This window comes from Ascaphus truei, chromosome 5 (assembly GCF_040206685.1).
Source record: "Ascaphus truei isolate aAscTru1 chromosome 5, aAscTru1.hap1, whole genome shotgun sequence".
Taxonomy (NCBI): Eukaryota; Metazoa; Chordata; class Amphibia; order Anura; family Ascaphidae; genus Ascaphus; species Ascaphus truei.
Window position 1 is genome coordinate 184,086,749 of NC_134487.1, and position 144,179 is coordinate 184,230,927.

The window sequence follows — 144,179 nt, forward strand, 5'->3', positions numbered from 1 at the left end:
TCCCTGCTTGCGCACAGCTTCGGTGCAGGTAGGGAGTTCAACTTTGCTGTTCAGGACGTGCTGACAGGCGCATGCGTGAGCTGCTGTTTGACTATTGGACGATATGTACTTACTCGCGAGTGTACTTAAAGTGAGTGTCCTTAAAGCGGGGTATGCCTGTATGCTTGTTGGTACTTATATATTTGCACCGGCTACATTGCTCAGTTGCAGGTTTGAATTAGTTAATTGTTTAATTGTTAGGGATGGAATGTAAATTGTTTAGGGATGTCATTAATGAATGGTAATTGATTTATGTTTACCGGATTGGTTACAATAGTATATTTGTTTGGAGTTATCTGTATTTTGCTTGCAATGTTATTGTTAACATTCATTTGCAGAATGTATATGGTGCATAGATTGTATGCATAATATATACAATGTAAATGAAATGTGTTGATTGTGATTTGAGGTTTTTTATTGGCATTTGATCTTTTTGATTGTAATATCAGTTAAGATTATGAAAGGAAATTAATTGTATTGTAGTGTGTATTTATGGAGAACTGTTATTTTGAGTACAGCATGTTTTTGATAACCCTTCTACATTTATTTGTATATTGGTTCCTCATATGTGTGTATATATCTCTCTCTCTCTCTCTCTCTGTGTATATATATATATATATATATATATATATATATATATATATATATTTGCATGATGAAACCAATGTACAAATTCATGGGTGAAGGGTGGTATCGGGCCAGTGTGGCTTAACCCCTTAATTACCTTTGCGGTTATTATCCGATATGGTATTTAAGGGGTTAATTGATATCTGAATGTAATTGCAATGTATTGGCTTTGTATTGGCTATGTTTTTGTGGGCAAGACAAGGATGTTGCTGGCGACTGAGACTTCTTATTGATAAGGTCAGTAGTACTTAATGTATTTGAATATGCTAGTTAATGTTTTTAATAATGGGCATATAATCTATTATCCCTATCTGGATAAGATTATTTAGCACATTATTGTACTGTAGGTGTTGGGGGGGGGGGTGTTCCTCATCGGTATGTGGGTAGGCCTCCCTTGTGGGTAGTGGGTGAGGGTGGTTAGGCCTCACGGGGTGGGGGGTTACTGTGGGAGGGTATGTAGGCAACCGCTATGGTGATTAAGGGGTTAGGGGACATTACTTTGGATGTTTTCATTGTTGTGTCTGTTTAGTAGCAGCGGAGGGGGCATGGGCAGGATGAAGATGAGGATGGCCTTCATCGTGTCAACCGGTAATGGGTAAGTGCTATATGTATTTAATGTATTTATTCTTGTTTATGTATTTTAAATACACAGTGGGTATATGTTGTTTATTGCAATGTTTATTGGGGGCAATTGTCCCCAATAAACATGCTATTCTGCCTTAACCCTTCATTGCCTTAGCGGCTATACGCTATGGTAATGAAGCAGCATTTCTGTATTTTAATAATATTGTGCGGGAGCAGGGGGCCCCCTGAGCTGAACCGCATTGATTTGTGGCTCAGGGGACCCCCTGCTCACTGTAAACTATTATTAAAAATACATTAATGTTGCTCCGTTATCGTAGCACATAGCCGGTCATAAAGGGGTCTGTATCTCGGGAAGCAGGGGGTCCCCGGACCTGAAACCAATGCGGTTCAGCTCCGGAGACCCCCTGCACATGTACACTATGAATAAAAATGTATTTTAAATAATTTTTAATGTGCTGATGTTTGCGCCGAGAGAGCAGCGGATCTCTCTCTGCTGCAAACACAACTCACCAAGGGACGGCTTCTCGGCAGTTTCTCGCCAGGCAGCCATCTCGCCACCGGTTACTCGCCATTATATCAAATGGTGGTGGTGCATTCATTCGCCAGGGATTCGGCCCTCTCTGCATACATCGAGGTTAACACGCCAAAAACCTGGCGAATTGAAACCCTGGCGAATGCAATTTTTCGTCCCTTTCTGCATAGGCCCCACACTCTCTCAATCTCTCAGACACACTCTCTCTCACTCTCAGACACACTTTCTCAGACTCTCTCACTCTCAGACACATTCTCTCAGACACACTCTCTCAGACACACCCTCTCAGGCACACTCTCTCAGACACACTCTCTCAGACACACTCTCTGACACACTCTCTCAGACACACTCTCTCAGATACACTCTCTCAGACACACACTCTCTCAGACACACACTCTCTCAGACCTCACTCTCTCAGACCTCACTTTCTCACCCTCTCAGACACACACTCTCTCTCACTCTCTCATAAACACACTCTCTCTCACTCTCTCAGAAACACACACTCTTTCTCTCAGACACACTCTCACTCGCTCAGACACACACTCTCCCTCTCTCAGACACACACTCACTCTCAGACACACACTCACTCTCAGACACACACTCACTCTCTCAGACACACACTCACTTTCTCAGACACACACTCTCACTCTCAGACACACACACTCTCTCAGACACACACTCTCACTCTCTCAGACACACTCTCTCACTCACTCTCTCAGACACACACTCTCACTCTCTCATACACACTGTCTCTCACTCTCTCAGACACACTCTCACTCTCTCAGACACACTTTCACTCACTCAGACAAACTCTCACTCAGTCTCTCAGACACATTCTCTCTATCACTCTCTCAGATACATTCTCTCTCACTCAGACACTCCCTCTCTCAGACACTCACTCTCACACACACTCACTCTCTCAGACACACTCTCACTCTCTCAGACACACTCTCACTCTCTCAGACACACTCTCTCACTCTTTCAGACACACTCTCTCACTCTTTCAGACACACTCTCTCAATCTCAGACACACACTCTTTCACTCTCACTCTCTCAGACTCAGACACACTCTCTCAGACACACTCTCTCAGACACTCTCTCAGACTTCACTCTCTCTCACACTCTCTCAGACACACACTCTCATTCTCTCAGACACACACTCTCACTCTCTCAGACACACACTCACTCTCAGACACACACTCACTCTCAGACACACACTCACTCTCAGACACACACTCACTCTCTCAGACACACACTCACTCTCTCAGAAGCCCTACTTGCAAACGCCTCTTTATTCATCTGCATCTTGTGAGTAAACTGGGATTATGAACCAAGAATACACAACGTGCCTTACTTCAGAGTTTCTAACATCTGCACGTATATTTTGTATTTTGTTTATCTTTTCTCTCTTACATGCTCCCCCTGTATTGCTTGAGAATGCAGTGCATACCTACACATACGTCTGCCTGGCATAGAGCTGGTGACGTTCATTCACCCTGTCACACCATTGATTGGCACAGTGGTACAACATGCCCATAATATGGCCAAAGCTAATGAGGGTTTTGTGCTCACGCACCAGCACCACCAAGAAACAGAGGATTTGTGGCAGGATCCTCACCCGAATCAATGCCCAGGGGAAAACAGTCTGCACCGTGAACATGGTTAAAAGGCGCTGGGTAAGCAGCAAGCGCAACCTTTAGTGTAAGCTGTTTGACCGTGCAGCCCACCACAAGGAAGACAAGAGGAGATCCATATGCTCCCTTTCATCTAACCACTATCGAGCAGCGTCTGGGCGAAGTTAATGTCACCTCCCAAGTAGACTTCCTGGATATGTAGTGTGAAAGCTGTAAAATATTTCAACACAGGTTCAAATAACAAATGAGTTTATTCATACTTACAAGTATACAAGGTTTCAGCTTTTCATAAAGCTCTCTGCCAAAACGCGAATAACAGTATATTTTATACAGACTGCTACAGAGTAATATGCCCCTTCAGAAGGGGTTGGCTTTGAAAATGGAAAATTACAGAAACTTAACCACAATTAGAAAAAACCTTATACATGCTAAATTCTAAATACTTATACAAGCTGACCTTTACTCTATATATTTGTGCTTACGCTTGGGGCTAGTGATTTATTGAAAAAAGCAATTATCACATTCCGAAGTTAGGTTTGCTAATTTAAAAAAAAGTAAAGGAAGAAACAGTTTCTTATCTCTAGCTACCAATCCCAACAACCTTGGAAAGCATTGACTTACACTTCTAAATTGGGGGTACTGCATAGAAGTAGGAGAAGTGCTTTTTTATCAGCTGGCACTAAACTTGAGGCTGTTGCATTCTTTATCCCTCTTTGCAGCTACAGACAGAGGCCGGTTCCAGGGAGTGAAAAACTCACATACTGTATACACATCTTTCATACAAAATAGCAAAATGACTGCTGACACAAAATGGATGACAAAAATAGACAAACAAGATGGCTGCTTAGATCCTAGTGCCCACTCATTGAGACCCCCCTATATCTCACCTTCACAGTAGACACTGATGATCTGGAGACACCTGGTAAGTGAAAATACATTATATATTAATCTTGTGCATACATGTCCCTTTATGCACAATCTTGAAGATCAGAACAAAGATGAGTTTTATTTGCAGTCACACATATACATAGGTGTTTAGTAGTTCGTTAAATAACGTATATGACATGCTTACTGTAGATGTGTGCCCACATAAGATTATGCAAACGAAACAACAAAAAACGCCACAGTTTAAGATTTGTCTGGAGTCGCTGGTGCTTACAGTACTACGTAATGAGGTAATGATACTAAAACAAGAAAAGAAACCTAGTTTCTAGCACTCTCCCTTACTGACTGGCAGATTTATGGATGATTTAAAATACATTTTAATGTCAAATAGAATGTTAAAATATAGGGTGTTAAAAAATACAAAAAAAAATGCAGCTATGATCCTATTAAGTATGCAGAAACAAGTTCTGAGTATCGGTGCTCAGTAGGTCAAGGAAACATGTAGTTTGATAAAGTCCTGAGTGATGAACATGGTGAAATGTTGGACAAACACTGATAAAAGTCCAGTGAGACTCCTAGACCAAGTGCATAGAATGCTCCTATTAGGGATTAATGAGATAACAGTTCATGTGGTGATGACGGACAGTAGCTGAATATATATTCCTGTCAGAATATGCCACTAGAACACTCACCCTGGAGTAGCAATTGTGTAATGGTCGCAGTATGCTTATCTTAATGAAGGAAAAAGAGAGTACTCACATAGTTGGCAGCTCATCCTGTGTGTGTGCGTCACGCCAGTCAGTAGCAGGGAAGGTAATCCAAAGGATCAAAGCGGAGCATATCTGTGAAGAATGGGGGCTAAAGAGTCTCTTTGACAAAGGGCGTGCTGCCCGAAACGCGTCGGAGTGCTTGACTTTGTGTTCCTCGTATACCATGGATTAAAGTTTAATATTTTTTAACCTCATTGCTGGTGTTTAGCCCCATCTTCTTCACAGTTGTGCTCCACTTTGATCCTTTGGATTACCTTCCTATGATTCTATTAAGAGTGCAGTGATAGAACTCTGGATCAAATGTAGGTGCGTGTGGTAGACTGAGAATATCAGTCACCACTAATCGTCCAATTAATATTGGTTAATAAAACCCTTGTGGGGGAAAGACAGAGGCTATACAGATAACCTATACTCTGTAGCAATAGAAAGCTGCGTGGCTAAAACTAATAACTGTCCAATATCAACCGTGTATAGTGGTGGCTTGGATTGTATTCAAGCTGATCACACCATAGGTGCCACTATAATCGCCAAATACCATCCATCGATAAGTGGCTACCAGGCTGTAGATAGGAGCCCCAGAACAGTCCTTAAATCGAGTTCATGGTGAACTCCCATAAGGGATCTGTACTGCGGTTCAGGAATAGCAGCCTGGTGGAGTCAGTAGGCAGATGGGACGAGTAAGCAACGGTACCGATCTTGAGATATGTATCAGTGCAGGTGTCAGGTAGTATATACAATAATCCCCCCTCCCCCCGTGTCCCCCGCAGTAGTTTGGACAAAAAATATTATAGGTAGAAGCAGCACAGCTGTTGACTGGCAGCCCTCAGTAGCCCGGATGTGTCTCCGATGTTGCTGGACTCAAATACCCCCTGTATACAGCTCGTGTACTGTAGGTAAGTAATAGAGACATGGTATGGTACAAAGAGAACCCCTACCAAGCGCTCAGCTGCCCGTCTGAATTGTTAGCTGGAGCACAATAGCATGATAAAGTTTAGAGCAGGATGCCGCAACAGATTATCCAGTGGAACAAATGAGAACTTCTGCGCGTGCATGTGACTTCCTGGCCGACACGCGCGTTTCACATATGAACGCTTTTTCAGGGCGTGTATAAGAGGGTAGTGTCCCATTGGAGGTATTGTGGTTCTTATAACCACATCAATTAGTCTACGTTGCAGAGGTTAACCCCTTCTGGCAAGTGAAATTACCAATTTACATGGAACTTGTTACAGGCGGCCAAATAAGGTATAGCATAATCCCAGGCAAAGTATTAAGAATGTAGCGTGTGGATAACCACCATAAACATACTATCCTGCAGATGTTATTGGAAATATAAAAGACTAATAGTGAGGGGCATAGTTGATCACCTTTGGCCCGTCATTAGATGGACCGTGGTGTTTTTAACATTCACTGTGTGTTATAGCCAATATAATCGACTAGGAAATTCACTAAAGGAATATTAGGGGTCACTTATTATCCCACTGTTGGTACCAGAAGCCCACTAAATAATCATGAAAATGTGATAGTAGATCAGAATTCCTATGTTGACCAATTACCAAAGTGTGGTTTACATAGGACTTTAATGCTCAGAGTGATGATGAACCAGAGATCCAGATTTTTTACATAGGGATAGTACTGGGAAGGTGGTGGGTGTACCTCTCACTCAGGATGATGATAAAGGGAGTGTGTACAAATCCCTCATTTAGACCATTAGGTGATAATGTCCCTATAAGATTAGAAAACTGTATAGCCCTCCCTATAGAGTAGTGTAATATACAGTAGGTAGTACAGGCATACCCCGCATTAACATACGCAATGGGACCGGAGCATGTATGTACTGCACCGACACACTTTATTCGAGCAAATACCCGGTATGTACCTGGCAGATACCTGGAATGCGCCACTCCTCACCTCTGACAAGCCCCGTTGCATTTGCCTTCCCAGCCTGGGTTCATGCCTGGCTGATGGGCGGCTGATCTGTTAAATGATAATGATTAGGATTTAATAGGCTGCAATGCTTCGCGTGTGTACCAGATGGCATAAATTCATGAATTGTAATGCAGTATATATATATATACTGTGCAGTATTGCAGCCAGCGGGAATAAAATGCTTCAATCCCTGCTTGGAAAATAACTCAATGCACTCGGGCAGAAAACAGTCACAAACCTCAATACACCCGGGTATACCCGAATTCGTGGGACTAGCCAAGCTAGAATAAAGTGTGTCGCCAGTGTAAAGCGAAAATGTACTTGAAGTGAAGCAGTACCTTTTTTTCACTTATTAATGCATGTACTGTACTGCAATCGTCATATACGTGCATAACTGATGTAAATAACGCATTTGTAACAGGCTCTATAGTCTCCCCGTTTGCGCACAGCTTCGGTACAGGTAGGGAGCCGGTATTGCTGTTCAGGACGTGCTGACAGGCGCATGCGTGAGCTGCCATTTGCCTATTGGGCGACATGTACTTACTCGCGAGTGTACTTAAAGTGAGTGTCCTTAAAGCGGGGTATGCCTGTAATCAGAATAACGTGATATTTTGCTTATTTGAGGACCATGTAACTACTCACAAATCACAATAACACTAATTTAATCAACAGTTATAGTCTCAGTATCGCAAAGAATCACTGAAAAACCTAATCTATCATCTTATTAAAAGGTATCTAAACACCCACTATACCCTTATCTCCTACAATCAGCAACCTGCTAATAGTCCTAAAGTTTACTGATGAATCTTGTTGCTCTTCCTTCTGCTAATGATCACCCAAATACTTTAGCTAATTACCTGCGTCCCTAAAATCATCTAAATGCATTCCAGACTTATGATGTTATCCCTTGCAAACGTTTTAAATACGTCACTTTCAAACTACGTCACATAAGTTAGTGCCCAGGACAAACTTGAAAATGAGAGAACTCTAAATGTAATTTCTCCAGAAAAGTGATAAACTGGAGCATTTCCCACTCTCATGTCCCTACTTATGATTTTAGATTTATGTGCTAATTTTTTGCCTCTGTTGCATTTCTCCATATATATATATGTTTACCTTGTGCTTGCATTAAACATTTTTTCATTTGGCATTTATCCCGTTTTGAGATAATATTTTGAGATACTATTCTGAGTATAGTATCTGTGACCAAATATATCGTAAGTAAACTCAGCCTCTCCTCGGGTAGGGAAGTGCTGTATATTCAGCCACGTCTTCCTCACTCTGTGCTGACGTCACAGAACAGTGACATGCACCAACGTACCTTTCAGGTACCAGTAAGTGAACGCTTCTTCAAGGGTGGCCCAACCTTTTACCCATACTGGTAGTCTATATAGCCGATCGTTATAATGAGTAGGTGTCTAAAGCTTTGATCCCAGTTAGTAGACAGTTTAATGGAGAGGGAGTGGTTCAGTGAGTAAAGACACTGATTGACCCTGAGATTGTTGCAGGGGAGCCTGTTTCAATTCCCGGTGTCAGCTCCTTGTGACCTTGGGCAAGTCACTTTATCTCCCTGTGCCTCAGGCACCAAAAACATAGATTGTAAGCTCCACGGGGCAGGGACCTGTGCCTGCAAAATGTCTCTGTAAAGCGCTACGTACAATTAGCAGCGCTATACAAGAACATGCTATTATTATTAATCAGATGTACAGTATCCATTTCTTGTATCTTTATTTGATCAGTGGCAAGGTGAATTGTGTACATTGGTTGTTGCTCAAGTGAGAACATCCACCTATTGAATGATAATTTAATTCCTGCTGGGGAATGTAATAAACTTACACATTTGGAAAACTTTAGCAGAATATGCTTGTGTAACAGATTTTCTGACCTGTCTGACCCACCCAATCTCACATTGGCCCCTGTCGTCTAACCATTCCCCATTACATGGTTGTGTCTGGTGGTGCACCTGTTGGCAACAGGACTCCTGAGTCTCCCGCATGATGTTGTGTGGGGAATGTCAACCCAGACAGGCAGCTATTGCATCAGACACTGGAACACTGTTGCAGACCTCCACATGACTCTCCTGAACAGAGTCAGAACACCAACTGAACGCTAACTTTAGGCAGTGCTGTGTCTTATATCACCTCCAGAAAACAGACATCCTCTGTGTCACTAAGGGTGGACACACAGCATGTTGTCACTTCCTTTGGGACATATGACACCTCACCAGGGTTTGAGGGCAAACCTCCATGATTGTTTTTGGCAATCCTGCATACTTACCAGGTTTACTGCCAGCATGAAAAAGAGATATGTACACCAATTTTACACATGGCTACATTCTCCCCCTGGTGGAACCCAACGCCCGGCTGGGATCTAAATTTGCGGAACCTTCCTTCAGGTAGCACTGCAAAACACAACAATACATTATTACAGTACATATCTTCATCATAACATAATAACAGCTACAGCCTAACTTAGATGTGTAACAACCAGGATTACTCCCTTCTGGTGTATCCATTACTGGTACTACCATACCCTCTTAAGGTGGCCTGCGCACAGCATGGTCCACTGGGTTTAGAGCAGCAATGCTATAACACTCTGGGTGACATACTGGACACCCACAATCAGCCCATAACTCTGGCATGGATGCTAGTGGACTGAGAGGATCATGCCCATACACTTCCTTAAGGCACTTCCTGGAAATGTAAGACACCTTTTCTGCTGTCTCATTATACCAATTCTCATCTGATATTTCACGATCCCAATTTTCTATAGAACTATCAGAATCCCAATTTTCCTCGTCTGGTCCTTCCTCATCATCAGAACTATATCCCCTATCCTCATCAGTGGAACCCATCTCAAACTCAATTTCTCCCTCCCATGGATGGTGAAAATAAAGTAACAACCTTTGGCGATCCCTGGAAACTCTTGCTGACACTGGAGGTACATAGGGGGTTCCCCGGGCAATAGGCACAATATGAGCGACATTACCTAAATCCCCAGACGAAACTCCTGATGTCGCTGTGGACCTAGAATTGGACCCAAGGCTCTTAGGCCTACACCTTACATTAATAGTACTACTATTATCACTGGTACATGATGACACTCTTCGCATAGACATTTCCCCTCCCGACCCATCATCAGATGTAAAGCACTCGCCCCAGTCCAAGTTTTCCCCAGTCCGTTCTTCAAAAGTGGCTCGGGGCTCCCCAGACAACCCTTGGCTAGACTAGGACCCAGATGAGAAAGTGACAGGGGCAGGGGTTTTAACTATGGCCCGGGGTTGGGCATAGGGAAACACTGCCGGCATACGCGGGGCTACGACCCGCAACTTCTCGCTACCTTGCCTGGTACCATCGGACTGGCACTCCGGTTCACTCGCCTTCTTACTCCCAGGCTTCCGCTTGGCCTGCCAGCTCTTCCCGGACCCAGGCGACCTGGTACAGCTGCTTTGCCGCGAGGATGCGGCCATCTTCCATCCGGCTCCGCTGTGCCCACTGGAAGTGATGTCACTGATCTCGCGGGACTCACCGCCGCCATCTTGGGTTTGGCTCCCCACCGGAACCTCTTCCTCCAGAACGACGTCCGCCGCCGGAAGTGAAGGTTCTGCTCTCCGCTACGCTCGGGCCTGGGCCAGGCCTCTCTCCGCCGTTGCCACCACCGGCGCCTGGGAAGGGCAAGGGTGTCGCTTACCGCTCCGTCGGCTCGGGGTGGTTCTTCCTCCGCCATTGACTCCGCCAGTCACCACGGCCGTGGGACTCCGCCTCTCGGGTTGTTACTGCACCGGCGACACGAGACTCCACTCCGCCACGACACAGGTAAGTGCCGGTTCTTTCCCAGCACCGCTGTAGTGGTCCGCCGGTAGGCGCGTCACCACCGTAGTCGGAGTCGCCTGTTCCTCGTCCGAGGAGTCGAACTCCGATTCAGGGAGTGGCACTCCCGTTGGGGACCAACGGTGAGGTTCCGGGTTCTCACCGCGTTTGTAGGCCCCTTTATCTTCAGGCTCCGTTCTGATCATTAGGAGCGATCCCCATTCTCCGGGATCAACTGGTTCTGCTTTGACCGAGAGCGAGGCTTCAGCTGTCAGTTTAGCTCTGTCCGCTCCCGCCTCTATGGTCTGCCCTGGTACGAAGGGCTGCATGGCCCATAGGTAGTGGATGCCACAAAGAGGACACCTTGCCATGGTGCTGGATTCTCCGCCCGGCAACCGGCACTGCATACACAGGCACCGCAATGTCTCTTTGTCCCCAGCCTGGACTACCAGGAAGCCTCCTGGCAATGAATAGGGATATACCCCAATGTCCATCTCTTTATCACTTGTACTGGCTAAGGGAGACACTTTGCACAGTGGTCTCTCCTGTTCACCAGCTCCTCGCAACTGAAGAGCAGGAAGTTCACATCCAGCTCCTCCCTCAGACAACTCGGGTCTCGATTGGCAGAGATAGAAACCCCTCCCCTGGTGAATATTTGGGGAGGGTCCCATAGATTCACGTTATGGCCCATAATTGGCTCTGAGCCTGTCACAGTCCTGGAGGGTGCGGCCGCAGTTTTCACGCCATACCTCCCATCAGGGTGGGGTTTTCCTTTTGGCGCCACTCCCGACCAACTCTCTGCAACCTTTTCATTGGCAGCATTTTCTGCAAACGGCCCACGCGGTCTCCCAGGGAAGCGGGAACCGTCATTTTGGTTTACATTGCCAATCACTCTAGCAACTGAGGTTGCTGGTTGTATAGTACTCGCCTGCTGGCGATCAGATTCGTCACGTTCTCCAAACACCACCACAATGTCCTCCACAGCAGACTCGCAAAAGTCATTTCCGTAGCTTGCTCTTCACCTGCACACACGCTCTCTCCATCAGCTTCCGTCCGCCATTTTGGACCTTCCGCTCCGCGCGGATCCTCCATTCTTGTGGTCGCCATTTGGTTACTATACTTGTTCTGATTGTACATGGAGCTCCTCTCTGCGGGGCAGCTGCCACACTGGTACAATAAAGAATGCCTTGATGCACCACCTTGTGTACCTAATGTAGATCTGACTCGTGTTGCACTACCTCAGGCTAGGCTCACTCTTTCTGTGTCTGCTGTGTCTCCTTCCTCCCAGTCTGTGCTCCCTTCGGTAAGTGGTCTGAAACGGGCTAGAGTACTCTGGCTCTTCCATGCAGTACTTGGGCATCTACCTCTCTTGGTCAGCCTAGCGCAGACCCTCTCCAGGATTCCTGACCACGTTAACAGGCTATCCCTTTAGGCATCCTACCAACTAGCAATACCTCAAGGTGACTAGGACAGCTATAGCCCGGCTCCAGACTCCCAACTCCTCTCAGGTTCCCAGGTTGTCCCTGCAGTCTGACAACTCCATCAGCTCCCCTGACTACCCCTGGGTTCCATCCCAACACAGCACAAAGTGGCAGCATACACTCTCCTGTTTCCCAGTGTGCCTAGCAAAAGCCTGTCCTGTTGACAGGTCTCTCAGCAGCGCCTCCAAATGTAACAGATTTTCTGGCCTGTCTGACCCACCCAATTTCACATTGGCCCCTGTGGTATAACTAGTCCCCATTACATGGTTGTGTCTGGTGGTGCACCTGTTGACAACAGGACTCCTGAGTCTCCCGCATAATGTTGTGTGGGGAATGTCAACCCAGACAGGCAGCTATTGCATCCGACACTTCAACACTGTTGCAGACCTCCACATGACTCTCCTGAACAGAGTCAGAACACCAACTGAACTGAACTCTAACTTTAGGCAGTGCTGTGTCTTATATCACCTCCAGAAAACAGACACCCTCTGTGTCACTAAGGGTGGACACAAAGCATGTTGTCACTTCCTTTGGGACATATGACACCTCACCAGGGTTTGAGGGCAAACCTCCATGATTGTTGCTGGCAATCCTGCATACTTACCAGGTTTACTGCCAGCATGAGAAAGAGATATGTACACCAATTTTACACATGGCTACACTTGTATCTCAAAATAGAGCAGATCTGTATAGCCATATGTTCATATGCAGATCATAACCTCTGGAAGAGTGAGAGAGAAGGGGAGAGAAGAGTGAGAGAAATGCAGAGAAGTGAGAGAGATGGGGAGAAGAGTGAGAGAGAAGGGGAGAGAACAGTGAGTTAAGCGGGGATAAGAGTGAGAGAGAAGGTGGGAGTGAAGAGTGAGAGAAGGGGGGAATAAAGTGAGAGAAGGGAGTGAGAGTGAAAGGGGGAGTGAAAAAGGTGGGGGGAGAGAGTGAGTTAGAGAAAGGGATCTAAGGGAGATGCAGGTGAGAATAAGAGTATGTGCATTAAGTGTGCGACCAAAGCTTACCCAAGCTCATGAAGTGCCCCCTCCCCCAGCCAAAATAATTGCCCACCCCGGCATACTGGAAAGTCTGCACGCACAGAACCACTGGCAAGCTTGACTGAGTGCACTAGAAAACATGAAATGTACTGTATATAAAAATAGAAGTAATCAGGCACTCACAGGAATTAATAAAAGGGGAAAAACGTTTATTCCATTATATTAGCATTTCGGTCTCATTGCCGAAAGTTCCTGCAATGGGATTAAAACATTGATGTTATACTGTAGAACAGGCCTGCACAACATACGACCCGTGTGCGGCCCGCGACGGCTCCCTCCAACCCCCCCGCCCCCGTACTTCACCCCCCCTTCCCTGGTAGGGAAGGAAGGCAGTGTGTGACAGCGCGCTCCCCCTAGGGTTGCCAGGTGTCCGGTTTTCACCCGGACAGGCCGGTAATTCCGATGCTTGGGGGGCTGCTGAAAAGGGTTGGGGGGGCTGCTGAAATGGGTTGGGGGGGCTGCTGAAATGGGCTAGGGGGCTGCTGAAATGGGCTGGGGGGGCTGCTGAAATGGGCTGGGGGGGCTGCTGAAATGGGCTAGGGGGGCTGCTGAAATGGGTTGGGGCTGCAGAATGGGCAGGGACTGCTGAAATAGGCTGGGGGGCTGCTGAAATGGGCTGGGGGGGGCTGCTGAAATGGGTTGGTGGGAGAGATGTTAGGTGCAGGGGGGGAGAGAGATGTGAGGTGCAGGGGGGAGAGAGATGTAAGGTCAGGGGGGAGAGAGATGTGAGTTGCAGGGGGGGAGATATGTGATGTGCAGGGGGGAGAGAGATGTGAGGTGCAGGGGGGGAGAGAGATGTGAGGTGCAGGGCGGGAGAGAGATGTGAGGTGCAGGGGGGAGAGTGATGTGAGGTGCAGGGGGAGAGTGATGTGAGGTGGAGGGGGGTGGGATGTGTGTGGTGTGCAGGGGGGTATTATGTGTATGGGTGAGAGGGAGAGATGGGGGTATGAGAGATCGATGGGGAGTATCACAAAGGTTGATGATGAGGGTTTTTGGGGGAGATATGAGGATCATGATGAAAGGTGCTGGGGTAGATATATGAGGATGATGATGATGATTTTACCCGTGCGGCCCCAAACTTTTTTCCTTGGAGCAGTTCGGCCCTTCTCACTGTACAAGTTGTGCAGGCCTTCTGTAGAAGAAACTTTTTTCTCTTTTTATTGGCTCCTGAGTGTGGCAGACCATTCGCACAAAGGAACCAAACCAATCCTACCTGCCTAAAGGCCTTATTTGTCCTTCAGTAGGAGTGGAATCATGCATGGAAGGAAAAAGATGTGACGACCTTCTAGATAATGGGTTGCATGTGTCCATCATATTTAAACCATGGTAAGATAAACATCGGAAACATCTGCCATTGCAACCGTCACATAGGCTTGTCATGTGGGGCCCCAGTGATGTTAGTTACCCATAGCCAGAAAACGTTGTAGTGGAACTGGAGTTCCCAACGAAGGTGAGGGGAGTGTTGGTGCCCTTTACGGTTGTGGTATTAATATACCCACAAGTCCCAAGTAAAGATAAGACTGGAGCCATAATCGGGACAAATGGAAATATCTTTGGCCAACTAACAAGTCTGAGAACGGTGGGATGATAGATGCTCAGGAAGGAAGATTCATGAAAAAAGCGGTTAAATCAGAGCAGAGTCAAAACAATCTGAGGTCATTTACAGGTAAGCAGGCAGTATGCTTGAGGGGTTAGGTAAAAGCAAAATCCAGAACAGATCCAAGGTCATAGCAGCTATTAATCAATTGAAAGTTTAAGCAAGGCAGAATCCAGTAAAATCCAAGGTCAAACAGAGAGGCAGTAATAATACTTAGCTTGAGAGGCTGCGGGAACAGGGGTGTGAACTGTCCAGTAAAAGAGTTGCAAAAAGAGTGTTGCCCTTCCTGATCTAAAATAGGTCCCAACTAGGAAGTGGGTGAGTCCAGCATTACAGGGCATATCGAAGTTGTAGTACTATCTGCATTTCCAGCCTGGTGGCCTTTTACAACATTGCATCCTCAATACGTTTCCATGAGGACAGGTTTTTCATATGTTGCAAATCCTGGCTAGAGATGACAAACTGATCTGACAGCAAGATGGTGTCAGACAATACATGGAGACAACTATGATCGGACTCGGACACTTCACCCAGTTTGTCTGAAAGCCTACCAACGTGTAGAATAGAGCCGGGGCCCTGACTGAAGAACCAATAGGATAGGTCAGATGATGGGGCCTCGTTCAGTGAGAGTACCCCCTAAGAGTATACAAATAATAGACGTAATATCAGAATCCAGAAGCCTGTATGCTTCTCTGATATTGGTGGCATGGAAGAAAAGTGGTGCCGTGCAAATGTGTATCGCCTACCGCACCCTGAACAAGTGTAGAACACCTGACCAGTACACCATGCCAGTGAGACAAACCAATTGTACCAACAAAAAAATCCCATTAGAAACAATGGTATTTTTTGCCTTCACAAATTTGGTGCTGCTTTTCTGCTCTGCCCCACTTTTTCAGCAAGACGTTGAAACATCAGCCCCAAAGTGTGGTTGGATCTGGCTAAGGAAGTCCAATCACACTTGTCCTGCTCACATAGGGATCTGATAATAATAATAATAATAATCACTGCGAGGTTCGAGAACCAGAAACCACAGGCAGTCCGATGATTCATCGGACTGCCTGTGGTTTCTGGTTCTCGAACCTCGCAGTGATTATTATTATTATTATTATTATCAGATCCCTATGTGAGCAGGACAAGGAAACTCAAAAGTGAGACAAACCAATTGTACCAACAAAAAATTCCCATTAGAAACAATGGTATTTTTTGCCTTCACAAATTTGGTGCTGCTTTTCTGCTCTGCCCCACTTTTTCAGCAAGACGTTGAAACATCAGCCCCAAAGTGTGGTTGGATCTGGCTAAGGAAGTCCAATCACACTTGTCCTGCTCACATAGGGATCTGATAATAATAATAATAATAATCACTGCGAGGTTCGAGAACCAGAAACCACAGGCAGTCCGATGATTCATCGGACTGCCTGTGGTTTCTGGTTCTCGAACCTCGCAGTGATTATTATTATTATTATTATCAGATCCCTATGTGAGCAGGACAAGGAAACTATGGCCTTCATATGAGCCCAATGGAGGCCGTCCAGATTGGAGGTTGGAGCAGAGAGGTAATTCATCCTGGTTCCATTGTATTCTTGCAGCCCCAGTAGTGCAGAGATTCCTACCTGTTATCAGGTTTTTCTACTATGCGATTTTAACATCTTGTTTGCGAGTGTGCTTGTTTAAGGTTTTCATCAACCTAATACAGCTCAACTCCCTTATCACGCTGTGCTTGGGGTCCAAAGAATCACATTGTGTTATAAGCGGATCGCGTTAGAAATAATGTGCAATTGTATGCATTGTACTGTACAATAAAGTATTTAAGACACCAATAATCGTGTTGTAAAGTATTCATAAATACAAAAATTGGGAGCCACGCTTGTATCGCGTTATATGCGGCTCTGCGTTGTAACGGATCGCGCTATAACGGGGTTGAGCTGTACATGTATTAAACCGTAATACACTATGGGGCATGCGCTTCTGCTTATTGATTTTTAGATCCCCTGGAACTTTGTTTAACCCACAGAAGCTGCTCAGACACCTGGAATTATTTAATTATTTGGGCCATCTACCCTACAGCCTTTTATAAACTGACCTGACTTAATATATATCTATATATTATAAATACACACAGATATAGCCTGCTTTACATTACCTACAATGCATAGACTATTGCATTATCATAAAGCTGAAGATCGCAATAACCCTTAGTATAGCAATAAAAATGAACACGTACTGTATATGAAAAAGCGTAGCTTAATTCTATACAGAATACTACCTTCACTTTGTCTGCTCCTGAATCATCCTCCTCCTCCCCACAGATCTTATGATAATATATGTTGTTTGTAAAAGTTTTATGCTTTCCGGTAAATCTAGGACAAACATTAGAATAGAGAAGGGGTTGTTTTAACGGTGACAGATTCCTGCAACGACGCATCGCTGGAACCGAGAAGAGAGAGAAAAAAAGGAGAACACTTCCCAAAGCTTAATGATCGCGCCAAGATTAAAAGCCTTCAGAGAAAAGCGGCAGGGGAATCATTTGGCCCGGAGGCAGGTGTAGGAGCCAAACTCCTAACCTCAGCCCTGCAAACAGTTCACAGGCAATGAAGATTAATCCCTTTCATTGCATTGATGAAATTACAATGCCTTCATAAAGCATAGAGGAACAAGATAAAAGTTGACAAAGTGTGCTTTTGAATAATTGCCCTAGCAGATCACATGCATTGACAAAACCCCCTTTGCAGCCCTTGTTGGAGATTTTAATGCTGTAAAGAAAGCAGGCGCTGGATAAACAAATTGCTGAGCCTCAGAGAAGACATCTAACAATTGTCTGCCGCCTCTTTTTTTTGTTTCTGTGATGGTTTATCTGTCCACCAAATTGGAAAGGGACATGCTGCATCAAAACAAATAAAGTGAATAGAATTTAGTTGCTGAATGTAGATGATTATAAAGACGACGGCTCCAAAGCAGCTAATAAGAGTTAAAAGGCAACGTACACCGCCAAGAGCTGCACAGTTGATCTTTCAATGCCTAGAATATTCTGCTAAAGATTCCCTAATGGTAATGACTGTTAACTATCAGCACTCTGTAACACTCACGGGGGGGGGGGGGGGGGGGGAGGCGGGGAGGTGCTTAAGGATTGTTTAGCGGAGAGGGAGAAATTGATGCTTCAGGATTGTTGAGCGGGGTTGGGTGTTGCAGGCTCTTGAAACCTGCAAGAACGGACCTGGCTGCAGTGAGGAGCATAGACACAATACATACGTGTCGGTTAACCCTCTTGCCAGTTTCTTGGGGAGATCTTTATCATTGTCCAGATGTCAGGGTGCCCACCCTGTGACAGTCAGGATTCATCACACAGTAGCCAAGGGGTTAAAGTCCCTGGGCTGCAAAAAACAGCAACCAGATTTGTCAAGGAAAGAGTCCTTTTGCTTTCAGTGGGGTGGTTTTTAAATCTGGTGCCAATCTTTTTGATTAAAAAAAAAATAGAAAACATATATTTATTATTATTCGAGTGTCTTCTGCCCCCAAATAAACTTTAAAAATTTTTTTTTTTTTAGAGGTTTACAGAATCAGTCCTCTCTACATTTTTTATATTAATAATGCCAAAAACAAACATTTAAAATAACTGGATTTGTTTTACCTAACCTGGAACTTCCCCTTTTCACATTTGTTTGCACACAGGAGCCTCAAAGTGTCAAACAAGTACAGTATATGTATTTTTGGCCCTAGTGCAGGGGCTCTGCACTGGTAGCCCCCAAACATTTGTGGCCGCACCCGATCGCCTCCAAATTCCTTTTAGCAGCTCTCATCTGTAGTCTTGTAAGGTCCTTCTATTAATGCAGATGCCTGCTGGTTACATGCTGCTGTTCAGACAAGTTAAGTATATAACTAAGGTTGAAGCATAACCATTCAAGAAAATAATCACTGTAGAAAGAGATATTCACAGCTACAGTTATTTAAAAGGTCAATACCTCATGGGACCAAAGACTACTAATGGCAGTGGCATGTTTAACCTTCACAATGCCCTAATGACCTACCTGGCACGCCAGAGGCCATTATGATGTAAGATGTATGTCATGGGTTCCTGTTCATTTTTTGGGTGGTGATCGGACTGACCGTTCTCACAGAACCTTCACTTTCTGGTATCCATATCCTGGTCGTATCATGTTATCATTCCTGGGGCGATCATACAGTATGTACTGGAAGTGCCCCGAAGACAGTGGTGCCACAGGACCACCAGCACTCTAAAGGTTAATAGATTAAATGTAATGTAATCAAAATCTTAATCAAACAAGTATTTTTTAACAATGTTAACACCGGTTAATGCCTCATAATGCTATAGGGTGTTTTTCCAACCTTTACCTGATCTCTTTCATAACAAGGCTAACTGCATATACAGGCAAATTGTTAACCCACGCTGTTTTTCTTTAGTTTTTTTTTTGTGTGTAAACTAATTATGCTGACACCATTCGCCCTGTAGATAAAGAGGGACAACAACAAAATAGCAGATAAGATTAAATTTACACAGACCCAATTAAAACAGAATCATTTATTTACGACCACAAAGAAATGCATAAAAAATGACTTAATGGAGCTGATGTCTAAATCTCACAATTGCAAAAGTGAGACAAACTAATTGTACCAACAAAAAATTCCCATTAGAAACAATGGTATTTTTTGCCTTCACAAATTTGGTGCTGCTTTTCTGCTCTGCCCCACTTTTTCAGCAAGACGTTGAAACATCAGCCCCAAAGTGTGGTTGGATCTGGCTAAGGAAGTCCAATCACACTTGTTTAACCCTGTGGGTGCCTCACTGTGACGTAGCCACCATGGCGTGAGGTCTGGCATTCCACAGAGGCCCACGTGACATTGTAGCTACATCTTGGGCTTTCCTGTGGCGATCTGATCTCTCAGGCGATATCAGATCGCAACAGAAGCTCTGAACAGGATCTGACCAGAAGAATAACACACATTCCCAGCCAGCTCAAACTCCCACACCCACCACATGATGAATATATATTTATGTTAACCAGAGGGCTACTGAGCGTGGCAATTGTATACAACAAGAGACGGGGTGCCCAATGCTACATCCCATTGACAAAACATATATGATGAAAAGTATAAAGTAAAATACTTCAATAATAATTGTATTATTGAAGTATTTTACTTTATACTTTTCATCATACATGTTTTGTCAATGGGATGTCGCATTCGGCACCCCCTGTCTCTGACCAGAAGAAGAATGGAATGGAAGTGATTTGCCTCATTAACTGTAGTGCTGCAGCCCCTCCAGCACAGGAAGGGTTAATCATTTTTTTGGGGGGGCATATTACTGCCCCTTTAACAAAATTAGTTTCAACCAATTAGTGCAGGGGAGCTCCGCATCGTGTTGTGAAGCAGCATAGTGTTTCCAGTTATGGCACGAATATTGCTGCTATAGAATCAGAGATTTGCTTTGCTAAACCCTGCATAATATTGATACTGTTTTTTTTTTCATAAGCTGCAATAAAAGCAATAATTATATCATATAGGACACATGGGTTTTCTATTTCCGTCTCTCATCATTCGCAGCGGTTTTTGTTTTTACAAAGCTCTATAAAACAAACCCTTCAGTTAATCTCCCACAGACTCTGCAATTAGCAATGCTTTATTAGGCTGCAGTTCTCCGCACCGCGCAGTATGAAAGCTTCCGCGATCCTTTTTAACAGGAAGAATTTAGAGATTAAGTGGTGGTAATAGGTTAAAAGGGTTAACTGAACCCTTCTGCTGCCAGAGTGGTGGTGAAGGCCCCTATGATAACAAAAGCGTTAAAGTAGACCTCTTTGTCCAGAAATTCCACTGATTCAGCCTTTGGAGGTGGACATCTCTGTTTTTTATATGATGTCACAGCGTGTTAAGCAATATCCACCCTTCTATTTTATTATCAAAGTGCCTGCATCTTCTGCCTCCTTTTATTAACTGAACAAGAAAATAAAAAGTGGAATATTTCCTATACGGAGGTTTATTAGTGTAGCCTAGACTCCGGCCGCTACTTCTTTTCCTGGGCCCTACCAGTGTAAGTCCTGATAGGTGCAGGCAGTGGATGAGATAATTCCTTCAAAAATGCCCTGTGTGCTTTTGCAGCCTTGGATACATTAGCTGTATCCAAGGGCGGGCCTAGCAACAGCCAGAGAGTGTCAGCCTGTGGTGTGGGTACTGATTGGGCCACATACTGGATGTGATGGCCTATCAGTATCCAGATCTGGATTGTTATGAGACAGAGTTACAATCACACCCAAATGGTATAAATACTGGCACTCACACAAAAGTAGGTGTGTCTCTTTCCTCCCCTGTGGAGTGAGTACCAGCTACCCTGGGTCTCACTACGGGCCTAGGACCCATTAATATGAATAGGCCAAAGAAGAAAGCAATGCCATGCGGTGAGATATCTACCTCCCAATAAATACAGTTGTACCATCAACAGTGTGATCACTGTCTAAAAATCAAGAACAAGGTGTCAGTATGGATTCTCCTTCCATCCAAAGGACCCATGCTGACTAGAGGCGCTGCACCCACGACTAAAGCCTGGGACATAGTGAATGGAAACTCGCTGAGGCGGGCTGAGCCACGCTGAGCAGATGCACAAACCCCCTGCATCTGTCATCAGCGCGGCTATAGTTTCCCCTTCCGCATGCGCGCTGATGCGTGCAGAGGCTCATAAAATTGGAATAGACAGGGAAGTTTCAAATTTGACGCTCGGGGAAGCGGAGGAGCGGTCACGTGACCGCTCCCATCCAATGGGAGCGGGGGACTAGCCCCGCCTTCCGCTCCGCCTCCTGGCACGCCTCCGCTCCGCCCCAAGAGCGCGCTCACTGCCTTGCCTGCAAGGACAGGAAAAAGCTTCATTTTCAGCAGGCGAGGCAGAGCAAGAGCGCGCCTCAGCGAGCTACAATTTACTATGTCCCAGGCCTTAAGCAACCTGTAAACCTGTCCTGTTCTCCCCACAACACCGCGGAGCACTCAGCCCTTCTGTTGCCACACAGGTAAAGCACAACACCTAAATGGAGTAGCCAGAGAAGCAGATGACCCCAATCTCAATTAGGGTGGGGGTCCAAGGACTACATTAGTTTTTAGGAAGTCAATGATATCCTTAAATCCTCCCTAAGTCTCCTGGTCAGAAAGCGTATCGCACAGCAGATGCTAATGCCAATTATTGACTATGGAGACATAGTATATGGCTCGGCACCTCAAACCAACCTTAGCAAACTTGACACCCTCTACAATTCAATTTGTCGTTTTGTTCTCCAATGCAACTACAACACACATCACTGTGAAATGCTCATAGAACTAGATTGGTCATCACTAGAGTCTAGGCGCAAAATTCACCTTTCCTGTCTTGCCTTTAAATTCTTCATGGGCAAGCTACCCAGCTATCTGACCAAGCTCCTCACCCCTACCACTTGCAGCACTTATCACCTGAGATCAGACTCCACAAGACTGTTCATGGTCCCAAGGCTCAACAAAGTATCCGGCCGTTCCTCCTTCTCTTACCGTGCACCCCAAAACTGGAACCACCTACCAGAGACTCTCACATCCAACACCAGTTTAAATGGTTTCAAATCTAAGGCTGTCTCACATTTTAATCTGGTCTGTAACTGTTTCATTCGCCCATAATATATATTTTCTTTAACTGTGCACGCAATGTCTTGTATATAATGTATACCCTGTTCATTTATGTAACTGTATTTGTAACCATGTATTATTTGTTTTACTCTGTGCCCAGGACATACTTGAAAATGAGAGGTAACTCTCAATGTATTACTTTCTGGTAAAATATTTTATAAATAAATGATTACCAAGCACTTTACAAAACCGTTTACTGCCAGAGGACCCAGCCACACATGAAAACACAATGCCTCTCTAGCCTCACTGGTAGAAAAGGGCATTAAAGAGTTCCACTTACAGTAGTAAGTTATTCTATAATGTCTGAATTGAGCAATGAAGATTTCAGACTGAAAAAGGCCGGAATAGACACATTGGACATAGAATGAAGCTCAATATGCTGTGAAGCTGTAATTCATGGAAGATTCACTGATATTTTCCAAGTCTCACTGATTTCGACTGACAGTGTCATTGATTTTTAGCATCAGTGTCTCACATACTTCAGTCATACTGAGAAAAGTCAGTAGTTTTCCATTAAAATGCTTTTTTTGTCCCCAACCTGCAAATTTGGGTCTTTGGAGGTTAATATCTCTGTTCAATCAATTGCTTTTTTTCTCACTGAAGATAAAATATTTTTGTTGTTTTATAGTGAAGTTCATCTGTTGATGTCTCTAGTGATTTGAAACAATTTAAATTCTGTACTTGCACTCTGAACATGTTTTATATTTCTTGGTATTCGTAACAAAGCTCTATCCTGTCTCTGTCCTGTCCCGTATCAAAGCTCTATCCAAAGCTCTTACCTCTCCCATCGTACTTTCAGTGTCTCTTCTGCTAACACCTCCTCCTCTATCGATCTCTCTGTGGGGGTACCGCAGGGATGTCCTGGGACCTCTTCTCTTTACAAACTTTCTCTAGGTGACCTAATCACATCTCTTGTGTTTAAATATCACCTCTATAATGACGACACACAAATTTACTTTTCAACCCCTGACCTTACACCTGCTGTACAGACCAAAGTTTCTGAATGTCTCTCTGCGCTATCATCCTGGATGGCCCTCTACCGACTTAAACGTAACATGGCAAAAACAGAGCGCCTCATACTTCCTCCCAAACCTGGCATTACTACCTCCTTCCACATTACTGTTGGAAGTACTATCGTTCACCCAGTAGCCCAAGCACGCTGGCTACGGGTCACACAACTCCTCTCTCACATTCTCCTCTCACATTCAAAACGTTTCTAAAACCTGTTGCTTTTTCCTCCGCAATATTACAAAGATACGCCATTTCCTCTGTTGCTCGACTGCTAAAACTCTGACTCAGGCCCGCATTCTCTCCCATTTCGATTACTGTAACCTCCTGCTGTCCGGCCTTCCTGCCTCTCACCTGTCTCCCCTACAATCTATTTTAAACGCTGCTCCCAGAATCACTCTAGTCTTTCCTAAATCTGTCTCAGCATCTCCCCTGGCAAAAATAATTTTTTCTTCACCCCTGTTATTGCCACAGACTTGCCCTTTAATGTGCTCAAATCACTTTCCTATCAAATCCTGCATCTCACATTCAATTCTCCTCCTCACTTTTAAAGCTTTACACTTTTCAGCCCAATTTCTCATTATGCACCATTCCGACTCTTGCGTTCTGCTCATGGATATCTTCTCTCTACCCCCTTTGTATCTAAAGCCCTCTCCCGCCTTAAACCTTTCTCACTGACTGCCCCACACCTCTGAAATGCCCTTCCCCTCAATTCCCGACTAGCATCCTCTCTATCCACCTTTAAGACCCATCTGCTTAAAGAAGCATATGAGTAGCACCGTGACTAATACTATACACATGATACATAAAGCTTGGCCCCCTGCAGACGCACTTACCAGAATGCCCTCCTACTGTCTATGTATGTTCTTTCTACCTACCAATTAGATTGTAAGCTCTTCGGAGCAGGGACTCCTCTTCCGAAATGTTACTTTTATGTCTGAAACACTTATTCCCATGGCCTGTTACTTGTATTATTTGTTATTTATTTGATTGTCACGTGTATTACTACTGTGAAGCGCTATGTACATTAATGGCCTATATAAATAAAGACATACAGTACAATACAAAGGAAATCACATTTTGAAGGGCATGCTACTACAGTATATGTAGAAATGTAGGTAAATGGCACATTGAAAAAAGACCAGTACAAGACCTTTCATCTTTTTTAAGCTCCTATGGCCAGATTTACTAAGCAGTGCTAGCCATGTAAAATAATGCATCCGAGGCCGCAGGCAGTAAATGGGGTTTTACTGGACTTTCTAGAAGGGGAGATACCTGACCTCTATCATGAGCATCATATTTTATTACTGCCTAAGGTTTTACAATTTACACTCGGACTATGCATTTTATTTGGTAAATACTCCATATTTAACGTGATTTTATTTGTCAATATAACACACACAAATTGGGTCTAAAGGGAGGTAGCAGTGGAGCAACCGTTCCTGCTAGACGAGAATAAATGTTTGTGTTTTCCAGAGGGTTATTTATCAATATTCGCATGCAGACTGATGATTTATGGATTAGTTAAAGCACGACGCATACAGTTAAGCTCCATGCTGGGTGGTTAAAGACACAGTCCCTCCTAGAAGCAAAATGAGCCAGTAGCAGTGACATGTCCAAAGGGTTCAAACCTACATTTTATTATTATTCGATATTCAAAGTTATTAGTTTGTAAATGTGCCAAACGGTTACTCGACGGGGGATTGTTTACCTTTATCACTTTTTAGACCATTAACTGATTTTCTGAGTCTCTCGGATTTTTTATCATAGTGTTACAGAAAAAGGCAATTTTTGTCCAGAAACTGCAAATTCCACTGATTCAGCTTTCGGAGGTTAACATCTCTGTTTTTTGATTGACGTCCCCGCGTGTTAAGCACTATCGTCCCTTCTACAGATGCAGCTTCCATCATTTTAACAAATACCCGGATACATCCCGTGTTGCATCGCGTGGTGGACCCGAGATGGTCAGTTGCAGACAAATGGCCCGGCGGAGTAACACAGCAGGGGTCTCTGCTGTGTGAGTCCTACCAGGACCTGCCTTTATGTAATAGACACGCAGTAAGAGACCGAATCAGTCACTCTAACTGTGCGCCTCTCAAAGGCGATCGCGGGGGTTTTATTAAAATTCTAACATTACAGTAATGTAGCAAGGGGTCTCCAGAGCTGAACCGCTCTGATTTCAGGTCCAGGGACCCCCTACTTCCCGAGACACAGGCCCTGTTATGGGTTGCCGGTATTCCCATGTTAAAATCCTGTGGGTCACGTGACCGTGGGATCTAAACAAAAAGAGGGGATACCGGCACCCCATACAGTCCCACCATTACAGTCTCTCTCTCTGTAGGGTGGTCTGGTCCCAGATAACCGAAGCGCCAGTCCGCAGTCACATCCTGGCTATGTCCCTCAACCTGGATTCTATAGGGGCCGTGTCCCTAACTGGTGGGCCGGTCCCTGTCGCAACCACAAGCTGAGGGGAGTTGGGCCAAGCTGGGGCCTAACAGGGGGTCTCTGGCCTAGTGCAGGGGCCACTGACACACTACTCCACTGCTGTCCCAGCTCTGACTCACATGGTCCCAGACATGCTTCAAGTATCTATTCTGGCCACGGGATTGTTGCAGCATGTAAGGAATCGGGGAACGTGTCCCACGCAGCGTGCTCCTCCATACCTGCAGCTTCAAACACCTCCGTGGACATCACTATGCATGCACGCGGAGAGGTACTTATGACATCACGTGGACTGGCCCTGCTTCCCGTTCATGACATGGTGCTGCGTGCACACGTGATGTGTGTGCACCGCTCCCCAGATGCGTGTTAACTTCACTGATCTAGTTCAACACTCCCACCTCTTCTGCACCGCTCCACCTATCCCTGCTTCCGCTGGGCCCGCATCTCCACTCCTCCTCCCCCCCCTGTCTCATTGGGTCTGTTCTCCTATATATGCTCAGCTTTGCTATTGGCACTTTGGCTGAGCATAATTCCTTGTAGCCTGTGTGTTCCCATTACCCCGTTCCTAGCTTTGTCTTGCCTTGCCTTGTTCTAACCTTGTTGCTGTTTAATTCCCTTTGTACTGACCTGGCTTGAACCTTGAACCTTGGACTCTGCTCTTCTGAATTACTGACTCCGGCTTACCTCTGACCTTCCGCATCTCTCTAACCCCTGACACGGCACCTGGACATTGACTATTCTCCTGTCTCCAACCCCTGACCACGGCACCCCAGATATTGACTATTCTACTGGCTCCAACCTCCGACCTCGGCAAGTATCAGGACTTTTCTCCCATCTCCAATATCTACCCAGCTAACCTGAATACCCACTCTCCAGGCGTGCCCTCATTGCTGTGGGTGGCGTTTACACTTTCCCACATCAATACTGGGGTCCCGCCTTGTTTGTTGTGAGCATCAGTATTACACAGCCTGATTGGCTGTTTCGCGCCATGTAATCTAGCAGCCCCAGTGGCTGCTGGGTGTTCTAGTCTGTGAGGATTCGCCATCCTGGCGGCCAAGGACCGTCTCCTCACCTCACTGGTCCTTTGGTGACAGAGACATAAGATGCGCATTCCTCTGGTCCTGTGACTCGTGCGTGGATCTTGCGCAGTCTATTTTGGCATCTGCGGGCCCTGGCCCCGCCCCTCGCCTTGTTGTACGTTGTGGGCACTCATCCAGCCTCCCCGCTGATGCGCGCGGTAAGCTCCTCCCCCGCTCTGTTGATCAACAGTCCCAGCGGGGCAGTGACACACGCTCCGCCCCCACTCTGAGGTCTCGCAGAGCCGGCGTGGGAGTATAACACGCTCTACAATCTGCACCCCTCCTGAATCCAGCAAGTACCTCACTAATCTCACATCTCCAATCCTGACCTGGCCTGAACGACTACTACATTCTAGGTGCGCCCGCATGGATGTGGGTCAGCATTACTCAATTCCCTGTCGCGCTTCGTTTGTGGTGAGCTACGCGTTACATAGTCCCCGCAGAGCACCTTTTGTAATGACCACCACTATCTGATGTTCTGTGCAGGGGGTACCAAGATCGCTGCTGCAATTATGGGGCCATTGCGCATGCGTGAACATACTGCGCATGCATGCACATTTCAAGATGGTGACCCCAGCTAGCCGGGTGTGCCGTGGAACTCCAGCGACCTGGTCGACCCTGCCTCAACCTCCCTGCACTGCCTGCAAGTTCCCCCGCAGTAGCGGAGGTAAGCGGGACCCAAAGGGGCCCTGCTATACTCTCCCCCTGCTGAAAAACTGGTGGGGAAGGCTTGGGCATAGCGGGTATAATGATCCGTAATGACTAGCACGTTGCCAATACCTCGGGTGTCTGGTTCAATGCACAGGAAATCCATGCACACCAGGTCCATGGAACCTGAGTTCTTCAGGTGAGCCATTGGTGCAGCACTGGTGGGGAGGCTTTTGCACTGGAAGCACTGTGATCACCGGCGGCAGTGTCATTCTACTGACTCTCTCATCCATGGCCAAAAGAACTGGTCTCATATCAACCCAAAGGTCTTCTCTATGCCGAGATGGCCATGGTCATCATGCAGTGATCTCAGGACCATACTGAATGTTGCAGGTTGTAGGTGACCCCATGCCCATCTTGGGCCGATACCTTGCAGCACTCTTCTAGTAGTACCGGGTGGATCTGTAGGGCAGACAGGGGTAGTTCATCGGCGTCTTGCAAGTAGGTACTGATCACTGCCCGTACATCGGTGTTGGTTCCCAATATGAGCTGAGAACTTGGGTGTTGCTAAGGCTCAGGGCATATTAGCGCCTCCACATCAATGATGTGGGACTTGCCAGTGTTTAGTTGGGGTATTTCCAGCCGAACCTGCACCATGCCATCGATGGGATACTCCTCGTTGCTGAGGCCCCACCGCTTCATCTTGTCTGACGAGTGCAAGGGCAGATGTTTAAGATGTTGATCATAGAATGGCCGTTACACAATGGTCACCTGGGACCCAGTGCAAAGCAAAGCCGATGCGTATATGCCGTCCACAAGGACACGGATGATGGCAGCCGGTCCTACATGACGGTAAGTGTCCGATGATTAGGTTTCATCAGGTTTTGCCGCTGGTGCGCTCTCTGAGGGTGGGGAGGTTGTTTCTGCAGCCTGAATCTTGCATATCATGGACTTGGGTTGGAACATTTTAGTTGGAGTTTTTTTGGTTCTGGATAGTCCCGCGAGAAGTGACCCTTCTGGACACAGCTGTAGCAGATGATGCCACTTGGGTCCACGCGGGCGTTGTAGGTAGGGGATACTCGCCTGGATATTTGGAGTTTGGCGGGAGACTGTTTGGGAGGATGGGTCCTCTTCCATGCTGTATGCCTCCTTGACCTTCGGGGCAGATGGCTCCTTGGTCTCGTCCTTGTGGGACTCCTTGGCATGAGTCATAGATTTGTCTCCTCTAGGTCAGTCACGAGTTGGCCTGGGGTTCTGAAACTGGAGGATGATCTCCTGATGTTGGATTCGGTCCATGAGGTCCTCGTTACTGGGAGGGTTTTCTGTGGTGAGGTTGCAGCAGATACGGGCCACTAGGGGATGGTTGAGTGAATCTCCCTGCAGGAATTGCTTGGTCCTGTAGTCGTCCAGGTCAGTCATCCGGATGACATTTTTGTGGAGCAATGTCCAAAGGGCTAGCTGCAAACGATGGAGGAACTCAGATAGTTCCTCTTTTCTTTCTGTTTGAGGGCATGGAATTGAACCAATAGAGCAATTGGTTCGTCCTTTTTGCCGAAAGTCCTGGTCAAGGCTCATGTCAGATCTTGAGCCTCTGCATCGGCATGGCATTTGCGATATAATCGAACGATGTTGGTGGCCAGGGGCCACAGGCAGTCGACTATCCGTTGCCTTTTTATTGCGTCAGAGCACGTCCACCCTGGCAGTACTTGTTCCGCGTGGTCACGCCATTCATCTAACCTTTCTTCTCCCAGTGGTGTGAGTCGCACCCCGGAGAAGATTTTTAGTCAGCGGTATGGGTGACTATGAGCGGACTGTGTTATGGCGTACACCAGTTGGAGTAATGTCACACCCAAGCCAGAGCCACCAGTGGACAGGCGACTGTGGTAGATGGAGTCTTGGCTTGGTTTTTTCACTGGGCTGCTCTGGTACTGGCTAGCGGTAGGTGTCTCTGAGGCCACACTTAGGGTGAAGATTACCCTGAATACGGGTAAGTGTGTCCGGACTGGTGCACTGGTGGCCATCCATCTCCCAGGGATTCAGCATTATAGGGGACTGCTGAGGAGGGCCCCAGAGTGGATGCGTCAGGGGAGGTGACAGCCGGAGTATAGTAGTGGGTAAGCTAAGGCAGGACCTAAGATTGGTTTAGGGCCTGAGGGGCATCTTCCAGGCATATCTCGTGGTCGGTAACCAGTAGTACGGTAATAGAATGGAAATCAGTGTCATGTTTGCATCCTAGGATCCTGGCACTGGCCAGACCCGGGGAGGTTCATGCGTGGTTGCAGATGGTACTTATAGACGTAAGGATGGGGAGTCCTTCCACTGCAACCATGTGGCGCAGGGGTACGGGATATTATAAGGCCCAATCATAGACCTGTTGCTGAGAGGGCATGACTATGGTGTTCTGGTCTTTACTAATTTAACTGCTGAGAAGGGCACTCCAGGTCTGAAAACTTAGCATCGCCTCCAAATGTAGCGCACTTTCCCCCACCCCCTGGGAGATATGGCAGCTACTGTGTGTGTGTGCATTACCTGTGGCTTACAGGAGGGCCGAGCCTCCACTGCTGGGAGCCTGGTGCGTGACAGTGCCTACATCTGTACGGGATCCTACTATGTGGCATAACCCTGTTTCATGAACCCATTGGAATAAAACACACGCTGCTAAGAGTAACAGTTTTACTATATGCAAAAGAACAATCACAGTGTACAATGTCATCAAATAGGACACGCATGGCTGTACCTTCCCACACCGTGTCCACACCTGGATAAATAGTCCCCCAAAGCCCAGAGGGGCCCTTGGGCACCCAACCACCCTGGTGTCCACAAGTACCAAGTCCACCCAATTGTGTGTGATCGCGCTGCCCTCTAACGTGTGTATAGTTGGTAAAGCAGACTGTAGACTAGTGTTGGACCTGGTCCTCATTTATAAAAAATAAAGGGTAATGGGTACCCGGCCAAAATCAATGGTTCTATCCGTTCGGATACCCAGTTACCCGGTTTGGTACTTACCTGCAGGGTGGTGGCGACATCTGGGACCAGCAGCAGCGGTCCTGTGGCAGTGGCAGCATCGGAGATGTCTTCAGCCGGCGGGGGAGCTGCAGGAATCCCTTCCACAGCCCCGGAGCAGGTAAACAGTGTGTGTGTGAGCAGCCTGGGAACCACATGAGCGGAGCAGGAGATGGAGCATTTCTATTGGACACACGGCTGTTCAATAGGAACGCTCCGTCTCCTGCTCCGGTAACGTGGTTCCCCGGCGGCTCACACACACACTGTTTACCTGCTCCGGTGCTGTGGAAAGGAATTCCTGCAGCTCCCCCGCTGGCTGAAGGCACCTCCGATGTTGTCACCACCACAGGATCGCTGCTGCTGGTCCTAGATGTCTTCGGAAAGGTAAGTGATAAGATTATTTCCAGCTGCCCTGACATTACCCGACGCCAGGTATTACCCGGCGCCGAGTCCACTTCTCAGTTGCTGGGTCCGGGTTATATCCGGGTAGCTGGAAATGTGCCGGGTAACGCCGGGAACTGGGTAATTCTGGGTTCTCGGTACACCACTACTGTGTCCCATCATTACAGTCTCTCTCTCTCTCTGGAGGGTGGTTTGTTCCCAGACCATGAAGCGCCAGTCCGCAGCTGCGTCCTGGCTGTGTCCCTCAACATGGTTCTCTAGGGCCGGGTTCCTAATTGGTGGGCCGGTCCCTGTCGCAACCACAAGCTAGGGAAGTCGCATCCCAGCTGGGGCCTAAAGGGGTGTCTCTGGCATAGTGCAGGTGCCACAGACACCCTGCACATGCACGCCCTACTCCTCTGCTGCCCCAGCTCTGACTCGTGTGGTCCCAGACGTGCCAAAAGTATATTTTCTGGCTGCAGGGTATTGCTGAAGCCTGATTGGCTGTTTTGCGACCTGTGATCTTGCAGCCCCAGTGGCTGCTGAGTGTTGTAGTCCCCACGGTGCACCTTTTGTAATGGCTACTATCTGATGTTCTGCGCAAGATGGCCGCCGTAACTATGGGGCCATTGCGCATGCATGAATGTACTGTGCATGCACGTGAATTTCAAGATGGTGGCCTCCATTAGCAGGGTGCGCCGCGGAGCTCCGGAGACCTTGTCGCCTCTGCCTCAAACTCCGTGCAATGCCTGCAAGTTCACCCGCGGTAGCAGGGGTAAGCGGGACCCAGAGGGGGGGGGGGTACCCTGCTACTGCTGCGGCACAGTTTATTCGAGCATTTGCCCGTTCTGTGCCGCAGCAGTAGCCTGGCGCGCGCCCGAGTGTGACGGGCGCGCGCCGAAGCAGCGGAAGAGCGCCCTCCGATCGGGGCGCTCTCCCTACCGCTGCCGGGTCCGCCGGGTCCCCCGGAACCCCCTGCCGCTGTCCCGCGATCGCGGGACACCAGGGCTCCCTCGGGGAGCCCCTGGACACGCGTGCAGGGGGCGCACGCTCCCGATGACGCGTGACCGCGCGTCTATGACGCGTGACCGCGCGTCTATGACGCGCGGCACGCCGAGGGGCGGCCACTAGCAAGCCGGGAGATTTCCCGGCTTGCGGTACCGACCACACTTCAATAAAGTGTGTCGGTAGTGTATATAAAAAATATTTTTTTTAAGTCCTTTAAAATTTTGTTTATCTAAATACAGCCTTACAACTTAGACCAGACAACTACAGTTATTTAGTAATTAACATTTTATTCTTAGCTATAGTAAACTGAGCAGTAGATTGTAACGTGGAGCTCACCATAAACGAAGCGCGACCGCGGTGCTGAGGAAGGGAATTGGTTAACGCCGACCGACAGCCACGCAGGCGTGCCTAGGATGTAGAGTAGTCGTGCAAGACAGGTCAGGATTATAGATTGGAGGATAGTTATAAGTACTTGCCAGGTCAGGAATGGAGAGTTGCGGATCGTCAGGGTGCATAGCCAAGTTCAGGATTAGAGAGGTACATAGCCAGGGTCAGGATAGGAGAGTATCAGATCGTTGGAGTACTTAGCCAAGGTCAGGATTGGAGACTGAAGAATGGTCGTTTGTAGCCGGATCAGGAGAGGAGAGGTGCGAAGTCCAAGGAGATAAGCAGGGTTAGGCAACAAGAGGTTAACAGGCACAACAAGGCAAGGCAAGGTCACGGAACTGAAATGCAGCAAGGCACGGCGTCACACTAGATTATGCTCAGCAATGAGAGTATGCAGGAGGAAGGTATATAAAGGAAGGACCTCCAATAGCCAGCCAGGGAGGAACCAGGAAGTAGACTCCAATAGGCTGCTGGTGCACAGAGGTGTGCCATAAGATGCAGCCTAATCAGGGATGGAGGCGGAACCGATCGCGTGCTGACCCACGCGCATCACGGAGGTCAGGGGGCGGAGCCTGGAACGAGCGTCACTCCCACGCCGGTTCTATCATTAGAGCGGGCGGAGCTTGGAACGCTCGTAGGCGGGGAGACTGGATGAGAGCACTAATTGTGCGTCACTGCGGGGGGCGGTGTTAGAATCCGCGGGTGGAGAGTCAGGCCGCGCAAGATCCGCGTACGAGCGTAACGGGGCCATGAGATAGTGCATCCTGGGTGTCAGTCACGGAAGGGTTATTGAGGTGAGGAGATGGTCTGCTACCACCAGGATGGCAAATCCTCACATAGATACAATACAGTCTATTATTGTAACTGAGTGCTCACCACAAACAAGGCGGACCGCGAGGCCGAGGTGGGGATATATATAAATACCAACCCACAGCCGCGTGGGCGCGTCTGGAGTGTAGAATGGTCGAGTTAGCCGGGTCGGGGTTGGAGAGGTATGGATAGTCAGAGGTACTTGCTGAGGTCAGGGGTTGGAGAGGTGCGGATCGTTGAAGGTACTTAGCCATTGTGTGGATTGGAGAGGTAAGGATTGTCGTGGTACTTTGCCGAGGTCAGGATTGGAGAGGTGCGGATCGTCATTGGTAGCCGGGGTCAGGTGCGTAGAAGTGCGGAGTCCAGAAGAATAGCCGGGTCAGGAACAGAGAAGCTAGGAACCGTACAAGACTGTGGAGGCAAAGGTAGCAGTGAACACTTCGCACATAGGAAGGTTTATGCTCAGCCAATTTGCCAGTGGGCCGACTGAGCATACTGTATATAGGAGAGAGGTACCAATGAGGAACAGGCTGGAGGAGGCATGTCAGTAAGACTGAGCGATGATGTCGCCATGTGGGCGGAGTCTGGAGGCGGGACAGGAGAAGGAAGAAGAGAATCACAGTTGACGGGTGGAGCGGGGGCCCCGATCATGGGTTGGGGTAAGCACTGGGTGTGCCGAGTGCATTGCGAACCACAGATCCTGACAATTATATTTGGTATTGTGTCTTCTAGCGTTAGGTTTTCTGGTCTAAACTTGAAAAGTTATTAAACCTGTCAGCAACTACAGAAAAATAACTGCAACACAATAAAAGGTAGTGTTATTCTGGCATTATCAAAAAAACATTTTTGTTTGCTATCTGTAATTTTTGATAAGCAGACCTGTCAAATCTCACGGATTGGGGCCAGTCTCTGACTTTTTATCCCCACCAGTTTTATAGACATTACTGAAGTATCATTGATAATATTAACTATTTTTCCATTAAAATTGCATTTTTAGTCTTAGATCGACAAATCTCATTGACCAGTTCTTGACCCTTTGAGTACCATAGTCAATCTGGCACATCTCGATCACTTGACCACTCCTCACATGATCGAAGCACCACTGATTATGGTAACAGATGCAGAGAAGTCCTCCCCTTTTCCATCTGCCTACATCCCCAAGTAAATAAGCAAAAAAAGTCCAAGTGGCTAATGTCATGGGCTACTCAAAGGGTTAAAGGTTGCTGTCTCTGAGTAAGTATGAGGGTCAGAGCAGTGGTGAAAATGAAGGCATTGTGCAAAGTGTAAAACTGTCAAGCACTGGGGTAAAGCTCTTTATACCTAATTTTAAATAGATTTTTACAAGATCTAAACAGCCCTTCTTTGGAGGCAGTCTCACTGATTTTTAGTACAATCTGTCTCATAGACTTTAATGGAGTCTCATTTATATAAAAAAAACTTCTGTATTAAAATGTCATTTTTTTTTCATCAAGAACCCTCTCATCTCACTGACTTTAATCCACGGAGGTTGAAATATTTGCTATGCTATTAAAACAAGAGCATCTTTCTATAACAAATCCCTGTTGAATTGTGGATCTGTGATACAGTAGTGGTACTCCATACTCCCTAGTCCCATCAAGCTTCAACTACTGTGTCAGTGCATCCAGGTTTACATGCCAATCTCTAGTGCTTTGTACAGTATATCAAAGTGGCTGAGAAAGAATGTGCAACATTTTCCTACAGCCCTCGGATTTCAGGTAATGGTGAACCTAGGTTACATCACTGCCTTTGTCAATCACATCTCAAACAGCTGCTCAAAAATTGCAACTCACCACTGTATAAAAGCCCTGTGATTTTGGTTAAAACACTTTAAAGAGCTGTCACACTGGAACCATAAAATACATGTAAGCCCTCCCCAGAGTTAATGGTAATTAAAGTTATATTTTTCTCTCAATTGCCAATCATGCAATTCTAAAGTGTCTCATGTTTCTTGTTAAACAAGGTTTTTTTTGTTTGGCAAGCATGCAGAAAATCAAAAGCAGAAAACCGACCATTGTCTCCAGGCAGAAAGCTGTGTGAGCACTGTGTGTGTCTCCACTGAATTATTTGTTTTGATTAAAATGAGCCTTCAAAGAAGAGGGAGGAAGCAAGGTCACAGCAGGTGAAGTACTTCTTGTTCCTAAAAATGCTCCCTGCCACTGGAGACTACATAAGCATTAAAGCCCCGATACCACTTTGCAGTATATATTAGATGTTTCAATAAAATGAAGGCATGTAACATCTTGACTAGAAATGTTCCTGTTTGTTTCAATGTTCAAGATATATTTAATAATCAATATATCAATGACTTAGAACGCTTAGGATATACATACTGCATAGGAAACTTGTAGGAAAATAATTATATAGAACAGGTCAAAGCTCTAGTAGAGTCTATGGATGGGATACATTAAGTTCCATAAAGGGTTATCTGAGCATGATCCAGTGTAATCCGCCATTGACTTTAATGTCCGTTAATATGGGTAAAGCTCTGGTACTCCTTATCAGAGTTTAGGGAATCTCTTCCTATGACATTTTCCTAAATAGGAAAATGGGCTATCTATGTAGCCCAAAGAGCCTTTAAGTGCTTTTATCTTCTACTACCCTTGAGCTGATTTCTTCTCCACCACTGGGAAGCAGTGTAACAGCATATTAAATAGGGCTCGATATTTCTATCAAATAGCTTTTATGGATGGCTGTTCATAAAAGACACAAGCTTGAGGAAAAATGTTTTTATTTTGAGCACCCATCAACAAGTTTATAGGTATTAAGAGTTCCAGTTTTGTTGATACAGTGAAGATGGGAGGCATCAACCTGCCTAGTTTTCTTTCTGCGGCGGTGTGAAGGAGTAGGAGCGCATGCTCTCTGAGCATGACTGCACTGCAACATCTATCTATAGTACATTTACTGCAACAACGGGGAGAGGCGCTGTCAGTGAAAATATGCAACCTCATCTTGTTTCCAACACGAGGATCACCATTGGAGTGCCGCCACCACTACTGCCTGACTTAGGGGTCCATGCAGTAAGCGGCGAAAAAGCACTTTCGGCAGGGGTTTGAACTTGCATGCTTTTGGTGAGTTGCTCTCACGGTATCCAGGAAGGTCTAAATACCTGCGAGAGCAACCTTTTCAAACATGGCGAGTAGCCGGTGGCGAGATGGTCTGCCTGCCGAGAAGGGCTCCCCTGGCGAGATCTGTCTGCAACAGAGAGAGATACGTCTCTCTCTCTCTCTCTCCGCAAATCTCACTGGAAAAAAAATATTTTGAAATACATTTTTATTCATAGTGTAGATGTGCAGGGGGTCTCCGGAGCTGAACCGCATTGGTTTTAGGTCCGGAGACGCCCTGCTTCCTGAGATACAGGTCCCGTTATAGGGTGACTTCCTCATACAATTATACATTATACAATTAGTAACGTGATATATTGGGTTCAGTATGAAGGAAAAAATCTTAAATCGTACAATTGGAAAAATGAGATTATATAAAATGAATTCAGTATAAAATGAATATCTTAAATCGTACAATGGAGAAATCTTAATTTAGACAAATATATTGGGTTCAAGATAATATATAATACCCTGGAAATAGTGCAAATACCCAATAAAGAAAGCATTCAGCTGTTGCATACATACAGTTGATATCTATTAGAACATCACACTTAACCTCTGGCATGGTATTAGCTCTCATAACCAATCCTGGAATGCTAGCACGTATAAACAGGTTATCTAAGAACAATAAGACACCTAACTATTTTGGAAAAACGATATAGTCAAACCATAGTTTCGAATAAATCCAATTAGATCTCAACTACATTAATCCTTAGAGCTCTTGGGGTAGTGATATGATAACATATCACACATATTACTAAAATGGTACTATGTGATTAGGACATAGAGAGTATCATTAGGGTATACTACAAAACAATAGATATTTATAAAATTCACAAATGGCACATTCATAGTAAAGACAATCTGGGAATTACATGATACAGAGACTAATAAACAGAAGAGTATAATGGCAGCAAACAATTCCTTAACATTGGTTAACTCTTACCTTCTTAAGTGGCACTGTCATGAAAGTGACAAGATTCGGAAAATCCAAGCACTTTATATCAATCCCATAAAAAAGACCCTAGATCAATATCAATGTTTAGGCTTTGAGGCATAAGTGTTTTTAGAACATATATCCAATACGTTTCTTGTCTAGAGATTTGGATACTTTTGTTCCCCCCTCTTCATTTCGATTTAATTTTCTCTATGAATCTCAATCCCTTAGGGTCTTGGGAGTGATGTTCTTTGAAGTGATCGGATAAACTGTGTTGAAGGAAACCTTTTTCGATATTTGTAATATGTTCAGCTACCCTGACATTTAATTTACGTGTGGTGCGGCCTACGTATTGTTTATTGCAGGGACACTGCAACACATAGATTATATAAATCTGAATTACAATCTATTAAATCTTTGATTTCAAAGATTTCCTTTGTCACTTCAGATTGCACATGTTTGAAAGATTTAGTTAAATTTGGGTGTAATTTACAGTACATCCTTTACAACCTAAACATTTGTGGAAACATTGAGTTATATTATTCATCCTTGTTATTTCTTTTCTCAGGCAACTAGGGGCCACTTTCTGTTTTAAATTAGGTGCCTTTGTAAATATCTTGTGACCTTGTTGGTAGGAATTGATGTAAAATTGGGTCCTTATGTAAGATTTCCCAATGTTTTTGTATAATTTTTCTTATTTGTGGTGCGCTGCTGTTGTACTGTGTTATGAAGGGTATAGATATGTTCCCCTCTTCTTCATTCTTTTTTGTCTCTCTATCTTTATTTTGAATCAGTTCTGTTCTTTCCATTACTGAAACTTTGTTATATGCTGCCTCCATAAATTCTTTATTATATCTCCTCTCTCGGAATGTCCCGATCATGTCTTGTGCTTGTTCTTCAAAATTCTGTTCTGTGTACAATTGTGTTTTTGTCTCTGTAGTTGTCCTAGTGGTATGTTGTCTATCCACGTATCTAAGTGGCCAATAGTCCCTTGTAGAAAGTTGTTGCAATCTACTTGCTTTATAAAGGTCTTAGTCTCTAGATTGCCATTTTCTACGTAGATCGATAAATCTAAGAACTTTACCTCCAAGGTACTGTATTTGTAGGTTAACCTAAAATTATTATTATCCATACCTGCCAGAAATTGTTCTAAAAGATGGGTACTACCTTGCCAGATAAACAGTATATCGTCTATATACCGATGCCACTGTCCAGGTTTGCGCCGAACTCGTGGCCAGACCACACATATTGGTCCTCCCGCATGCCCATAAAGATATTGGCATAGTTCGGTGCCAGCCTGGTACCCATGGCTGTACCCCTAATTTGCAAGAAGAAATGATCTCCATACCAGAAGTTATTGTGACTAAGAATGCGTTTGATACTTTCAAGAGAAAATCAGTGTGGAATCTAATGCTCCATTTTGGGTTAAATTGTTCTTAATAGTAGTACACCCATCAGTGTGGTTTATTACGGCATACAATGATGATTCATCACATGAAACTAAGACATAATCAACTTTCCATACCGTATCTTTCAAAATATTAAGCATTTGAATTGTAACCTTTAAAGAGGATTTCAATGTTGTCATCGAGTACATTTGGGAAGCAGATAGACTTCTATCGGATGCAAGATTCTATAGACCTCTAGATTGTGATCCTTTAGTGGACTATCAGAACATCTTTCTATCAATGCTGAATGAGGCAAAATCTGAGGGTATTATTTCTATTGCAGAATTTAAATGTTTAAATAACCCTCATCCTCGTGTACCTGTGTTCTACCATCTGCCGAAAGTGCATAAAGATCTTCACAATCCTCCAGGTAGGCCAATTATATCTGGGATCGAGTCCATGACATCTGGAGTGTCCAGTTATGGGGACCACTATCTACAACCCTATTTGGTCCAGTTACCATCATACCTTCGTGACACTGTATATGTTGTGGACTCGGTCTCGGGTATTAAGCGGAAATCCACTTATATATGGGCAACCCTTGATGTACAAGCTCTGTACACCAATATTGTACACAGCAAAGGTATAGCTGCTGTAAAATATTTCCTAGATTTGGGTGGGAGACTTCCTGTATCTCAACGGAGCTCTCTACTATCATGCATGATTTTCATTCTATCCCACAACTATTTTCTATTCAATTAAGTATTTTATCTTCAAGTCTGTGGAACAGCCATGGGTCCAAGTTCACCCCCAGCTACGCAAACCTATTTATGGGTTTTTGGGAGCTGAATTCGATCTGGAACAATGCTGAGCTGGGGGCGGACTTGGTATACTATGGCCGTTTCATCGACGATATTATTATCATCTGGGATGGAAGAAGAGAAGTTCTAGAGGATATCATTGCTAGGTTTGCACCCAATGTGTTGGGCCTTACATTCACTCAACACATCCATGAGGAGATAATTGTTTTCCTGGATTTGGTGCTGTTTGTGGATGATGATTTGAACATACAGACAACTGTTCATTTCAAAGATGTATCTGCAAACAGTTACCTGCATGCAAGGAGTTGCCACCACCAAAAGTAGTTGAGCAACATTCCGCTGAGTCAGTTTAGCAGAATTAAATGAAACTGCTCAGTGGAAACTGAATGTAGAACAATCTAAAATTTTGGTGGATCGGTTTCTGGAGAAAGGATTTCTTAATGATCAATTCTCCATACCCTATCAGAAGATCAGGGATAAAAATAGGTATAATAGAAAAAATGTGCGCAGTCTCAATAGATCCCCTTGATTCAGAATATGTGGTCTCCCTCTGCAGCTTTCACTCTCCCGTGATCAGCAGGTTGGATACGAAACATGCAAATAAAAAGAAAGCTCAAAAATGGGAAAAAACACAATCAATAAAGATAATGACCTTTATATCAAACTTAATAAAAATTCATAGTACAATTCACTTCATAAAATAAGGTTCCACATAAACCCACAATTCCACATTGACAAAGGACTAATGGGGGGTCCCTGAATCAAAGCCCATTGGTCTAATTGTGAAAAAACATCCTGGGATATGGCTGGATGTTACCACAGCTTACATTGAATTCAAACAGGGACCACACTCCATGCAAAGTAAGGGAAAACACCACTGTCGGCCGAGCACTCGTCGTCACGTCCGCTCCCCGCTGAGTGATGACGTCACCTCTACGCGTTTCGCGTCATATGACACTTCTTCAGGAGAATGTCTAACCACTCCCATAGCTGCTCTTATATAGCAAGACGGACAATTCCTCTGCCAATGGGAACGATCATTGGTGTATTTGAACCTTCCAATAAATGTCTACTAACAAGTATACAATACAAAATGCTCATAACACAAATAATTCTGTATACATGTCACCATGTACACTCACAGAAAACCACTATCTGTTAAAATCAATCATATATAAAAATAATAATAATAAAGTATTATATGAAATGACCATAAATATATATATATATATATATATATATATATGCAGTGGTTGACAAATCACCAAAAAATCTACTCGCCACAAAAAAAAATCTACTCGCCACCTAGTACCAAACGTGTGCTGCTTGGGCCAATATTTACTCGCCCGGGGGTTAAATCCACTCGCCCGGGGCGAGCAAATGTATAGGTTTGTCGAACACTGTATATATGTATATATATGTATATATATATATGTAACGGGTATTCCCCCCCCCCAATCGCAGATCTGATGTGGGTGTAAGGAACATACGGTGTTACCATAGGTGTGGTGCATTACCTGTTGGCTCACAGGAGGGCTGAGCTTCCGTCACGGGGAACCTGGGGCAATACAATACTAGGGGTAACCACTTACTCAATTCAGCGCCTCCACCTGCGATGGCTCCCACCAGAGGGGGAGTGGTTCCTCGCAGGACAAACAATAATACCATACACGGTGAGGTATAATAACTAAGGAATTTACTAACATGCAAACAACATATATCACTATAATACAACAATATAACCTGTGTCCCTCTCTAGAGGAGACACTAACCGTGACGTCTCGCAGGACGATTCCCCAACACCAAGTGATCCCACCCAGTGTCCAAAGAACCCCACCCAATGTCCCGTACTCCTACAGAGAGTCAATGGGTGACTGCACAGTCACTAATTACGCTAAGGGCCCGGTGGTGCACTTATGTATTAGATACCTGCCGAGCACTCCGGTGATTGGGTCAGCAATCTTCACAAAGGGTCAGACATGTGATGAATCCATCTGATCCTCCAACCGAACTCCGGCACGTGCGGATCGCCAGGGCGGTCCCACTCTGGAATCGTCTCTGTGGACCCCAACGTGGGTCCAACCGCTTCCACAGGAACAGCAGCAGCCGCTGTGTCCCTATCTATCTAAGTGGTACTAACGTGACAGGAACCCTAACCTAGGGCCTGTCCCTGTAGTACAGCAACCTGTCGTGGCTTGAAAAACTCCTATGGGCCTGCAGGGGTAATGACCTGTCCCACTCCCCTAACTACCCAAGTCCCTTCAGCCTCACTAAATGCTTGCAGCCAACGTGCTGCGCAACAAGGTGCCTGCCTGTCAGACCTCACCGCCCTAACTGCCATGACTCTGACAAAGCAGCACTCTACACTAAGGGCAGCGTCCCTATCAATTACCCACTAATAACTGACTGACTTGAGTGACAGGGTCCCTTACTCTAGGGCAGTCCCTGGCAACACTCCTATCATAGGGTAACTCAGAGCTATCTTGAGCCAAGGGGGTGCTGGCCTAGTACAGGGGATCCCTCTCTCCTGCATCCTACCTCCTTCCCTTGTCTGCTCCTTGCTCTGACTGACAAGCGTGCTCTCTGCCCGCGAAATGTATCCAATTCTGTCCAGGGCAGTCCTGCAGCCCTATTGGCTCCTATGAGGCACCTAGTGCCTCCCTTGCTAGGCACTATTGGAATTGTAGTCGCGGGGCACCTATAATAACATTGGGGCCGCGTGCGCACTTGCCTGCGCATGCGCAAGTCTTTGGGGGCCCCCTCAACCCTTCCTGCACTTTCCCTACACTCGCGCGACATCTCCCTAGCTCCAGGGACCCTTCCACGCCTGCGCGATCACTGCGCATGCGCGAGTGGCTATGTAATGGCGGCGGCCTCACAGACCTGCTCCGGGAGCGCCGGGAGCCCAGCGACGCGATCGCGGCCTTGGCAACCGGCTGCACGCATCCCCGGCAACCCCCGAGCAGGAGCCTGACCGCCCTCACCCCTGCGATCCGCCGACGGGGCCGCCATTGAACTCGGCGGCACCCGCGATCGGCAGCTAGGTGAGGGGGGTACTGACAGGCTGGGGAGACCTGGCTACATCCTCCCCCTGGTGAAAAATCCAACGCCCTCGCTTGGGGAACGACATACCTTGACATAAGTTTACACACTGAAAAATGGCATGGCATAATTGGTACACTTAGCAGGTCAACTGTAACATCCCTGAAACATGGCACATCACACCCAGTAATACCCGACGCTAGCTGAAACCATTTGTGGGGTGCCCCTAACTGATCAGGTGGGGGTACCTCACTTTTGCGTCCGTGAGCCCCCCCCGGGGTGAATTTCTCAGAGAGCACACTCTGGGATAACAGTCACTGGTTCAGTACTACTTCCTCCCCCTGGTGGAAGGAATAGCACAGTGTCTTTCAAACGGTCTTTACCCGGTCATCCACGGCCTGGAAGCAGCAGGTCAGGCGGCCAGGACCTTTCCCGCGGTCCACTACTTGGCGAATGGGCCGCTTCTTCTGGGGTGCAAAGGAGGCAACTTCTACTAGCTCCCTTGCCACACAGTCCCGGTCCCTACCTACTTGCGAGGCTTCCACTGGGAAGCGAGGAATCAACAACGTCTCTTTTCTCAAAGTCTCTGTCTCGTCTGGCAGGGGGTAAAGAGTAGATACTTTACCACTGCGGTGATTCGCGGTGGCCAACATGTCCTCGAGGACGCTGTCAGTTCCCACCTCGGCTGTATCGGGACCTGTGCACAACACTTCTGGGACAGTCCACTCACTGGCTTGAAACTCGGGAGCGTTGGATCCCAGTCCTGGGACCATTTGAGTCGGAGCGCATGGGCTCACACTCGGTTCACGTGTGCTGACACCTGGATGCCCAGCTACATTCTTCTGCTCTGCATGAACGGTAGTTGGAGCATTTTTCACGGTCACCTCCACCGGAGACTGTGGGGAGCAAGGGGGTTCCTTACCACTCTGCTGGCTTGCGATGGGTTTCTCCTCTTCTGGAACACTGTCAGGTATCTGCTGTGCCTCACCTGACACCACGACAGAGCTGACTGTTCTCTTCAACTGAACGGTACGTGGTAGATATTGGTCCTCTCGCACGGCGGGACAGCTTTCTTCTAGGGGGGACCTCTCCGCCAGGACGCGATGTCGAGTGGAGCCATTCGCCCGGGTGTCCAGACTTAAGGAGCTATCGTGCTCCGCGGTTACCTGGAGGCTCACACCTGACACCACTGGGGCAGTCAACCCACCCTTGTCGTCGCTAACAGGTACTGATCCCATGCCTGGGACCGATGGTACCTCTGTAGGCCGGACGGACCATTGTAGGGCACACGGGCCCACAGCACCTGAATACACTGTAACTGAAGTAGGTGATTCTTTGGCCCCAACTTCACTGGTGTGGTCCGCCGGCTGGCGCATCACCACGAGTGGCTGGCGGCTGAATTCACTGAAACAAAATGGGGGTACAGACACCTTACCCTGTGATTCCTCTGTCTCACTGCTGGGGTGGTTCGCCGGTAGGCGCATCGCCACCGATGGTTCGTCCTTTTCCGTAGCTGGCTGGGCCTCAGTCCTTCCCTCTTGGTTGCAACGGGGGACTAGGCAGCCTTGTCTGTCAGCTCCTCCACCTCCGTGGTTGAGGTAGAGCAAGTAACAGCATCTTCATCTCTGGGTTCTGCCATCTGAGATTCCTGCTTGGGATCTGGGACTGTAGACTGCAGCAGCACAGGCTTTAGAAACTGTGCCCCGCAGCCGGCACACTTGGGGCCCCAGGTCTGTTTGCCACCTGGGAAGTCACACTGATTACAAACACATCGTATACACCCCTCGTCCTCCACCACGGCCACCCGATATTCTATTGGTAGCCTAAAATGGTTAAAGTCCATACCACCAGATAGACTCAAGTCCTTTTGTAGGCACGGGCACACCAGAAAGGATATTTTCCCTCCTTTATACCGCCATGCTCCATATAAATGAGGGTGTATTTCTCTGCATTCTGTACTGTTTTTAATGGGAACAGCAGTTGTTGATGGCTGCTCACTTTGCTTGCTCCCCCTGGTGGAATGTAAATGAGGGGCTCGCTCTATCACTGAGTCACTCACATTGCGGGGGCGGAGCTCTGGTTCGTTCGTGGGCCTCATGGCTTGCAGGCCCAAACATGGTGAAAAATCTAATTTGGCCAATTTGGAAAAAATGAAAACAGGGCACCCCAGGTCTATCTCAGCAGCGCCTACAAATGTAACGGGTATTCCCCCCCCCCCCAATCGCAGATCTGATGTGGGTGTAAGGAACATACGGTGTTACCATAGGTGTGGTGCATTACCTGTTGGCTCACAGGAGGGCTGAGCTTCCGCCACGGGGAACCTGGGGCAATACAATACTAGGGGTAACCACTTACTCAATTCAGCGCCTCCACCTGCGATGGCTCCCACCAGAGGGGGAGTGGTTCCACGCAGGACAAACAATAATAACATACACGTTGAGGTATAATAACTAAGGACTTTACTAACATGCAAACAACCTATATCACTACAATACAATAATCTAACCTGTGTCCCTCTCTAGAGGAGACAGTACCCGTGACGTCTCGCAGGACGATTCCCCAACACCAAGTGATCCCACCCAGTGTCCAAAGAACCCCACCCAATGTCCCGTTCTCCTACAGAGAGTCAATGGGTGACTGCGCAGTCACTAATTACGCTAAGGGCCCGGTGGTGAACTTATGTATTAGATACCTGCCGAGCACTCCGGTGCTCGGGTCAGCAATCTTCACAAAGGGTCAGACGTGTGATGAATCCATCTGATCCTCCAACCGAACTCCGGCACGTGCGGTCCGCCAAGGCGGTCCCACTCTGGAATCGTCTCTGTGGACCCCAACGTGGGTCCAACCGCTTCCACAGGAACAGCAGCAGCTGCTGTGTCCCTATCTATCTAAGTGGTACTAACGTGACAGGAACCCTAACCTAGGGCCTGTCCCTGTAGTACAGCAAACTGTCGTGGCTTGGGGAACTCCTATGGGCCTGCAGGGGTTATGACCTGTCCCACTCCCCTAACTACCCAAGTCCCTTCAGCCTCACTAAATGCTTGCAGCCAACGTGCTGCGCAACAAGGTGCCTGCCTGTCAGACCTCACCGCCCTAACTGCCGTGACTCTGACAAGGCAGCACTCTACACTAAGGGCAGCGTCCCTATCTCGGGCCTCCCTCAGCAATTACCCACTAATAACTGACTGACTTGAGTGACAGGGTCCCTTACTCTAGGGCAGTCCCTGGCAACACTCCTATCATAGGGTAACTCAGAGCTATCTTGAGCCAAGGGGCTGCTGGCCTAGTACAGGGGATCCCTCTCTCCTGCACCCTACCTCTTTCCCTTGTCTGCTCCTTGCTCTGACTGACAAGCATACTCTCTGCCCGCGAAATGTATCCAATTCTGTCCAGGGCAGTCCTGCAGCCCTATTGGCTCCTATGAGGCACCTAGTGCCTCCCTCGCTAGGCACTATGGGAATTGTACTCCCAGGGCACCTATAATAACATTGGGGCCGCGTGCGCACTTGCCCTTCGCATGCGCGAGTCTTTGGGGGCCCCCTCAACCCTTCCTGCACTTTCCCTACACTCGCGCGACATCTCCCTAGCTCCAGGGACATTTCTGCGCCTGCGCGATCACTGCGCCTGCGTGAGTGGCTATGTAATGGCGGCAGCCTCACAGACCTGCTCCGGGAGCGCCGGGAGCCCAGCGACACGATCGCGGCCTTGGCAACCGGCCGCACGCGTCCCCGGCAACCCCCGAGCAGGAGCCTGACCGCCCTCACCCCTGCGATACGCCGACGGGGCCGCCATTGAACTCGCCGGCACCCGCGATCGGCAGCTAGGTGAGGGGGGTACTGACAGGCTGGGGAGACCTGGCTACATATATATGTCACCATGTACACAAAAATCTAATGAAATTAATTACAAACTAAACATGACAAACTAAACCATGAATACATTAAATATTAATAAATAATGAAGTGTTAATGAGGTGTTACATGATACATATATCAACAACATAAAATACAAATCATTACAAAACAAACATTACAAACTTCTAACAAACTATGAAAATTACTAATTAAATACATTAAAAAATGAATGAATAACTCAGAGAGCATGGGAAATGAATGATGGGAAAAAAAGAAGAATACAAATGCCAATATATAAACTTATAGAGAATATATGTATATATATATATATATATATATATATATATATATATATATATATATATATATATATATATATATATAAATATATATATATATATATATACTTATCAAAGGGGAGCTGATATCTTATTTAAGAAATGGCGTCAATTTTACCAGCTCATTGAGCCCATCCGGTGCTTTGCTTCCCAGAGTAAATATCCAAAATTGCTCTCTTTGCAAAAGTTTTAAATCTCGATCCCCTCTTCTCGGGTCTCTTGTCACTACTTCAATCCCCCTAAACTGTAATCCATTACTTTTACCTTGGTGATGGGTTAGAAAATGCTGCGGTAGATTATGAATCTTTTTCCCTTTATCAAGATTACTTTGTGCATTTTTGATCCCATTAAGTGTTCACCAATTCTGATTTTTAGGGGCCTGATGGTTTTCCCCACATATCTTAGATTACACGGGCAATTTATTACATATACCACAAATTGTGTTTGGCAGTTGATAAAATGTGTAATTAGATGTTCTTTATTTCTAAAGTCAGATATACAGCAGAGACTGCGACTATTCTAACACAAACAAGTGGCAATCGACAAAAAGATCCAGGTACACCCAGGTACATGCTGGATACATGCCTTAAACTTGCCTTAAACTAGACCCAGCATTTCTGCATTGATTAATGGCCCATCAGATTAATAATTAATAGCGTGAGTCCCTGGCAGTCCCATTCAAACTGAATCAAACTAAAGCAGGGACCCCTGCTGTGTTAATCCTATGGGTCATTAGTCAATGCAGAAATGCCTTAAACTTGCCTTAAACTAGCCAGGTTACACCCAGCACATACCCAGAATGTAACTAGGCTAGTTTAAGGCAAGCTTTAGAATAGTCATGGTCTCGTCTGTATGTTTCTCTTGTGCCATATATGGACACATCACACACCTGCCACACTTAAAATTGCCTTGGGGTTTTTTAAGAAAATTCCCACCTATGGGTTGAGCAATTGTTTCTTTTTTGAGAGCACTTGGTGCCAATACATTTTTCAAATTTTTGGCTTTTCTAAAAGCTATTTTTGGTTTTGTATTAAGTTGGTTCTGTAAACCAGGGTCCACAAGAAGGACACCCCAGTGTTTCTGCATTATTCTCCTTATTTTCATTTCCTGATTACAAAATCCTGTAATAAACAGGGGTGTATCTCTGTGTAAATTCCCTTTACCTATTGCAGTTGGTAGGGTTTGGGGCTTTAAAAAGATGTTCTCTAGGATAGTCCCTACTTAGCTCAATTGGTTTATCCATCAATTTGGGATCGTATCCTTTCTCGATGACCCTCTTGCCTATTATTTGGGACTGCTCATCAAAATCAACTAACCTTGAACAATTCCTACGAACCCTTAGTAGTTGGCCATATGGAATATTATTTAACCATTGGCGCGAATGGTTGCTTTGATAATTAAGGTAGGAATTGACATCTACTTGTTTGAAAAAGGTTTTAATGATAATTTGACTGTCCACAATTTTTAAATTTAAATCCAAGAAGTTGATCTCACTATTGCTGTTTTCCCCACTTAACACAATATTTTTAGTGTTATTATTCTGGATCTGTTTTGTTTGGACTATCACCTCTCTGGATTTTCACTGTGGAACATTTTTTGTACTTATTCTTTTTATCACTGGTCACGTTATGGTTTGTTTCAATATATAGTTTAGTTTAATATGTATTTATTTCACTAGTTTAAGTATAATAATTTATTATCCTACACTACTAATCACTATATTCCACCTGTGTGTGTGTATGTATGTATGTATGTATGTATGTATGTATGTATGTATATATAATATATATATATATATATATATATATATATATATATAAACAAGAGAAAAAGAAGCGCCAGCTCCATAGCATAATACTGTTGTAAAAAACACAAATGTATCCAAATTCAAGAGAGGCCGCCAGGACATGCACTCACTTCAAATATATAAAAAAAACATTCATGGTAGACAATCTGTAATCTTCCAGATGTGGAAAGCGGAAGGTGCAGCCAGGATATAGTCAAAGCAGTATCTTAAGCTGTGGTATATAAGGCAGATACTTAACTGGAAGGTGGCAATAGTGTAGGATTAAACCTTACTATGAAAGCTTGACCAATATACAGTACTTAGTGAAAATGAGAAAGGTTCTTACCAACATGCAATTGAGGCTGGCATGGCTTTGGAGGCAGAATAGTGCCAAGGATAGTGTAATGAGTGCTTACAACAAACAGGACGGGACCACGAGGCTGAGATGGGGATTTGTAAACACCGACCTGAAGCCGAGAGGCCACATCCGGTGTATAGGTTCATCATCATGTAGCCGGGTCAGTGTTTGGAGAGGTTAGGTAGATTTACTCACCGTGATCGAAGGTAAGTGTGAGGATCCGGGGGTCACGACGGCCGTGGCGCGACCTCCCCTCACCTCATGTTGCGCCCGCTACTGAGGGGCGTCCCCCTCGCCGTCCCGTCCGGTCTCCATGGTTGGGGGACTCCCTCCTCGTCTCCGGCGGGCGCTCGCTGAACTGCAGACGGCTCGAGCAATGGCGGCTGCTGCTGTACTTGGGCGCGCGACCTCACTCGTTACAGAGCGCATGCCGGATCTTGCTAATTATTCACTGCTCCTGCAGTAAGGCCCCGTCCCCCACACACAGCCTACAATCAGGCTCTAAGACTGATCACCTGTATTCTTCTTTAGGCAGCCTATCCAGGACAGCTCCATACACTCCTCCAGGTCTGCCCCCTCTTCCCATTCGCCAGCCACACTATATAATGCCTGTCCTGCCATTCCCACATCGCTCGACATAGTCTCCACTTGCGGATGTCTACCCTGGCACTTTCTCTCTTCATTTACTCAGGTCACGACTTGGCTAGGCGGACGTCAACCTCTGGCTCTCGATCCCTGCTTGGACACCGACCTTCCGGAATTCTCCAATCCCTGACCTTGGCTAATGGTAATGACTGCGGCCCTTCTTTACCGGAACCGGCAAGTATTGCTAAAGCTAACACCACCCGGCCTGGCAACACCTAAAATACCACACTCCGTACACGCTCCTTTTGCTGCGGGTGCGTGCACATATATGTCCCCATCTCAGTTTAAGGGACAGGTCTGGTCTGCGGGCAGCACCGGCGTAACAGTAGGAGACTGGAGGATAGTTGAGATCATTTAGCCAAGGTTGAGGGTAGTAGAAGGTGGAGTGGTAGATATCCGAGCTGAGGTCGAGGGTTGCAGAGGTCCAGGAAGTAGGGTAGGGGTCTATGGTAAAGGTAACGGGAATACAAGACAAGGTAAAGCAAGGCAAGACAAGCAGCACAGTGTACGGCAAGCAGAAGTTTGTGGACAGCACTTCAAACTACTACTGTATGCTCAGAGCAGGGATCGCTGAGCATATAAAAGGTCAGTGAATCAATAGGATGAGAATTGCAGAGCTGAAGCAGATGATTGACTCTTAATTGTAGAGCTAATCAAAGACAAGACCCATGCTTCATCAGGGGGTAGCGTTGCAGAGATAAACTCACCAATTTATACCCACAAAAGGTACTAAATCAATTAAGCAATCAATTAAAGCCAAATAAAGTACATACATCAATTAAGCATGATTAACTTGTAATTGTGTTCATCAACAGAGGAGCATGATTCTCATGGAATATATATATATATATATATATATATATATATATATATATATATATATATATATATATACTAATAACATTTGTTTTTTGACGATATATATATATATATATATATATATATATATATATATATCGTCAAAAAACAAATGTTATTAGTTCTTATTAGGAATGTATTCAATTTTCAGAAAATGGGGTGGTGCCAGGGGCGAGAAGCTTTTTGGGTAATTTGTCAAGCCCTATATACAGTATATATATATATAGTAAACAAGTGAATGACGCTGCTGTAAATGCACAAATTATGTGGAACACAACCAGTACCCAGATTTGAATTATTTAATTGCAAATTATTATTTTTTATTATTTTTATTCAAATATTTAAAAAAAAAATTCAAACATTTATTAGCATGCTCTTTTTAAAAAAATTCAGACAAATTGAAGAATATTACAAAATTGGAAATAGAGTTTTTTTTTCACAGCAAATACTGTGAAAAATTTCTAGTGCCCCATTTTAGTGAAGCCACTCGAATATAGTTGTACATGGATACATAAGAAGCAAGGGGTCTCTATGAATGTAGAGAAAACAGTGCTTTTTACGCATTGCCCCGTTTTTGAAGCAGAGCTGTGGCATTTGTAAGAACAGTTATGATTACGCCACTTCAGAGGATGGATTTGGGAGCAGATAAAAATAATTTAGGATGATAACTTTATTTCATATAATTAATTTGTGTATTTCATATAGCGCTTTTTTTTCAATGTGACTCAAAATGCTTCCCAATTACGATATAGCGTGCCATACAGAGGATTTTTGCAGGCACTATCCCTGCCTCATAGAGCTTACACTCTATATTTTTTGCGCTTGAGGCAGAGAGAGATACAGTAACTTGCCCAAGGTTAAAAGGAGCTAACACTGGGAATTAAGCCAGGTACCCCTGCTTCAAACTCAGTGTCATTGTTATCAGTCAGTGCCTTTATGCATAGAGCCACTTCTTCAGTATAGACAGACATAACAAAATGTGACATCTCATTATAATCTGTGTATCATGTAATAACAATCCGAACTCCTCCTTCTTAGGCCTCATCCATGCTCCCCGCTGGCGTGCTGAGCCGTGCAGAGGCGCAGGGAAAGCGGGTGCTTTCCCTGGCCTTGCGGTTGCTTACCGCACGCGCTGTCAGCAGTCCGTCAGGGGGCGGTCCGGGGGCGGGCCGGGGGCGGGCGCGTCACTGGCCGGGGACGGGCCAGTAACGTCACGGAGCTGGTTCGCCCTCATTGGGCGAACCGCTCACGTGACCGGCCTGTCGCGCCGGCAAGCGGGGGAATTTTAAATTCCCCTTAGACCTGCGCTTCCGCAAGCGCGCGGAAGCGCAGGTGAACCCCTACTAAAGCCGCTCTAATTGCGGCTGTAAGGGCTCAGTGCTGAGCGGGAGCGCGCCTCAGCACGCTTCCGCCAGCAAGCGGTATACATGGCCGAGGCCTTACACTCCCCATGAAGCAAGCAGGGAATACGTGGTTGGAAAGTGGAGCAAAATGCTTTCATACAAAACGTAGAAGCAGATTAAAAATGCCCCAGTTTTCCTCAAAATTAGCCTGATATATAGACCCCTCTCTAAGTACTGTCTCTTTTCTTTTTTAACTATCATGTACAGTATTCTCCCTCCATTAATGACACTTGTTTTTCTATCTTTCCCTATGCACATTACCTTTTCACCTCTTTCTCATGACACCCCATGCTTTTCCTCTCTTTGCAAACCTCATTTCAAGACTCATTTTTAGTCAGATCAAAGGGAATTGCTCCAGGATAGAAGTCTTATTTCCAGTCCAAACAGATGAGGATGAGGAAAATATGGGCTAAAGAGCACTGTGCAATGATATTCTTTCTAACCCTTCTCTAACCAGCAGAGCAAGCAATTTCATAAGGTTTAATTGATCGCCTGCTTGCGCTGGTGAAATACCCTATCCTGTTTGTACAGGAAAGGCTATCCGGTTTCATTTTGATGCCATCAGGGCTGCTTTAAGATTCTGACCAGGGCGACTGGACATATGAGAACTATAGCTCACCATCTCCACTAGGCCACTTTTAACTCCTTTAGTGCACAGGGGAGCGCAAACTTTTTTCCCTGAGTCCACCTGCTGGTTGTTCTCCTCTCTCCATGTCCCTCCGCTCTTACCTCGGCTCCGGCGTCAGGACATCTCGTTGCCACGGCAATGTGACATCACATGACCTTGCGGCATCATTTGACGCCGCGTTGTCATGGTGACGCGTCTCTCGAGCCAAGGTAAGGGCAGTTTACAGAGGCCTTCACCGCTTCCCCGGCACTTAATTTAAGTGCCTTCGGGAAGCGTGTGGGGCCTCTGTAAACCCCGCGCCCCCCAGTTTGCTTACCTCTGAATTAGACACTCAAATGACGGCAATCAAATTCAGTCAAAGCAGATGTCCCACTGCCAAAAAAAATAGAAGAAAGTGTGACCGAGACTGAATCTCAACGCGCTGCAGCAGAATATCACAGATTTTCTGTAGGACTCAATAGCAGTGGTAACACAGAATATCACACCATGACACACCAGGTGTGTACAAGAACTTTGCTACATCTGTGTATGTATGTATATATGTATACATAATGGGCTACATTCCCCTTTCTGATTGTGACCGGACGGTCATTGGTCTCTCTTGGGACTTTGTCCTGGGAATCTCTTTTATATTTACGGTAATATCCCCTCTCTTTATTTTTCTTATTTGTGGATCTATCATGTATTATTTCATGTTCCGTTATTTCATTGTGTCACTCTCAGGAGGTTTTTCTTTTGTCCTGTCTGTTTTTTATGTGCTGTTATTTTGAGATGTTTTGTGGTGTTTAGATGTATAGTAAATAAAATTATGTTATTTTTGATTATTTGTCGCATCTTATGTGATATTATAGATATATCTGAGTGCTGATTATAGGGTTTGATTTGTGTCTTTTTGTGTTAGCACGCCAGTCCCATTTTTTATTTTTAGGGATTATTGTTTGGCTTTAGATATCTTATTATTTATATGGTTGTTCTGATTGCGGTATTTCCTTTGTGTGTGTCTAATATATATTGGCTTGAGTAATACGAGCTTGAGACAAAAGGTGGCACTGAGTGCTCATTTGCATGTCATTTCCCAGAATCCCTTGCTGCAGTGGAAGCACTGTATGCTGGGTGACAATGGGGAAAGACAGGGTTGCAGACCTGTCTAAGACATGCGAATGAACATACAGTAATATTTACAGTTGCTTTATGCTTTACTGTGGAGGGTTTTTGTCACTTTTTTTTACCCACCATAACCTTAATGACAGTGGTGATTACCTAGTCTAGTCTCAAACCTGCTTTGCCATTAAGACCAGCCTCACACTGATGATACCCATCAAGGTTGAAACATGTATGTGAGTAGGTCTATTGGCTTTGCATCTCATCTCAGCCTCTGTTTAAAAGCTGTGTTTAAAACAGCATGCATTGGCTTGAGGATTGGCTTGTGTAATATGAGATTGAGACAAAAGGTGGCACTGAGTGCTCATTTGCATGTCATTTCCCAGAATCCCTTGCTGCAGTGGAAGCGCTGTATGCTGGGTGACAATGGGGATAGACAGGGTTGCAGACCTGTCTAAGACATGCAAATGAACATACAGTAATATTTACAGTTGCTTTATATATATATATATACAGTGCTTGACAAATCACCCAAAAATCTACTCGCCGAACCAAAAAATCTACTCGCCACCTAGTCCCGCCCCAACCCCGCCTCTAGTCCCGCCCCCAACCCCGCCTCCAATCCCGCCCCCAGTCCCGCATTTTAAAAAAAACCATAAATGAAATAAATGTAATCAATTCCTAGTAAGAACATTCGTTTTTGACATAAGTTTATTTATTGTATTACATTATACTACAATTAGTCCGTGTGTGTATATGTGTGTGTGTGTATAAATGTCGAATCTAGAAAAAAAAGCCAGATGTGAATGACTAGTTTCCTGCACCCCTTAACTAGTGCCTGGATGCCCCTGCTTCACAATATTTAAAGCAGCAATCCCACCTGGGATCTTACCTGATCCGCAGACCCTCAATGTCCAGGTACCTCATTTCCGCAATGTTATACATTGGAGGGGAGGTGTTCCCTACCTGTCTTCTGGGTTAGGGGGGGTTCCGATGTCTTCCGTGTGAAGCTTGAATCAGATTTGGAAGAAAGCAGTATAGGTTATTTTGGTGTAGTATAGGGCAGTTAAGATATACAGGGTAAATAAAATATCCAGATCCAGATTGTGAGACAGAGAGAGGGTGAGACAGAGAGAGGGTGAGACAGAGAGAGGGTGAGACAGAGAGAAGGTGAGACAGAGAGAGGGTGAGACAGAGAGAGGGTGAGACAGACGGAGAGAGAGGGTGAGACAGACGGAGAGAGAGGGTGAGAGAGACGGAGAGAGAGGGTGAAAGAGACGGAGAGAGAGGGTGAGAGAGACGGAGAGAGAGGTTGAGAGAGACGGAGAGAGAGGGTGAGAGAGACGGAGAGAGAGGGTGAGAGAGACGGAGAAAGGGGGTGAGAGAGACGGAGAGAGAGGGTGAGAGAGACGGAGAGAGAGGGTGAGAGAGACGGAGAGAGAGGGTGAGAGAGACGGAGAGAGAGGGTGAGAGAGGGTGAGAGAGAGGGTGAGAGAGAGACGGAGAGAGGATGAGAGAGAGACGGAGAGAGGGTGAGAGAGAGACGGAGAGAGGGTGAGAGAGAGTGAGGGAGAAACCGAGAGAGGGAGAAACCGAGAGAGAGAGGGTGAGAGGCGGAGAGAGGGTGACTGTGGGGGGATGGGGTGACTGGGTGTGGGGATGGGGTGACTGGGTGTGGGGATGGGGTGACTGGGTGTGGGGATGGGGTGACGGTGTGGGGATGGGGTGACGGTGTGGGGATGGGGTGACTGGGTGTGGGGATTGTGTGATTGGATGGGGTGACTGGGTGGGGTGATGTGGGGTGGTGGGGTGACGAGGTGTCTGACTGGGTGGGAATTACTGACTGTGACTGGGTGGGGATTACTGACTGTCTCACTGGGTGGGGATTACGGACTGTCTGACTGGGTGGGGTGACTGGGCAGGGGGCAGGGGGGTGGGATGACTGACTTTTGACTGACTGGGTGGGGGGGAGTGACTGGGTGGGGGGGGGAGTGACTGACTGGGGGGGGGAGTGACTGACTGGGTGGGGGAGTGACTGACTGGGTGGAGGGGGGAATGACTGACTGGGTGGGGGGGTATGACTGACTGACTGGGTGGGGGGGGGACTGACTGACTGGGTGGGGGGGTATGACTTACTGACTGGGTGGGGGTATGACTTACTGACTGGGTGGGGTGGGGGGATGACTGACTGACAGGGTGGGGGGATGACTGACTGACTGACTGGGTGGGGTGGGGGGATGACTGACTGAGTGGGTGAGGTGGGGGGATGACTGACTGATTGGGGGGATGACTACCTCTGGTGTCCTACACGTGTACACACACACACACACACACACACCTCTCTCTCTCTCATACACACACACACACACACACACACACACACTCACACACTCTCTCTCTCGTTGGGGGGGGGGGGGTCAGGGGGGAGTGGAGACAGCCACGGGGACCGAAGGGAACACCCCTGCCCCGCGCGTGCAGCCACAGGAGCGGAACCGGAGGGGGGGGAAATCCCCTGCTGTCATAGCCTGCCCCGCGCGAGCAGCCACGGGGACAGGAGCAGAGACCAGAGGGGAAGCGGGTTCGGGGGGGGGGGGGGGAGGGACGACATTCCCCTCTATCATCTCCTGCCCCGGGCGTGCAGCCACGGGGACAGGAGCGGGACCGGAGCACACGCGGGACAGGGTGGAAATCCCCCGCTGTCATCTCCTGCCCCGCGCGAGCAGCCACAGCCACAGGGACAGGAGCGGAGATTGAGGGGATGAGGGGGGAAGCGCGAGCAGGAGACAGGGAACGAGCGCGCGAGGAGCAGCCATTACTTACCCCTGCAGAGAAGGGCTCCATTCCACGTCACGGCCAATTGGCCAATCAGCCAGGAGGATATTTTTTTGTTATTTATTTATTTTTACATTTGTGGGAGGGGGGGAGCGGAAAGGGAGGGGGAAGCGGAGACAGCCACGGGGACCGAGGGGAACACCCCTGCTGGCATCGGGAGCAGCCACGGGCACTGGGGGAAAGCGGGGATCATAGGGCAACCGGGACGGGAGGGGGGGAGACATCGCCCGCTGTCATCTCCTGCCCCACGCATGCAGCCACAGGGACAGGAGCGGAACCGGAGGGCAAGCAGGACAGGGAGGGGCGGAGACATCGCCCGCTGTCATCTCCTGCCCCGCGCGTGCAGCCACAGGGACAGGAGCGGAACCGTGGGACAGGGGGGGAAATCCCCTGCTGTCATCTCCTGCCCGACAGGAGCGGAGACTGGAGGGGATGAGGGGGGAAGCGCGGGCAGGAGACAGGGAGCAGCCATTACTTAGCCCTGCAGAGAAGGGCTCCATTCCGCGTCACGACCAATTGGCCAATCAGCCAGGAGGATATTTGTATTTATTTATTTATTTAAAAAAAAAATTTGCGCAGAGCAGGGGGAAAAAGTAGCTGGCCACCGGCCAATTTCCGTTCGCGCCTGGCGAGTGGGCGACCGGATTTGTCGAGCACTGTATATATATATATATATATATATATACACACATATATACACAAAAAGTTAGTGGATGTAGGTCGGGTAGAAAGGAGACACCACACAGTTGTATATAATCCATAGGTTTGTATTGAAAATACAGGGCACCACAACCGACATTTCGGCCCACGTAGAGGGAACTTCCTCAGGGTTGTGTGGCAAACAAGTAACTCTGAGTAACATTTATGCCCTCACCCATGTGTATCCCACCACCTGACACACAATAAATCAACAAACCCAGCGAAACTGGTCAGCTGTAGTCTATTGGTTAATGCATGCAAGCAGTCCGATATCCTCAGGATCCATCTGATTGGTGTGCGACTAGCCGTCATAGGTCGGAGCCAGCCTATCAGGTGAGTCATGCATCCAGCAAGAAAAGTAGCATCATCAGGTTGCCATAGCGTTAATGTCCCGGAAATTGTAGCGTTCTGCACATGCTTACTATATTGCAAGCGTCTTCCTGTTGCCATGCGATGCATATTGCATTCTGCACAGCGGGATGTGTGTGCACAATAGACCAAAAGCAAAGCTCAAGTAAGCCAGAGTATACCATAACATATAATAAGAACTCGGCAATCACAGCGCTCTGCGCATGCGTACTGGGTGAAAGCTGCCATGAAACGCGTTCTGTAATCTGCACAGCAAGATGCGTGTGCACAATGGATCAGAGAGATAAATAAGTAAAATTAACCATAACATGGGTAACACCCAAATACATAAGGGTAAGTGATGAGGGAGTGGAAGAAGTGTGAGAAAGGTAACCATGGAATGAGCTGTAAAGGCGGAGAGGGACCAGACATGAAGGAAATAAAGAATTTTTACAATAAGCAGCTGAGTTTCAGATCTTCATTTAACTCAAAGGGTGACATGGTTTTAAGTTCATAATTGAGTCTAGCCTCCTGCTATAAGAGGGACTTGTTCCTGTCCCCTCCACAGGGTTGCACTTGCACCTGTAGTATCGGCATGTAACGCATAATAGCCAATGTTGCTTGAAGTGCCGAGCAACCGGAAGGTACTTAAGGTCAGTGTCTTCACTTGATAAAGCCTTACGGATGGTTGATCGGTTAATGGCTATTCTCTCCTTAAGCATCCTAGTAGTCTTACCAATATAATAGAGCCCACAAGGGCATATGATAAGGTATATGACAAATCTCGACTCACAGTTAAGGTAGTGCTTGATCTTAATAGGAGTACTACTGTGGGGATGCGAGAATGTTGGTACAGTCTGCATGAACTGGCAGTTAGTGCACCCATGCACCTGTATGCCCCAGGCTTTCTTGCCAGCCAAGTTTTGGAAGGGGCATATTTAGTCACTGGATTAGTTTGTGTGAAGCTGCCAAAGTGAAACGCGTAGAGTGACGTCATTGGAGCAGCAAGGAAGTTATTCAGACAGATACTGACTTACAGAGATGGAGGTGATTTCTGGACAGAGCAAAGGGATAATCTCGCGAGACCCACATGACGCGGAAGTGTGCGGCTGCACATTGGGAGCGGAGGTTTGCAGACCGGAGGACATGCTGACCGCGAGCCCTACGAACAGGATATAAACGTGGGACATAACCATCTTCAAAACCCTGGGTAACCATCATTATAATAGGAGAACCCCGGTGAGATAACCCAGCTCTGATATACGGGACTAATCACTACTAAGGACTGTGTTGTATGAGTCTTTTGGATAAAGAACACAGCTTTGAGTAAAATACCTCACGGAGGTTAACTCCTTAGGGGTCCTAACAAAGCCACTGAGTGACTAAGTTTTCTTTAAGTCATATCTGTGCAATCCAGGACTGTGTTACCAAAGCAGATATCCAGTCTGTCACACATTGTTTACTCCGTTTTAAGTCTCACTACATGTGAGTTTTCTATACCTACTTTTAGGTTCTTTTTTTAATAAATAGTTTCTTACTATCACTTCTTTTTTCATCATTCATTTCCTTTTGGAGGATTTATTGAGACTGGGACATTTGCAATTCCAGCACTTAAAGATCCAGGATTAACCCTTTGAGGTTATAAAGATATACTCCAGAGTACAACTCTCCAAAGTGTTCCTGATTCATACTATTGGATGAATGTTCTAATATTCTCATCTATGTGTAAGTGCAATATCTAGCACTCAGGTTTCAATTACATAGACATATTACACTCTGTGTGTTTCTCCCTTCCCTTCTTTCTTTTTTTTCTTGTGCGCCTAGGTCATCTTCTACATTGTGGGAATCTTCTTGGCAGCAAAGATTAGGGAAAGTATAACTACGGTTAGCACCTCTTTCTAATATATTGGGTAATATGTGTGTGTGTGTGTGTGTGTGTGTGTGTGTGTGTGTGTGTGTGTGTATGTTATTTTACACTGTTGGTTTTTATTCTATTTATATATATTTGGTGGAAGCACTGTTTACTGGGCGATAAATGTGAAAGGCAGTGTTGCAGACCTGTCTAAGACATGCAAATGAGCACACAGTAATATTTCCATTTGAGATATAGATATATAGATATATATATATATATCTATATATCTATATCTCAAATGGAAATATTACTGTATGCTCATTTGCATGTCTTAGACAGGTCTGCAGCCCTGCCTTTCACCATTATCAACCAGCACACAGTATTTCCACTGCAGCAAGGGATTCTGGTAATTGACATGAAAATGAGCACACAGTGTGTGTATGTATATATGTATATATGTATATATGTATATATATATATATATATATATATATATATATATATATATAATACAGAAAAGACACAAGAAGTCTCAAAAATGAGCACTCAAAAAATCCCCCAAAAAATAATACTTTAATGTCCTCAAATCTAACAAACTAAAACATGATAAAGCACAAAACAGAACCCTGAAATAGACAAAGTGACTACATATGACATTTGGCCAATACAAAAAGTCTAAACCTACTTATACACAAATATCAGGCTAATACAAGAAGAGTGTAAGGTGAGATCCCAGGGAAACTAGTTCCCTGGATCAGCAAGACCGGCCGGTCACAAAATATACCAAAAAGACCTAAGGGACACACTAATTAATATACTGATGTCATACACATGTAAACCACACACACTGCAAGATGGAAACCGTTAAGGTAAAGCTAACCCACCGTAGTGGGAAGTGTGCAGAAATCTAGGAAAACTGTGTAGAGATGGATAAATTCGTTAGAAAAAAAAAATGTTGTGTTATTTTTTCAAAGTGTAAAAAAGAAAATCCTCACATAAAAATGAATAAAGAAAAAATATACTCATCCCTCCTTGAGTTACAGAGTGCGGTAGTATAACTCAAAGATGCCAGACAGAAGTTTCCAACACATATCAGAATCCATATTATTGTGAGTCCCAGAGTCAGGAAGGAAATATGTATCAAAGATTAGAGTCTCAGGGTCACTGCAGCAGCTCCACTCTACACGTGTTTCACCTTGCGGCTTCTTCACGGAGTGTGGAGACTGCAGGAAAAGACTCACTATTTAAAAGAAAGTTAGGAATTGGAGACAGCTGTCCCCAGCATGAAATCACTAGGGTATTTATAAGACCATAATCTAATCTCTATAATATGGTATATTTTGTGACCGGCCGGTCACATATACAGTGGCGGCCGAGCTGAGTCTTCAGCGGCCGCCACCGCAATGTGCGGGCAGACTCCAGGCAGACGCGGCTGGTGATGCTTGCCGCGCGTCACTGTGGCGCCGGTCACATGTTCCGCCGGCATCCCCGGGTAAGGGGACATGGGACAGGGGAATGGAGGGGAGATGCGGGAAGAGGGGGAGCAGAGGCAGCCAGGGGGTCGCGAGGGGAGGAGAAGACGCGTGAAGCTGCCAAAGCAGAGGCGGAGCAGCCAAGCAGCCAGGGGGTCACGAGGGGAGGGGAAGATGCGTCTGAGCGCGGCCAGGTTCAGCGCCAGCCAAAAAAAAGCCCCGGAACATTACGTTGTGAGATTGAAGTTGGCCGCAGCAGTATATATGTAGGGATGTCCTGGTTTGCCTCTCTACCTCCACTGCAGGGTGCCTCTTTATGTAGCGTTTGGATATTCCGCGGTGGCTCGTCAGCATAGGGCACCGCCATGTTGTTGCGCAATAGTCAGGCGCGACAGTCAGAGCAGAGATAGTTCGTGCATGCGCAGTGCAAAGCGCGCGAACGGCTGGCCAACCACAGGGAGGCTTTGCAGTAAACTACAACCCCCAGGAGCCTCAGCGAAGTCACCTGACACCAGGGAGCGAATAGAATTGCAGGGATTGCTGACAGGCAGGAAAGGGAAGTGTGGGGGAGCGACCACGGTAGCCAGAGGACACCGGAGGAGCAAGGGGAGAGGTTGTGTGTGTGTGCAGGGGGTCAGTGACCCACGTGCGTAGGCCAGATTTCCCCTCAGGCCCCAGTGTATACCCTGAGTCACATAAGCTTGTGGTGCTGAAGGGATGCCCTATATAGGTAGCGACAACTAGTCACTTACTGTATAGACAGATAGGGACATAGTGTCGCGGAGCTGCGGTGGTGACAGTCGTTTGGGCCCAAGCTGCTGGACATCATCCACTCGTGTGAGACTGCGCTGGATCGGCGTATCCTTTTCGAAGTATTGTTGCCGGTCACCGCAGTGACCGTAAGGTATTTTATAAGTGCACCAACACCGGTACCAACAGACGCTGATCCCGCCTTGGAGGAGGACTCTTTGGGGACACTGGGTTGAGTGACCAGAGAACTGCGCCTAGGGGAATCTCACTCATTGGGGATCCTGGGTATGTGGAGGCGCTGCCAAAAGTATTATTATTGCCCCAGGCTCCCAGTTAGCGGAGGCCCAGATCTCGCTGAGCCAGCAGGTGTGTACAGTACCAGTAGTCACTCTAGAGCAGCAGGAAAGAGGGCTACATTTATATATAGGGACACTGTGGGACACTGTGTCCCTATCTGTCTATACAGTAAGTGACTAGTTGTCGCTACCTATATAAGGCGTCCCTGCAGCACCACAAGCTTATGGTGACTCACTGCTCTGCTGTGGCTGCAGGAAAACTGGAACCAGGATGAATCCCCTCCCTGCTGCAGCCTCCACAGTGGATGACCTTCGTAGGTCTCAGTTGTGATGTTATGCAGTGTCCCAGGGGAGCAGGGGAAGGGCTCCATGGGCGCTGTAAAAAATAGCGCACACCGGTGTGCGCTGACACACAGCTGAGCAGGGGATTCCCAGGTTGTCTGCGATCGTGGGCGGGGCTAGACACAGTGCATAAAATGACCTCACTACCAGAACCGCCAATCAGAACAGCTCTGCGCATTTAGTCGCTGGCAAGTAACTTCCTGAATGCGCAGGAAGCCGGGTCTGTATGTGTGCCTTTTATATTTAATATACTATTTTTGGAATACTGCAGAGTGCTGTCTCTTTTTTCCTATGGGAAATTTTGTTCTATTCTATCTTTATGGGACAAGCACCTACATTTATTGAACTACCGGAGTGCCAACTGCTGCATCAAAATACACACACACACACACACACACACACACACACACACACACACACACACACACACACACACACACACACACACACACACACACACACACACACACACACACACACACACACACACACACACACACACACAGAGAGGAAGAGATAAGGAATAAAGCAGGTAGAGCAAAAAGAAAAACACAATTAAAAGGCAAACACTTTGTTATTGCATAGACTTCTCGGAAAATGCAATTACATTTCTAACAAGATTGCTTTTGGATTGCTTGGATTAAGTGAAAGTTAAACGCTGCTTTCACAGCAGTTGAACGGCTACCTGGGACTTCCTTTACATCACTCCCAGAGTTTTATAGCTTGACGGCAGCTTTGCTGCTTTCAATTAAAGATTTTTGATACCTCTACGTTAATATTTAACAAAGGTGAATGGGACGTTTGCCCTGTAAAATTCTCCAAGTTGAAGAATTTAACTTTTTGACTGAAATATCAGAGGTCATTTTTTTTTTTTAACTTAAACATTTACCACATTGTCATTAGGTTGTGAAAAAGCTATATCAACATTTGCGGTCTCATAAATCACTGTATCACTTGGTAATTTGTTCTTTCTGGGCTGTGCTGAAGCAGGGTACCTTAGTGGCGAGTTGCGCTTGCGTTTTCAAGGGGAGGTATTGCCGGGACAATGTGTCTACATGTATCCGAGAATCAGGCATGATTTCGGGGTACCTTTATGGGGGAACCGACAACTCCGGACCCCAACCTCCTAGGCACTTTCTGCCAACGGTTGCTCTGCAAAACCCCCCTTGAAACTCATCCCCTAACAATTCCTGCTTGATTGCATGCCCGGAAAGGGAAAAACAAATAAAAATACTTTTTATACATACAGTACATTGGAATGGTACAATGTTACGGGCCCAAGAGCTAACTCTCTTGGACCCTTATACATGCATCAGGGGTAACAAAAAGGGAATGACCTTTATTAGAGAGCCTGGTTACCCCCTCCAGTCACATGGACATTTTAGAATTGTTTATAATTTTGACAAAAACAACAGGCCACAAGTCAACGAAAACCACAAAACCACATGAGGAAATCTTTTACATTTAATGCAATGATTTCCAAATGATTTGTCACCATGTCGTTAAAAGCTAGACATAGTGGTGTGATATAAACTGTGTTGAACTTACTCAAAATTATTTGTGTTTGATAAAAAATGGAACACATGTTGAAAACTACTGTATTATCTGATGAAACAAATCTTAAAAAGCTGTTAATAATTATACGAGTATATTGAGTAGTATCAGTTTTTGCTAATGTAATATATCTTGCTGAGTTTGACTTCTAACAATAAGTACGATGCAAACCTATCTACCTACTAACAGTGTATAGTCTCTCAGTCTATTTTCTATGTGTGTGGTTTGTTAAAATAAATATGTACTGTATATATTGTGTGCATTGTTGTCTTGTGATAGCCCCCTCCCCAAATACACACACTAAGCCCCCTCCCCAAATACACATACACACACACACAATTCACAGTGTCACCCAGTGCTCTCTTTATTACCAGGGGTCTCACGTGACTCTGAAGATCTATACCCAAGCTCATTTATCGCAGTATCTGGCAACAAAGATGAGGGCTGAACAAATACCCGGATGTCCTCCACTACAGGGGTCTCCTCTGCTAGGGCTGTCTCGCTGTCCTGGGGGGCATTATTATGCGCATCAAGACACTCCCTAAATGAATGACCCTGTCCCCTGCAAAAATTAGACAGCACATTAGGACAGAGAGAATGATTATGCCCCAGAACCCCACATTGATTACACCTAATTTTGTCACAGCTTGCACTTAAATGTCTGTTGGATCCACATTTGAAGCAAAGTCTGGGCTGGCCACTGTAGAAATCACACACACACTGTCTGTACCTGGGACTCCATGCTCAGGGGTGTGAGCTGCTGTTTCTTGCTTCTCTGCTTGCTCATACTCCATTTCTGCTCTTCTGGTCTCAGGGTGTTGTGTTTGGGAGACTCCTCTGTGCTGCAGCTGCTGCTCCCTTGGGAGTAGTATTGGATCCTGCGGACACTGCTGGGGTTACATACTGTGTCATCTTTCCTCTCCTCTCTCAGGTAGATCTCTGGGCCCCTCTCCAGAGAGCTGCTCAGCTCCTGTGCCTGGGGATTGGGGCTCTCAGATGCCTCATCTGAGGACATACCGGTGCCTTCCTTTGGCTCACTGCTCATGTTTTCATCCAGTTTTTTGGCTCTGCTCTCTGCTGACCTTTTCTTCTGTTTCTTCATTTTACTTAACACTGTCTTCATTTTCATCTCTGTTTCTGTAGACAAACTTGTCTTTCCTTTAGCTGCACTTCTCAGCAACCTTACTCCTCTCACTCCACCCCTCTCCCACACTAAGCTCTGTCACTGCATCTCCATCCTCTTTGACTCTCCTGTAGTGTTTTATATACCTATCATTAATGCTAAAACTCCTGGTCTAAAGCCAAGTTTCCCTTTCTCTGATTTGCCTGCAATGTCTGAGGTCCCTTTGACTGTTTCTAAGGCTCTTGTCATAAAGTTTCCCATAGTATCTGGTATACCTACTGTGGATTCTCAGACACACAGTTCAGCGACAAGCAGTCCTTTCACCAATGTCCCCACATGGTTAAATATACCTAGTTCTTATTTTTTCAAGACAAGTACCGCTACTGCTGGGTTCCATGCAATGTTGGATAACCCCATCTTTGTTTCTAAGGTTCTTGCCATAAAATTCCCCACATGATCTTGTATACCTATGGTTGTTTCCCAGACTCCCACTTCAGAGACAAGTAAACTTTTCTCTGATCCATTTGCAGTACCTAGTGTACCTAGTGATCCTCAGACACCCACTTCAGAGACAAGCGTATATATTTCTCTGATCCGTTGTAGTACCTAATATAACCACTGCTGATTCTCAGACAATCATTTCTCAGACAAGCATGTCTTTACCTGACTGCTCTGCAGTGCCTGTTATAACCATTGAGGACTCCCATTTAAGTTTATGTATCACTGATTTTTCAGCAGGATCTGAGGTACTTATTACTGACTCTAAGATTCCTACATCAAAGGATAGCTTTCCCCTCACTGGTTTCTCTGCTGCACCTTATGTAACCCTTCATGAGTCTGGGACTTCCACTCCAAAGGCAAGTTTAAGTCTTGCTGATTTTTCCACAGTGTTTGAGGTACCCCTTACTGACTCAAAGACTTCTGCTTAAAGGCCTGGTTTACCTCTCACTGATTTTTCTGCAGTACCTGATGTCATTACTGATTCGAGGGCTCCCGCTTTTAAGACGGATTTACTGCTTACTGATCCCTGTGCAGCGCCTGACATGTCCTTTCCTGATTTCATGGTGTCTCCTTCAAAGACAAATGCGCCCCTCTTGGACTTCTCTGCAGAGCTTGATGTACCTGTTCCTATTTCCTGTGCTTTTGCTGTGGGGACGGGTGTACTTTTTTCTGATTGCCCTTCAGTTATTTGTGCTTCCTCTGTGGATTCTGGGGGCCCCACGGCAGAGACCAGTTTCCTGCACATTGATTCTCTTACAGAGCCTGATGTATCTATGGCAGATTCCGAGGCTCCTACGTCAAAGTCAAGTTTACTACCCATGGATTCCCTGGTCTCTGTATTGATGCATTTCCATGCCAACCTGACATGGGGTGCTGGCCTCCTGCTGATGGCCAATCCCACGGCAGAAAGCTACTTCATCGCCTTAACTGTCATAGCAACTTATCTATGTTTAACTGGACTGGACCTCGACAAGAGGATTATATCTGAGCCTGAGTCGTCTTATGATGCATTCTGCATATCAAGACTAACAGTACCTCTATGTTCTGCCCCAGAGAGGGTACTCAATAAGCAGGGTTTCCTCAAGTCTTGTACCTGTCCAAGACATTTCCGAAACAATTCAAAGTCACCAAGTTCACTGAGTGAGTCAGGTTCTGATCACCCAGAGGTCTCTCTTGAAGGGGGGGATATGTAAGGGTTCCAGTCCAGGCTTTGACTGGAATCCGCCCTTACGTAACTGCTGTGGACATTGTGATCACTGGCAGCCTGCTATATTGCTGCACCTGTTCAAGGGCTTAAATAGCCAGTGACTTCCAGCCCCTGTCTGAGCATTGTATGTTTCCCTTTGTTCCGGGCCACCCTGGGTTCCTTGTTCCAGAGGCTAGCCTGTTGCTGTGGCTTGGCTATCCCTGTGGCTTCCCTATTCATTTGGAATTGCTGTTGCTGACCCCAGACCATGACCCCGACCTTCCTGCCTTCCGCCTGCCCTGACCTTTTGCCTGTCGTCTTGATTCTGCATCACTGCAGCCTGCCCTGACCCTTTGCCTGCTTACCGACTACGGATACTCTTACAGGACTCTGTCCCTGAGCTCTGGTTGGTTAATTGGCATCCCTATTTCAGCCCTGTAGGTCTGCTTCCTGATTGGAGATGAGCTCCGTCACAGCTCTGCATCTATCAGTATAAGTATGTGTGTGTGTAAGTATGTATTGAAATTCTATGGGTGTCTTTGAGTGTCTGCATGTATGTACTGCTTTGTATGCATCACTAAATGCATGTATGTAAGTCTCCTGAGAACATTTGTGATCATTATGGTCCTATAATGGGTCTGTTTCCTCCTGTTGTCCCAGTCCAAAACACTTTTAAGGTATCAGATTTCGGTTAAACCATCATCAACTGTCCAGATTAAATCCCTCGTCACTAGAAATTGAATACTTTGGTCCTAGGAGTGACTGACCTCTTATGCCCTCTTCTGCAAAAGGTGCCTGCACACAGTAGCAAACTTCACTTGTTATACGCAAGCAAAGTCTGCCGAAACCTATCCTACTTTGCAGCTTTCTGTCATGAGCTTGATAAATAGTCCCCTTTGTACTGCATTTTTCAGTGATAGCGAAGGAAGGTCCCCTCTGATCTATTTCAGTATGATATAAAGCAACATAGGGTCCATTTTCATTCTAGTTTCTGTATATCACAGATACTTTATAAGTTTCCAGCTAATTTATATATGCCGCTTGCTCAATGTTTTAACCAGTGTATGGTACTATATGAATCGGTGTCACAAAATGAAGGTGAAAAAAGATGGAAGATAAACCACTCCAGAAGATGGACGTACAACAAATTTTCGCTGAAGTCGTAAACCAGGAGGAATAAACCCCAAAAACATGTGCAAAAGATTTTGTGCCAGGTATTAAAAGTCTCATGGCCCTTTATATTATTCCATTCACTGTAATTTTCGCACCATTCTAGTGAAAAGTGACGTCATTCTGGTAAAAGTGTTGCATCAACTGTAAGTGTGTTTTTATGAATTTCTGAGGAAAGTGAACTTTTGCTATAAATTTGCTTAACTGCGAAATTTATGAAACATTTGTGAAAAATGTTGCAAAGCACATTTGAAGACATTTGCACAAGACTGCCCCAGAGGTCATAATCTTTACTACAAGGGGATAAAGAGTACCGCTATTTTTTATTTACCACCTCAGAGTAGAACTACTTTTTTTTTAATTTAAACTGTACACTAAACTTTATTTTCAAAATATATGGTATTTATTTAAAAATACTATAATTTTCTGATATGAGAGCATTAAATATTCTAGTATTATTTATGTAAATTGGCTCAAACTGTTTACCTACATAAACAGACGTGGGGGGGGGGAGAGGGTTGTGAAAGTGTCCCGGGCCAGGTGGCTGTGGGGAGCCCAGATGGCCGGGCTGCAAGTTGTGCCAATTTCAGCGTAAAGTTGCCGGGCCTCTGGTTGCCGTCGCTGGGCCCCAGCTCTCCCCAGCGGGTGCCTGTTGCCACGCTGGGCCTCTCTCTCCCACTGGTGCAGAGCTGGGGTGAGCCGGTGCCCGGCGGCGGCAACCAGAGGTAAGTGGTAATTAAATCTGGGGAGGGGGGGGGTGCTGTTAATTGTATCTTATTTATTGTATTTATTTATAAAATGTTTTACCAGGAAGTATTACATTGAGAATTACCTCTTGTTTTCAAGTATGTCCTGGACATAGAGTTATGATAGCAATACATGGTTACATTAAATGAACAGAGGTTATACAGTCAATTCACAGACATTTCATGGACAGTTGTGTGATGGTGAGGGGGTAACCAGACTCAATAAAAAAAGTTCAGCCCACTTGGTTACCCCTGATCTGTGTGTAAAGGTCCTAGAGTGTCAGCTCTTGGACCCAGCTGTCGTAAATATATATCACTGAGACTGTGTAGTAATTATGTGACAATTCAATATTTTCTGTGTTTTGCCTTTCCATGGGTGCTTGGCTGTGGAGCTCGTGAGGCTGTAAGATTAAGGGTGGGTTTTGCGGAGAATCTTTAATCAGATTGTTTCTATATAGCGGGGTACCCGAGTTATGGGACACTCCAAAGATGTACCCGAGAATCAGATGAGATTCTCAGGCACATTGACGCACAGAATCCTAGCCTGGAAACATTCTTACGACTCACCACCAGGGTTCCCTGCTTTAGCACAGGCTGGAAAAGTAAAGCAGGCATGGGGGATCAAGGTATCCCCGTAACAGTCCCGGGGTCCCTAGTATAAGGAGGGATGCCCAGACCATGCACAGTCACCCTGAACCTAGTATAGGGGTTCAGGTGGTGCTCCAGCTATGTCACAAATCTGTGAGGGTTTTGATTGTGTGGGTACAGTAAAGTCAGGGGTGTGTAGTGTGCCAGGAATAAGACGGATAAGAATAGAGAACACATACAGTATGCTCATTTTATCCCTGCCACCAGACCAGAAGACTTATACCATTAAAACACAAACACACATAAGCAGAAAGGATTTTATTAAAGGTTTTTATTAATAAAAGTAAATGCTTATAACCATGTGACTGTGGGATTCCAAGTCCGTAGTTCCGAGAGACCAGATGTCTACCAAGTGTGGCACCACTGGGTCTACTCGAGACCCGGAGTTGAAAGCCTCAGGGATGCCAAGGTATTAGAACAGTAGGGGTACTGCAGTTATACTTGAGTACCTCCGCCCTGGGCTAACAAAGGGCTATTCGGCAAACTTTTGCCCTGCCCCAGACTCTGCGGAGCCTGGACAGCGGGTGGGCTCGATATGCTAAGAGGCAGAGGTGCCAGGTTGGCACCTACCCCTTAGCAGAATCCAAATCGGTGCCCACCCGGCTTTAGAATACAGGCAAATCGGTGATTGGCTGGCAGGAGAATTCCCACGCACTGATTGGTTGTAGGGGTTTCTGAATGGGACTCTGAAACCCATAAGAAACCTTGCAGCCAATCAGGACCTCAGATTCCAAGCACCAAACCATCAGCGGCAAATTCAAAGATGCTTCATGAAGAATAGACGCAAGCCGGCTTCAGAGATTTTGACTTAGAAATATTTCTAAGTCCTGCTTTTTGAGGACGTAGCGGTCGCGGTTTGGATTTCAATGCCGAATTGCGTTCCAGGACCTTTGTGAGTACCTCCCAGTCATTGGAAAGGGCTCCTACAGAGGTTGTTTGTGACAATTTCATTTAAAGGAAGATTTTATTTGTTAGCCCCATTCTCAGTAAGTGTGTTAACCATGTAAATTGTGTTACTTTGTGTGTATGTCAAATGCTGGTTAAATTGCAATTTATTTTACTGCTGTGACTTGTTCAATCAGATGATCCCGGTAGGAAAAGGTGTTAATAACCCTGGTCTCCCGTGACAAGTTGGAGTTGGAAAATTGGGTACAGGGGATTGTTTTCCCTCGCCCACCCTTCCCTCCCACCTCACGCTTCCCTCCTCCAGCGCCCTTTTCCTCACTTCCCACCCCCCCATGCACCCCTCCTTTAACCCTCGCCCACCCCTCCTCTCCCCCCCGAGCTGAAAACAGTACTGATAGCTGAGTCAATCCTAGCTCTGAAAATCTCCAATCAAACATTGATGTGTACATGCTCAGACGATTTAAATATGTTGTGTATCTCAAATATCTGTAAGCTCAATGTGAATGTATCTGTTATATGATGAAATTATATCGATGAAAGAAAAAGAACCCTGTCTTATAGCACTCGTACACAACAATTGTATAATGATAAGTTTAAAATACTTTATTTATAACTATGAATAAAAAATAGGGTGTTAAAATATGATTAAATAATATGTAGAACAGCACGTGACTGTATCCTTTTGTAACCCACCCTTGTATAGGTGGGTAGATGTAGTATGATCCCTGATTGGTACTAGGGATCAAACGCTATTAATTATAGCGACCTAAAATATAGGAGAGGAGCCAAAGAATACCCACTGAAAAGAGACTGTCTCTATTAGAGTGTATCTAAGCGTAAATGCGCTCTAGAGGGATACACTCATGGTAATGTAGCATATATTCCGCTTGGTTAAACCTATAGGTATCTCCCCCTCATATAGAGATTTCAATTAATGCTGTATAAATTCATCCATATAATGTGAGCTACATCTCTATAAGGGATATTGCCTATTCTCTAAAGTGCAGGCTATTGAGCAAGCAGTGATAACTATTGTAAAGTGTAGAGCTAGAGCAGCTATAGGAGATCACCTAAACACCTAGGGGGTAATGTAAGCCCAGATATATGCTCCTGCAGTATTGGGTAGGTTGTTGGTGATGTCTGCTGTTCTGCTGTTTACACAGTGCCCCTTACTGTTATAGCACACTGTGAACTAGACTGCCACATGCATACACTGTGTGCTCCTTGGTTTTTTCCCTCAGCACACCAGGGTCTGGTCATGCGCAGAAAATGAAAGCTGGTGTAAAGGCAGCTTCCACAGTGATGCGTGGGTGAGTGTGATATTTATGCTAAACTGTAGGGATTACTGTATACACATAATAGTTACTACTCAGCAGATGATAGAATGCTGTACTTGCCTACAAACCATTTGATACTCGAGTAGGGTATATAGGGGTTAATATTCCAATGGGGTCAAAGCCCCAAAACACCCCGTCCCCCCCCTTCTGGAGGTTTTTAGCAAGAGCATGCACAGAGTAATGACGTGGGGAGCCGGTTTAACTGATCATTGCAGTGTCCCCTACATCAGCACTGATCCTGGCTGTATCAGTGCCGATGTGCTCGAGGACCTGCCTGTCTGTCAGGTGGGTAAATTCAAAGACTCTTATGGACATGGAGGGTCCCGCAGTAATGATATACCGCGCGATCCCTAATGAAACAAGCACATCAAGGGAAGTTTTAAAGCCCAAAACGCAGATCAATATCATTCAGCTGAACTGTTTAAATAAACAAACTTCCCGCGTGTGCAGGGAGAGAAATGCCAACGCGCGCGTTTCACGTGTTCAAACGCTTCTTCAGGGCACGTGCCCTGAAGAAGCGTTTGAACACGTGAAACGCGCGCGTTGGCATTTCTCTCCCTGCACACGCGGGAAATTTGTTTATTTAAACAGTTCAGCTGAATGATATTGATCTGCGTTTTGGGCTTTAAAACTTCCCTTGATGTGCTTGTTTCATTAGGGATCGCGCGGTATATCATTACTGCGGTACCCTCCATGTCCATAGGAGTCTTTGAATTTACCCACCTGACAGACAGGCAGGTCCTCGAGCACATCGGCACTGATACAGCCAGGATCAGTGCTGATGTAGGGGACACTGCAATGATCAGTTAAACCGGCTCCCCACGTCATTACTCTGTGCATGCTCTTGCTAAAAACCTCCAGAAGGGGGGGGACGGGGTGTTTTGGGGCTTTGACCCCATTGGAATATTAACCCCTATATACCCTACTCGAGTATCAAATGGTTTGTAGGCAAGTACAGCATTCTATCATCTGCTGAGTAGTAACTTTTATGTGTATACAGTAATCCCTACAGTTTAGCATAAATATCACACTCACCCACGCATCACTGTGGAAGCTGCCTTTACACCAGCTTTCATTTTCTGTGCATGACCAGACCCTGGTGTGCTGAGGGAAAAAACCAAGGAGCACACAGTGTATGCATGTGGCAGTCTAGTTCACAGTGTGCTATAACAGTAAGGGGCACTGTGTAAACAGCAGAACAGCAGACATCACCAACAACCTACCCAATACTGCAGGAGCATATATCTGGTCTTACATTACCCCCTAGGTGTTTAGGTGATCTCCTATAGCTGCTCTAGCTCTACACTTTACAATAGTTATCACTGCTTGCTCAATAGCCTGCACTTTAGAGAATAGGCAATATCCCTTATAGAGATGTAGCTCACATTATACACTGGCGACACACTTTATTCGAGCACGGCTAGTCCCGCGAATTCGGGTATACTCGGGTGTATTCAGGTTTCTGATATTTTTCAGCCAGAGTGCATTGCGTTATTTTCCGGCAGGAATTTAAGCTTTTTATTCCGGCTGGTTACAATACTGCAATGCCGTCAAAATACACATGGTGGCGCTTGCGAGCTATTCTCTGTGAAGCCGTCCCCTATAATGAATTGTAATGCAGTATATATATATATATACAGTACTGTATAACAACAACCCCTGTAAGCCCTAACATACAGTACTGTACAGTACTGTACTGTACTGTATATGCACATACATAAATGATACTACTGTATGGGCGGCGGGGGCGAGATGTGTTTGCAGCAGAGAGAGATCCGCTGCTCTCTCTCTGCGCAAACATCCACACATTAAAAATTATTTGAAATACATTTTTATTGATAGTGTAGATGTGCAGGGGGTCTCCGGAGCTGAACCGCGTTGGTTTTAGGTCTGGGGACCCCGTGCCCCCCGAGATACAGGCCCCTTTAGGGGGTGCCGGTATCCAGCTCTGCGTTAAAAGCCCCGATCACGTGACCGCGGCCTGTAAACCAAGCAGAGCAGAGGGATACCGGCACCCCCTAAAGGGGCCTGTATCTCGGGGGGCACGGGGTCCCCAGACCTGAAACCTGTGCGCTTCTGCTCTGGAGACCCTCTGCACATGTACAGTATCAATAAAACACATACAATATACAGTATAAATAAACACTCGTTCTTTACCTTAGCGTCTATGCGCTATGGTAAAGAAGCATTATTTTAATAATATTGTAAAGTGAGCAGGGGGTTCCCTGAGCCAGAAATTAATGCTCAGGGAACCCCCCCCCCCCCTGCTCCTGATCAATATTATTAAAAATACGGAAAATGCTGCGTCATTACCATAGCGGATAGCCGCTAAGGCAATGAAGGGGTTAACCCACCGTGCCCGCTTTATTGTGTGTAGTGGGGATGGGTGAGGGGGGTATTTGGCCCTTGTTGTGAGTTTAGGACTTGCGGGAGGGGGGGGGGGGGGTTGCGGGTGCACTTAACCCCTTCACGATCGTAGCAGTTAATACCGCTACGGTCATGAAGGGGTTAAGCCCTCCCGCTACCCCACCCCCCCCCCCCCCCCCGCAAGCCCTCCCCAACCATCGTTGGGGCGAATACCCCATTCACCCACCCTCCCGCTACCCACAATAAAAAAATACACACACACAGCAGCCGCCAAAAAATAAATAAATAAATGACAATAAATACATTTGAAATACATTTTTATTGATAGTGTAGATGTGCAGGGGGTCTCCGGAGCTGAACCGCGTTGGTTTTAGGTCTGGGGACCCCGTGCCCCCCGAGATACAGGCCCCTTTAGGGGGTGCCGGTAGCCCTCTGCTTGGTTTAAAGGTCCGATCACGTGATCGCGGCCTGTAAACCAAGCAGAGCAGAGGGATACCGGCACCCCCTAAAGGGGCCTGTATCTCAGGGGGCACGGGGTCCCCAGACCTGAAACCTGTGCGCTTCTGCTCTGGAGACCCCCTGCACATGTACACTATCAATAAAAATGTATTTCAAATGTATTTATTGTCATTTATTTATTTATTTATTTATTTATATTTATTCATTGTGCTGCTGCTGCAAGTCGTATAATTAACACCAAGGGCCAAACACCCCCCTCACCCCCAATAAAAAAAATTCACGCACAGCAGCCCCACAATTAATAAATAAAACTAAATAAATAAATAAAATCTATGTAAAACCCCCTCCCCTATTCTCGCTTTTAAAACGCCCTGCCTTCTCTCTAATCTATGTAAAAAACCCTCCCCCTATCCCCCTATTGTGTGTGCGTTAAGCTTCCCTGCAAGCTATGTAAAAAAAACCTCCCCCTATTGTGTGTGTGTTTAAATCTGTCTGGCCTGTGTTTCTGAGTGCTGAGTGCTCTGCGTTTAAAGGTCCCGATCACGTGATCGCGGCCTGTAAACCAAGCAGAGCAGAGGGATACCGGCACCCCCTAAAGGGGCCTGTATCTCGGGGGGCACGGGGTCCCCAGACCTGAAACCTGTGCGCTTCAGCTCCGGAGACCCCCTGCACATGTACACTATCAATAAAAATGTATTTCAAATGTATTTATTGTCATTTATTTATTTATTTATATTTATTCATTGTGCTGCTGCTGCAAGTCGTAAACTCACACCAAGGGCCAAACACCCCCCTCACCCCCAATAAAAAAAATTCACGCACAGCAGCCCCACAATTAATAAATAAATCTAAATAAATAAATAAAATCTATGTAAAACCCCCTCCCCTATTCTCGCTTTTAAAACGCCCTGCCTTCTCTCTAATCTATGTAAAAAACCCTCCCCCTATCCCCCTATTGTGTGTGCGTTAAGCTTCCCTGCAAGCTATGTAAAAAAAAACTCCCCCTATTGTGTGTGTGTTTAAATCTGTCTGGCCTGTGTTTCTGAGTGCTGAGTGCTGAGTGCTCTGCGTTTAAAGGTCCCGATCACGTGATCGCGGCCTGTAAACCAAGCAGAGCAGAGGGATACCGGCACCCCCTAAAGGGGCCTGTATCTCGGGGGGCACGGGGTCCCCAGACCTGAAACCTGTGCGCTTCAGCTCCGGAGACCCCCTGCACATGTACACTATCAATAAAAATGTATTTCAAATGTATTTATTGTCATTTATTTATTTATTTATTTATTTATATTTATTCATTGTGCTGCTGCTGCAAGTCGTAAACTCACACCAAGGGCCAAACACCCCCCTCACCCCCAATAAAAAAAATTCACGCACAGCAGCCCCACAATTAATAAATAAATCTAAATAAAATCTATGTAAAACCCCCTCCCCTATTCTCGCTTTTAAAATGCCCTGCCTTCTCTCTAATCTATGTAAAAAACCCTCCCCCTATCCCCCTATTGTGTGTGCGTTAAGCTTCCCTGCAAGCTATGTAAAAAAACCTCCCCCTATTGTGTGTGTGTTTAAATCTGTCTGGCCTGTGTTTCTGAGTGCTGAGTGCTCTGCGTTTAAAGGTCCCGATCACGTGATCGCGGCCTGTAAACCAAGCAGAGCAGAGGGATACCGGCACCCCCTAAAGGGGCCTGTATCTCGGGGGGCACGGGGTCCCCAGACCTGAAACCTGTGCGCTTCTGCTCTGGAGACCCCCTGCACTTGTACACTATCAATAAAAATGTATTTCAAATGTATTTATTGTCATTTATTTATTTATTTATTTATTTATATTTATTCATTGTGCTGCTGCTGCAAGTCGTAAACTCACACCAAGGGCCAAACACCCCCCTCACCCCCAATAAAAAAAATTCACGCACAGCAGCCCCACAATTAATAAATAAATCTAAATAAATAAATAAATAAAGACATGAAGAGAAATAAATATATACTGTACAGTATATACTTTGTATATATATATACACTGTATATATATATATATATATATATATATATATATATATATATATATATATATATATATATATATATATATACAGTATACATATATACACTGTGTATATATATATATATATATATATCATACAGCTATATTTATATATATATATATATATATATACTGTATATATATATATATATATATATATACATACTGTATGTGAGTGAAAAGAGAAAAAAGTAACCCGTATGGGAGCACTCAGGTATGCAATTGATATATTTGTTTATTTATTTGACACAGTGCAAAAAGGGATGAATAAACAGTACATGATTTAAAAACACTTAAAAAAGAGGCATGGACCCTTAAACACTAATGAACAGCACTAGGGAACGACACACACTGTCAACCCTAAACATGAAAAGGATAGTGACTCAAAAAACACTAGGGAGAATCAAAGTGAATCACAATACAGTAGGTTACTGGGTTTAAAGGCACCTATACAACGCTAAGGATAATGCACACTACACACCAAAAGGTAGACTTGTCAAAGTATAAATGACAGTCTCAAAGCATCACACATCTGCATTAGCATACAGTAATATACAGTAACCAATGCCTACAGCACAAATCATGTGTAGGAAAGGTGGTAAGGTGGAATGAAATCCCTAGATGTGTAGAGCAATGAAGTTAATGAATAGCATACTGTACAGTATAAAACATAACATTACAATCCACACAGTACATTGCATTTACAGTACATTGTATACTGTAAATGATGCATAGCATTAAATCTATGCACCATATACAGTACTGTACATTCTGCAAATGAATGTTAACAATATAATTGCAAGCTACTCTACCAGTAAATACTGTACAAACACTTCCAAACAAGTCAACTTAACTACAGTATTTTAACCAAGCAAGTAAACCAAAATCAATATATACTGTAAGTAACATCCAGAAAAGACAATTTAAAAACAAACTAACCCTTACAATACCAAGGATTACATCTATCTAATTGTAAAAAACCTTATACATTATACACAGCATTGTTTAAAAACCCCTTCCCCTCTAATGTTTGTGTTAAGCAGATTACACTGAAGGGAGAGAGATATAAAGGCCTAAAGCCCCTTCCCCCCTAATGTTTCTGTTAAGCAGATTACACTGAAGGGAGAGAGATATAAAGGCCTAAAGCCCCTTCCCCCCTAATGTTTGTGTTAAGCAGATTACACTGAAGGGAGAGAGATATAAAGGCCTAAAGCCCCTTCCCCCCCTAATGTTTCTGTTAAGCAGATTACACTGAAGGGAGAGAGATATAAAGGCCTAAAGCCTTACCTGCATTGGTAAACCCTCCCTGCATTGGTAAACCCTCCCTGCATTGATGTCGTGTAGTGTACAGTATGTAAATGTGGGGAGGAGGGGGGCCCAATGTGCATAATGTACTGTGAGGTCTAACCACCCTCACCCCCTACCCACATACTGTACCGTTACCCCCCCCCCCCCATCCTGGCCATGGCCCCTCACGCACAGCAGCTCCACAATTAATAAATAAATATAAATAAATACATGAAGAGAAATAAATATATACTTTATATATAAATGTGAGTTTATAAATAAAATAAAGAATATTATTTCTAGGGGCCCTAGAACAGAAGTTCCCACGCCAATTTCGCGCTCATTGCTCTTTTTTTGCTCTTTTTTTACAATGTTGCTGGTCTTGCGGCTTTGCAGTATGCAAGCAAAAAGCGCAGTGTATGAAGTCTGGGTGAGCGCTTTCCACATTTGATGCCTACGGCACCTTCCCATTTCTACACACTTCAATACCTGCACAGTTGGTAGCGCTTTCCATCCCAGCTACCATTCTGGATATTCACCTCTCACAGGCCGTTCTTGCCCGAGTCTGTCCTATCAGACAGGGGCATTAACCTGTATCCACACCACCTGGACAATTTCTCTCTGTCAGAGACTTGTGCTATTTATTTTATATATTTTTGTGTAATTATTCATGCAAATTTATGCTCATTTCATATGTGGTTTTCAACATAAAGTGGCTGCTGGGCCTGATCCTAACTCATACAGTATAGCGCTTCCCTGTTTGTTTGTTTATTGCAAGCAAAAAGCAGTTTGTAGTACTGAGTGTGAGATAAATTACTGTATTTATCAGTGTTGATCAAAGAGAGTTGATCAGAAGGATTCCCCTTATATACAGTACGTAGAATTAATAAAATTGTATTATTTTCCGATATCCGCAGTGATTCTGGTCAACCTGACAGATTTTTAGTAATACAGTATACTGCAAGACCATGTGTTGTCTACCCTTTACTACAGTATACTGTACTGTATGAATGACAATAGAGTGCTGTATACTTTATAAGGGGAATCCTTCTGATCAACTCTCTTTGATCAATACTGATAAATACAGTATCATATTTATACCCCTTTAGCACCTGTCGTTCCATCCTATGCACCCATTTACTGTACAATGGTGATTGCGGTCGTATTCACGTACTTTATGTGAGATAAATTAACCAGTTCTTTTATTGCTGAAGTCGCCACAAAATACTTTTATTTACAAATACAGTACAATACAATGGTGAAACATTTCAAGTTAACAGCAATTCAAAACATCAACACACAATAATACATACTTTACAGTACTGTATACTGTACTAGTATATTTGGGCCTTGTCTTTGGGGGTTTATTCATGCAATTATTAGGGTGACCTGGCGTTGGAAATACTGACACAGTACAATCCTACAGTACAGCTACACCACCCACCCCCTCCCTTAGAGTTTTTAATCCCTCCCTGGCCAAGCATCAATCGTCTGGCTAATCCAATCCAAGCCATTGTTTTGTTAAACTGGCCCTGGGCTGTTCAGAACAGCCACTGCTTCTAAATTACTGAAAATATACAGGATAAATATACAGTGATGTGAAATACTGTAATCCTTTCTGTGGGTCTGAGAGGGTTGAAAGTCACCAGGTCCTCATACAGTAGAGTACATTCTCGAATACCTTTAGAATAAAAATACAGTATATATAAATATACAGTATAAATATTGCACAGTATACTGTAATGTTAAATAACCCATCCTGTTCTTTTTCCCTTCATACTGTAACAGTATCCTCATTGTGTCTGCGGTACAGTAGTTCATTGAGAGAGGAGAGGTTTTGTGTACATCATTACTGCTGTTTATATACTGTACATTTGACTGCACAAGCAGATTTGACGAACACAAGGCCCCCCCTCCCCCCTGGTGCACCCTTTTTCCTGGAACGACAAGAAAACAAAAACTTTGTTCAGTTACTGTACTGTACTGTATGTGCATACTGTATTATGGTAGAACTACTGTACAGTAGGTGGCTGGTGCAACTTTCTCTGGAAAGAAAAAAATGGAGCAGTTAGTAGGCAGTTACTGTAGTATGTCAAACTAGTCTACTGTACTGTATACTGGAACTACTGTAAACTCTGACTATTGGGAAAGCTAAAATCTGTGCCATACTTACCTGTATCATAGTGTACCTACTGTACAATACTACAGCACTGTACTACTTTCCTGATGCTTGTCCATTGCGCGCGATGACAATGGGCAACACAGTGGCAATATGGTCTATATATTTATTGCATCGTTCCTCGGTGAGTACATCGTTCCAAAAACTCATTATGGCTGTATACAACTCGTCCTTCTTGGAGGGTTTCGCCACTTTACGGATGTGGTCCTTCAGCTGATGCCAGACCATTTCGATCGGATTGAAGTCTGGTGATCTGTGATTGGAAAGAAAGGACAATTAGTTTAAGAGATACAGTACACAGTAAAAACAGTGGGGAACATATAAATGGGACACGGTCTACTGCACTTACTCCGCTGGCGTCTTCACCCAGTTGATGCCGCGCTCAAGGATATGCGCCGTCGACGCGGTGTGCTTGGGATCATTGTCCTGGTAAAAGCGATGACCATTGGGAAAGTCTTCTGTGATGTATCGCACTATCACGGGCACAATGTTGTCTTGGAAGAAATCTTTATTCATGATTCCTATAGCAAGAAAAGAAAAGTGCTCAATAGTACAGTACAGTGCATACGGTAAGGCAACACTAGTCAAGTACAGTGCATTAGGCGGCATTATATTTGAGAAATTGTACCTTCAAAGACGACAATGCATCCCGGTCCACGCCTAGAGATGGCACCCCACACATGCAGCTTCACAGGGTGTTTTGGCCGTGGCTTCAAAGTTATGCGGCCTTTTTTGTGGAACGCAAATCTTGCAAATCTCTCCAGCGACACAGTAGACTCATCAGTGAAGATGCAATCCTGGAAAGTCTCACCGCTGTCGATCCATGCCTGGGCCTGGAGCACTCTTTTGATTTTGTTTGCGTCCCGTATCATGGGGTACGCTCTGTAATGACAATGAATAAAAAATGTTAGCGTCACAGCGCAGTACAGTTTGCAAAACAACATGTTTACTTTACAGTACAGTACCTCCTGTACTGTCCACTACTAACCTCACACGTCCATATTTCCATCCAATTCTGCGTCTCATCTTCTTTATGCTGCTCTCGGATACAGTCAGATTGTGGTTTTCCTGAAGAGTGTTTTTAACCCTTAATGCGCTCCTCTCATCATTCTCCTCACTTATTCTGTCCACCAGAAGAGTAGTCTCCCTACAATGCAAAGAAATTATATTGTGTTATTAATATGCAGCAATATAAAATGTATATTGTATACTGTACATGTAATGTTGTAATATACAGTAAATATAAATATACAAAAAATGTATACTGCTGTACTATAAATATAAATAGACAAAATATACAGTATACAGTACTGTTGTAATATAAATATACTATATAAATACGGTATACTGTTGTTACTGTATATCATAATAAATACACATCATATACTGTATATTCCGTTGTCAGATGAATTGCAATATACCAAAAGTGTATACTGCTGCACAAAAAATATAAATTGACCACACATACAGTACAGTACAGTATATACTGTTGTAATATAATAAATATACTATATAAATACGGTATACTGTTGTTATATCATAATAAATACACATCATATACTGTATATTCCGTTGTCAGATGAATTGCAATATACCAAAAGTGTATACTGCTGCACAAAAAATATAAATTGACCACACATACAGTACAGTACACTACAGTATATACTGTTGTAATATAATAAATATACTATATAAATACGGTATACTGTTGTTATATCATAATAAATACACATCATATACTGTATATTCCGTTGTCAGATGAATTGCAATATACCAAAAGTGTATACTGCTGCACAAAAAATATAAATTGACCACACATACAGTACACTACAGTATATACTGTTGTAATATAATAAATATACTATATAAATACGGTATACTGTAGATGTACACTACAGTTTTCTATATTTTTTTTGGTTAAGTTTTATAAATACAGTATACTTACGCATTTGTTACCCTTGGTGCCTTTTTGCGGTCTCTGTTTTTTCCTTGTGCATGATAGCACACAGTGCTTGATGGCACAACGAGGCCAGAAGCAGTTAACCAGCGCTGGATATCTGCAATTCGTTTTCCGCTCGTGTACATCTCCTTCATTCGCATGCTGAGATCCTTGGAAATCTTCTTAACAGGCATTGCTGCGAGTACTGTAGAAAGAAATACAAACACAAGAATGTGTATTCGATGTTTAGTCGATGTGTATTCAATGTGCAGTGAATCCACAAAATGGATGGTGTATTTATATGTTAATGACTCACATAACAGACCACCCACTTTCAACACCTGTACCTGGCAGCCATGCATAAAAGGTTGTACACGTTGCATAGCCCACCACTTGCTGATCTTTATCTGAGGCATTGTCCAGATACTGCATTGTGCCTCCCGCTTACATGGAGCAGCCCCGGTTCTATGGACGAAAGAATCATCTCACCTCTGCTGTGCCTGCCACACTGAAAAAAAGAAAGGCAGTTACCGTTTCCAAGCCAAAGGCAAAGCGACAGGCTAAGGCCAACAAAGAAAACCTTCTGCTGACCCCAAAGGCTAAGGCTTTTAAAACACGTCAGCCTTATTATGTGAAGAAGAAATACGGTACTGTGCTCGGTTCGCAAGACGCATGGCAGCCAACTCACCGAATCCGCAGACCACTTGCTCCCATATGCTTCGACGACTCTGCTGTAGCTGTCCCGGAAATCTTCAGCCCGGCTTCTCCACCCCCATCTTCTCCGGTTCCATCTGAAGATGCTGCTGCCTCTGAAATCAACGGGTCACTGTCTCCTTTGCTCTTGGACGACTCTGCTTCTCTCCCGGAAATCCAGCGGTCACCTTCTCCATCCCTCTTCCACCACGCTGCAGCTTCTCCTGTACCGGGCATCCCCAGGTCACCTCTTCCACTCTCCATCGATGCCGCTTCTCTCCAGGGAACCCCCATCTCATCCTCCGTTGCACCCATCCCCCCAGATCTCCAGATGCCATGCACAAGCAGCTCGTTGGACCGGATCCTGAATGGGCTAAGTGTGGATCTCCCCGGGAATTCTAGTGTGCTGGCAAAGCTAGATCTGCTTCTGGAGTCGGTGCTACAAATGGAGCAGCGGCTGGATCAACGGATGCACAAGATAGAGGCAGACATAGCGGGCATACATTATTTGCTCGGTGTTAATGCCCCTGTTTCCCCGACGCTGGAGCAGGGGGGTGACATGGATGTGATGCATGGTACCTTTGACCCCCTTCCATCACCAAGCACACCCCCTCCACCAGAAGATACAGTGTACTATGCTATTGAGGAGGACATGACAACCCCATCAAGACCACGCCAGGAGACAACCCGGCGACCACTACCGGAGGAAAGCTTCCTCCCAGACACCCTACCATTGCCCATCGCCTCAAGTACACCCGCTCACAAAAGACTTCCTTTACCCGCTCGCATACAAACAGTGCCCGACATCTCCCTGTGCGATCTGCCACCGGCGCTGAGGGAGAAGTATAGGGTGAGGAGTGCTGGTATACCACACAAGTATGCCTTGATCATATTTAAACACCATGTTCCCTACACATTGTACTGCGAGTGGGTGTTCAAAGTGAACTATGATGGGAATCGCCAAAAAAATGCCCTTCCTGCCAATTTAAGGAAAAAGATTGTGGAAGAAATGCAGCGCTATTATCCTGTTACAGATCCTGTAATGAGAGGCGTTAGAGACTGCATTAATGGCGTTTTGCGCCATGCAAGGCATCGGCCATGGCTGGAAAATGGGGAGGACTTTCAGTGAGACCATACTGTAATGTTGTGCTGTACTGTACAGTACATGTTTTACCCTATAGTACCTGCTGTACTTAAACAAAGGATACTGTATGTTGTTGTGTGTTGCACGGTTTTTGTACTGTATTTGTAAATAAAAGTTTTTAGTGGCGACTTCAGCAATAAAAGAACTGGTTACTTTATCTCACACACAGTACTACAGTACAAACTGCTTTTTGCTGCCAGACTGCAAACCCGCAAGACCAGCAACATTGTAACAAAAGAGCAATGAGCGCGCAATTGGCGTGGGAACTTCTGTTCTAAGGCCCCTATAAATAATATTCTTTATTTTATTTATAAACTCACATTTATAAACCCCGTCACCCACCCCCGCTAAACACAATAAAAAATAATCACACACAGCATCCCCGCAATAAATAAATAAATAAATAAATACAAATAAATACATTTGAAATACATTTTTATTGATAGTGTAGATGTGCAGGGGGTCTCTGGAGCTGAAGCGCACAGGTTTCAGGTCTGGGGACCCCGTGCCCCCCGAGATACAGGCCCCTTTAGGGGGTGCCGGTATCCCTCTGCTCTGCTTGGTTTACAGGCCGCGATCACGTGACCGCGGCCTGTAAACCAAGCAGAGCAGAGGGATACCGGCACCCCCTAAAGGGGCCTGTATCTCGGGGGGCACGGGGTCCCCAGACCTGAAACCTGTGCGCTTCAGCTCCGGAGAACATCTACACTGTGAATAAAACACACACATCATTAAAGAATCATTCTTTAGCTTAGCGGCTATGCGCTATGGTAAAGAAGCAGCATTTCTGTCTTTTTAATAATATTGTAGAGTGAGCAGGGGGTTCCCTGAGACAGAAATCTAATCTCAGGGGACCCCCTGCTCCTGCACAATATTATTAAAAGTTCAGAAACGAGGCTTCATTAGCATAGCGTATAGCCGCTAAGGTAATGAAGGGGTTAAGGCATAATAACCAATAAATACATTCAATACACTACCCACTACCCATGGCAACCTCCGCTGCTGTACAGTAAAACAGAGAAAAAAAATAACACTTTCAAAGTAATGTCCCCTAACCCCTTAATCACCATAGCGGTTATTAACCGCTACAGTCATGAAGGGGTTAACCCGCCCTCACCCACCACTCGGGACGCCTACTGTACATACCCTCCCACTCTAACCCCCCACCCCGTGAGGCCTAACCACCCTCAACCCTCACCCACTAACTACCCACAAGGGAGGCCTACCCACATACCGTTGGGGAAACACCCCACCCCCACCCCAGTACCCACAATAAAATCAGTACAATCACCCACAATAAACAGCATTCTATTTATTAAATACATTACCCACCCCCTGTGCCCCCCCCCCCATAAATACAAGATTTATTCTTTTACATTCAGGGTCCATAACGTAGCCCCACGCTAGTCCCCGGTGGGCTGGCAGGGCACCTGGACAGACCTACAGTTTACCAGCAGCATTCCACAGGTTCTGGAGGCCTGCTGGTGGATCCTGCCAGCACCATGGCGCTCAGGTGGTCTCCTTGGGTCACCGTGAGCCACAATTGGGTCCACACGGTAGGCCCAAGGATGTCTGGGAGCCCCGGGTCAAACCCACAGGTGTCTGCGGGGCCTCGGGCGGTTCCCATGGGGGTCTGGGGAACTCACGGGTGCTCACTACGGGTCCGCGGTGCCCCCACAGAAGTGGGACCACACATCATCATCCCCGCACCTACGGCTCGGAGGTGCCCCCACAGAAGTGGGACCACACATCGTCATGCCCGCAGACTACGGGTCCGCGGTGCCCCCACAGAAGTGGGACCACACATCATCATCCCCGCATGTGTCACCCGTGGAACCACCAGCCTGCTACCCTTTAGGATACCCGAGGATTCCCCGCGGGTGGTCTCCAGAGGTCCCACGCAAAACCACGGAAGTAACCCTGAATGTAAAAAAAATAAACCTGGCCTATACATTCAATACATACACCCTCCCCCCCAACACCTACAGTACAATAATGTGCAAAATAACTATTATCCAGATATGGATAATAGATTAATTGCCCATTATTAAAAACATTAACTAGCATATACAAATAAATAAAGTACTACTGACCTCATCAATACGAAGTGTCCGACGCCAGCGCCTTCCTTCTCTTGCCCACACAAAACATAGCCAAAACCAAGCCAATACATTGCAATTACATTCAGATATCAATTAACCCCTTAAACACCTTATCGGATAATAACCGCAAAGGTAATTAAGGGGTTAAGCCACACAGGCACGATACCCACCCTTCACCCATGAATTTGTACTGTGGCTTCATCATGCAACTATATATATATACTGTATATATATACATACAGAGAGACAGAGAGAAAGAGAGAGAGAGAGATATATACAGTATATATATATACACACGTTATATACACACCCATGATAAACCAAATATACAGTACAAATAAATGTAGAAGGGTTATCAAAACCATACTGTTCTACAACCAAACACTTCTCCATACAGACACTACATTAAAATCAATTTCCTTTAAAAATCCTAACTGATCTCACAATCTACTGTACTGTATATGATCACAAACCAATGAAAAAAGTCACATTCCAAAATGCATAAAATCTATGCACCATACTGTATACATTCTGCAAATTAATCAACGTAAACAAAAATCAATTAGCAATCATTATTTAGATCTCTAAACATTTCACACTCAATCATGAACAATGAAACCATTAACAGATTCACGCCTAGAGCAGAACAATTAAGCCTTTGAAAAAATATAAGTACCGACAAAAATACAACCTTTCCAAACCAAGCCTACAGTACCTACAGTATCCCTGACCTTCCTCAAACACACAATACAATACCAAGGAATACATCTACAGTATCTAATTTTAAAATACTTTAAACTCACAAAATAATTAAAAACACATCTAATCCAGCTTTTAAAACATCATCATTTCTTACCCTGAATGTATACTGTACAGTATATCTCTCTAGACATATATATTGTACATACATACATACAGTGGCAAGAAATGATATACCACAAAAAAAAAAAAATACACAGGTTAAAAAACCTTTTGAAAAAATTAACAAGTTAAATAAAATACATTTCTTTACTGTAGTTCACTTACCATTACTTGCCCCCACCGACTCCCGTTGCCCAGCTTACTCACGAACCAATCCACGATCAGGAACCCATAAAATAATAAACCATTGAAAATAATAAACATTAAACTAAAAATCCAAACCAATCCACGGGTCTTCTACTTGTAATACACCTTCATCTGTATTCTTCTTTCTTCTATCTCCTTCCGGGCGGGGCAGGGCGTGGTCTTCTTTCCATCATCGGCCACGCCCTTGTCTTTTTCCTTCTCCGGAGGTCCTTCCTCCGCGGCGTCTGGCTGCAAAATGAGACGACATAGGCTTTTAAAGGCCTATGACGTCACATTTTGCGTCATGGTTCCCACGGTCCTGATTGGACTGTGAAAACCATGTGTTTTGGCCGATAATAAAAAAATGATGACGTCACTTAAAGGGAATGAAAGCACAGCCAATCAGAATGGCTTTGCTTCAATTGCCTTTAAGTTGACGTCATGAAAAGGCACATGGCCGTGCACACATGGTACTAGAGCCAATCAGAGCGTGGGAACTTTATCCCTACTCTGATTGGCTCTGGTATACCATGTGTCAGGGGCTTGGGGGAGAAATCTGGCAATTATAGGCCTATCTCCTTGCTAAATTCAGACCTAAAAATGTATAGTTAAATTTTAGCGAATAGACTATCGCCGATCCTCCCAAGGCTCATTCATATAGATCAAGTAGGATTTGTCTCAGGCAGACAAGCCTCAGAAAACACCCGAAAGATTATAAATATTGTTGACCATGTGCAACTGACCGATATGAAGGCTATTCTATTAAGTCTGGATGCAGAAAAAGCATTTGATAGAATAAAGTGAAGACAGAAGAAACCGTCTGATGACTCAAGGTAAATCACATACTACAGCTGTATAAGCTTATGCAGTGAATGTTTTAAGCGGAGCATGTGGAATTATGCCTTGTGGAGATGCTGAATGCATGAGAGGTATAAGCTGTGTGCAGACCCGTGTCCAATGTGTGGACTGCAGGTACACAGTAATATCGGTATGGAGCAATTACTCACTGTTTAACCGTTCCTCTCCTGGCTAGACGAGCACCTATGCCGGTGAAGGTGTCCTTCCGATGCGTGGTCGCGATCCAAATAGGCAATAGATGAGTGGAAGATCGATGCCTCCGCTGCTCCTACAATACTCAGACTCACCAAGATGGATATTAAAATTGCTTCTTTATTAAACTACATAAAACAGATACTAGAGGAACATGACTAGGAGACCTCCTAGTCATGTTCCTCTAGTATCTGTTTTATGTAGTTTAATAAAGAAGCAATTTTAATATCCATCCTGGTGAGTCTGAGTATTGTAGGAGCGGTGGAGGCATCGATCTTCCACTCATCGATAGAATAAAGTGGGCATTTGTGGATCAAACAATGCAAAAATTTGAATTCTTGGGCTCGTTCCTGGAGGGTGTTAGAGCCCTTTACAGGACGCCCACAGCATATGTTAAGCTTCCTGGACTCAGACTCCATCTCAATTACGTGGAAAGAAGGATCCCAGCGGTCACTGCTAGCCTCCGTGAACTCAACCAAGCTCAATTGAAAATGGCACCAGACAGGGTTGCCCCCTGTCTCCGCTCCTCTTTGCATTGACAATCGAGCCCCTAGCGTCCATAATTAGAGATGATGTCAACAGCCAAGGAATGGGGGGACGAATGATAAAATCTCCCTATTTGCGGATGATATAATATTGAAACTGGCCAACCTATTGATCTCTCTTCCTAACATTCAATCTCAGTGAGACTGTAACAGGGGAGTTATCCCTGTTCAGGAAATATGCCCCTGATCCAGCAGTGTGGTGGTTAACTGCTGGTAGTCAATTAACAAACACCACCTGCCTGATTAGGTTGCTTAGAAAAGTGTGCCCTTGAAACAGAAAGGGAGATTGTGCCCGAGTCTCACAAGTTGTGAGATTGACCATGGGGACAGATGTCTTGAGTCTGCCAGAAGACAACAGCAGTGCTGCTTTCAAGATACAGGGGAAACTTCTAAAACCTGAATGCTGACAAAACCTGAGGAAAAGGTAGCAACCCAGGAACAGAGAAGATTTTCCCTCCAACTACAAGGAACAGATAAGACTTTCCTTTATAAGACTTTTTATATCTGCTCATTTCATGATATATGTTTGGGGGCTAGGAGACATGCTTATCTAAAGGGAGTTGTGGACTGCATAGTTTTCCCTAGAAATACTCCCAAGTGAATAGAAGCTTTGTTTACTCCTTGTTTGGATGGTTTCCTGATGTTAGGGAAACAAGCGCAATAAAAGCCTTATTTAATTTCACCATAACAAGTCTCCCTTGCATACCTCTGTGAGTGTCCGCCTACATATGGTCGTCAGAAGTGGGACGAGAGGTGGTTCTTGAATTTAAAAGGGGCCTGGAGTTTGCCTGTGAATTAATTTTTTGTGCTTTTTGCCTACAAACAGCCTGAGCAACATAATTAAAGGATCTCATGCAGCAGAGGCCAAAATTAAAGTGATACACGCCCAGGCAGGAAATCTACACTGCACTGAAACTTACAAAACCACAGATGGACTCTTTTCCCCAATTCCAAGAGGAGAGAGAGAGACCATGCTGAAGCAGGTAAACCTTATTTGCCTATCACAAATAAAGTGTAATATTGTCATTGAAATAGGGTTTTTTCCTTCCAGCTGTAGTCAGGGTTCAAGAAGTAAGTTAGCCCTTAAAAGGGATAGGCGTTTGTTGTTTTCAAATGTTTCGCTGAAGCAGTGAATACAGATGGTGACACACGAGCGGTACTGATTCTGCAAGTAAAGGCTGCCACACCGCATAGGACTACCAGTTGTGAATGGAGTATATGCAGAAAAGTATGAAAATTGATGCAAGACTGTGCTGAAGCAGGGGTATTTTCAGTAAATAAGTGCTGAGGGTAAAATTGCCCCACTGGAGAAAAGGAATTGCTGAGCTGTGTAAAAGGTATCCCAAAGTGTGGAGGGAATGCCATAATACCCAAAGTTGAGACTGAACTCAAGCAGAAAACCACATTATTTGGCTGAAGCAGAGGGATTGCACCTAGCAAGTAAATGGTGTAAAGCAAACAGAAGTTTTTACCTAGCAACTGCACATCCAGCATACCTAATGAGAGATTATACCTAGCAAGTAAATGGTGTAAGAAAATATAAGTTTTTACCTAGCAACTCATATCCCGTATACCTAATGAGGGATAATGTGTGCACAGTACTGCTGATATTGTAAAACTTACCCAAGAGAAAGAAAAAGTCTACAGAGATGCCTGTGAGAGCTACGACCTCTACAAGCAAAATATACCCACCTGTAGGACTACCACAATTGGGGGTTCTAGCAAATACAGTGACAACAGCTCCTATTTCTTTCTGAGGTCAGGAAGAAAATTACACCTGATAGCCCCAAATCGGAGGACAAGATGCAGCGTTCCTGTAATGAACCCTACCCCATGGAAGAGTGGCCCTTCTAGTCCAATAAAGAGGAAGACATCTCTTACGAGGAACCCGAACCGAGTCACACCCACAAAACACTCCAAGAATGGTGGGGGTGCCTGAACTCGGCACGAACCGAAAAGACCACTCCCTATGATTACGAATATGATCAGCAGGATAAAGAGCGGGAGCAGTGGATCACTGAATATTTCCATCAGCTATTACAGTTGCAAGAAAAGCCGGGTGGATCCAGTGACGCTGCTAAAATTTCAAATGAAGATGGAGACCCCAGTATCCCTGAGGGGACGGTGTCATCCAAAACAAAAAGGCAAAAAAAGGAAAAGAAAAGCGGTTATTCACTTACCGTGGAAGGAACAGACACGTCCGCAGATCCTGTGGAGAAAAAGGGGGACCGAGATGCCCTGCAGCCTAGAGAAAATGGAGAATTCGTCCCGCGTTAACCGAATATCCAGAGGGCCCAAGGCAGAAGTCGTGTACCCCAAAGAAGTGGCTGTCCGGTGCCAACAGTGAGGAACCCTCAACCAATCATCTCAGGGAAGCGGAGCCGAAACCAGTGAGTGACAATCCCTTGACCAGCCCTGAAGACGCCCTGAAAATTGCCAGGCGTGACTGTGATCTACTTCGGGAACAATTGAAACTTGAGAGAGAAGATAATTCTGAGTTACAGAAGACGGTGCTCGCAATGTACTCAATCTGGAACAGAATTGGACGATCTCAAGACTGAGCTAGATACTGCAAATGCTACTATTCCCGTCATGGATGAAAAGCAAAGCCAATCTGATAAAATGATGACTAAGCTGAAGCGGAAGTATGAGGAGGCACTAAAGCAGATGACAGTCTTTCAGCAAAAGGTTCACACTCTTCGCGTAGAGCTGAATGCCACACAACAGGAGGTCAACAATGTCCAGACAGAGGTGGATGTATCTCAGAAAGAGGTTCAGACACTCCGCAGAGCACTGGATGCCTCACATCACGAGACCAACAGCTGCCGCACAGACCTGGAAGTTTCCAGAAAGGAACTACACAGTCTCACTGAGGAGCTGGACATTTCTAAAGAAACGATTGTCAATCTTAATACAGATCTCAAAGTCTCTCAGAAGGAGCTTCAGACCCTCAACCTTGAGAAGGAAGTCTCACGCCAGGAGACTGTCATTCTCAAAGCAGATGTGTGTAAATGGAAGGAGGACTGCAAGGAGGCCCTGAATAGTACAGAGATTGAAATAGGAGAAAAATAAGATTAAAAAGAGAAAACTTAAAACTGGAAGAAGAAAATTTTCATTTGACAGATGAAGTCAAGGAAAAGAATGAAAAGCTGCATGAGCTTAAGGACATAAATAGACTGTTGGAAGGTGAGAAGTTTGAAGCAGAGCACTGACTGCAGAACCAACTGCAAGGTCTGCGTACGCACCTCCAGATGTCCGAGGAGAAGCAGCGAACTCTGCAGGAAGATAATCTGCAGACTGTTAAAGAAATACAAGTGCTGCAGGAACGTCTGATTACCCAGTATGTCCCCGCAAAGCAGCATGAGAAACTGAAGGCTACCATGAGCATCACTAAAGCATCGCTAAAGGCCAAGCTCAGGTGACTCGGCACAAAAGGGAGCACAAGAAGGTCCAGAAACTGAAACAAGTAACTGTGGCCCAAGCAAAGAAGTTCATAGTGCTTCACAATGCAGTGAAAATGTGGAAGCAAGCTCAGAATAAACAAAGTGTACAGATAAATTCCCTGAGAAGAGACTTGCAAGACGCACTCAAAAAACAGTGATCTCTCGCGGATGAGATTACAGTTCTACAAGCACAAGTATTGACCCTGACTAAGCGTCAGTATCCCACAGCCACAAAATCCCATGAAGACAAGGGTGCAGTGAGAGCTGGGAATACCGCTCGTCTGAAAAACAAGGTTGCAAAATTTAAACCACCTAAACAAGCACTAGCAAAACCTTCAGCCACTCAACAGGCAACAAAAGAAGGTACACGTGCTGAATCAAAACCAGAAGAATCCTTAGCTGATGAATCTGAAAAGATGGGACATTTTCTGGAAGTGGATATGGATTTGCAACTTAATCCCAAAGAGAGAGATAACAAATGACACAGATAAAACACAGACAATAATTCCCTGGTGCATCAGATAATAAACCTGACGAATCGGAGTAGTCCCATGAATCAAAAGATGGTATAAAGAAGATCCACAGTCCACAATGTCCCGTTCTTTTACACAGAATGCTCATTTCCTTCCGCAGGGTCTGCACGTTGCAGCACGTTCAACGGGTGGAGCCTGTTGAACGTGCTGCAACGTGCAGACCCTGTGGAAGGAAAGGAGGTTGATTGACGGGGAACGTCATCGGAGGAGGGACTAGGCGCTCCGAGTCGCGGCCACGAAGCGGGGACCCACGCCGGCTCCAGCCTCCCCCTGCAATCTCTCGACATCCTCCCATGTGAAGCGGACGGCACGTTGTAGGACACGCATAGGGCATTCTCGCATGTGAGTGCATGTTTTTATGCTTGTCATTTTTTAACAATAAATGTTATAGTGCTATACTATTGGTGCCCCTTTCTGTTCCCAATCGGTATGGTGATGCTGATGCTGGAAGTGTAAAGCGTGATACCAGCAGCAGGAATCAGTCGGAGCCAATCGTGGGGGGACTTAAAGAAACCTTTTGAGGCCCATTCTTATCTATTTTTAAGTAAGTAGATAGCAACGGTGGGGTCTTGGAATACTGACCATAGGGTACTGCGCAATGGTTGTTTTATTTGTATTTTCAGACCAGCATTCTGTGTAAAAGAACGGGACATTGTGGACTGTGGATCTTCTTTATACCATCTTTTGATTCATGGGACTACTCCGATTCGTCAGGTTTATTATCTGATAGTGCGCCAGGGAATTATTGTCTGTGTTTTATCTGTGTCATTTGTTATCTCTCTGTGTATGTTATACAGCCCTTGTGGATAGGGTTGTTATATTCCCAAGGCAGCCATTCCCCAACCTGCCACAACAGGCTGTGAGGAATTCACATTAGATTTTTCCTTATAGGGGACACTTTAAATATTCATTTTATTATTGTTAAGCACCTGGTTATTTTAGTTAATATTTAGGTATAGTTATATAGGTTTGAGCGCTGATCACATGCTTTTAGTTTAAATTTTCGTCACTACTTAATCCCAAAGAGGCTGAACTAGCAACGCCATTAAGTGGAAAAAGTGCAGAGAGACAGCTTCAAGAGCGGAAAACTCAAAGGGCTGTTTTTAAATGCTCTGCAACTGCTGCCATACAGTCCACCGGCAATAAAATGAGCACCCGACGCGAGGGAAATCTCATGACCGCGCATGTAGCAAAAAGACTATACTTAGAAAAAGTCCTCCTCGAGCGACTGAGGAGTGCTGATCTCAAGCACCTTCGGGAGGAGACACGAATGAACTAGAGAAAGGGCTCCGATCCCAGCGGGACTGAGGGTTCTCTTCCTCCATCCACTCTCATTCAAGTCACAGAGATATCTAGAATGAGAGTGGAAGGATGGGCTTTGGCCGTGGCAAGCCCGAGCTTCCCACAAACAGGGGAGGTATGTAACAGGGGAGTTATCCCTGTTCGGGAAATATGCCTCTAATCCAGCAGTGTGGGGGTTAACTGCTGGTAGTCAATTAACAAACACCACCTGCCTGATTAGGTTACTTAGAAAAGCGTGCCCTTGAAACAGAAAGGGAGATTGTGTCTGAGTCTCACAAGTTGTGAGATTGACCATGGGGACAGATGTCTTGAGTCTGCCAGAAGACAACAGCAGTGCTGCTTTCAAGACACAGGGGAAACTTCTAAAACCTGAATGCTGACAAAACCTGAGGAAAAGGTAGCAACCCAGGAACAGAGAAGATTTTCCCTCCAACTACAAGGAACAGATAAGACTTTCCTTTATAAGACTTTTTATATCTGCTCATTTCATGATATATGTTTGGGGGCTAGGAGACATGCTTATCTAAAGGGAGTTGTGGACTGCATAGTTTTCCCTAGAAATACTCCCAAGTGAATAGAAGCTTTGTTTACCCCTTGTTTGGATGGTTACCTGATGTTAAGGAAACAGGCGCAATAAAAGCCTTATTTAATTTCACCATAACAAGTCTCCCTTGCATACCTCTGTGAGCGTCCGCCTACAGAGACCAATTCCGCAAAGTCTCAGGTTATAAAATTAATAATGATAAATCAGAAGCCTTAAATTTAACTTTCCCAGCTCTAGAAACCACGCTTTTACAAGCAAACTTTAACTGTAAATTGAGCTTCACACATATAAAATATTTAGGAATCCAAATAGCAATCTCCTACCAATCACTCTACCAAAGCAATTTTCTGCCCCTATTTGGAAAAATTAAAAAAGACCTGCAGACTTGAAACAAACACCAGATATCTTGGATAGGTAGAATTGCCTCAGTAAAGATGAACATCCTCCCAAGACTGTTATATTTTTTTCAGACCCTCCCGATAAAGGTCCCTCTTTCTGAGCTTAAAAATTTCCAGAATAGAATTTTCCAATTTATATGGAAAGATAAAAGACAGAGAGTGGCAAGATCGGTAATGCTGGCCTCAAGAGCAAGCTGAGGTATGGGGGTTCCAGATATTGTCAAATACGATTATGCGGCCCAATTAAAACAAGTAGTGATGTGGAACAATGATCCAGAAACCTGCTGCTGGCTGGGAATAGAGTCTACCTATACAATCCCTCTCTCCCTGACTACAGCACTGTGGTCCCGGTTGAGGGGGAGGGTTTCGCAGGAGGGCTTGAACTAGGGTCGATGAGATGTACATGGGAGATACGGTCTAAAAACAAAAGGACATTTTCATTGTCCCAATCTCCATCTTTAATAGCCCCTCTATTTGGCAATCCTGAGTTTCCCAAGGTTGCTCACAAAAATATTTCAATCAACTCAAGGAATTAAATATTGGTATAGCAGCTGATCTGGTGTGAGAGGGAAAATCATATCCTACCAGGAGTTACAGCAGAAATATCAAACGCAGGACTTACACATTTTTGGCTACCTCCAGGTCAGACATTTTTTGCAGACAATATCTCAGGAAGCAGGTTTTCCAGAGTTGACAAATTTTGAAAAGCTATGCAGAAAAGGTTTATATCAAAAGGGGTTGATTTCTGGAATATACAAGTGAATAGCATCATTTGCAACTACCCAAAACCATAATTATATGTTGAAATGGGCTGAAGACCTCAAAATAGAAAGCGATGACTGGAGGGATATCTAGGAATCGGCAGCCAAAACCTCAATTTGTACAACTATAAAGGAAAATATATATAACATTTTGTTTCAATGGTATCTAACCCCGAGTAGGCTCAGCCAGATCTTCCCAGGAACACCCGATCTTTGTTGGAGAGGGTGTGGAATGAGAGGAGATATGGCTCACATTTGGTGGACATGCCCACAAATTTAGAAATTCTGGGTCATGGTCCAGATTATACAGGAGCTCACAGAACTGAGAATTCCATTGGATCCCCTGACCTATCTGTTGTCTAGACCTATAGAGGAGCTACAGACACCAATGAGAAAGCTAGTCTCCTTTGTGCTAACAGCGGCCCGCTGTTCCACAGCAGCAGCATGGAAGAAATTAAATGCTCCATCCAGGCGCACAGTTATCAAAAGAGTGAATGAGGTCAGGCTTATGCAGAAACTCTCAGCCCAGTTAAATCAAAATTTGGAACAATTCTGTGGGATCTGGGAACCTTGGTCCCTGGACTAGAACCATCCCACAGCAGGGTAAAAAGAAAATATCCTGACATAAAAACAAGATTAAAGAGAAAGGAGACTCGTAGCCCATCCCCTTCTCTTCTCTGACCCTTCTTTTTCTATCTCTATTCTTATCCTGTACCTTTTAGCCGCCAGAAAAATTTGATCATACAGCAATAGAAATTAAGAATGAAGGATACATACAAATCTGTTCGAATAAAATGAGAAAACATGGAAGATGAAACTTATACAGTTCAATATAATTGGGTATATGTATAAAATATCCTGAAACTCATGTATTTTGCCTTTGTAAACACTGTACAGTAAAACTGTTATGTTATACAAAAATCAATAAAAAAAGATTGAAACAAAAGTACTGTATATAATGGAGGAGGGGGGTGTATTTATTTGAATGAATTGCACATTTTATTTTTCTGCACAGGTTTGATACCGCAGGCCAGCGGGGACCACTCGAGGACCCCCAGACACTTGCGGGGACCGCCTGAGGAACCCCGAACACCCGCGGGAACCATCCAAGGACCCCTGGACACCTGTGGGGCCCCAGGACACCCACAGGGACCACCAAAGGACCCCATGAAAACCACAGGGACCACCCAAGGACTCCCGGGGACCCATGGGGTCCAAACACCCGCCTTTAGCTGGTGCTAAAATATTGAGAGATTTTATACACTGATAAACTTATCACACCTGCGGGAACCACCTACAAGCCACCGGATACCCGTGGGGACCACCCCAGGACCCCAAAGACCCATGGGGACCATAAGAGGACCCCGGACACCTGTGGAGCCCCCGGACATGCACGGGAGCCATCCGAGGACCCCCAGACACCCTTGGGGACCATCCAAGGACCACTGGACACTCGTAGGGCCCCCAGACACCTGCAGGGACTACCCAAGGATACCTAGACATCCATGAGGACCACCTGAGGATACCCAGGCACCCCTGGGGCCCCCAGACAACCTCCTTTAGCTGGTGCTAAAATATTGAGAAATTTTATACACCGTAAAACTTATCACTGATTTGTGATTAGCTGACAAAAATAAACCCTTTTACCTTTTTTTGGCCTATCAAGTGACTTTTTTGCCTCTGGCTGTTAATGGGCGTTAAAAAGCCATTGTAGCGCGATACTGCACTTTTATCAGCTTTGTGAATCAGGCAGTATCTGTAAGGATTTTTCTCGAGTTTTGCTGTCAGTTGGGGTTTTCCAGGTTGCCCGTCCTTTTTGCTCAATTTGGCCATTTGTGTACTGGCAGCCTGATATATAAGGCTGCAGTTCCTGGTGGGAGTCGCCGAGCAAGGTTCTAACGTACAGCCGCGGCCCCTTTTATTCTCCAACATCTCCGAATTTTTTCGGGATTTTTTTCCTGAATGCCACGCACTTCACCACGTTCATGCCGCATTCTACCGCATTCATACCACATTCTTGTTGCATTCACACCCGCGGTTGATGTGTTTATTGATAATGGTTTGGATTTAATTGGTTGCAATTCTTCGCGTATCCGCCAGATGGCAGATATTCATGAATTGTAATGCGCATGCGCTTCAGTAATGTGTCGACTTGCAGGTGTTTAAAAAAATACCACAGTGGTCCATTGTAAATTGGCCTTGGGACTGAAGAAGTTACAAAAATATATCAATTTAGGCTTTTCATATTAAAAAATACACGCACAGTGTCTGGTCTTGTTTTATTGTCTTGAGAGTCCCGACATGAGTGCACAACTGCAGTCCGTGTTCAAAAAACCCGACAGAACGTACGCTTATTTAATATGGGCCGCGATTAATGCAACAGATGATAAGATGGCAACAGTTGTTCAAATTTATCAGTATTATATCGAAAACTATGACTTTTACAAATTTTCGCCAGATGTACATGTGTGGAAGCGTGCAATAAGGAAAAAGTTATGTAGCGATCCATGTTTTTTTCGTATTGATCCCGATGTTATTGGAGGGTATTGGTGTGTATCACCGGGTTTTTCCCATATCTATGATCATGGAGACTGCAAAAGGCGAAAGGTCATGTTAAAACCAACTAAGAAATGTCAGTCGCTGGCAAGCAATGCGACAGCGACAGCTTCCAATAACGGTCCGACCGTTAGTGAAAACCTGGTGACCGGCAACCCTTGCTGTCTGTCCCCGCCCGGATACCTGCAGCCTGAGCCGGATTTCGTGTACAGATTCGAGCAAGCTTGCATGTACCTAAGCGATTTCCAGCCTCATCAGCTGACTACAGATATAGTAGTCCCGCTGTCACCTGTCAACAACGTGTATGATGAAGAATACGGGACTGGCAGTGGCTCGGCGCCAGCTGATTGGCAAAGTCTATGGTGAGTAATGTTCCGTATTTTATTCTGTTTTTGAAATATCAATATCAATGCGATTCAAAACTCAAGCGATTCTCCTGTAAGCAATATCATTGGCTGAGCAGCTTCTACAGTAGATACTGAACAATTGGTGAAAAGCTAGGCATATGCGCATTGGAACCTTCTTGAAATGCATATGCGTGTCATCACATCGACGGTAGGCGCATGCGCATGTGAACAGGAGACGCCCCCCCTAGAAAATTATTGGTGGGACTGACTGTGGGAACTTCTTTAGGGGACTAACTGACCATTACAGTAAAACTTTTACTTTTTTTTGTTCCTCAGAAAAGACAACTTTGTCATCTCATGCGGAAAACGGCAAATGGAGGGATTTCGATGGATAATATCGCTTTGTGTTACAATGCCTGCACATTGCTGAATCTGATTAAAAAAAACACGTACCGGAGTTTACAGTTTAGTGGCCGTTGTTATTGATTAGGATAGAATACTGTAACTGAGAGCTTCATAGAAAACCTGAAACAGTATGCTGTTGTTTTCAGACCGTATACAATACTTTTTTATATATACTGTATAATAAACCCAAAAAATAAAAAGAATGCATTTATTCTACATGTATTCCTGTACATATGTGTATTCTATACCCGTACAGCATGTATTGTTTTAATTCCCGTGTGATGTACAGTACTGAGCATGCCTACAGTATACTGTACAGTATACCTGGACAGTACTGTACCGTACGTTTTAGAAACACTGTATTTTGTTACAGTATAAAAGGAGGCAATGGAACAATTTAAAACAAATCAACATTTTCTTTTATTGGTGGAGTAAGTACAAAAACATTTATTTACAAATACAATGTAAAAACATTTTAAGTGTACAGCAATTCAAAACATCAACAGGTGTATGGTTTACTGCTAGTGAAAACATTTATGTACAGAAAGTCAAAACATTTACAGTCAGTCAACCTGCACAACTCCAGTCCTCGAGGGCCGCAAATAGCCCCGGTTTTAAGGATAACCTTGAAACCTGGGCCTGTTTGCGGTCCTCGGGGACTGGAATTGTGCAGGTCCTGTTTACAGTAAGGAAAAACATTTCTTTATTAATACAAGTTAAAACATGCAACATCTCCTTTATTAAAGTACAGAAAGTCAAAACATGTACAGCACAACAGTATGGTGTTATTAAAATTTTTTATTTATTCATAAAATTTAAAAAACGCAACATCTTTATTAAAGTACAGAAAGTCAAAACATTTACAAAAACATTTACAAAAAATAAACAACAGTTGAACAGCACGCAAATTCGATCCCCACCAGATTGTCCTTCCGGGGCCGATGCCTTGTATGGCGCAAAATGCCATTAATGGAGTCTCGAACGATTTTCATCAAAGGATCTGAAATTGAAAAATAGCGCCGCAATTCCTCCACAAAAGTCCTTCTTAAATTTTCAGGAAGCGCCCTTTTTTCGCGATTTCCTTCGTAGTTCACATTGTAGACCCACCCGCAGTACACCAAGTAGGACACGTGGTGCTTAAAAATTAACATGGCATACTTCTGGGGTAAACCAGCTCACGCAGGATGACGTCGGTCACCGTATCGATGCAAGCGTATGTAGGTTGGGTTCTGGGAGCGGGTGTTCTTCTGTGAGCGGGTGAACTTGTGGCGGCAGGCGAGGGTAGGTTGTCTGGGAGGAAGCTTTCCTCCTGTCTTGGTCTCCGTGTTGTCTCCTGGCGTGGTCTTGACGGGGTTGTCATGTTATCCTCCTCCTCAACGGCATACATGTACACAAATTCTTAGGTGGAGGGGGTGCGCTTGGTGTTGGAAGGTGGTCAAAGGTCCCATTCATCACATCCATGCCACCCTCCTGCTCCGGCGCCGGGGATACAGGGGCATGAACACCAAGCAAATTATGTATCCCCGCTATGTCAATCTCTATCTTCTCCATCCGTCGATCCATCTTCTCCATCCGTTGATCCATATTTAGCATGGTCTCTAAAAGCAGATCTATCTTTACCAGCACAGTAGAGTTCCCGGGGATATCCACACTTAACCCATTCAGCATGCGGTCTAACGAGCTGGTTCTTGTGCATGGCGTGCTATGGATATCTGGGTGGATGGGTGCTACGGAGGATGAGATGGGGGTTCCATGGAGAGAAGCAGCAGCATCGTCGAAGAAGGATGAGGAGGTGACCTGTGGATTTCCAGGAGAGAAGCGGCAGTGTCGTCGAAGAGGGATGGAGAAAGCGACCTGTGGATAACCGGGCGAGAAGCGGCAGAGTCGTCTAAGCGTAATGGAGAAAGTGACCCGTGGATTTCAGGGGCACCAGTGGCAGCATCATCGAAGAGCAGTGGCGAAGATGGGCTGTGGGTTTCTGGGAGAGCGGCGGCAGCGTCGTGGACGAGTAGTGGAGAAGATGGGCTGTAGATTTCCGGGAGAGCGGCGGCAGAGTCGTCGAAGCATAAACGAGGAAGTGGCCTGTAGGTTCGATGGGTTGGCTGCCATTTGTTTTGCGTTGAGTGTACATCACCGAATTTCTTCTTGACATAATAAGGCTTACCTGTATTAAAACCCTTAGCCTTTGGGGTCAGCAGAAGGTTTTCTTTATTAGCCTTAGCCTGTCGCTTTGGCCTTGGCTTGGAAACGGCTACTGCCTTTCACTTTTTCTGTGTGATAGGCACGGCAGAGGAGAGTGGCTTCTTGCGTCGATAGAATCGGGGTTGATCCATGGAAGCAGATGGCACAATGCAGTATCTGGACAAGAGAAAGTTCAGATACAGATCATCGAGTGGGAGGCTATGCAAAGTGTGTAACCTTTTATGCGTGGCGACGAGGTACAGGTGTTAAAAGTGGGCGTACTCTAATGTGAGTCATTAACGTATAAATACACCATCCATTTTGTGGATTCACTGCACATTGAATACACATCGACTAAACATCGAATATACATTCTTGTGTTTGTATTTCTTTCTACTCGCAGCAATGCCTGTTAAAAAGATTTCAAAGGATCTCAGCATGAGAATTAAGGAGATGTACATGAGCGGATACCGAATTGCAGATATCCAACGCTGGTTAGCTGCTTCTGGCCTCGTTGTGCCATCAACCACCGTGTGCTATCATGCACACGGAAAAACCAAACAACGCACGAGGACACCAACGGTAACTAACGCGTAAGTATATTTATATAACTATATAATACAGTATATCTATTATTGTTTATATTGCTGCATATTAATAGAACTATATATTGTGTAGATCTATCTCATTTTATAGTTATTTCGGTATATTTATATAACTACAGTATGTAATACAGTATATCTATTGTTTATATTGCTGCATATTAATTGAACTATATATTGTGTAGATCTATCTCATTTTATACTATTTTTACTGTAAATGATGTGCTGTACTTGTGGCCTACTGCACTGTAACTTACCGGATTGTTATTTTTCTGTACATTGTAGGGAGACAACTCTTCTGGTCAACAAAATAAGTTAAGAGAATGATGAGAAGAGTGCCTTAAGGGTCAAATACACTCTGCAGGAAAATCACAATCTCACTGTATCCGAGACAGCATAAAGAAGATGAGACGCAGAATTGGATGGAAATATGGACGTGTGAGGTTAGTACTGGACAGTACAGGAGGTTAAAGTGTTGTTTAAGAAACTGTACTGTACCTATAAAATTATTCCTTGTCATTACAGAGCATACTCTATGATAAGGGATGTTAACAAGATCAAGAGAGTGTTCCAGGCCCAGGCATGGATCGACAGTGGAGAAACTTTCCAGGATTGAATCTTCACTGACGAGTCTACTGTTTCGCTGGAGAGATTTGCCACCTTTGCATTCCACAAAAAAGGTTGCATATCTATGAAGCCACGTCCAAAACACCCAGTTAAGATGCATCTGTGGGGTGCCATCTCTAGGCGTGGACCAGGATGCATCGTCATCTTTGAAGGTACAGTAAAATGTATGTCACACGCTTTTGCCTTATGCACTGTACTGTACTAGTGTGCAGTTTATTGAGCACTTTTCTTTTCTTGTTATAGGAATCATGAATAAAGCTTTCTTAGAAGAGAAAATTGTGCCTGAGATTGTGGAATACATCACACGTGAGTACCCGGATGGTCACCGTTTCTACCAGGACAACGATCCGAAGCACACCGCGTCAACAGCTCATATCCTTGAGCGCGGTATCAACTGGGTGAAAACGCCAGCAGAGTAAGTACGGTAACCGTGTGTCATTTTTTCCCACTGTTTTTACTGTGTACTGTATCTCTTTAACTAATTGTCCTTTTTTTTCCCCTCCAATGACAGATCGCCAGACTTCAATCCTATCGAAATGGTCTGGCATCAGCTGAAGGACCATATCCGAAAAGTCGTGAAACCCTCCAAAAACGATGAGTTGGCGCAAGGCATAATGAGTTTTTGGAACGATGTACTCACCGTGGAACAATGCAATAAATATATTGACCATATTGGGACTGTGTAAGAATGTCATTAGAAAGCATTTTTTAAAAAGCCCTTTTGGGGTGACTTTAGCAAAGTTGTTTCATTGTGATCGCGCGTAATGGGCAAGCATCAGGAAGGTAGTATGGTAAAGTACTGTACTGTAGTATTGTAAGTACAGTATGATACAGGTAAGTATGGCACAGTTTTGTTTTTCCCTGAGAGAGCAACAACAGCCATCTGGTTACAAAGTATTTAACAGTAGTCACAGTATACAGTAGTTCCAGTATAGACTAGTTTGACAGTACTATACAGCACACAATGCCATAATACAGTATGCACATAACTGCACTAATTTTTTGTTTTCTTGTCTTTTCAGAAAAAAGGATGGACTGGGGGAGAGGAGGGGTATTGTGTAAAGTTTGTGAACTGTTTGTACAGTTAAGTGTTTCTAAACTGCAGTCATGATGTACACAGAACCTCTCCTCTCTCAATGAACTACTGTACTGTACACAGAATGAGGAAGAAGATAAAGACGGAAAAAATTATATTATTATATATATATTATTATATATTATTAATTAATATTATTATCAATGTGCATTTTCCTGATTATCCACCGGCCCTCAATTTTTATCTGACGGAAGAACTGAATAAAGACTGCATTTTGTATTATTCATGATTATTTGTATATTTTTATTTTTTGTTCCTAATAAAATAAATATTTCTTTACATTCATGATAATCATAATCATTGACAACCCCCCCCATACCTACACCAAAGAAAAAGAAAGAATGACCAAAAAGTGGTAATTTACTGCATCACTAACATGAATCAGATAATGTTTTTTTTAACTCTCAATTTCACAGAGCTGTGCAAATCAGATTTACATATCAAATTTGAGAAGGGATTATCAAAAGCATTACCGTAAACAAAGCCTCAAAGGGTTGGGGGGGTGGATGGGTGAGTCATGCACAGTAATCATCAGCTAGCTCCCTTCCCAAAGAGGATTACAGAGAGGTGACTCAAAGCCAACAATAGGAAAATTAGGCACGCAGGCGCAGATAGGTGATGCTCGGCTAGGGACGGACGATTAAAAACACAATGGCAAGCTTTAGAAACGGAATGGTTCAGGAGAGGTGTCTGTCGATAAGAGGTTCAAATCCTTGAGCGAGCCTTGTGTGTGTGCGTGGGGGAGGGGTGTACAGGGTACAGCTGCATGAAGGATTAGCTGTACTGCAGTTCAAAGAAATGGCATATTTTCACAAGGCAGGTCATCATAATAATTTGATCCCTACACACCCAAATACATAAAAAGCACACAAATCAACCATGTGCAGTCAAACGCACAGTGTCGCAGTCAAAAGCTACAGCACAGATTGAAAATCGTAATATCAAGATGGTTTAGGCAGGCTTGTGGAGAAAATAAAAATAAAAAATGAGAAAAAAATAATATATATTTTTTTTTTGGTCACTCACTCTTGAACTTCGCAAGCAAGCAGTGGTGAAGTTACAGACGCAAGGGCAGTAATCATCAACGATCAAGCAGGATTGTGATTGAAACCAGAAAGACACACATTCAAAGAAATGGTGTGGGAGAGGTGTACTGTACTGTAGCTAAGATAAGAAGTTGAAATACTTCAGTGCAGTAAATTATCCTGTGTGTGTTCGGGGGCGAGCGAGGGGAGAGTGCTGTATATGCCGAAATGTGATACTGTTACAGCACACGCCTATGCGTTTCAACAATTTTCAAATGAGACATACAGCACTGCACATGCATGTAGAAATATGCAAATTTACAATTACTGCACGCACACACGCAGACTGTGTACTGACGTAGGTTGAACAGCTAAAGTATTAGACTTTGAAGATAACAGCTCGCGAACGCCCCCCTGAATTTTTAGACGGTATTGCAGTATTGCAGACAGCGCTAATAAAATGCTAATATTACGAGCGCTAAAATACCGCAATACACTCCGGAAAAAAAAAAACATACTGCATCTGCCCACGGTTATCAGAGTTGCGCCGCTATGGCCACACTGGGGTAAAGGCGGCCGCCACTGTATACAGTTCCGGTTGTTTTTGCTGTCACACCTTACTCTTTCATTTGTTTGGATTCCCTTGTTGCTGACCCCGGACCGTGAACCCGACCTCGCTGCTTTCTGCCTGCCCTGACCTCTCTGCCTGTTTACTGGACTTTGCACCACTGCCCCCAACCCTGACTTACCGACTTCGGATACTCTAACAGGTTATTCTGCATCCCTACAGTACCTCAGCCCTGTGGTCGACTTCCTGATTGGAGACGAGCACTGTCATAGTATCGCGCTATAAGAGCATTTATCGCCCATTAAACCACTTATCACTGCTTTGTGAATAAGCTCCTATGAGCTCCCACTGTGTGTTAACACTATCATAGGCCAACACACCCAGGATTGGATGGCTATACTACACCACTGACACTGACTCACACCCGTGCAGCGCTGTTTGGTGATTGTGTTGTATACAGTATATGTACAGTGTGTAGTGATCCTCTGCTTAAGATCACAAGGTGCCCAAGTCTAATATGTGTATAATAAACTAAGTGAATTACTCATACTATGTTTGTATTATTCCTGCCGTCTAACCCAGGTAAGTAACAAGGGACTCAGGCCCCAGCCTCCGCGATAGTTGTAAGTCTGAGGGCTAAAAGTAGAGGGGCTACAGTGGTAATACGTCGACCATAAAAACAATGCATTGTTTAATGCGATATTACCTCTAATTTGCTATATTGCTGTTTGAGGGCGCAAAATGCTTGCTGCATTATACAATTTGTACAAATAAGCATTAAAGAAGAAAGTACAGAAGAATCAGTGGACCCTCTCACAGACATCTGTTTTGCCCTTTAGGTTCATCAGCAGTGGAGTAACCCCGCAATGCAGGGGTGCCTGCCGTTGTGAATGAATGTATGTGGGGGTTGGGAGGGTTGAATGTGTGTGTGTTGGGAGAGGGGTAACCTGGGGGTGTATTAAGTGTGTGAGTTTGTATATGTTATGATTGAGTGTGTGTGTGTGTGTTGTGATTGTGTGGGGGTGTGTTTTGATTGAGTGACTGTGTGTTGTGATTGAGCGAGTGTGGGTGTGTGTTGTGATGTATGTATGTCTATTTATATACCATAGCTCCATTAATGTACACAGCAGTAATACACATGGCAATCATTTAAATCATGTAAATAACAAATAATACAGATAACTCATAATGGGAAGAAGTGCTTCAGACATAAAAATAACATTTAGGGAAAAAAGTACCTGCTCCGAAGAGCTTACAATCGAATTGAGTGTGTAGGTGTGTGTTGTGATTGAGTGTGTGTGTGTGGGTGTTGTTATTGAGTGTGTGTGTTGTGATTTAGTGTGTTGTGTGTGTTGTGATTGAGTCTAGGTGTGTGTGTGCTGTGATTGAGTTTCTGTGTGTTCTGATTGAGGGTGTGTGGGGGTGGGTGGGTTGAGTGAGTGTGCGGGGGGGGAGCCGTGGGTGGAATTGAGTGTATGTGTGGTGAGGAAATTGAGTGTATGTGGGGAGGGGCAATTGAGTGGGTGTTTTGGGGGTGAATGAGTGTGTGTGTCTGGAGGGAAATTGAGTGTGTGTGTGTGTAGGGTGGTGCAGGGTTGTGTGATGGAGAGACGTGGAGGGAGAGGGAATGAGTGGGCAGAGAGAGGTGGGGGAGAGAGGGAAGAAGAGTGAGACATGGGGGGAGTGAGCGGGACAGTCAGGGTAGTGAGTGTGAGGATGAGAGGGGGGACAGTGAGGATCAGAGGGGGGGGGGCTATGAGTGATTGAGCTCATGGTGTGTGTGAGAGGGGGTGGGCTCGCAGAGACGCTGACATTAGGCCCCCATGGAAACGACATTTGTTTTTTGGTGTTTGTTTATGAAACCCGTTCAAGATTTTTGCAGGGGGCCCCAAAAATGTAGTTACGCCTCTGTAGTTCAGCCTCAGCTTAGCCACTGATTTATTCTGAATTGTGCTTGCAAACAACGGCACAACACGGTTATGGTGGGTCAAAATGTTCCCATGTCTTTTTTAACCACCATAGCTTAAATATGATTTATTTGAAGTTAACTTTTACATAAAGCGTTCATGCCACCAGAGATTTAAACTTTAAAAAATTCTATTAACATTTCCAATATGCGGCACACAAATATGTATACTGAAGTTTTATTAATGCATCCTAATTCCCTCACACGTGTAGCCCAATGAAAACATAAATATTGTATCCAGTTATGAGCGTGCGATTACTTTTGGGCTTCCTGTTCCTCTGACAAAGCTTATTGACTCTATGAAAATGTACAACTAATTACTTTTTGGTCCCTTGGGCAACCCCAACACAGGTTTAAACTTCAGCTTGTTCTGAAATCACATCAGAACATGAAGTGTACTATCTGACTCTGGCTATCCATTCACTGCTATTGCAGTGGCAATAATTGTCTGACGTGACACTTGTTGCCTATAATATGTGCTAGGCGTCAAAATTGGCACAGATACATCTCATTTTAAATTGCACTTGTTTACGCAATTTATACTAACCTGACATTTATTAAGCTGCACGATTAGCGTTAAAAAATATCATGTTTTCATTATTTTTTGGCAGCACAGAAGTGTACTGTGTTAGACGTACAGATGTTAATGGTATGTACTAAATAAGAATGTTTCTGTGTGTCACAAAAAAGGTGGAGATTATGTAAAAATTGTCTCTAGAAAGTTTGTTAATAGTGTCAGCGCAGAAAGTTGCTATGTATGAAGTAAAAATGTTTTTCATCCAGCAGGTTTCATGACCTTGGAGTCTGCGAGGAAGCTCCCCCTTCCTCCCCACAACTTACATATAAGTAAATAAACACACAACAAAGGGTCTGGCGGTACAAAGGGCGCGGCTTTATTTACAGAAATAATAAACCCACCTGGGTAAAGGCCAATGGTACCTAAACCATGGCCCGGTAAGACCCACTAAGTCGGGCATCCCACTGGCCCAGGCGTTAAGCGAGACTGGGCACCAGTGAATCACAGAGGAATGAGCCACTTGCCACAGGACTTTTCTGCACCATAGAGACCCTGCTGGCAAGGTTAAGGCTGCGCTTGTAATGCAGGTGACAGCGACGCTGATGTCACGCTACGGTCGCTGGAAAAATCTAATTGAAGTGACTTCTAGTGATCGCGACCAATCCGTTGCGCCATCACGTCGCTCCTACAATAAGCGCACGCGACGGCTTCAATACATTTGTTTTGAAGCGACGTTGCATCACTGTCGCTGTCGCTGTCGCCGGCACTATAAACGCAGCCTAACACGTACTTAACCCCAACAGCTGCCACCCATGGGGCTATTTAATTTCCTTAAACTAGCCCCAGACCCACAAGAACCCTTTCAAGCCCCTCTTGAAGTGTCATGATAAACAGATCTACAGTAACCATATTTCAGATAAATGTACCCCATCTGGGCGAAATAATCTGCAATTCGCTGAATCAAACTTTGGATGATCTATCACCCACCCTCCTACCTGCAAAATAAATATCCCAACTGCCTTATTTATTCCTTTTCTGGTTCGCTCCACCGCCCCAGCTTGCCACGCCACTTGGACCGTCCCCCAACGCACCTGAATCTGAGATAAATCCTTCCTCATTGACCTAACTAAGTCAATGCGCTGTCTCCCAAATCTTTAGGGAAACCCAAGTGCTCCAGCGTTTCTGGTTTGTCTTAGACCGCCACACTAGGAGCCTGATTGATCCAGGCCCCAATAAAGGACCTCTCCTATAGCATTTGGCAATGGAATGGGCCCCCCAAAGGCTGAGCTAACATGCCAGAACTGGCAGTCACCAGGGTAGCCACCTTCTACTGAAGGCTAACCCTGGGAAAAAAATCCCTTACTTGGTATGGTGTGGTGCGGCGGCATTTCCCGGCGCCCTGCTGTAATTCCCCTCCAACTGCAGTGAATATGGCTGCGCAACGTCAAATGATGCCGCGTTGCCATGGCAACATGACGCTGCGTAGCGTCATGTCGTCACACAGCGTCCGGTTGCCATGGCAATGAGGTGTCATTTGACACCGTGCAGCCATGTTCACTGCAGTTGGAGGGGAAATTGCAGGAAAAAACGGAGAATGCCGGAGACGCTGCCGCACCACACCACCCGGAAATTGAAAAAGGCAACCCATAGCCCGGAGGTAAGTGCCCAAAACCCAGAGTCTCCGGGTCAAACCCGGAGAGGTGGCAACTCTGTCAGTCACTAAATTTGCATTGCCCCTCAATGTAGGCCCAGCACACTCCTCTCCCACTACTGGCCAGCGAGTTGGAGGATGCTTCTCTACCGGCCCCCCATAAAAGGAAGCAGGCCTATTGGCGGTAAAAACCTCTATCCATAAGTCCATGTCTTTCATATCCCAGGGCAGCTGCTTACATACGGCCATCATCTGGCGAAATTGCTTGTCATATAGCCATCAACCCATCCCACTATGGTTTCTATAACCGAAACCGGTCATATTCTGATACTTAAATAATGCTGAGCACAAATGAAGTGATTTTTTCCTCAATAACACTGCATAGGATAGAGGCATGCGTAAGCATCTTTGAGACAAATATCAGATACCTACCCCGCATTCACTACACCTACCCCGCATTTACCACACCTACCACCACTGCCGTAACCCCCACTGACATCGTTGAGGAGGCAATACCATCCCCCCACATACAATCCCCAAAAGAATCGTGTTGCTGACCACTGCATCAGGGATCACCCCTTCCCAAGCCTCTGCCACCTCTGGCAGTGTTGCCCTCACTGCTGGCACAGGGGCCACTGACAATCCCCCTAGCCCTCCTTGAAGCGCATTCCCCTGCACTTCTAAGGCTTCCAGCTCCTCTCTTACAATGGCAGCCACATCCACCATCCCAGCAGCACCCGCAGGCCCACTCTGCAACAGCTCTCTCTCTTGCTGGCTTGTGTCCTGTCCTACAGTGCTTGCCTACTGCTGCCCTTCTGCCTCCTGTGAGAGCAGCTCAGACACCCCCTGGCCTGTCCTCTTCAGCGGAGTATTACCCCGCAGCTCCAGGATACCCAGGGACCTCTGTCTCTATGCACCCCTTTGTGTTTTACTTAAGGGGGGGGGGCTTGCTCTTACTGAAGCTGGGGAGGGAAATAGAGGCTGAAGCCTTTCTCCTGCACACAGGCGTCCACCTCCAGCACCAGCCTTCTCCGCCCCTCTGTCATGCTCGTTGCTGCTGGGCCAGGATGCTTCTGCATTTGCTCTACAGGTACGTCCTGAACCACTGCTCCCTCAGAGTGCCCGGCCACTTTGAGTGGGCCCCCACCAGCCATGCTGGTGGCCGCGTGTATCTCTAGCTGCGCTGCTCAGGTGCGGCACTTGCCTCTGTTCTGGGATAACCCGACCCGCCACCTGTGTCACCATCAGCTGCAACCAGATCAGCAAGCTGTTTCTGGAGCCATCCGCTTTCTCTGGACAGAGCTTCTATGTGCAGCCAATCCAGCAGCTCCTGCACGGACACCATCTTGCCGAACATCTAGGCAGGGAGCGGACTGCTTTCCCACCCAGCCCTCCTTTGGATCCACTTAGCTCCGCCCCCTCCTGCACATCATACCGTGACGCGGTGGGGGAGAGGGAAGCAACACACAGTCCGGCCGCACCAAAGGTCAGAGGGGGCGGAGAGGGGAGCCTAGCCAGGGTGGTCAAATTCCCCGTTGCCAAGGGTCTCCAGGCTGCTTTGTATAAATTACCAAAATGTATTGTTTTCACAGTATGGCTATTATAAATAATATTAGACTAATAACTGATGTAGCACCTCTTCTCCCCTCCCCCTCCCCTAAGGCTGGTCTTATTGTGCCGGCAACGGCGACAGCGACGCAACTTTGCGTAAAAACAAACGCATTTCCGCTGTCGTGTGAACTTATAGTAAGCATGACGCGACGGCGCAATGGAGCAACAGCTTGGTCGCGATCGCTGGAAGTCATCTCAATTTGATTTTTCCAGAGACCACAGCTTGACGTCACCGTCGTGTCGCCGTCACTATAAGCATAGCCTAAGGGACATTTGCCCGCTACCTGGTGTTGTGTGGTGCTCCCTTGTAGGTTCTCAGGAGCACTGAGCATCCTTCGTTGGTATTGGGGATTAACAGGTCAGGCTTTTGGTGTTTCATCCTCTATCTCTTTGGTGCTGCGCCTCTATCCTCCAGGGCCCTATCATTGATAGGAGGAGTCCCTGCAGGAAACTCTCTTCTTTCTCCCTGAATAACTTCATACTTGATGCAGGATAGCACAAATATATTTTCTCCTAGTCCCTGGTGCAAACCCAAGGGGCTTGTGGCCCCAAGAGCCCCTCCATAGCTCCCTTGCTGCCTGGAATTAGGGGTAGGCACTCTGTGGCAGGACGGCCTGTAGCCGAGGTCAGGGAACAGTCCACACGTGTAGTTTCAGGATAATGAAAACGTTCAGTGGCTTTATTTCTCCACAACATAACATAACATGCGGGTACACTGTCCCTTCATACCAAAACAAAACCTGCTCCCCATTGGGAGAACTGACTAACACACCAGGCCTATCTAGCAGGCTGGCTGGCTAGACCATAACCAAACCATAAGTGTACTTTCAGCAGTCAGAAAAACAAATGAACAATCCTTACTTGGGTTGAAGTAGTGACTTTGGTGAATCCCTCTGGCTAAAAGCTCACATAGCAGTGTTCTCTGGTCTAAGGCAGGGCAGCTACTGCCAGTAACAGGCTCCTTTTCTACCTTGCTGGCTATCAGGTGTCAGGTTACTTCCTGATTGCTTAGCTTCCTCCTGAGTTAACCTTCTGAGTGCTGGATGCAGCACTCAGACATATGTTTCCCAGGAATAACTGATAGGGGCTGACTTCACCCTGTCACATACCTCCCCTGTTTGTGTGTGGCTAGGGTCCCACACGGCTGAAGCCCGACCCCCCACTCCTTCTCTTGACAAAAAATCAGCATTTCCATTGGCCTTTCCAGGTCTATGCTGTATATCAAAAGAGAAGGGTTGGAGGGCCATATACCACCTGGTCAACCTTGAGTTTGTGTCCTTAATGGTGTTTAACCATTTCAAGGGCGCATGGTTAGTGACCAGGATGAAGTGTACTCCGGCGACATAATGTCTCAAGGCCTCAATTGCCCATTTTACAGCGAGGCATTCCTTCTCAATGACGGAATACCTCACTTCCCTTGAGAACAGCTTCCGGCTGATGAACAGTATGGGGTGTTCAACACCATCAAATTGTTGGGACAGCACTGCTCCCAGTCCTACCTCTGAGGCATCCGTCTGGATGATGAAGGGCTCTTTAAAATCTGGGCTCCGAAGAGCGGGGCCCTCTGACAGGCACTTTTTTAGCATGTCAAAGGTGTCTTGGCACACCCAAGACCATTTAACTTGGGTCTGGGCACTCTTTTTTGTCAGATCTGTTAGGGGTGCAGATATTTCTGAAAAATTGGGGATAAACCGCCTGTAATACCCTGCTAACCCCAAAAGGGAGCGGACCTGTGTCTTTGTCTGTGGGGTGGGGACTTCCTTTATGGCGGCCACCTTGCTAGCTAGTGGCCTTACTATCCCTCCCCCAACGGCATAGCCCAAGTATTTTGTAGTGGATTTACCCAGGGCACATTTTTTTGGATTTGCAGTGAGCCCTGCTTCTCTTAAGGATGTTAGGACTGCCCTTAACCTTTTTATATGAGACTGCCAGTGTCTGCTATAGATGACAATGTCATCCAAGTATGCCGCGGCATATTTCCTATGGGGTCGTAGTACCTTGTCCATTAACCTTTGGAACGTGGCTGGAGCCCCATGTAACCCAAATGGCATAGAAACAAATTGGTATAAACCAAGAGGGGTGGCGAAGGCAGTTTTGCAATTGGATTCTTCCGCTAGAGGTATCTGCCAATATCCTTTCGTGAGATCTAGGGTGGAGATATACTCTGCTTTACCAAGACAGTCAAGCAATTCATCCACCCTAGGCATTGGTATGCATCGAATCTGGATACAGCATTTACCTTTCGCAGATCCACGCAAAACCTCACCTTCCCATCTGGTTTAGGGACCAACACGATAGGACTACACCATTCGCTGTGGGACTCCTCGATCACGCCCAATTCCAAAATGTCTATTATCTCCCTCTCTACCAGGTCTTTTCGGCCCTCTTGCAATCTATAGGGACGGGACCGTACTTTTTCGCCAGGTTCTGTCTCAATCCTATGGGACACTAAATCAGTCTGCCCTGGCAGCTCAGAAAAAACATCTGGGAACTGGTCACATAATTCTAGTAGGTCTGACCTTTGTTCCATTGTTAACTGCCCTCCCATGGGAACCTGATGGTCATTGTACGTACTACCCTTTGGAGGCTGTGGACCCAAATCCATCTCTCCTTCCCGAGGGTGGATGAACAGCGATCTCATTGTTTTCCAGGGTTTCAGGAGGTTTACGTGGTAGATTTGTTTACCCTTCCTGGACCCTGGTTGAGAGATCTCATAGTTCACCTCCCCGGTGCGGCGGAGAATTTGGAAAGGACCCTGCCACTTCGCCAGGAGTTTACTCTCTGATGTCGGTAGTAGTAGCATCACTTGGTCCCCAGGTTGGAAAACCCTCAAGCGAGCATTTTGGTTGTACTGCCTCTCTTGACGTTCTTGAGCAGATTTGATGTTTTCCTTAGCAAACCGACCTATCATGTCTAGGCGGTTTCTAAGATCTATGACAAACTGAAGGGTACACTGGCGACACACTTTATTCGAGCTCAGCTAGTCCCACGAATTCAGGTATACCCGGGTGTATTGAGGTTTGTGACTGTTTTCTGCCCGAGTGCATTGGGTTATTTTCCAGCAAGGATTGAAGCATTTTATTCCCGCTGGCTGCAATACTGCACAGTATATATATATATATACTGCATTACAATTCATGAATTTATGCCATCTGGTAGACACGCGAAGCATTGCAGCCTATTAAATCCTAATCATTATCATTTAACAGATCAGCCACCCATCAGCCAGGCATGAACCCAGGCTGGGAAGGCAAACGCAATGGGGCTTGTCAGAGGTGAGGAGCGGCGCATTCCAGGTATCTGCCAGGTACATACTGGGTATTTGCTCGAATAAAGTGTGTCGGTGCAGTATTCTTGGAGGGGGAGGGCTCCTCCTCCCAGGATTCCTTCAGTAGGTCGAGAATACCCCGAGGTTGGCGTCCATATAGGAGCTCAAACGGGGAGAAGCCTGTGGATGATTGGGGAACTTCTCGTACCGCAAAAAACGGGAAAGGGAGGAGTTCATCCCAAGCTCGTTTTTCAGTGTCCACAAACTTCCTAAGCATGGTTTTTAAAGTACGGTTAAACCTCTCTACCGATCCATCAGTCTGAGGATGGTAGACTGAGGTCTGGACGGATTTTACCTCCAATAACTTCAGGACATCCTGCATTAACTTTGCCATGAAATTTGTTCCCTGGTCAGTTAACATTACTTGGGGAAGTCCTACCCTAGAGAACAGTTCTAACAGCCTGTGAGCAACCTGTTTGGCAGTGGCTGATCTCAGAGGGAAGGCCTCAGGATATCTGGTGGCATAATCTACAACAACGAGTATAAATTTATGTCCCTTCGCAGAGGGTTCTAAAGGTCCGACCAGATCTACCCCAATTCTCTCGAATGGGACAGCTACCAAGGGCAGAGGGACCAAGGGAGCCGGTTTCTGTCCTTTTTGGCTAGTTAACTGGCATTCAGGACATGTCTCACATAGTTTCATGATGTCACCATGTATGCCTGGCCATTAAAACCGGGACGAGATGCGGTCCGTGGTCTTATCTCTGCCCAAATGACCACCCCATGGGAGAGTATGGGCTAGGGTGGACACTGTTTTAATCAACCCTTTAGGGACTAGCATCTGTCGAATGACCTCCCCTGTTTGTGTAACCTTATTCACACGATATAGGATGTCATTCAACAGTTCAAAATGTGGAAACACTCTTACACCTTGTTCATCCATTATCTTGTTGTTGACCTGTACCACCTTCTCATATTGTCTAGCCAGAGCTGGGTCTTCCCTCTGCCTCTGACGGAAGTCAGGAAGATCCAGGTCTGGCAAAATTCCCGTATCTATCTGTTCCCCACCCTGGTCATCTCCGGCCATGACCTGCAGTCCTTTGGGCTGACTAATGTTACCAAGAGTCCCAGCCTTTCTTAACCAGTCCTCTTTTTCCGCACGTCTCTGTTTACGTGTCTTTGGGACGTGGTGTCTACGGGGGAAAATCTCTGGGGAAAAAGGAAACAAGTCTCCGGGCTTCTCTGGTACCAGAGAAGTAGGCTCCGTAGGAGTAGGGGCCAACAATGTTTCGAAGTAGGGCCAGTCTCGGCCAAGTAGAATAGGAGCAGGTAGCCAGGGATCAACTCCCACTAGTAGGCTAGTCTCTTGATCCTTGATACGCAGTAGAATGTTCGCCGTCGGGTATCTCTTTGTATCCCCATGGATACACTCGATATTCCAAGGAGAGTCATAGGATAGTCTGTTGCTTGGAATTAGGCCCTCTAGGATCAGGGTTTTTCCAGATCCCGAGTCCAGCATGGCTTTTACTATTTTCCCCTCCAGAGATGCTGGGACTAACCACGGGTTGTGGTCCCCTCGGAGAGAAGCTGTGGCAGTGGTTCTGCCATATGAACAGTCCATCTCATCATCTCCTGAGTCCGCAAACTCGGTCGTCAGCGGAAGCTCTCGACGGGGTTCGGTGTTTGGACTTCTCCGCTGTTGGATGGGATCCTCCCTTCTGGTTGGTGGTGGTATCCTCTCCACCGGATGGGTGACTGAAGCCCAGGTTTTCGGGGAATACTGTGGGTGGCGACCTCCCTTGAGTGATCCAATAGCCTCGGACCCGGGACGGGCGTCTCTGCGGGAATTTGTACCAGGAAACCTGCGAGATGGGAAAGGGTCTTCCGATCGGGTTGACTGGATCTCCCGAGCTGGCGGGTTGTAGACCCGTCGATTGTCTGCTCTACTGCCTCTGGTATCACCGGAAGCAACTGGTGTTTGCACGGACCGTTCCAAGCTATCCTGTTGGGTGTCGTCGCCAAGGAAGTTTTCCACCAAGCGGACTGCTGAATCCAGGGAAAATGCAGCGAGTCTTTTTACCCAGGAGCGGGAGGAGGGGGGCAGTATCTGTATGAACTGCTCGAGCACAAACTGTTCAAGGATCTCTGCCTTGGTATGCTTCTCCGGTTGTATCCACCTGGTAAATAAGTCTACTAAGCAGTGGGCTACGACCCGGGGTCTGTCTCTGTTTGTATATTTGACTGTCCGGAACCGCTGACGGTAGGTCTCTGGAGTAAGGCCTAGGCGATCCAGAATAGCAGCCTTTAGTTGCTGATAGTCCATGGCCTCGTCTGCTGGAAGAGCTTGATAGGCTGCCTGAGCTTCTCCTATGAGGAGTGAAGCCAGAGTCGTTACCCAGCGTTCAACTGTCCAGCCGTGGGCCGTGGCTACCCTTTCAAAAGTGAGGAGAAATGCCTCTGGGTCGTCGGTTGGCTTCATTTTGGGCAGCATCACTGGTGGGTTATTTGGAATCTCTGGTCTTCCTGGGGCTGGGCCTTCGACCAGCAGTTGGAGTAGCTTTTCCTATCACCGGGCCTGTTGCTCATCTTGCTGGGCTTGTCGCTCAATTTGCTGAGCTTGATATTCTGCTTGCTTGGCTTGCCATTCTATTTGATGGGCCTGTTGCTCAGCTTGCTTCTCTGCTAGCTGGAGCTGTTGCTCAAGGAACTGAGAAAAAAATTTCTCCATTTTTTTTTTGTGTGGCCCTTCAGATACAGGGGCCGTCCGACATCCCACTTCTGACACCACCTGTGGCAGGACGGCCTGTAGCCGAGGTCAGGGAACAGTCCACACGTGTAATTTCAGGATAATGAAAACGTTCAGTGGCTTTATTTCTCCACAACATAACATAACATGCGGATACACTGTCCCTTCAAACCAAAACAAAACCTGCTCCCCATTGGGAGAACTGACTAACACACCAGGCCTATCTAGCAGGCTGGCTGGCTAGACCATAACCAAATCATAAGTGTACTTTCAGCAGTCAGAAAAACAAATGAACAATCCTTACTTGGGTTGAAGTAGTGACTTTGGTGAATCCCTCTGGCTAACAGCCCACATAGCAGTGTTCTCTTGTCTAAGGCAGGGCAGCTACTGCCAGTAACAGGCTCCATTTCTACCTTGCTGGCTATCAGGTTACTTCCTGATTGCTTAGCTTCCTCCTGAGTTAACCTTCTGAGTTCTGGATGCAGCACTCAGACATATGTTTCCCAGGCATAACTGATAGGGGTTGACTTCACCCTGTCACACACTCCCACTCCCCTGAGGAAGGGAAGGAAGAACAAGAACCAGAGCCCTAGCACCAACCACAACTAAACTGAGCTGCAAAACCTTTTTATTACCAGGGGAGTGTCCCAGGTCTTAGCCCTGTAGGTGGGCAGCACCTCGGCCGTGGCACAAATCCCTCTTTAACTTCTGGGGTCTTACTTACTACAGCAAGAACAAGGGATTAACCCTAACACTACCTGCACTGGTATCCGGGCTTATATGTTAGGTCAGAGTGTGAGGATTCGCCAACCTGGCGGTTTGAACTTACCTTTCCTTTCTACCCCTTCAACCTCGGGAGATGCTCAGGATGCGCGATTCTGCGGTGGTCCTTCTACGCGCGTACGCGGACAGCGTTCGATCGGTTCCTTCCTCCGTGGGTACCGCCTCTGGTCTCCGCCCCCGCTCTGACGTTGGTGGCGTACAGCGCGCACGTTCGTCCAGCCAACCCTCTGGATCCGTCCCCAGGCTTAATTGATTTGTGGTAATTTATTTCTGTTTACTTCTTAATTTGTTTTTATTTTCTGATTCTTTGGATGGCATTGTATCTTTTTGGTAATTTTTTCTTTTAGTTTGACCATTGACTGGCTTAGTGTGAAATGATGCCCATATTATGGCCATCATGTACCCACTGTGCCATTCAATTTTTTGTTGGCATTTGGTATCTATTTTATTGGCTATGTGCTGTATTTTATTTGGATATGTGACGTGTTTAATTTTGTTATGTGCTGTGTTTGATTTTTATATGTGCTGTGTTTGATTTGATGTAATGTTTTTATTTGGGCCTGTTTTTTTAATCCTTCCCCATTTCTTGCTATAGTGGTAAATGATGCCCATATTATATGAGCATGATGTACCCACTGTACCAATGAATGGGTTAAGGGTGGGGGTTGTTGCCTGGGAAGGGTGGTTAGGCCTCCTGGGTAGGTTGTTGCAGAGGTTGGGTTAACCCCTTAATTAATATAGCGGTTAGTAACCGCTACAGTGATTAAGGGGCTAGGGGATATTAGAATGTATTTATTATGTATTGTTGCTGACAACGGAGGACAGGTTCCTGCAGTAAGATGACGAGGATGTCCTTCATAATGCCGGGGTAAGTAGAACTTTTATTTACTTTATTTATGCTGCATGGCTAATGTTGTGATTAATAATGGGCAAATAATCTATTATCCATATTATCGATAATAGTTATTTTGCCCATTACTGTACTTCATGTGTTTGGTGGTGGTGGTGGTGGTGGGGGGGGGGTGATTTAAATGTGTGGCCCATGTTTTATTTTTTTACTTACAGGAATGTTACCTCAGGCCTGCGGGGACCCACGGGAACAACCTGAGGACCCCCGGATACCAACTGAGGACCCACGGGGACACCTGTTGAAAAGGACCGGGGTCCCCACAGCTGTGGGGGCCCGCGGACCCGCAGGGACCATGTGAAGGACCCAGACACCCGTGGGAACAACCCAAGGGCCCCCAGACACCAATGGGGATGACCCTGGCACCCCGGGATACCCACGGGAACCACCTGTGGACCCCATTGGGGCCCACAGGCACACGTGGGTACCTCCTGGAGGCCCACGGAGCCTAGCAGGGACCACCCGGAGGCCCCCAGACACCCGTGGGCACTCCCCGTGGTGCACTGTGGGGCCTGCGGACACCCATCTGGACCATCCGGGGACCCCCTCCAGCCTGGAGTATTAATACTGTGTGTAAAATAATAAATCATGGTTTTATGGGGGGGCACGGGGTGGGTTGTGTATGGTTGTTTATTAAATATTGTAATGTTTATTAAATATTGTTTATTAAATATTGTTGTTTATTAAAAATTGTTTAATAAATATTGAGTTAACCGCTATGGTAAAAAAAGGGGTTAAGTCCACACGCAATTTCCCCCGCAAGGCCTAAACACCCACCGTGGGCCAAATACCTCCTTTACCCACCCCCACTACCCACAATAAGCCTGGTACTGGTAGTTAACCCCTTCATTGCCTTAGCGCTTAGCCGCTAATGTAATGAATTGGGCTGCAAATGCATTTTTCATGCATCTGATTCATTCTGGGGGTTTACGGTTGTGATTTTTTTTTTATAACTTGTATTTTTTTATTTTTGTGAAAATACAGCATATACATCTTATTTCCAGTACTGTGACCTGTATTATTCATATCTCTTATGTATGATAGCTGAACACAAACATTGTCATCAAAACAAAGTTATAAGCAACAACATAAACTTAAATAATAAATAATCATAAAGTAAAATTAGGTGGGGGGGAAGAGGGTCGGGAGGGGGAGAGGAAAGTTGGGAGGCCGCAGCTCTGATCAACGCTTCAGGGACCGATGTCTGGCTTGATTTGTTGCTGCTGGGTGGGCTACTCCATTACCGGAGAACGCATCTAGCTACTATTAAAGCAAAACGGTGGCTCTCTTCACCCCAGGGATGTCTGTCTGGGCCAGCCAAGGCGTCCAGACTTTTAGGAAATTTTCGCCAGTGTCATTGACTAAACTTGTCAATTTTTCCATCTGGCATACGTACCAAATTCTATTCCGGATTTTGGGGATAACAGGAATTTCATTTTGTTTCCATAATGCTGCAATCTCGCACCGCACGGCTGTAGCAAAATGTGCTATTAATTTAAGAGTGGCTTTTGAGAAGCCTTGTCTTGCTCTTCCCAAAAGGAAGAGACCGGGATCAAATGGGATGTCGAGGCCTAACAGCCTCTGAAGCCAATTATTGATTTTTTTCCACATTGGAATTAGCCGGGGGCAAGACCACAGCATATGTAACAGATCAGCAAGTTCTCCACACTGTCTAGGACAGAGTGGAGAACTACCGTTTACAAATTTGGATAGTCTAAGCGGGGTGAGGTACCACCTCATTAGGACCTTATATGCGTTCTCCTTTAATGTTGTGCACATCGAGCTCTTAGCAGCTGCTGTTGCTATTTGGGTCCACTCGTCAACATCTAAGGTCTCTCCTAAGTCCGTTTCCCATTTTAGCATGTAACCTAGCTTGTGGGTGACTTTAGTTCCAGAACCGATCACTTCTCTATACATCTGCGATGTGAGTCCCTTTGTGTTGGTCTCATTCAGACAGAGCTTTTCGAATGTTGTCAGAGGTGGGTATGGGGTTAAATTATTGTAGAAGGCTCTGATCTGGAGGTATCTAAAAAATTCTGAATGTGGGATATTTTTCTCTTCTCTAATTTGTGCAAATGATATGAGTTTGTTGTCTACCACCAGATCTTGTAATCTCATAATATTATGCTGTTTCCAGATTTGAAAGTTAGCGCTAGGCATACCCGGAGCAAAGTGTGGGTTCCCCCGTAGGGGTGTCATTAGGGTTTTTCTGGACGTAAGTCCGCATCTAAATTTGGTAACATCCCAGATTGCTAATGAATTGGTCATTGAGGATAGCGGCTGTTGTATAGCGGATTTTCTTGCTATTTTTGGGGTCCATAATAGGTTGCTTAGTTCCAATGGGGAACAAGCTTTGCTTTCCAATGCTACCCATTGCTTCAAATCAGGGTGTACTTGCCATTGGGAGAGTTGGCATAATTGGGCCGCTCGATAGTATCAAATCAAGCAAGGTACTGCTAAGCCATCTTCTGTTGGGTGTTTCAGTAGGGTCTGTTTAGTAATTCTGGATTTTTTGCCCCCCCATATAAATGTAAAGATGGTGGATTGTAGATCTCTAATTTCCTTTAAATTTAACGGCACTGGGAGGGTTTGGAATAAGTATAAGATTCGTGGGAGAATATTCATTTTTATACTATATATTTTTCCTATCCAGGAGATATTGAATTTCGCCCACTTTCTTATATCCTCTTTCAGTGTTTTAATTAATTTGGGATAATTTGCTTTATAAATTGATTTATATTCACTTGTGATAAATACCCCTAGGTATTTGATCGCTTTAAGCTGCCAGCGAAAGTTGAAGTTTAAAGAGATTAGTTTTTCCTCTGGTTTTGGAATGTTGACGTTCAAGGCTTCTGACTTTGACTGGTTTATTTTAAATCCTGAAATTTTGTTAAACTTATCTAATAGGCTGAAGAGGTTAGGGAGAGAGGTGAGTGGCTTTGACAAGACCATTAGTACATCATCAGCATAGAGGGCTATTTTGTGGGTTTGATTATCTAATTTGAGACCGGAGATATCCGGATTTTCTCTCACATATGCCGCTAAAGGCTCCATACACATGGCAAAGAGTAAGGGCGAGAGGGGGCAACCCTGTCTCGTGCCACTCTTGATCTTAAACATGTCCGAGTGATAACCTTGATGCATAACTTTAGCTGTCGGACCAGTGTATAGCGCCATGATAGCTGATATTAATTTATTCTCGAAACCAAATGCTCCAAGTGTAGCTTTTAGGTATGCCCAGTCGATCCCATCAAAGGCCTTTTCTGCATCTAGACTTAACAATATAATTTTTACTTTTTGTGATTTGGCTATTTCTAACAGATCAATGATTCGTCGGATATTATCTCCCGCTTGTCTATCCTTAATGAAGCCGACTTGATCTGGGTGTATTAGTCTAGGTAGGATCTGACTTAATCTATTGGCAATTAATTTAGCATAGATTTTGATATCCGTATTGATAAGCGAGATAGGTCTGTAGCTTTTACAATCTAATGGGTCTTTGCCAGATTTATGAATTACAGTGATTGACGCTTGGAGCATGTTTTCGGGGAAGGGTTGTCCTGCTAATACCGCGTTAAACATTTTGAGCAGGTATGGGGCCAAAATTTTACTGAATTTCTTATAATAGAGGCCCGAGAAGCCATCTGGCCCCGGAGCCTTTGAGTTCTTAAGGTTGTCTATAACTAGGTCTAGCTTTTCCATGGTAAAGTCAGAACTCAGTCGCCCTTTCTCCTCTTCCGTCAGCTTTGGCAGCTTTGAACTCGAGAGAAATGACTCACGGAATCGTTCAGTATTCTGGTTGTGAACTATTTTATCCCCATTATATAATTTCTCGTAGAATGACTTGAATTCTTCTACAATTGCAGATGGATTGCCAGAGATAGAGCCTGAGGATCTTTTAATGGCTTGAATACTATAATTAGGGGGTCTGTGTCTCAGCTTGTTGGCGAGCATAGTATCTGGCTTGTTTGCTTTATCGAAAAATTTCCTCTTTGACCAATTCAGGGATATATCAGCCTGGGATGTTAATAGAAGATTTAATTCTATTTTGGCATCTCTTATTGGTTTGAGTAGGTTGGGGTTATTGGATTGTTTATGTTTGTCCTCTAGGGTTTTCAATTTAGATTGTAGTAAATTTATTTTGTATTCACGTTCTCTTTTCTTTCTAGACGCAATACTAATTAGTATGCCCCTGAGCGTGGCTTTATGAGCCCCCCACAGGGATAGATAGGAGTCTACTGAACCGTGGTTTAATTGGAAAAATTGATCTATTTCGTTGGCTACTAATTGGGCAGTGGCAGAGTTTTTTAAGAGGGCTTCATTAAGTTTCCAGTTTGCTCTAGGTCTGTCCAGAATTAGCTGGGTGCACCTTAGCTCTATAGGCGCATGATCTGACCATGAAATATCATGGATCCCTGTATGGGAGATCTGCGGAACCAGTCTGCTAGAGATAAAGAAGTAATCGATTCTGCTATATGAAGAGTGGGGGTGTGAGAAAAAGGTATAATCTCTCTCGGTGGGGTGTTGCTCCCTCCAGATGTCTAGGAGATTATTCTCTTTCAGACCCTGGCGTAGAGTGTATGACGCATGCTTGGATTGCCGGGGTTGAGGGTTTGATCTGTCCATGGTTGGATCGAGGACTGTGTTAAAGTCCCCTGCTATTATTAAAGGGCCCTGTGCAACCTTGTTTAATTTATTGAAAACGCTTGTGAAGAAATTGGGGTCCACCTCGCCAGGGGCGTAGATAGATGCAATAGATAGTGTTTGATCATTTATAGAACCTACTGCACCGACACACTTTATTCGAGCAAATGCCCGATTTGTACCTGGCAGATACTTGGAATCCGCCGCTGCTCACCTCTTGCATGCTGCGTTGCGTTTTCCTTCCCAGCCACGGTTCATGCCTGGCTGACGGGGGATCTGATCTGTTAAATGATAACCAGAAGAATTTACTAGGCGGCAATGTTTCGTTTGTCCACCAGATGGCATAAACTCATGATAACCAGAAGAATTAACTAGGCGGCAATGTTTCGTTTGTCCACCAGATGGCATAAACTCATGACTTAAGTAATGTGTGGACTTTGCAAGTTGTTTCGTTTACTGTACCAAAAAAGATACTTTATCCCAGTACAGTATGCTACAGTATTGTAACTTGTCCTTGAGACTGAAGGAAGAGTTGCAAAAAATGTATCCATTTAGGTTTTACATACAGTACTGTATTACAGTAAATAAAGACAAAGATCATTTTCGCTTACACTACAGTATTCTACAGAGACATGAGTGTTCAAGTGGAGCCAGCTTTCCAAAAACCTGACAGAAGTTATGCTTATTTGATATGGGCCGCTATTAATGCAACAGAGGATAAGATGGCAACAGTTGTTCAAATTTATCAGTATTTTATCGAAAATTATGACTTTTACAGATTTTCGCCAACTCCTCATTTGTGGAAGCGCGCAATAAGGAAAAGGTTATGTAGTGACCCCTGTTTTCACCGTATTGAGCCCCAATTTGTTGGAGGGTATTGGTGTGTGGCACCGGGTTTTTCCCGTATCTATGATAATGGAGGCGGCAAAAGGCGAAGGGTCGTGTTAAAACGAAATAAGAAGCGACAGTCCCTGCCAAGCAATGCGCCAGAACCAGAACAAGAACCAGCAGCAGCATCAGCTTATCATGATGCCCTCGCCATCGGTGACAACCCTGAGATGGATTTCGCAGCCAGTTTTGATGAAGCTTGCATGTACCTAAGCGATTTCCCACTGACTACAGGTGGGCTAGTCCCTCTGCAAACTATCGACGTGGGTGATGATGAAAGCTGGACTGGAAGTGGGCCGGCGCCGGCGCAAGCTGAATGGGAAATTCAGTAATACAGTATGGTGAGTACTATTATTTTGGTGGGGCTGGCTGGGTACTTCTTTAGGGGGCTGACCATTACTGTACATTAAAACTTTTCATTTTGTTTTTCTTCAGAAAAGAAAACGGCTAATGGGGGGATTTCGATGGATAATATTGTGCTGTACAGTACAGTATGCTGATGTTTTCCAGCCGAACAGTATACTGTGTAATAAACCCGAATAAATAAAACTATGCATTTATTCTACAGTACATGTTCAGTAAATTACTGCACATACTGTACTGGGGGCGAGATGTGTTTGCAGCAGAGAGAGATTTAATAATATTGTACAGTGAGCAGGGGGCTCCCTGAGCCAGAAATTAATGCTCAGGGAACCCCCCCCCCCCTGCTCCTGATCAATATTATTAAAAAAATACACACAGCAGCCGCCAAAAAATAAATAAATAAATGACAATAAATACATTTGAAATACATTTTTATTGATAGTGTAGATGTGCAGGGGGTCTCCGGAGCTGAACCGCGTTGGTTTTAGGTCTGGGGACCCCGTGCCCCCCGAGATACAGGCCCCTTTAGGGGGTGCCGGTATCCCTCTGCGTTTCAAGGTCCCGATCACGTGACCGCGGCCTGTAAACCAAGCAGAGCAGAGGGAAACCGGCACCCCCTAAAGGGGCCTGTATCTCGGGGGGCACGGGGTCCCCAGACCTGAAACCTGTGCGCTTCTGCTCTGGAGACCCTCTGCACATGTACACTATCAATAAAACACATACAATATACAGTATAAATAAACACTCGTTCTTTACCTTAGCGTCTATGCGCTATGGTAAAGAAGCATTATTTTAATAATATTGTAAAGTGAGCAGGGGGTTCCCTGAGCCAGAAATTAATGCTCAGGGAACCCCCCCCCCCCTGCTCCTGATCAATATTATTAAAAATACGGAAAATGCTGCGTCATTACCATAGCGGATAGCCACTAAGGCAATGAAGGGGTTAACCCACCGTGCCCGCTTTATTGTGTGTAGTGGGGATGGGTGAGGGGGGTATTTGGCCCTTGGAGTGAGTTTAGGACTTGCGGGAGGGGGGGGGGGGTTGTGGGTGCACTTAACCCCTTCACGACCGTAGCAGTTAATACCGCTATGGTCATGAAGGGGTTAAGCCCTCCCGCTACCCCCCCCCCCGCAAGCCCTCCCCAACCATCATTGGGGCAAATACCCCATTCACCCACCCTCCCGCAACCCACAACAATAAAATACACACAGCAGCCGCCAAAAAATAAATAAATAAATGACAATAAATACATTTGAAATACATTTTTATTGATAGTGTAGATGTGCAGGGGGTCTCCGGAGCTGAACCGCGTTGGTTTTAGGTCTGGGGACCCCGTGCCCCCCGAGATACAGGCCCCTTTAGGGGGTGCCGGTATCCCTCTGCGTTTAAAGGTCCCGATCACGTGACCGCGGCCTGTAAACCAAGCAGAGCAGAGGGATACCGGCACCCCCTAAAGGGGCCTGTATCTCGGGGGGCACGGGGTCCCCAGACCTGAAACCTGTGCGCTTCTGCTCTGGAGACCCTCTGCACATGTACACTATCAATAAAACACATACAATATACAGTATAAATAAACACTCGTTCTTTACCTTAGCGTCTATGCGCTATGGTAAAGAAGCATTATTTTAATAATATTGTAAAGTGAGCAGGGGGTTCCCTGAGCCAGAAATTAATGCTCAGGGAACCCCCCCCCCTGCTCCTGATCAATATTATTAAAAATACGGAAAGTGCTGCGTCATTACCATAGCGGATAGCCGCTAAGGCAATGAAGGGGTTAAGGCATAATAAACAATTAATACATTCAATACATATTTTTCACGTCTGTGTTAAAACTCCCTGCCTTCTCTCTAATCTATGTAAAACCCCCTCCCCCTATTCTCGCTTTTAAAACGCCCTGCCTTCTCTCTAATCTATGTAAAACCCCCTCCCCCTATCCCCCTATTGTGTGTGTGCGTTAAGCTTCCCTGCAAGCTATGTAAAAAAACCTCCCCCTATTGTGTGTGTGTGTTAAATCTGCCTGGCCTGTGTTTCTGAGTGCTGAGTGCTCTGCGTTTAAAGGTCCCGATCACGTGATCGCGGCCTGTAAACCAAGCAGAGCAGAGGGATACCGGCACCCCCAAAAGGGGCCTGTATCTCGGGGGGCACGGGGTCCCCAGACCTGAAACCTGTGCGCTTCAGCTCCGGAGACCCCCTGCACATGTACACTATCAATAAAAATGTATTTCAAATGTATTTATTGTCATTTATTTATTTATTTATTTATTTAGATTTATTTATTAATTGTGCTGCTGCTGCTGCAAGTCGTAAACTCACACCAAGGGGGGTATTTGGCCCTTGGAGTGAGTTTAGGACTTGCGGGAGGGGGGGGGGGTTGTGGGTGCACTTAACCCCTTCACGACCGTAGCAGTTAATACCGCTACGGTCATGAAGGGGTTAAGCCCTCCCGCTACCCCCCCCCCCCCCGCAAGCCCTCCCCAACCATCATTGGGGCGAATACCCCATTCACCCACCCTCCCGCAACCCACAACAATAAAATACACACAGCAGCCGCCAAAAAATAAATAAATAAATGACAATAAATACATTTGAAATACATTTTTATTGATAGTGTAGATGTGCAGGGGGTCTCCGGAGCTGAACCGCGTTGGTTTTAGGTCTGGGGACCCCGTGCCCCCCGAGATACAGGCCCCTTTAGGGGGTGCCGGTATCCCTCTGCGTTTAAAGGTCCCGATCACGTGACCGCGGCCTGTAAACCAAGCAGAGCAGAGGGATACCGGCACCCCCTAAAGGGGCCTGTATCTCGGGGGGCACGGGGTCCCCAGACCTGAAACCTGGGCGCTTCTGCTCTGGAGACCCTCTGCACATGTACACTATCAATAAAACACATACAATATACAGTATAAATAAACACTCGTTCTTTACCTTAGCGTCTATGCGCTATGGTAAAGAAGCATTATTTTAATAATATTGTAAAGTGAGCAGGGGGTTCCCTGAGCCAGAAATTAATGCTCAGGGAACCCCCCCCCCCCCTGCTCCTGATCAATATTATTAAAAATACGGAAAGTGCTGCGTCATTACCATAGCGGATAGCCGCTAAGGCAATGAAGGGGTTAAGGCATAATAAACAATTAATACATTCAATACATATTTTTCACGTCTGTGTTAAAACTCCCTGCCTTCTCTCTAATCTATGTAAAAACCCCTCCCCCTATTGTTGCTTTTAAAACGCCCTGCCTTCTCTCTAATCTATGTAAAAACCCCTCCCCCTATCCCCCTATTGTGTGTGCGCGTTAAGCTTCCCTGCAAGCTATGTAAAAAAACCTCCCCCTATTGTGTGTGTGTGTTAAATCTGCCTGGCCTGTGTTTCTGAGTGCTGAGTGCTCTGCGTTTAAAGGTCCCGATCACGTGATCGTGGCCTGTAAACCAAGCAGAGCAGAGGGATACCGGCACCCCCTAAAGGGGCCTGTATCTCGGGGGGCACGGGGTACCCAGACCTGAAACCTGTGCGCTTCAGCTCCGGAGACCCCCTGCACATGTACACTATCAATAAAAATGTATTTCAAATGTATTTATTGTCATTTATTTATTTATTTATTTATTTAGATTTATTTATTAATTGTGCTGCTGCTGCTGCAAGTCGTAAACTCACACCAAGGGCCAAACACCCCCCTCACCCCCAATAAAAAAAATTCACGCACAGCAGCCCCACAATTAATAAATAAATCTAAATAAATAAATAAATAAAGACATGAAGAGAAATAAATATATACTGTACAGTATATACTTTGTATATATACTGTATATACACTGTATATATATATATATACAGTATACTGTACATATATACACTGTGTATATATATATATATATATATATATATATATATATATATATATACACAGTATATATATATATATATATATATATCATACAGCTATATTTGTATATATATATATATATATATATATATATATATATATATATACACAGTATATATATATATATATATATATATATATATATATATATATACATACATACTGTATGTGAGTGAAAAGAGAAAAAAGTAACCCGTATGGGAGCACTCAGGTATGCAATTGATATATTTGTTTATTTATTTGACACAGTGCAAAAAGGGATGAATAAACAGTACATGATTTAAAAACACTTAAAAAAGAGGCATGGACCCTTAAACACTAATGAACAGCACTAGGGAACGACACACACTGTCAACCCTAAACATGAAAAGGATAGTAACTCAAAAAACACTAGGGAGAATCAAAGTGAATCACAATAGGTTACTGGGTTCAATGGCACCTACTGTATACAACGCTAAGGATAATGCACACTACACACCAAAAGGTAGACTTGTCAAAGTATAAATGACAGTCTCAAAGCATCACACATCTGCATTAGCATACAGTGATATAACCAATGCCTACAGCACAAATCATGTGTAGGAAAGGTGGTAAGGTGGAATTAAATCCCTAGATGTGTAGAGCAATGAAGTTAATGAATAGCATACAGTATAAAACATACAGTAACATTACAATCCACACAGTACATTGCATTTACAGTACATTGTATACTGTAAATGATGCATAGCATTAAATCTATGCACCATATACAGTACTGTACATTCTGCAAATGAATGTTAACAATATAATTGCAAGCTACTCTACCAGTAAATACTGTACAAACACTTCCAAACAAGTCAACTACAGTATTTTAACCAATCAAGTAAACCAAAATCAATATATACTGTAAGTACCAACCAGAAAAGACAATTTAAAACCAAACTAACCCTTACAATACCAAGGATTACATCTATCTAATTGTAAAAAACCTTATACATTATACACAGCATTGTTTAAAGCCCCCTCCCCCCTAATGTTTCTGTTAAGCAGATTACACTGAAGGGACAGAGATATAAAGGCCTAAAGCCCCTTCCCCCCCTAATGTTTGTGTTAAACAGATTACAATGAAGGGAGAGAGATATAAAGGCCTAAAGCCCCTTCCCCCCTAATGTTTCTGTTAAGCAGATTACACTGAAGGGAGAGAGATATAAAGGCATAAAGCCCCTTCCCCCCTAATGTTTGTGTTAAACAGATTACAATGAAGGGAGAGAGATATAAAGGCCTAAAGCCCCTTCCCCCCTAATGTTTGTGTTAAACAGATTACAATGAAGGGAGAGAGATATAAAGGCCTAAAGCCTTACCTGCATTGGTAAACCCTCCCTGCATTGGTAAACCCTCCCTGCATTGATGTCGTGCAGTGTACAGTATGTAAATGTGGGGAGGGGGGGGGCCCAATGTGCATAATGTACTGTGAGGTCTAACCACCCTCACCCCCTACCCACATACTGTACCGTTACCCCCCCCCCCCCCCCCCATCCTGGCCATGGCCCCTCACGCACAGCAGCTCCACAATTAATAAATAAATCTAAATAAATACATGAAGAGAAATAAATATATACTTTATATATAAATGTGAGTTTATAAATAAAATAAAGAATATTATTTCTAGGGGCCCTAGAACAGAAGTTCCCACGCCAATTTCGCGCTCATTGCTCTTTTTTTGCTCTTTTTTTACAATGTTGCTGGTCTTGCGGCTTTGCAGTCTGCAAGCAAAAAGCGCAAAGTGTATGAAGTCTGGGTGAGCGCTTTCCACATTTGATGCCTACGGCACCTTCCCATTTCTACACACTTCAATACCTGCACAGTTGGTAGCGCTTTCCATCCCAGCTACCATTCTGGATATTCACCTCTCACAGGCCATTCTTGCCCGAGTCTGTCCTATCAGACAGGGGCATTAACCTGTATCCACACCACCTGGACAATTTCCCTGTTTGTTTGTTTATTGCAAGCAAAAAGCAGTTTGTAGTACTGAGTGTGAGATAAATTACTGTATTTATCAGTGTTGATCAAAGAGAGTTGATCAGAAGGATTCCCCTTATATACAGTACGTAGAATTAATAAAATTGTATTATTTTCCGATATCCGCAGTGATTCTGGTCAACCTGACAGATTTGTAGTAATACAGTATACTGTACTGCAAGACCATGTGTTGTCTACCTTTTACTACAGTATACTGTACTGTATGAATGACAATAGAGTGCTGTATACTTTATAAGGGGAATCCTTCTGATCAACTCTCTTTGATCAATACTGATAAATACAGTATCATATTTATACCCCTTTAGCACCTGTCGTTCCATCCTATGCACCCATTTACTGTACAATGGTGATTGCGGTCGTATTCACGTACTTTATGTGAGATAAATTAACCAGTTCTTTTATTGCTGAAGTCGCCACAAAATACTTTTATTTACAAATACAGTACAATACAATGGTGAAACTTTTCAAGTTAACAGCAATTCAAAACATCAACACACAATAATACATACTTTACAGTACTGTACAGTATACTGTACTAGTATATTTGGGCCTTGTCTTTGGGGGTTTATTCATGCAATTATTAGGGTGACCTGGCGTTGGAAATACTGACACAGTACAATCCTACAGCTACACCACCCACCCCCTCCCTTAGAGTTTTTAATCCCTCCCTGGCCAAGCATCAATCGTCTGGCTAATCCAATCCAAGCCATTGTTTTGTTAATCTGGCCCTGGGCTGTTCAGAACAGCCACTGCTTCTAAATTACTGAAAATATACAGGATAAATATACAGTGATGTGAAATAATCCTTTCTGTGGGTCTGAGAGGGTTGAAAGTCACCAGGTCCTCATACAGTAGAGTACATTCTCGAATACCTTTAGAATAAAAATACAGTATATATAAATATACAGTATAAATATTGCACAGTATACTGTAATGTTAAATAACCCATCCTGTTCTTTTTCCCTTCATACTGTAGCAGTATCCTCATTGTGTCTGCGGTACAGTAGTTCATTGAGAGAGGAGAGGTTTTGTGTACATCATTACTGCTGTTTATATACTGTACATTTGACTGCACAAGCAGATTTGACGAACACAAGCCCCCCCCTCCACCCTGGTGTACCCTTTTTCCTGGAACGACAAGAAAACAAAAACTTTGTTCAGTTACTGTACTGTACTGTATGTGCGTACTGTATTATGGTAGAACTACTGTAAAGTAGGTGGCTGGTGCAGCTTTCTCTGGAAAGAAAAAAATGGAGCAGTTAGTAGGCAGTTACTGTAGTATGTCAAACTAGTCTACTGTACTGTATACTGGAACTACTGTATACTCTGACTATTGGGAAAGCTAAAATCTGTTCCATACTTACCTGTATCATACTGTACCTACTGTACAATACTACAGCACTGTACTACTTTCCTGATGCTTGTCCATTGCGCGCGATGACAATGGGCAACACAGTGGCAATATGGTCTATATATTTATTGCATCGTTCCTCGGTGAGTACATCGTTCCAAAAACTCATTATGGCTTTATACAACTCGTCCTTCTTGGAGGGTTTCGCCACTTTACGGATGTGGTCCTTCAGCTGATGCCAGACCATTTCGATCGGATTGAAGTCTGGCGATCTGTGATTGGAAAGAAAGGACAATTAGTTTAAGAGATACAGTACACAGTACAAACAGTGGGGAACATAAATGGGACACGGTCTACTGCACTTACTCCGCTGGCGTCTTCACCCAGTTGATGCCGCGCTCAAGGATATGCGCCGTCGACGCGGTGTGCTTGGGATCATTGTCCTGGTAAAAGCGATGACCATTGGGAAAGTCTTGTGTGATGTATCGCACTATCACGGGCACAATGTTGTCTTGGAAGAAATCTTTATTCATGATTCCTATAGCAAGAAAAGAAAAGTGCTCAATAGTACAGTACAATGCATACGGTAAGGCAACACTAGTCAAGTACAGTGCATTAGGCGGCATTATATTTGAGAAATTGTACCTTCAAAGACGACAATGCATCCCGGTCCACGCCTAGAGATGGCACCCCACACATGCAGCTTCACAGGGTGTTTTGGCCGCGGCTTCAAAGTTATGCGGCCTTTTTTGTGGAACGCAAATCTTGCAAATCTCTCCAGCGACACAGTAGACTCATCAGTGAAGATGCAATCCTGGAAAGTCTCACCGCTGTCGATCCATGCCTGGGCCTGGAGCACTCTTTTGATTTTGTTTGCGTCCCGTATCATGGGGTACGCTCTGTAATGACAATGAATAAAAAATGTTAGCGTCACAGCGCAGTACAGTTTGCAAAACAACACTTTTACTTTACAGTACAGTACCTCCTGTACTGTCCACTACTAACCTCACACATCCATATTTCCATCCAATTCTGCGTCTCATCTTCTTTATGCTGCTCTCGGATACAGTCAGATTGTGGTTTTCCTGAAGAGTGTTTTTAACCCTTAATGCGCTCCTCTCATCATTCTCCTCACTTATTCTGTCCACCAGAAGAGTAGTCTCCCTACAATGCAAAGAAATTATATTGTGTTATTAATATGCAGCAATATAAAATGTATACTGTATACTGTACATGTAATGTTGTAATATACAGTAAATATAAATATACAAAAAATGTATACTGCTGTACTATAAATATAAATAGACAAAATATACAGTATACAGTACTGTTGTAATATAAATATACTATATAAATATACTGTTATTATATCATAATAAATACACATCATACTGTATACTGTATATTCCGTTGTCAGATGAATTGCAATATACCAAAAGTGTATACTGCTGCACAAAAAATATAAATTGACCACACATACAGTACACTACAGTATATACTGTTGTAATATAATAAATATACTATATAAATACGGTATACTGTTGTTATATCATAATAAATACACATCATATACTGTATATTCGTTGTCAGATGAATTGCAATATACCAAAAGTGTATACTGCTGCACAAAAAATATAAATTGACCACACATACAGTACACTACAGTATATACTGTTGTAATATAATAAATATACTATATAAATACGGTATACTGTTGTTATATCATAATAAATACACATCATATACTGTATATTCGTTGTCAGATGAATTGCAATATACCAAAAGTGTATACTGCTGCACAAAAAATATAAATTGACCACACATACACTACAGTATATACTGTACTGTTGTAATATAATAAATATACTATATAAATACGGTATACTGTAGATGTACACTACAGTTTTCTATATTTTTTTTGGTTAAGTTTTATAAATACAGTATACTTACGCATTTGTTATCTTTGGTGCCTTTTTGCGGTCTCTGTTTTTTCCTTGTGCATGATAGCACATGGTGCTTGATGGCACAACGAGGCCAGAAGCAGTTAACCAGCGCTGGATATCTGCAATTCGTTTTCCGCTCGTGTACATCTCCTTCATTCTCATGCTGAGATCCTTTGAAATCTTCTTAACAGGCATTGCTGCGAGTACTGTAGAAAGAAATACAAACACAAGAATATATATTCGATGTTTAGTCGATGTGTATTCAATGTGCAGTGAATCCACAAAATGGATGGTGTATTTATATGTTAATGACTCACATTAAAGACCACCCACTTTCAACACCTGTACCTGGCCACCATGCATAAAAGGTTGTACACGTTGCATAGCCCACCACTTGCTGATCTTTATCTGAGCCATTGTCCAGATACTGCATTGTGCCTCCCGCTTACATGGAGCAGCCCCGGTTCTATGGACGAAAGAATCATCTCACCTCTGCTGTGCCTGCCACACTGAAAAAGAGAAAGGCAGTTACCGTTTCCAAGCCAAAGGCAAAGCGACAGGCTAAGGCCAACAAAGAAAACCTTCTGCTGACCCCAAAGGCTAAGGCTTTTAAAACACGTCAGCCTTATTATGTGAAGAAGAAATACGGTACTGTGCTCGGTACGCAAGACGCATGGCAGCCAACTCACCGAATCCGCAGACCACTTCCCATAAGCTTCGACGACTCTGCTGTAGCTGTCCCGGAAATCTTCAGCCCGGCTTCTCCACCCCCATCTTCTCCGGTTCCATCTGAAGATGCTGCTGCCTCTGAAATCAACGGGTCACTGTCTCCTTTGCTCTTGGACGACTCTGCTTCTCTCCCGGAAATCCAGCGGTCACCTTCTCCATCCCTCTTCCACCACGCTGCAGCTTCTCCTGTACCGGGCATCCCCAGGTCACCTCTTCCACTCTCCATCGATGCCGCTTCTCTCCAGGGAACCCCCATCTCATCCTCCGTTGCACCCATCCCCCCAGATCTCCAGATGCCATGCACAAGCAGCTCGTTGGACCGGATCCTGAATGGGCTAAGTGTGGATCTCCCCGGGAATTCTAGTGTGCTGGCAAAGCTAGATCTGCTTCTGGAGTCGGTGCTACATATGGAGCAACGGATGCTACAAATGGAGCAGCGGCTGGATCAACGGATGCACAAGATAGAGGCAGACATAGCGGGCATACATTATTTGCTCGGTGTTAATGCCCCTGTTTCCCCGACGCTGGAGCAGGGGGGTGACATGGATGTGATGCATGGTACCTTCGACCCCCTTCCATCACCAAGCACACCCCCTCCACCAGAAGATACAGTGTACTATGCTATTGAGGAGGACATGACAACCCCGTCAAGACCACGCCAGGAGACAACCCGGCGACCACTACCGGAGGAAAGCTTCCTCCCAGACACCCTACCATTGCCCATCGCCTCAAGTACACCCGCTCCCAAAAGACCTCCTACACCCGCTCGCATACAAACAGTGCCCGACATCTCCCTGTGCGATCTGCCACCAGCACTGAGGGAGAAGTATAGGGTGAGGAGTGCTGGTATACCACACAAGTATGCCTTGATCATATTTAAACACCATGTTCCCTACACATTGTACTGCGAGTGGGTGTTCAAAGTGAACTATGATGGGAATCGCCAAAAAAATGCCCTTCCTGCCAATTTAAGGAAAAAGATTGTGGAAGAAATGCAGCGCTATTACCCTGTTACAGATCCTGTAATGAGAGGCGTTAGAGACTGCATTAATGGCGTTTTGCGCCATGCAAGGCATCGGCCATGGCTGGAAAATGGGGAGGACTTTCAGTGAGACCATACTGTAATATTGTGCTGTACTGTACAGTACATGTTTTACCCTATAGTACCTGCTGTACTTAAACAAAGGATACTGAATGTTGTTGTGTGTTGCACGGTTTTTGTACTGTATTTTTAAATAAAATATCTCACACTCAGTACTACTGTACAAACTGCTTTTTGCTGCCAGACTGCAAACCCGCAAGACCAGCAACATTGTAACAAAAGAGCAAAGAGCAATTCGCAATTGGCGTGGGAACTTCTGTTCTAAGGCCCCTATAAATAATATTCTTTATTTTATTTATAAACTCACATTTATAAACCCCGTCACCCACCCCCGCTAAACACAATAAAAAATAATCACACACAGCATCCCCGTAATAAATAAATAAATAAATACAAATAAATACATTTGAAATACATTTTTATTTATAGTGTAGATGTGCAGGGGGTCTCTGGAGCTGAACCGCACTGGTTTCAGGTCGGGGGACCCCGTGCCCCCCGAGATACAGGCCCCTTTAGGGGGTGCCGGTATCCCTCTGCGTTAAAAAGCCCCGATCACGTGACCGCGGCCTGTAAACCAAGCAGAGCAGAGGGATACCGGCACCCCCTAAAGGGGCCTGTATCTCGGGGGGCACGGGGTCCCCAGACCTGAAACCTGTGCGCTTCAGCTCCGGAGACCCCCTGCACATGTACACTGTGAATAAAACACACACATCATTAAAGAATCATTCTTTAGCTTAGCGGCTATGCGCTATGGTAAAGAAGCAGCATTTCTGTCTTTTTAATAATATTGTACAGTGAGCAGGGGGTTCCCTGAGACAGAAATCTAATCTCAGGGGACCCCCTGCTCCTGCACAATATTATTAAAAGTTCAGAAACGAGGCTTCATTAGCATAGCGTATAGCCGCTAAGGTAATGAAGGGGTTAAGGCATAATAACCAATAAATACATTCAATACACTACCCACTACCCATGGCAACCTCCGCTGCTGTACAGTAAAACAGAGAAAAAAAATAACACTTTCAAAGTAATGTCCCCTAACCCCTTAATCACCATAGCGGTTATTAACCGCTACAGTCATGAAGGGGTTAACCCGCCCTCACCCACCACTCGGGACGCCTACTGTACATACCCTCCCACTCTAACCCCCCACCCCGTGAGGCCTAACCACCCTCAACCCTCACCCACTAACTAACCACAAGGGAGGCCTACCCACATACCGTTGGGGAACCCCACCCCCCACCCCCAGTCCCCGCAATCAAAACAATGCACAGCCCCACAATAAACAGCATTCTATTTATTAAATACATTACCCACCCCCTGTGCCCCCCCCCCCCATAAATACAAGATTTATTCTTTTACATTCAGGGTCCATAACGCAGCCCCACGCTAGTCCCCGGTGGGCTGGCAGGGCACCTGGACAGACCTACAGTTTACCAGCAGCATTCCACAGGTTCTGGAGGCCTGCTGGTGGATCCTGCCAGCACCATGGCGCCCAGGTGGTCTCCTTGGGTCACCGTGAGCCACAATTGGGTCCCCACGGTAGGCCCAAGGATGTCTGGGAGCCCCGGGTCAAACCCACAGGTGTCTGCGGGGCCTCGGGTGGTTCCCATGGGGGTCTGGGGAACTCACGGGTGCTCACTATGGGTCCGCGGTGCCCCCACAGAAGTGGGACCACACATCATCATCCCCGCACCTACGGGTCGGAGGTGCCCCCACAGAAGTGGGACCACACATCGTCATGCCCGCAGACTACGGGTCCGCGGTGCCCCCACAGAAGTGGGACCACACATCATCATCCCCGCATGTGTCACCCGTGGAACCACCAGCCTGCTACCCTTTAGGATACCCGAGGATTCCCCGCGGGTAGTCTCCAGAGGTCCCACGCAAAACCACGGAAGTAACCCTGAATGTAAAAAAAATAAACCTGGCCTATGCATTCAATACATACACCCTCCCCCCCAACACCTACAGTACAATAATGTGCAAAATAACTATTATCCAGATATGGATAATAGATTAATTGCCCATTATTAAAAACCTTAACTAGCATATACAAATAAATAAAGTACTACTTACCTCATCAATACGAAGTGTCCGACGCCAGCGCCTTCCTTCTCTTGCCCTTTAGGGGGTGCCGGTATCCCTCTGCTCTGCTTGGTTTACAGGCCGCGGTCACGTGATCGGGACCTTTAAACGCAGAGGGATACCGGCACCCCCTAAAGGGGCCTGTATCTCGGGGGGCACGGGGTCCCCAGACCTAAAACCAACGCGGTTCAGCTCCGGAGACCCCCTGCACATCTACACTATCAATAAAAATGTATTTCAAATGTATTTATTGTCATTTATTTATTTATTTTTTGGCGGCTGCTGTGTGTATTTTATTGTTGTGGGTTGCGGGAGGGTGGGTGAATGGGGTATTCGCCCCAACGATGGTTGAGGAGGGCTTGCGGGGGGGGGGGGTGGGGTAGCAGGAGGGCTTAACCCCTTCATGACCGTAGCGGTATTAACTGCTACGGTCGTGAAGGGGTTAAGTGCACCCCCACCCCTCCCCCTCCCGCAAGTCCTAAACTCACTCCAAGGGCCAAATACCCCCCTCACCCATCCCCACTACACACAATAAAGCGGGCACGGTGGGTTAACCCCTTCATTGCCTTAGCGGCTATCCGCTATGGTAATGACGCAGCATTTTCCGTATTTTTAATAATATTGATCAGGAGCAGGAGGGGGGGGGGGGTTCCCTGAGCATTAATTTCTGGCTCAGGGAACCCCCTGCTCACTTTACAATATTATTAAAATAATGCTTCTTTACCATAGCGCATAGACGCTAAGGTAAAGAACGAGTGTTTATTTATACTGTATATTGTATGTGTTTTATTGATAGTGTACATGTGCAGAGGGTCTCCAGAGCAGAAGCGCACAGGTTTCAGGTCTGGGGACCCCGTGCCCCCCGAGATACAGGCCACTTTAGGGGGTGCCGGTATCCCTCTGCTCTGCTTGGTTTACAGGCCGCGGTCACGTGATCTGGACCTTTAAACGCAGAGGGATACCGGCACCCCCCAAAGGGGCCTGTATCTCGGGGGGCACGGGGTCCCCAGACCTAAAACCAACGCGGTTCAGCTCCGGAGACCCCCTGCACATCTACACTATCAATAAAAATGTATTTCAAATAATTTTTAATGTGCGGATGTTTGCGCAGAGAGAGAGCAGCGAATCTCTCTCTGCTGCAAACACATCTCGCCCCCGCCGCCCATACAGTAGTATCATTTATGTATGTGCATATACAGTACAGTACAGTACTGTACAGTACTGTATGTTAGGGCTTACAGGGGTTGTTGTTATACAGTATATACAGTATATAGTATACAGTATATACTGCATTACAATTCATTATAGGGGACGGCTTCACAGAGAATAGCTCGCAAGCGCCACCATGTGTATTTTGACGGCATTGCAGTATTGTAACCAGCCGGAATAAAAAGCTTAAATTCCGGCCGGAAAATAACGCAATGCACTCTGGCAGAAAACTATCAGAAACCTGAATACACCCGAGTATACCCGAATTCGCGGGACTAGCCGTGCTCGAATAAAGTGTGTCGCCAGTGTATGAGGATTATATATCTTCCGTTCTTATCTTTAATGACTTTTTCTGCTTTAAAAGGACACTTGATATGGAATATAATTGCTACTCCCTTTGTTTTCTTTGAGGAGGATGAGAAATAAAATTGTCTGAATCTTTTATCTAGATATTTTGGGGCGCTCTTTATGCTGAAATGTGTTTCTTGTAGTAGTATGATATCAGCTTTTTTCCGCTGGTAGTCAGCAAAAGCTACACGTCGTTTATTCGGGCTATTTAGGCCTTTCACATTATGGGATATGATTATTAACCCCATTACGGCATACCTAGTCGGAATGTTCTAACCTTAGTGTTTGGTGTGTGGTGTTTGTAGGTGATCTTTACCTTGTCTGTATCTGTCCATGACATCGGTGTCCCTCTGAGGGGTCCTTCAGCGTGCTGCGCGGTGAGCGGCCAGATGGGGAAGGGGGGGGGGGGTAGGAAGGAAAAACAAGGGATGAGACATACAAAAATTTAACAAAGGAGATCCTTGTGGGGTCTGAGACTCCAATGGATCTCTTGCCTTTGGAGGAAGGCTGGAGTCTCGTACACCACAATCTGGTGCACGATAGACCAGGTTAAAACGGTCTTCTCCTCTCCAAAGGACTTGGGTGAGTGTCCTGTGGTTACACAGGACATTCTGAATCGGCAACATGGCAAGGGCCAGGAGTAAGTGGCTCCCTCCCTCGGCTTTTCATAAACGATGATATATGATATATGATATGTAAACACACACATAACTATTTAATAACCTTAACCTTAACTGTGAGGTTAATAAAAAGAACAGCAACCTGTATTCCACAATTCCACAATTCCCGAGAATATATGGTGAACAGTCTGAGGCGTGTCCAGGTTCGGGCTGACTTTACCTGTCCTGGATCTTATTTACCATGGGTGCCCTGTTTGAGGATCTTAAGGATTTGTGGGGCTTCCACCTAGATACTCTAGTATCCCGCTTAGAGCTGCTTCTATAATTATTCTATAATTATTGCTATAATTGCTTCTGTAATTATTTTTAACCTACATTTTCCCCCTTTTGGAGAATTAGGGTTCTATATATATATATATATCTATAGTGAATCTAATCTCTAATTGATCTTTAATTATTATTTAGTGACAGTTCTAAGTGTAGGGATGTATAGCCCACTCCTTTGACTGTTGTGGTGTAATGGCAATAATACCCAGACTGTAACAATCACCTTCCATCCCCCTGTGTCATATGTATGCAGAGAGATGCTATCAAGGTGGTTTCTAGGGGTATGTGCTCTGAGGATTTTCACGTTGGCGGATCTGTTGACTCTGTTAAAGTCTTCTCCTGCATGTCCCCTAACGAGTGGCTGTCGGTCCCCTTCCCCTACTCCCCATCCCAACTCATTCCCCCCGGACACATCATTGATAGGAGACACAGTATTATATCAATATATCCCCATAATGAGTTCTGTGTCTCGTAACTGTAGGTAGATGTCACTCCTATATCGGGGATCCAGCTCCCCCCCCCCGCCGGGCCGCCGCATCCCACCAAAGCCCGCCATGTAATACCCGCCCCCCCCCCACCACCAGCCCGCATGGGTCTCGTCTCCAACACCCAGGCCCGGGGGCATGGGGGGGAGGAGGAGGCCAACGACATAAGGAGGGCGAAGGGGAGGGCCACCCGGTCTGTGCAGCAGCAACTCTTGACCTGGTGTGATGTCGCGGGGCCCCGCAGGGAGGGAAGTGGAAACCGCTCCAAACCTTTCAGCTTTTCTTTGGTGAAAAATCCAAGATGGCTGCTGTTCCCGGGCAAATGATTGAATCGGTCAACTTTATTAATGTCTTTTTGTGAACAAACGGACAGTCCAGTGGATTGCCCTTTTAAGGCTTAATTGCTTGCAGCTGGGCATCAATTAAGGGCTTTTACCCGCGATTTGCTCCGTTGACGTGTCACTTTGTTCCAGCCAGGCTCGGGAGAGGACGTTGCTGCTTCGATCAGGTCAGTGCTGTTGTTTTGAAGGCCCAATTTTTGCAGGAAGCGATCTCGGTCCTCCATCTTGCGCAGGGTATGAGCAGCGCCATTCTTCAGCACGAGGAGACCGAAGGGAAAAACCCAACGGTACTTTATCCCCTTATCCCTGAGCAATCTGGTAACGGGCGTGAGGTCTTTTCTTTTAAGCAGAGTTGTAGGGGACAGGTCCTGAAAAATCAGGAGTTTGACCCCCTCGAATTCTAAATTGCCTGTGGCTCTGGCAAGTTGACACACTGCTTCTTTTATTTTAAAGTAATGGAGCCGGACAATAATGTCTCTAGGGGGGTCGTTTGTTTGAGGTTTGGACCTCAGAGCCCGATGGCACCTGTCGAGGTGGAGGTCTGATTCCGATTTGTCCGGGAAGAGGCTAGCCAGCCATCTTGTGACAAAGTCGTCAGGGTCAGTATATTCCTCTGGGACCCCCCGTACCCGGATATTATTCCGGCGGTCTCGGTTTTCAGTATCTTTGTGCTTGCTAGCGAGGTCATTGATTTGAGCTTGCAGGCTTGCTGAGGTTTTCTCATTTTTGCGTACATCTTTTACTGTAGTGTCTAGTCGCGTCTCCAATTCATCAGTTCTAGCCCCGATGTTATTGATATCTCTTTTTATGTCAGAAAGTTCTTTGTGCATGTAAGCTTTGAGTTCATTGCAGAACTCCCGCATTACTTTTCTGGTCATTGACTCGTTTGCTTGAGTCTCCATGGAGTCTGCCTGTTCACGCTCCTCATCTGAGTCAGAGACTGCATGTGGTGATGGGGTTCCCGCTCTGTTCGTCCGTGCTGGATCTGTTTTGTTAAAATAGGTGGTGAGGACGGCCGTAGCCCGTCCTGATTTCGGTCTTGTTTGCATCCCGACCTATTTCGCTCTCAGATGATATATTTGTTTTGTGTGGTTTTTCGGTTTAATCGTTATATAGTTAGCTTAATATCGCCGACGGAGAAGGAGCTCCTACTTTAAGCAGCCATTCCCTTAGCCCTCGCGCATGCGCCTCTACGGTTGTGATTTTAATGGATATCAACTCTGGAGACCACGACATCAATCGGATGCAGGAGAAAGGCCCGATTTTTTCCAAGTGCCGTCTTGCCGCTCATCCGCAGCTTCTCCCCACCATCTTGCCAACTTTTTGTGGCGGGACGATTTGGAAAGAAATTTGCCATTCAAAAGTGGCGATCAGCTGCGATAAGCTGATCGGGGCTACTAGAATTCAGCGAGTTGGAAAAGCTGGCGATGAGTGTCGAAAAGTGGCTTATCGCCAAGCGGCTGACGAAAAAAAAAATTGGGGGGGGGGGAGGGGGGGAAACACAGATTTTTGCTCTTATCGCCAGCTTCTCGGGGCTTATTGAATTGCAGTAGGCTTTCTTTGCGAGAAGCTGGCGATCAGGGGCTTATCGGGGCTTACTGCATGAGGCCCTAAGTGCACGAACACTTCACGGGATAGCGCTATCTCCTACACTTTGGGTGGGACTTGACATTGGGAAAAGGGACATCAGGGTATTGGTGCCTGGCACCCAATGTACTTTGGGGACACACTGGTGTTATCAGGTTGGGGCCTATATTACTGTGTGATACAGGATACCGATATTATTGTGTTCAGTAAAGGTTGTTAGTATATATGAGTGTGTGTATTATTGGTATTGTTCCTGTAAGGGGCTTATCCCACCCCTTTGGAATCCATTACCGGTGGAGGCGCTGTCACCAGACGAATCAGGTACACCCAGGCTCCCAATGACGGAGGTTCAGGGCTTCTGCGAGCCACAGGTAACGTACCATACACACCGTCGCCGCCATATCTCCCATATGGTGGGGGAAAGTGAGTTACATATACAGTAAATAGGTCCTCCAAGTGAAGTATAAAAATGTTATCCTGCAACAGTGTTTGTGTATTAAGAGTCACAGACTTAAGCATTTCTCCAAGCAGTGATGCAAATTACATTCAAACAATTTGCATCGATGGATCAAGGTGATTTGCACCAATATTGTTCTGCTTGTGCCAGCGTGCGCTTTGTCAGTGGTCAAAGAGAGCAATAGATGGGGCTATGGTGTATGTTTAGGAACAGATATGAGAGGAGATTGTCAGTGCAATATTATAGGAGGATGTATCCGCATGGTGTCATTTTCCTTTCTAGTTGCTTCCGTTAAATCTCACAAGATATTTGCATACCATTTTAAATAAGACTAACAACATATGCTGGTGCAAACTGACACCAATGAATATTTTTGCTACTGTATGTATTATAGAGGAAATTGCACCATATTGCTACGTATCCCATTTGAAACTAATTGACATTGCAATCATTTGCAGCCAGGGCCAGATTTTTCAATAGGTCCGGGCCTAGCGCAGCAAAAGTTGGGAGCAGCTTATTTCCTGTTTTTTCCTTTTTTTAATTTCCTCTGTGCTGGAAACAACTTACAAACTGTGCTTGTCAACGGCATCTCATCCTACAGCATCCCGTTATCATGGCGCCACTATGTCAACTGGTGTCGCCATAACAATGACCCGTCACATGGCATCACGACGTCACATGGAGTCATGTTGCCATGACAGTGTGACACCACATAGCGCTGCGACATCACGTGATGCCGCGACATCATTCCGAGTTGGCTGAGGAGATTCCGCACATAGGGACGGAAAAAAAAGCTAAGTGCCTATGGGTGGCAAAATTGTAAAACCGTCCCTGGCGCCAACATAAGGTCACACAGATATTAAAGCAGCAATCCCACTAAAAAGGGAAAAAATGAAACTCTTACATAATTGGAACCAGTGCTACAAATCGCTATTTCCAGCAGTTCCTGAGATATTGACCTGTAAACGTGATAGAGCTCATCATGGAGGAAGCAGCATGGATGCCAGCGTCGACCAATATGAAGCCACAAACCAATGATATTGCAGCTTTCTATTAGCTTGCAGATTCACCAAGATTTTGTGGCCATGTTGTTTCCTCAGTAGGGAAGATCAAAACCAGTACAGACGTAACAAATGTACTGTCTTGGGTGCCGCTACCACATGCGGTCATTGGAGGATTAACTCTGCGGGGGTCCCATTCAGAAGCATGGACACCCTCAGTGCGATCACAGTTGACACTGTCCTGGTACCGTGCACTTTTGCTTCCTTGTCCGCGGTGCAATAAGTCTTGCTATATCTGTATCTATTTAAAACCAGAGACAGAACATGAAACACAGACAGAGCTCAGTGCACATCCAGTGAAACTTATACACGGTACAGTGCCTAAATATATATGTATAGATATCTATTAAATAAAATGGTCTTTTAGTTTAACATTTTGGCCAAAGTGTTGTAAGCCCTTGAGCTACTACACGGCAGACCACATCTCAAGGGTACCTAACACTAATATAAATTCTTAATAACCTGTGCATTACCAGGAAGAATGATTTATAATAAATCTGTCAAAATTAGTTGCATAGTTCTAAATCTGATTGAAGCTCTTATTAACCTGTACATTACCAGGAATCTGTATCTACACTGAAAGTATCTGGGGAACGGTGGTGTCCGTGGTGCTAAAAATAGTAGGTTTCAGTATCAGGGGCTCCCCCAGGTTTAATTCCGTAAT